Below are 144,179 nucleotides of genomic sequence, written 5' to 3' on the forward strand. Positions count from 1 at the left end.
GACAGCTTTTAATTTGGCGCGCGTTTTATTTTTGTTTGTTTACATTTTTTAAGAATCATATGCTTTTTATATAGCTAGTGATAATGTTTCAAACCTTTAATGATTTCACCCATAATTGTTTTCTAAAATTGAACGAACTTGTTTCTGAATCAAATTTTTTGCTTGCAGAAACTTTTAAACATTTCAATTTTACTCAGCAACATTTGACAACATACGCTCAGTTCAAACTTTCCATTTTCCAATGAAATAATTTGATCATTTAATGAATTGAATAGACGCGTATATTTCAATTATGTCTCAAGAAGAACAAATAAATCAGTTGAAAATGAAAATTAAGCTATGGGAAACTGATTTCAATAAAATTAACTCGAAAAAGCCAGATAAGGTTTGAATAGATTTATTTTCTATTTTAATATTTTTATTTATGCTTGAAAACAAACGAAACAATTAGAATTTTATTTCAGATGTTGTAAACAATGTTTAATAAAAAAATAGAATGAAAATTTCTCTTCAAGTTAAACTATTTTTATTGTGTTTGTTTGGTCATTTAGATTTTTAATTGTTCTTAATTATCGTATTCCTCAAGTTCTTATTATTTTGCGAGATGTTTTCTTTTCTTTTTTTTTCAGGGATGTTTATCTTCTAAGAACAATTGGGTTAGTTTTTATTTTCGTGAAATAAATCAATCCACCAAGTTTTTAATCAATTGTTAATTTTTAACTCTAAAAAGCAAATAAATGGCCCTTGTACGAGCCACCTATGTAGACAATGGATAGATTTCATGAAAATAATTTTTGGAATACAGGGGTCTGGCCAGAGCAAATTTGGGTCCGTTAACGGATCGTTCACAAAAATCCGATCAACCAAAACGGACCTTTCACAAAATCCCTATCAACCAAAACGGACCCTTCACAAAATTCTGATAAACAAAAACGGGTCTTTCACAAATTGTTTATTGAAAGAGCAAATCTCAAATTAAAATAATACAGCATATTTCCTGTATAAAAACGATAATGTTTGGAACCTTTTTTAAAGTTATATTAGAGGAATCAACTTGTACAAAATCAGCTAATTTTGCAAAAGAAAAAATATCGGCACTCTTGTGATGCTTCTGCAAGCCATAAATAATCACTACGGCCAATAAATATAATGCCTGTTGTTGGTTTCTTTGAAAGAAATTAACAGCTGAAAGTCAGTTTGGTTTATAATTTTGCTTGTTTGTTTAATGCAGCGATGTTGATGACTTCTTTGAAAAAGCGTCAACATTCTCTGAATAGGCGTAGTTAGCACTTTTCTCCCCACTCATAATTTAATCTTCAATAATGTACAGTGAAAGAAACTTAGAACTGAAAAGGATAGTAGGGGTGGGGGGGGATGTGATCGCTTCAGGTAGGGTTACAAAATTCAAACTTATCGCCAATCGCCACTTAGTGTCTGGTGGTGCAATGTTAAACTGTTATTTTGGGAGAAAGTTATATGGGTTTGGTTTTTCGATGCTAAAAAGGATAATTAACTTTAAATAAACTTTTATTTACCGTTTTTTTTCTATAGATGCCTACATTTTGAAAAACACAATCTTTTTACATCCGATATGAGAATCATATTTTGTTCTTTTTTTCAAGCCAGTAACTTCGCTTTATTAGGATGCAAATAAATGAAAAATCTCTTTATTTTTGTAACAAAGCTTATTTCAAGTTTTTAAAGCGGAATTCCATTTTCTTTTATGAGTCAATAATTAAAATGCTGAATCGATGGTTTGTTTTTTATTTTATTTATTTATTTATTTTTCCTTCAACTGTGTCCAGATATTAATGATATGTTTATCATAGAACTCTAAAATGCAATTTAAAAATAATTTTATCAAAAAAATTTATTTTACAAGCCGTTTTTATACTTTTAATGCCTTCACTTTAAGGACTGCAATCTCTTTGCATCCGCTGTGTAAATCTGATTTTTCGAATTTTCAATGTTTAGTACGCTTAGTTAAGAGGTAAACAAATAAAATATTTTTTTATTTTTGTAAAAATCACAGAGTTTATAAGGTTTAAATGAAACTCTGCTCTTAAACAGTGTCTTGGGTTAAAAAGTTAAATGCTGAACCCCTGCTTGAATTTTTTTTTTCTTACAGTTATTTTAAATACTATACAAATAACATTTCTAGTATAATTTAACATGATGTAGAATGGTAGATAAATATTGATACTTGAGGGGTGCCCATCTTCCAGGGAGCGATGCCTCCCCCCCCCCCTCTCCCCAAATACTAGAAAAACACTCAAGAATGATATTTTTAACAGAAAAGAGAGAAAACACTCAACTTTAAGTGTCAATGATTCAGTTTCCACCATCTCAAAAGTCTAAATTTACGTTTTTACAATTTTTTTTTTTTTTTTTTTTTTTTTTTTGCAAAATTATTTGATTTTTCACAAAAATAATTGATTTTTCACAAAATTACTTGATTTTTCACAAAAAACGGACTTTGTGAAAAATCCTGGACAGACCCGTGGAATAAGTGGAAAGCCTCTACAATGCCTAAATAAGAGGATAGACTGACATTTTGAAAAAAATAATAATAATAATAATAACGAAGTTGAGGTAAACCATCATTTCTAAATCTAAAAATCTGTCGATCTGTGAATTTTGTGGTTAAATGTATTTTTAAAGTATCATGTGGGCAAGTATTCATAATTTCATTCATTTCTTTATTCTCTTTTGAAAGAAAGCAAAGCTTGTAGAAATTACTCAAATATTTTTTTTTAATATGACTGAAAAACATGCAATATCTTCTAAATTTTGCATTATAAAAACCTGCTCATTACAGTGACCAATTTTATCTGAATTATAGAAGTCGTTATAAGCCAACTGAATATAACCTACTTTTTATTTAGTTATTCGGAGACAACCAGTAACATTTTCTTAAAATTTGAGCATTTTATTTCACGCTTTTTTTTCTTATTGGAAGAAAAAAAATTAGAACTGCTTCACTCAATGGTTCTTGAAAATATCAGTCCTTTTATGGCTGTCAATTAAAACTAGAAAAGAAGGCAATCTATGCAACCTAAAACTTGTGCTTCAAATTCATTTAACATGCATTGAGCTACTTCTATAACATGCACTCACTCTTGATGGCAAAATTTAGCAGAGAGCCAAATGTGAAAAGATTATGTTAAGTAACCAAATATACAAATACAAATGTGACTACCAGCAACAGGCTTTGCTGGGCCCAGCTAGGCTGGTCCTACTCAGTTTATAAGTCCCCAATGAAGCTCAGTAACCCTCTTAAAGCTATCCACCCCCTTGCTCATTACCACCTCTTCCTTTAAGCTGTTCCAAGTGCTCATGACCCTACTAAAGAAGTAATAATTCCTTTGGAACATCGTACGATGGTACTTTTTCCCTTCCAGTATGCTTTTTTTGACTTTTGCAACCATAAATTGTTTTCAAGTAGAGTTCCGGACTACATGTGCAATAGAAGTTCAAGAGTTTTTAATGAATAACCAACATTACTTTATATATTTGCACACTGAAAGTAAAAAGAAGGAAAGGGGACTTTTTTTTTTTTGGAAATTAACAAAAATCTATCTGGTAGTGTATTCATAGTCATCTTTTATTGCAATTTTTAATCAGTTTATTTCCTTTGTTTTCCTTGGGGATTCAGAGGCGCATTTGCAAAAGAACTGCCTCCAGCCCCTACTCACAACTGATTGAATCTTTGCTTTTAATGATAAGCTATTAAAGTTTTTTTTCATTCATTTATAATAAAAGTTTATTAATATTTTCTTTAAAATATAGTAGCTTTATTAGAGTTGTAAATATGTTATTTGTTTTATTACATCCATTTTTCTTTTACAGGAAGACATTAAAACCGCCCCTGATGAAATAAAAGGTAATTTTTTTTTTATTTCTCTCTTTTAATTGTTTGAATCACATTTTTTTTTTTTTTTTTTTGAAATTAATCATTTGTGCTTTTATTTTGCCTTTAGAAGCTTACAGAAAATACTGGAAAATGAAAAACATTGGTGCTGTGAAAATTAGCAATTCTTCACAAATCGGAAAACAAAAATTACAAGTATTATTTGTATTACTAATTGTGACTACAATATTTATTTTATACATGTGTAAAATGTTTGTTTTTTTAATGCAAAATAAGGTTGCATGAGCAAACAAATAATTTGGTTCATAAAATTTCAGACTTGCCGACTCTCTTACCTTAAAGTTTAATGTCCTGCCACTAGAGAAATTTCTTCTGCATTTTATAGAATTAAAAAATTGTTGAACTTTGACTGTCAAGGTTATAGTCAAGAGCCTTTTTAACTTTGTGTTCATCTCAGTAGTGAGAATTTATAGAACCTAATGGCTATAGAATCAGCTATTTGTTTGACCAAAAATTTGGTCAATATATCTTTAAAAAATGCTAAAGCAGCTACTCTTGCAACTTCAAACAAACTTTAATGCTGATGTCAGTTTCTGTTGTTCTACAGTTTATGACAGACAAAAATAGATGATAAGAATTGATGTGACATTGTATTTTTACTGCAAAAATGTGCTTGAGTGCATCTGGTACTGATTTTGAATAAGAATAATTCTTAGTAGAATTTCTTGCAATTTACTTTATCAATCAATGTTGCTTTTAGAACTGGGATTTGCAACTTTGTTTTTTTTTTTTTAGTCCACAAATTATTCATAAGCAAAAATATCCTTTCTTCTGCTTACATTAGAATTGTTTTTAAGAATTATGCATAATTTAATTTATTGGTATGAAAATGCTAAAAAAAGCTGTGCCCAATGACTTTTGGTGATGCAATGTTCCATTTTGTCACTTTAGAAAATGGGACATTTCAGAATGTGCAGGGACAATGAGACTGCAAACGGAACTAGATGTTTCCATTCAAAACGGATCTTATGGTTATGCTGTATGAATCGGCTGTTGCACATATAAATATAATTTTAATCTAAATATCAAAGTGCTAATCTTTAATATTTTAGTATTTGTAAAAGGTTTTTTTTTTTTATATGCACATAAAAAAATCTAATTTTTAGCAGGATGATGTTTGGAATACTAACTTAAATAAAGTCCACAAACAACTTCATCTTAAATCAAAATCTGCAGTAGTTGAAAATTATTGTGAGAGAATGAAAAGGAAGATTGGTATTGAAAATCCCAATGTAAGTAACTCTATACTTTTTTAATGTATGTATGGAAATTTATGTTTGGATTTCTGAATGCAATTTCAGAGATGTAAACTTGACACACAAAATACTAAATGTGTTTAGTGAGCATATGTGTGAAGTAGGCATCGTAAAAAACTGGTGCACATCCCACATCATTTAAACTGGCTTGGAATTTCTTTTTAAACCAATGCATTGATACCGTATTAATTGCACCAACTACAAATCCAAGCACTGATGTATAGACACCAGAGTCTGCAGTGATTGTTATTTTGATCCTGAAGTTTTCACACCAATGTTTAATTATCAGAATGTCAAGCCAGTCTGACATAGAGATGAAAGTGTGAAGAATTAGTTATTGGAATCATTTGAAACAAATGCTAGTAGAGGTATCATAAACGAACAAAGACCCTCAATGTTTCTAAAACTTTTTGTTTAGCTCTGTAAAAAAAAATATATTGATAAAAAAAGTTTATATCTTCACTCTTCAAAAAAAAAAAAAAAAAAAGCTAAGTGCAAAGCACAAAATAGCAACTGAAATTGCAGACACTTATTTTGAGGAGCCCCTTTTTTAATGCAAGATGTCAGCTTGAGAATGAAATTGACTTTGATCCCATAATCTTACATATTTTAACATTGTAAAAATAGCCTCATTCTTACCACTGTTACCCCCAACCACATGTCTGCAATATTTATTGCTGTCTTATGCTTTTTAAAGCTTTTTTTTTTCTTTTTGATAATTTCTTGCTGGTGCTAAAATGTGTTTGCAAGTAATTGACATTTTTTATATTTATATATTTTATACATATTTTGTAATATTTAAACAAGCAAGTTTAAGTAAAGCTTTAAAAATAAAAAAGCATTGTGATGTATCGCAAAATTGTGATGTGAGGTTGCTGATGCATCATGAAACTCCTACATTGCCCAACCTTAGTGTGAAGCTATTGTTGACTTATTGCTACCAGTATTGTTTGTAGGTATTCATAACACATATCTTAGAGCCTGAGGTTTTTTTGTTTCATTAATTTTGTCATTGTACAGATCAGCTTTCCTCAACCTCTTTTGACTTACAGACCAGTAAAATTTGGAAACGAATCACATAGCACTGAGTTAATGATTTACTTACAATAATAGTTAAAAGTAATGATAAATAAATGTGCCTTTGAGATTTACTGCAGAATGCATAAAATTAAGATTTAAAAAATATAGTATAAAATAATAGTTTTTTTTATCTTTATTTGAATAAGGAATAAAAATTTAACACAGACAGGTAAAAATTACCTTAAATCAATGCCAGACCAGCTGTTGGAATTCCTTGAAATTGCTCATTTCACAAATCTATTGAATTTTCTTTGAAGACGGTTAATGATACTTGGAATGTTTCAATATGTTTGTATATTCCTATGATTTCAAAGTAAATATTTTGAAAACACTAATGCAGTTTAATACTATTTATTATCTACGATGTAAAGAGTAAAACCAAACTAACTGTTTTCTGTGTACTTAAATGTTTTTGATTGCTCCGTTGTTAATTAGCTTCTTTTACAAACACAATTTGAAGTGTATTTTTCATTTTTGCATTACACTGTGGAATCTGCTTAATTGGACCACCGATTAATTGGACCAGCCGCTTATTTGGACCAAATCTTAAAGAACCATAACAAATCTCATTCTACAAGCCTAATATTTTCCGCTTATTGGAATCAAAAAATCTGTTTAATCAGACCAAGGAACATAAGAACAAATTGAAAAAAAAAATTTATTGGCCGCTTGCAGCAAGTTTCAAGTATGTCAACACACTTAATAGTTTGTGCAATAAAAATTAATAATGGTTCCTTGTAACTTTTAATTAAATTAAGAAATATTTTCAGGAAAAAAAATGGTTAACGAATTCCCCCCCCCCCTCATTACGTGGCAGCACTGTTCCAGCAGAGATTAAAATTTCAATGAAGTTTCAAATTTCTTCGGTTCAGTTAGCACATTCAAAAATACGTAAATTTTTTCAAAACAAAAGTTCAGTTGTAAAATTTGTAGTTTACATTTAATTAATGTCCGATCAGTACTTTTTATCTCTTATTTTTTCACTCTCACATTTTTAGTTACTACTGGTTGTTGAATTGATTTGATACTGACTGGAAAGAGGAACGAAAAACTTATAGGTCTGAATATCTTGTTAAACGAGTGTAAACATATTATTCGCGTTATTTTAATTTATTTTTCAATGTAAAAATTTCGTAAGCCGCAATTTTTCTTCTTTGTATGCTCACTATAGATATGGGGCACACAATAATTATTAAGGTATTTATGTGTTTTGTGTATAGCATGTTCGGTCACTTCACAGGTGCTGTTTGCTTAATCGGACCAGCTGGTTATTAAGACCAAAATGGCCCGGTCCCAAAGTGGTCTTATTAACCAGAATCAACTTCATTTCTTTTTTTTTTTTTTGGATTTTTTTAACTAATAATGGTACCTTAATTTGTAAAGTTGAGAATTTAGCATAAAATTTAAAGTGTTATCTCAGGTTTATTTCGGTAGATTATTAATTTTGCAGGCCATTCCTTGACTGCACATATTACTGTTTATTTCTAAGAAGTCGTGGGCTTTATAGAGTTTTTTTTTAATTTTTTTTAAATAAAAATTGGCAGTTTAAATGTTTTTTGTAATATTGTGGCCGACCCTTATGTGAATCACATTTGTCCTAAACAGTTTTGATTCAGTAAATGGGCTTATTCAAAAAAACCTTTTTTTTTCTGTTTTTGGCGATTTGATTTAATAAAGCGGTTGATTCAATTAACCGGCATCCACTGTGCTAGATAATTTTGAAGCACACATTTAAATATTTTAAGTTTCTTCTGAAATTATGTTGTTTAGATAAAGTAGTTCTTTATTTTATGTTATTTATTTATTTATTGTGTATTAATGAAAGTTTTATAGGTGTCCCCTAAATGTAAACTTTTTCTCCCCAGATGAACCTTATGCCTTTATCAAAACAACTATCAGGAAAAGACAACATAAATAATGAAAGATCTCTTAATGATTTAGAATATGGGAATGAAGTAAATGAAAGAGAAGAGGAGTCAAGTGTTTCTTTTGGTATCAAAATTAAAAAGTTACCGACAAAAGTTGAAAGTACTAATAGCTTTGTTCAAAAGTTTAAAAGTGTGAATATTTTATCTCCTGTTGTGAATGGAAATTGCAAAGAGTTATATTTTAAACAGAATATTGATCATAAGTGGCTAGAAAGGTGCAAGTTAGACTTAGAAAATAATGTAACTGATTTTCATGTTATTAAAAAAAATGCATCAGAACTTGATATAGAAAATAGTTTTGTCACTCAGTCATGTGATAGTGATAGTTTAGATAACAATGGCGGCAAACTTTTTCTAGCCAAACAGAAAGCTGTTGATTATTTAGAGCATGATACTGCTGAAATGATTACAACTAGTCAAAATAAAGGCATTGAAACTCCAAATAAATTTTCAACAAAGCAAAGTAATGATCACAGCGAGCATGATTTATATCAGCATAGGACTGAGCGACAGTGTAAATTGTCTGAAAACTTTCTTAACACTAGTGAGAAAGATGAAGGAAGTGATGTTTTCACTTTTAATGAGCCAGCCCCTCCTGAAAAGACAAGCAATCGAATGTCACAAGAACAAGAAAGTGTAGAATCGACTTCGGTGTTAAAAGTACATCACGACCAAACAGAGTTTCCTTCTCATGGTGAAAGTCAGGTGTTGAAAACTGAATCAGACTTCCTTGAAAATAATGAAAGTGATGACAAAGACGTAAAAACGAAAGGTATAAAACGAAAGTTGGACCAAAATTGGACAAAGAAAAGCAATCAAACTGCTCATTTACAAAGGTAAATATGCATGTTAACTGAAAATTACAAAAACTTTTAAATTTGTTAGTATGATGTTGTAATTAATTTTTTGCTTTCATTATTTTATTTATTTTCTCTTTGTATATTTAAAAGTGTTCTAGTGAGTGTTTGTTAAGCATCAGTAGATTGTAGCAAAAAGTAAAATCTTTGCTTGTTGATACTTAAAATAGTTGCCTAGCAAGGCTATTTTAATTTCAAAGCAAAGGTAGAAAATATGATATGGAAACAATTATTATTATTATTATTATTTCAATTTTAATCAAAAAATGAAAATCATTTTTATCAAATTAGTTTTTTAAAGAAAAACATCTTAGTGTAGAAGTGATTTCTTTATTTTTATATTTTTATTATTTATGCTAAAACTGTTCTAAAAATCTCTTTGTTTTACTTAAGAATCATAAGAATCTATCCTTTTGTTTTGTATTCATTATTGTATTTACAACAATCTTTGCCAATTATTTGCTGTTTAGTATTTGCTTTAAACTGTAGTAAATAGTAATTTCATGTGCAAAAAAAAAAAAGTAGTCTTTTTTATTTTTTCTTTAACTGATTAATTTACTAATTAATATTTAAATGCTTCTTTAGAAAAATTGCAGCAGGGACATTGAATGAAAATTATGTAAGAGTTAATATCAAGAAGAAGAAGTTTTCCCGTGGTCACAGGCCTGTAAACGCCGGCAAATTGAAATGGCAGAAGTGGAAGCAGTTAAGGAAACAATCAGACAATGATTCATCTACACCAATTTCAAGGTCAACTTGCTTCAAATGTGGTCAAGTTGGCCATTGGGCCAGAAGCTGTACAGCACTGTCTAGTAAGCTTAAAAAAAATGATATTTGTATAGTAAAAAGGATTTCCTGAATTTTAATTTCATAGTCTACTCAATGCTATAAACATGTAGCAGTCAGTATAGTATTATAATTTTCCTCGGACTATTTTCATTTACACCTTTTAATATATTTTTAAACATACATTTCGTAAATTCCTTTAGTTTATTGTATGGACATGGCTGTAATTTATTCATGCGCCTACACAAACACACACGCAAATTCATACACACACACGCTCGTGATTGCGAAAAACATAATTTGAATTCAAGATGCCAAAAATTCAAATTAATATATTTTTTTTTATCGTAATTTTTTTTCCGCTACGTGCGAAACGTAGCCGCCATTTTTGGTCATTCACGAGATGGAAGTAGACACAATCCTTAAATGCCTAAGTTTCCAAAAACAAAGCAGAATTAGATGTTTTCTTTTATTGCAAATTAATGAAAGTAACACAAAATAGGATGCAAACTGTTTTATTTTATCATTATTATTTTAAATGTTTTTAAGAAATTAAAAATTTTGTTCTTAACTTAATCTTATCCTAATTGCCTTGGACGCAAATGTGATAAAAACTTTTCAACTGAATTGTAGTTTCATGAAGATTTATTATTTTTTAATTGCTTTCATGCAACAAATTCAAAGAATTATTATTATTATTATTTTTTTTTTTTTTTTGGCGTTGCCGCCATATTTGGCCATTCCCAAGATGAAAGTAGACAAGACTTTTTAAGTGCGTAAATTCCCGAAAACGGCATTGGATGTTATTTGCAGTGCAAGCAAATGAAAACAACGCAAAATGTGCCTTTTTTCCAGAAAATTCATAAATATTTTCTGGAAAAAGAGAATTTAATGTTCAGAATATTTTTTATTCCAATTGATTTAGGCACTTATGTGCTAAAACATGACTATTTTGTCTTAATTGTAGTTTTTTAAGAATTATTAGTTATTTATAACTACTTTTATGCTATAAATTCATAACTCTACTCATTAAAGTTTTCACTTAGTCATCATATTTGGTTGTTTGCTTGATGGAAGTAGATGGAAACTTCCAAAAACAGAATTGGATGTTTATATCAATGTAAACTGTTGAAAGTAACAAAATGTGCAAAAAGTTATGAAATTTGGAAAGTTAACTACAGTGAAACCTCCGAATAGCGGACAGTCAAGGGACCAGAAGTTTTGTCCGTTATTGGCAGGTGTTCGCTATTAGGAGGAACTACTTGATTTACCTTTTTCAAAATGGTCTGTTGATTACTTTGTAGAACACAATCGAAACAATTGCGAAAGCTTTACTACATTTTATGTCAAGTGTAATTAATCTGTTTTTTCTTAATAAAGGTATACTGACAGCACACACTTGTCTTAAAAAGCATTTAATCAATTAAAGTAATCAGTTAAAACAGTTTGACATCTCTTTTTTGCATTATCTCTTTTTTGCATCGATTTGGCGGAGCAACCCCCCCCCCCCCCTCGCACACTTTTTATGCTTAATTTATTTATCTCAAGTATCACTATTGCATGATTGACAGTTGGCAATATGACCTTGAATATGGGCAAATCTTTTTCATGTTAAAAATTAAACAACCCAACGAAACCACGCCGCCATAAAGCCGACTACTACCGGCGCCGGTCTGCGCAATTGCATCTTCCGAGAGCCCCAGTTAGAAAAACCGCCTAGTTTCCTCTTTTTTATCTTAACTTTTGAATAGTTACTGTGTACAAAATTCATTAAAATCTTAAGAAAAACGAACGTTAATTGTTAGACTGACATCAGTTTTCACTTATCTGCTTCAATGCTCTCAAAACTAGCCGTTGCAAAATTATGACTTTTTTTTTTCTTTTTCATTTTTTGCTGCCCTCAAAAAGTACCATGCCTTTTAGTTCTTTTTTTTTCTGCCCCCAATTTTTAAACCCTAATCGCTGCCTCTGCCCATTACCACCCTTTTAATTCCAAGAAACAGTGATAAGGAAATAGGGGGGGGGGGTGGAATATCAGTTGTGGAGGATGAAAAACTTTGTAAGGCAAGCAGTTACTAAGATATTCTGTGAAAAGAAAAAAAAACCGGAAGTGATACGATCGCAAAAGAATTTTTTTGTGAAATAACTGTCCGTTATTCGGAGTGTCCGTTATTCAGAGTGAATTACATGGAATGGCCTATATTGAGGGACTGGGACTTGCAAAAATGTCCGTTAATTAGAGGTGTCCGTTATTCGGGAGTGTCCGTTAAGGGAGGTTTCACTGTATTACTTTCTGGAAAATAGAAACTGAAATTTTAATGTAAATATCCTTTAATATGCGAAAGGAAAACAAATGATTGTTGGCATTGGCCTATGATCGGCAGATGTTGCTTTTTGTTATATGCATTATATGATATGCCGATCGGTGTAACTAGTTAATCATATTTATACTGAAATTTTGCTTTGTATTTTGTTCAATATGTTTTGTGTTATATACTAATAAGAAAATAAAAAAAAAGTATTGTAATCCAAAAGCGAATTCTAAAAGATTGCAGCAGGACTACAACAAAACGCCATACTATTACATGTGACATCGAAGAAACACTACAATAAGTTGAAAGTACTCTGTTTTCAGCAAGTAGTAAACAAATTAAAACGAATTTGACCAAAATGTTTGAAAAAACTTCAAGTTTTAGGAGAGAAAAGAAAGAAAAAAAAACCAATTTTTTTTTTTATTTGTTCAAGTTTTAGTTCTTCTGCATTGCTGCTTTAAACAATTTTAATTATTTTGAAAATATTGCCATTTAAACTTAATTTTGAATGAAACAAATAACCTGGAATTTTCTAAAAAAACAACCTGGAAAAGTCAGGGAATATTTTTTTTTTTTTTTTTTTTTTGACCACAAGTGTATGAACCCAGTATTTGCTAAATAGGCTGTTTTTCATGGTATAAAGTTTTGTACAGCAACAGATATTACTAATTGTTTTGAAAGAAATATTTGTTAACATTCCAACCAAAGTTTCCTAACCCATATTTGTGTGTGCATCATGCTTAAATTTTCTATGTCAAGAAAAGTTTGCACTTCAAGTTTTCACACATCCAGAAGTTTGATATTGATTAATTTTTTCTTTGTTTAATAAATATTCATGAGGAAGCAATAAGTTCAATTAACATATGAATCAAAACTGGTTATTTTTAAATTTTCATTTTTTTTTCTTCACATTTTTACCTCAGTGTTGTGAAATAACAAACTTCAGACCAATAGACCAGGTAATACAATCATAAGTGCAAAAATGTCAATGTTAACACAATTTGAAATTTTAGAGAGATATGGTTTTTTTTTTTTTCTTTCTTTTTTTTCCAAGAATTTTCCTGGGGCTCTTGATGACCCACCTGATGGGCTACAAGACATTCCACTTTCTTTTTCATTTGGAGAACTTTGAAAATTTTAAGAATTACGTATAAGACTTAAATTCATAGGGTTCATATGCTTTTAACAAACCTTGAAAACTGCTTGAAATTAAAAAGTTTCATTTTCAAGTGCTTGAAAACCTTAGAAATTGTTTAAATGTATTTCTTTGAAATTAAATTTCAAACTTCGTGTGCAAATCATGAGGGTTGATGTGAATAATTTTGTTTCTCTTCCAATTGATACAATGATTTTTAATAGTTTCCAACTGTTTGAGAATAGAATAGGTAGGATCTTGTTTCGTCTTCAAAAAGTGAAATTGAAACAGGAAAAAAAATTTCCAACTACGTTAAAAGCATTGTATTGTATTAGGGTTTTTTTTTTTTTTTCTGTTGAAGAAACTAAAAAAAAAGCATTTTACTTTTTCAATAAAATGAATTTAAAAAAATCATTCTAGTTCAAGAAATAAGCTAATCCTTAATGAAAATTTTAATATTAAATAAAATATTTTTGTCATTCCTCTATCATCATTAAATAAATAAATTAACAAAAATCATATAATTATTATTGTTTCCAATTTACCACTAGTTAACTTAGAAAATATTTGTTATGATACTGTTTTTGTTATTTTACTTACAATATTGGTGGTTTTGATTTCATTAGAAATTGTGTCCAAAAAAAAACTATTATATCAAATTAAGAATATGAACTGCAAAAAATTCATTTTTGATTTTTATCATTACTTTTTTAAAATTAATTCAAAACTATTAATAATTTTGATTTTAGAGGAAAAAGAATTCTTTGAAGATGAAGAATTTGATGAGCCTGCTTTGCCAACTTTAGAAGAAGCAGCATTATTAGCCGAGAAAAAAATGTCAGATGCCCTAAAATCTGCTGTTGTCAAAATGTATGAAGGTAAATTAAAAGTTTTTCCCAGCAATTCTTTGAAGCATAGTAAAAATGCATTTTTTAACTTATATTCATGTTTTACTATATTAAACTCTGTACTTTCTCACTTTTTCCCGAGTATTTCCATTGGAATTGTTTTTGCCACTACTTTAGGAATTTTAAGACATACTAGAAAACTACTGTAGGAGTTACTTTGTGTCATACGAATAATAACGCTAATCAGAGTTCGCTAATATAGACCCGATATTTATTTTGGCAATATAAAAACTATAGGTATTAATCATATTAATATTGATCCTTTATTATTTAAAATAGCCAAAAGTTATGTTCTTAAAAAATACAATATATTAATACATCAAAGTCATAGTGTAATATAACATTCCTTTTTTATTTTATACTAGCTGCGTCGCCCGGCTTTGCAGGGTCTACCTCGAAAATAAAAGTTACATCAAATGACACATGTTCAACAATTAGGATATAGTCAAAAAAAATGCTGTCAGGGGTCGAAGTAGTCCTATATTTCCTATATTTTCAAAAAAGGCATCAAAATCGTCCTATATTTCCTATATTTTTCAAAAATGTCCTATATTTCCTATATTCCCGTTTTTTACCCAATATATCTTTTAAAAGGAACAGTAAATAAACTTTCTGACATCGGATTTTTCGTTGAAAATATATGCCCAAATGAATTTCAAATTAAAAAACTCAACTGACTAAATCCTACAACAGGCATCTTCACTCATTGGCTACAGCAATGTGACGTCACTCTATAGTGGGTGGAGTTTCGAGAACTAAATCTGAAGTTGGTTTTAGAATTTTGCGTTTGGGGGGGGGAGAGGGCAACAGCCATTTGTTTTGTTTTCCATCATGGTTTTCGTTGGTATATTTTGCGTTCAGTGCATTTTCTGATCGGAATGTTCTAATCTTCTTTTTGCAATCTTTTTTTTTCTTTTTTTGTGGAATTTTGGGATCGTGGAATGTTAGTTCCTTATGATGTTAAAACGTAGTTTGTGGTAATAAGTGGAATTATAATGGCAAAATTGCATCGCTCAACAAAATTTCGTGTGGAGTGATTGAATCAGGAGGACATTAATTTGTATAAATTTTGGTGCATGGTGCACTAAAGGAGAAGATGATTTTACCGCTTTTTGCCATTTTTGCAACTGTTCAGTGCCCATAAGCAATAGTGGATTTTCGCAATTGAGGCTGCATGCTAAAACATTTCAGCATAAAGAAAACTCTGAAAAACGCCAGAAGGATCCTTCTCAAGCTCTGTTTGTTTTTAATACAAGTGGTAAAGGGTTCAGTTTAGATATAAAATCAAAGAGCAGTGGAATTAGTACTTGGATCATAAGTGGGAAAGAAAAAAGAAAAATTTATCTTTGTTCAAATTTTGTTTAGTTATTTAGTCTGTAAAGTACACTGTTTTTTTAAAAATATTTCTTTCATCTACAGGAAAGTCATTTCAGATGTAAGTTATAATTTTGTTTGAAATTTTTTTTAAACGAAATGATTTATAAGAATAACTAAGTAATATATGATATGTATTTCTTTTTTCATAGCAAAATTATTCATATAATGTGTCCTATATTTGTCCTATATTTTTTGTGGAAAATGTCCTATATGTGACAAGTCGGTCACTTCTACCCCTGTGCTGTGAAATTGGCCATCAAAATAATGATTCTTAAGTTTCGTTAACGGCAAAGCTAAAAGCCCCGAACAAATTAAACGCAACCCTCCATTAACACAACTAAAATCCTTGATTATCATCTGCTAGCAGTCCAAAAAAAAAGGTAAATGGCCAAAAAAATAATCAAAAGGAGAAGTTTTACTTCAAAGCAAAAAGCAAGAATTTTATTTGTTCACTGTCGAAAAAAAATTGCAACAGATCAAAAATGATTTTGTTCACAATAATTTAAATTGAGCTCATTGGCAAATGATAAATTTCGGATTTGATATTGGAGTTCCATTAGACTTGAAAATGCTTTTAATTTTTTGCTCAGTGATTTTATAGCCTTGGTTTTATTTGAAATTTAAAGGAAGTAAATCGGTTTCAGGGGTATTTTTCACAGGCTTTAGAATGGGACCTAAATTCAAAAAATCAGATAATTATTTAGGGTAGAAAGAGCCATTTAATGCCATTTTCGGGACCTAAAATTCAAATTCAAAGGGTTTGGTACTTTCTTGTCATTTGCAACCCCACCCCCCTCCCCTTTCCCTACATTCCTTCTCCGGTGTTTAAGTACCTCCCTGCCAAATTTGGTCGAGATCTATTGTAAACTGGATTTGTATGGGAAACATACACTCATATATATACACATACTAGAGGACCTGAAAGATGTTGTTCTGTTCAAACTTTATTGAAAACTTTTTAAAAATTTTTAAACCGTTTAGTTGGAAAAAAATATGTAAAAAGAAATTGTTTTTCAGTTACTTTGTGTTACAATGTGTGTATTTATTTCAACTTAATTTATCTAATGACCACTGAAGCAATTGTCTTATTAACTATTTTTCTTACGTACTTGAAAGATCTTCATATCGTGCATGGTTTGTTCTTTCAATCACACTTATAGGATAAAAATCTTTCTCAGCTATTTAGTGTAAAAAAACTAACTACTCAATACATCTAGAACAAACGGAAAACCCTGCTGCAAAGTCCCCATATGAAAAATAGTTTAACTATAAAAAAGCTATCGTTGAAAAAAATGACATAAGTAAAAAAAAATCCGTGAATAAGCAAAAATCAGTCACCCCCCTCTCCCTTACAGTGTAAAATAACCTAACATTCTACAACTAAAATGACTATACACTCTTTTAAAACAAAAAACAATTTAAAATATTTTGCCTAATAAACAAAAATGACATTAAATTACATTTGGTTAGGAAAATCTGAGGCAATGATCCCACCACGCGGTTCAGCTACGACGACAGGAAGACACGTTTGTGTAAACCTGAAAGAACTGTGAAAGAAAGCCGATTTCTTCCAGTACTTTATTTTAAAATATATCATGGGACCTAAGATCATTGCTTTCAAAAAATGAAGGCTTCACTCTACATTTTATCTATTCTCAATTGACATATCACTGTGGGAAGTTTTCATTACAAAACGCAAAGCTGGCTTTTTTATTGTCCTTTGGCATGGATGTACTTCCTCTCTCTTGTCCTTGTCCTTTCTTTGTGTGAATGTGCTGTTATGCTGTGAATGGTTGCCTACCTATAAAGGGGTCCTTATGCCTTGTGTGTGCTATGGAAGTTGGACTTCACACCAAATTGTGGTACAGTTGGAAAAGTGTACCCCCCAAATTGCCGGCCTAGCTGGCACGACAACAACAACAATCAACTAATAGATTGGGCCCTATTTCATTTAAAATGGTAAGCATACGAACACTGTAGGGAACCACTGTATTTATATGCACCAAATAAAATGAAATAGTTATATTACTTGTTAGTACTGACTTACTGATAACACCATTTAAAAAATTCTAAAAGGCTGATGGTTCGTCATCCTTAGCTCAGTAATTTCGTCACTAAAAAGACGAATGGGCGTGTCTCACTGTTAAGCATTTTGCAAAAAACCGATTTTAAAGATTTCCAGTTTACTGTATCGCTTGAGAATCGCCACCAGTGTAACTTTTTTACTATTTACTGTAGAGATATGCCCATTGGTCATATTACAAAATCGACTTTGGACATTTCTGTGGTGGTCATAACTCATTTTTCGATTTTTTTGAAATATGTCTATTCGTCTTTTCAGCGACGATTTATTTGAGTGGTTTTGTGTTATAGGACATTGTGCATCAGGTATAAATGCATTTTGGATTATGTTTTTACATGTTTGTGTGTAGATTGTTTGTGTTCGACCTGTTTGAGTTGTGATATTTAAAAACTAGTTTGAACTTCTCATTTATTTATTTATTGATTTATTTTCAGATGCTTCTGCTACTTCATTTGAAGAAAGTTTTGAAACTTCTGAATTACCTCTCAGTCAAAACAACCATTGCTCTGAAAGGACAATAAAGCCTTTATATGATCCTCTTCCAAATGGAAATGTCATAAGTGAGTTGGTCAGTAATTTGATAACTGTGTGGAGTTATTATTGGAAACTGCTTGTAGATGTTTTGGCTAAGATAATGGGGTCGTTTCCAAAATTTTAAAGGTATTTTTTCTTGAAAGAAACATAGGATCTAACTATCTTTTAAATAATTTGTTCAAGTTTAATATTTTTAAAAAATTACTTAAATCAATGTGCTTTCATTGTTTACATTTCTTGCCGATGACATCACAAATGATGAAATGCCATTCTGTGTTGCCATTCACAGAGCAAAATATTTAATTCGCTTCTTTACTCACGTATATTGGCAACGATATGGTTGATAGGAAGCGTAGAGCGCAATTTTAATTCGCCTCTTGATTATCATAACGTGGAAACGCGGTACAAAGATGCGCCAAAGAGCATCATTTGTGACGTAATCAAGACCACGCCTTGTTTGAAAGATCAGACATTTAAAAAAAATTAATTAAAAAATAACTGTTGGGAAAATGAAAGAATTTTCTGGGTCCATGTTATATTTTTTGCTTATTCTATCAATTTCAGTGACTGAAAGTACTACTTTTGACTGAAGGAAACAACCTTATTACTTTAACTTTTTTTTTTATTAAATTCATAAGTTCAGACCGTGAAATTTGATAATTTAACATTTTTCTGTCCAACTTTTAAAAAACTTTTTATGCACTTAAAAGTGTTCTGAGATAATTGTAAGTTTAATTCATTTTTAGTTTTTGTTAAAAATTATTTTGTATTATGGAAGAAAGAAAAAAATAATCATGAGTCAATTTAAAGAAATGTCAGAATTTGAACAGACAGCATATGTCAAATGTGTAAACAGTAAAAAAAAAAGACATTAATTGGCAATAAAAGGAAAGGTACAGCAGCTTCTTATTACATTTAATTCATTTGTAATCACTAAACTTACTTTTGTAAAGGGATTCTTCTATTTAAATTATAGATTTAAACTATACAATGGCAAGTCTCTAATGTTTGAAAAAATGTGTGTGTGAATCTTCTCTGAACGAGAGCACTAATTATAGTTTAATTTTTTCACCTTTTCAATATTTGTTTCATATTTATTTAAGAAACTCCTGATGAAGTGTATGAAGCATTGGCTGAATTAGGATTTGAAAGCTTCAGAAGAGGCCAAGAGGTGGCTGTTATGAGAGTGTTGAGTGGTATGAAATTGGACTTTTCTTTTTAAGTTATACTTTTTTGGTACCATGGGTGAAACTTCAATACTCAGCTGCAGTAATACGACAAAAGAATAATATTATATGTTAATAGTCTTGCCAGACGTCCCGGTTTGACTGGGAAAAATCCGGTTTTCTGGCAGAATTCCGGTATCCCGGCCAATTTACTTCATGTCCTGGTGAAAGATAAATTTGATTATAGATCACCAAAATGTTTTTGAATAATAAACTGTGAAGGATTTTTTGGGATAATTACTATGTCATTTGTATCATTAACATGTAAAATTAATATCCAATGAGCTTGTGACAAAACATTAACTTATGAATACAAACCTTCAGTCACCGTTCAGTTTTAATACATTTTTCTTTACCTCCCCTTATTCTTATTTTTTTATTTAAACTATCGCTATACTAATATTCGTGTACAAATATCAGTGTTTGCTCATTGTTTGTAATGCTGCTTATTTGTACAGGGAAAACGCAAGGATTTTTTCCTTCGCAGTTGAGTTGCAATCCTGTCTAATTACCAGTGCATTGAGAAAAAAATTAACCTATTTCTTAAAATTAAACATTTTTGATACATCCTTTGGGGTAACGGCACCAGTAACAGACATGCTTAAGACATCGCTCGCAGGTTAACTCAATTTTCTGAGCCTTTTAATATATTTAGACTTTTAAAACTATTTTTCTCTCATGCAACTACATTTCATCTAACCTTTTGCTGCTTCTGGATCCTATGACTTAGTTAATTCTATTGTTATTTACTCAATTTCAAAAAAGCTCCAACCGCGAGTAACAAACACTGACAATTCTGATGATATCCAGTAACTGATAGGATGAGGGAAGGACGAGTAACAGGCATAATTCCCTTTTCTCTTCAAAATGTGTACAAATTCTTTATTTTTAGATCTAAAACCTTATTGAACTTCAATGAACATGAAACACCAGCTAATCTTTTGGTGGCTGTTCATAACCTTCCACCACTGCCTTGTAAAACACCAACTAACTCATGAAATTCACTTTGATAACACTAGATGGTTGAACTGTATTCATAAGTTGTAACAACATCAGTTTTACCCACCTAAAATTATTATTATTTAAATCCAAACTTATGACTGTCTATTGCTGGACCCTTGTCTGTTACTGGTGCCGTTACTCTTTATTTAGTTGTTTTTAGACCTATTAAATATCATTATTCACATATCTCTGCATTCAACACCTAATTTCATTTGTATGTCAACATTTTTTGACCACATGTTTTAAAATTATATTAAAGTGTTTCTTCACATTTACAGGTAAAAGTGTATCTTTTTAAATCCAAGCAACATTACAAATATAAACTAGATTTATTAAGCAGATAAAAGGGTTGTTAACTTTTCCATTTTTTAAGTATTATAACTATTTGCTTTTTGTCAGTGAAAGTAAACAAGACAGATAATTAACTTTATGGGATAAAGAGGACTGGAAGTCAGAGGGAGAAAAATGGAATTGGTGGGGCATTATCTGCCGCATCAAGGAGCATCTTTACAACAAATTTGTCCCTTTTAAGTGTTATGTTTTTTTGAAAATAATGCTACAAAATTATAAATGTTACAAGTCAAAATTTAAAATCTGGAAAAAATGTATTGTAAAACCCATTGAAATTTTTGTTGCTAACCTATATGAGCATAGGATCTGAGTGAAGCATAATTGAAGAAGAAAAAAAAAGCTTAAATTACTTCCCTGATTTTTTAAAACATGCATTTGTTACGAAACTGCTATTTTATTATTTTAGAAATGTGGAAAAATTAATATAAACCATAATATTTTCTTAGAATACAACTAACATTTTTGTTGCTCATATTTATATATGACAGTGTATTTGTTTCTCTTAATGCAGGATTATCTACTCTTCTTGTGCTCCCTACGGGATCAGGAAAATCTTTATGCTACCAGCTGCCAGCGTATATGTTTGCCAAGAAAAATAAGTGTTTGGCGCTCGTCGTATCTCCTTTAGTATCCCTTATGGAAGACCAGGTAGTTTAATTATGATTTTTAACTTCTAAATTTAGCACACTGCGCTTCAATTCAGATTTAACACCAGATCATCATTTAGGAAGGTCAGGAGGGGACCCTAGGGTGGTTTAAAAAAACTTTTTTTCAGCTAGAGTCCAGGACACCCCTTTTTTTTGAGCAATCACGATTGCTTATTGCTTTCATTTGACTGTTTTTTGGCTTCCTATCATTTTATTTTGTCTCTGCCACCCTCTGCAGCATCACCGTCGACCGGCTCCTCACGATGCTGCTCCTATAGCGAAAGCCGTCTCCAGGTGGCGTCAATATCCTACACACATGTGCATACATACACCTCTACACACACACATACACCTACATGCACAAACACATACACACATTCATGTCTGCACACAGACACAAACACATATGCCTACACACGCATACACATACCCCGCCCCCACGCACACAAACACTCATACACACAACTACCTACACACTCATGCCTGAACACAGACACAAACACACATGCCTGCACACAGACACAAACACACATGTCTACACACATACACATACCCCCTACACACAAACACACATACCCACCACACACATGCCCACATACACACACACACTCGTGATTGTGAAAAACATAATTTGAATTCAAAATGACAAAATTCAAATTAATTTTTTTTTTTTTTTTGTTAGACTTACTAATAGTATCATGCTGTAAAAGTTTTAGCTTCTTACTCAAATTTTAAGAGGGTGTTCAATGACCCCTCAATTTAACATTAGCCGTAGCATAGAAAATGTCACAAATTTAGAAACATTTAATTTCCCCAGCTTTTTTTTTTTTTTTTGTAAATAATTATTATTTTGCAATGTATATGCATATTACTTACGTATAATATAATATGTAGCATTTTTTTTTCACTTCAATGTATTTTTTAACCCCCCCCCCTCTCCCATACCTTTGAAGTTTCTGGGATGGGGTTGAGCATCCTCTTTCAATTAAAATAGGAAGCTTAAACTCTTCCAGTATATTACTACCCACAAGTCTAAAAATATTGAGGGGTGTCCTGTTATGTAGAAGAAACTTTTTTTTTACATGTATTTTTGAACCACCACAGGGGACCCTTGCCATCTCCTGGCCCTCTTAACGATAGCCAATGACTGACTAATGATTGGCTTTGAGAAGTTTATATATTTACATACATATAAATGGTTTTTGTTATTTTTTAATGTAATATGAAATGAGTACCTTTGTATAGCCTTTGTCCCCACCCCTAGAAAATTTTGAAATGATGCATCTGCTTAACACCATTGTGATTTTTCCAGTGTTTAAGACAAGTTAAAATAAATGACATGAAAGATCTAAAGGGTTGGCGGCTTAACCGAGCCGGAGGCCGATATCCTCTCGTAAATGCTGAGAGTATCCTCACGCTGTTAGATAAAATGTTCTACCAGTGTGAAGTGATGTCTTTAGCTACTGATGTGAAAGTAATCTCAGCTTCTATCAGAGAATGTCTGAATGCAGCTCAGCTGTGGCTATTCCAGACTGATGAACCCTAATAATAGCATGGTGAAACCCTGAATGTTGTAATCTGGCGGTTGCTGTTGGTATATGCTTGTAGTTCTGCCTTAGTCCCAGCTCAGGGTAATAATTACAGCTCATTGTGCAACTTATATGCAATTTCATTGAAAATTAATTTTTGTTCGTTCTAAGAAAACTTGCACATGCCTTAAAATTTTTTGAAACATGTTTTCCCCTTTGTTGTTATGGTTACTTGATTTTATTTATTTGTTTCTTTAAATTTATTTCCATAAACAGGTCACAGGTTTATCATCCAGTCTGCATGCTGTTTGCTTGCACAGTGGACTGACAGATGTACAAAAGAAGAAATCATTGACAGAAATTTCTGATGGTACAGCTCAAATCTTGCTTGTGTCACCAGAAGCTGTTATTGGTAGCAATGCATTTGGAAGTGGGATGTTGCCAGCTGATCTACCTCCAATATCATTTGCTTGTATTGATGAAGCTCATTGTCTGTCACAGTGGTCACACAATTTTAGACCTTCGTATTTACAACTTTATAAAGTATTTCTAGTTTTATCATTATTTACTCTGTATTATTATTTTTTGGTATTTTTGCTTTAAAACAGTGGTGCCCAACCTTTTTTTACCCGATTGGCACATCTCATATTAAGATGACTCTCGCTCCAAAATTAAAAAAACTTCCTGGGTAACATAGGAAAGCACAGAAAAGAAAGAAAAGTTCGGTTCTTTAAATAGTCGAGACCTTTTTATGGGCATTAACTTGCGCAAACGTAAAAGGTGATGTGCCTTTTTAATGAAAAAAAACTGAGGTGTACATTTTATAATTTCACCCTTATTAAATATTCAAGGTCTTTTAAATGACTCAAACAAATAAATGAATGCATATACTCACATGCAAAGTAATACTTTTTTAAATTCATATATTTTGACACTGACAAAATGTTTAAATATATGGTTTTATGCTTTTAAGTTTAAAGAGTTTTGATGTTTTTCATAGCCCCAATTGTTCAAAATCTGAAGAAAAACATTGCATTGTTTTGTAAGAAATGATTTTCACAATAACTGCAATAAAAATGAATACTGGAAATAATGCACTGAGTTTGATACTGCTTAGTAGGGTGGGTTAAAAAATGGATATTTTCAGTAAGGTTTCACTGCTAATAGCAAAACACAGTTGTATATTGGCATCCTAAGTGTGGGGAAAATAATTTTTAAAATTTATATTTATATCTTTAGATTGTGCATGAAATTAAAAGTTTGAAATAAACGTTTTGAGAAAAGTGAAACATTTTTTTTTTTTTGCATTAAATTAGAATTGTTTTGAGTTTTGTTATAATACCATGCAAATGCTTTCTTTTCATGCATCATTAAAATGTTTTACATCCCTTTAGTTTTTGTTCATGCATAAGTCCTAATAACACTGTGCGGCAAAAAAAACCCTTCAAAATACTTCTGACGTTTCGTCGGCTGATTCTTCTGTAAAATGACCCCCTGAATCCGAATATGACCTCCGTTTCCCCCTATACGTACCAATTTTTTTTAAAGGCCCCTACCCCCTTTTTTTTTCCAATTTTCCTCAGTTTCAAAGTTTTTTTTTTTTTTGGAGATTAAAGGAGCTTTATATTAACTGCTAGCATAATTTTGGCGGGCAAGAGAGGTTCAAAGTTCAAGATCATGGACATTGATAGCAAAGTGGGGGGACTTGGGGGCGGGGGTATACCCCCCAAAATATTAGAAAAATCACGAAAAACAATCTTTTTATTCTGCTTTTTTTAAAAAGATGTTTGTAAAAAAAAAATTTTGGTGCAGAATGAGAGTATAAGGCTTGCTTCTATGACTCCTATGTCCAAAAAATTTTCGCTATGTAAAAAAAATTTAAAAAGAAAAACTATCATGTGAATGTTCCACATTGCAAACGAGTTGAATCACAGGTCTTCGTTCAAAAAACCATTCTTCTGGCTGGTTCTTATGTAAAATGACTCCTTGTTTCCAAATATGACCAACTATCCCCACATTACGCCCCCTTTTTAGAACCTCCTCCCCCCCCCCCCCTGATTCAGAGCCTTTTTTTTATTTGGAGGTGGAAAAGAGCATTACAATAACCGTAAACATTATTCTGAATGACTGAAAATGTGCAAAGCTCAAAATATTGTGCATATGTTGCAAGAAGGAAAACATGGGCCCCCCCCCCCCCCAACACATTGTCTTGCAAAAAAACTCTCATATGCTTCTGAGGCTGAATGTTTAATTGAGGGGGGGGGGCAAGTTTTACTTTTTGCTACATGTTGCACAAGATATTGAGCTTTGCACATCTCTAGTCATTCGGAATAATGTTTACGGTTATTGTAATGCTCTTTTCCCTCTCCAAATTAAAAAAAAAAGATGGCTCTGAATCAGAGGAGGGGAGAGGGAGAGGTTCTAAAAAGGGGGGTGATAGGGGGGAAAGATGGTCGTATTTGGAAACAAGGGGTCGTTTTACATATGAATCAGCCAGAAGAATGTCTTTTTGAATGAAGACCTGCGATTCAACTCATATGCAACGTGCGACATTCACAAGGCAGTTTTTTTTTTTTTTTTTTACATTGCGAAAATGTTTTTGAACATGGGAGTCATAGAAGCGAGTCTCATACTCTCATTCTGCGCCAAAATTTTTTTTTTAAACATCTTTTTTAAAAAAGCAAAATAAAAAGATTGTTTCTTGCGATTTTTCTAATATTTTTTTCCCCAAGTCCCCAATTGTGCTATCAGTGTCCATGATCTTGAACTTTGAAACGCTCTTCCTTTCCAAAACTATGTTAGCAGTTAATATAAAGCTCCTTTCACCTCTAAAAAAGAAGAATCGCCCTGAAACTAACGAAAATTGAAAAAAACTTGGAGGGCCTTTAAAAAAAATTGGTACGTTTAGGGGGAAAACGAAGGTCATATTCGGATTCAAGGGGTCATTTTGCATAAGAATCAGCCAATGAAATGTCAGAAGCATTTTGAAGGGGTTTGTTTCGCCGAACAGTGTAATTTGTTAACTTGACCAGAATTTGACATTTTGAACTTTTTTTGCACATTGCTGTATTTTATCTTTTATTGCCTAGCTTTACTTTTTTACAATTTTATTAAAAAGTTTTGAAACTTATCTTTTTTTTCACTTTTATTACAAACTTTGAAACTTATGCACCTTCTAAAGATATATAATTATCATCCCCATATTTAGGATACCAATACTTAACTTTTTTTCTGTTGGAATTCATTTGTCATAAATATCCATCTTTTTGCCACTCTACTGTTTGTTTGCTGATATTTTAAGGAAAAAACTATGTACTGTTTAGTTGCTGTCCAAACAATACTGTAATAATTATTGTGCATCATTCTTTTCAGGCCTTGACCCAAAAACTTGGAGTGAAATGTATTCTTGGTCTGACTGCAACTGCAACAAACATAACAGCTAAAGATATAATCTCTCACTTAGGTTTGGAGCTGACTGAAGAATCCATTGTTGGTCACACAAACATTCCTCAAAACTTACATCTTTCTGTATCTAGGGATAAAGATAAGGACAAGGTAATATTTGATGCTTTTTGCATAAAAAGCTTAATTGTGCATTTTTATTCAAAAATGCGCTATTAGGCTTTCGTTATGATTTTTTTCCATTTAATTTTATTTGATAAGAGTTTCTTTCGTAGTTTAACTGTAGGTAAAAATTTGACTACCAAGCTTTCGTAGGACGTTTTTCTTTTGACTTTCTCTTTCTCTTTCGTTTTTCTTTTTGACAAATTATTATACCAAGTCGATCAAAAGTGGGAGCGCCCCCTTTTTTTCAATGTTATATTAGTTATAGGTGAATGTTGTCGTACATGCAGTTCTTACAGATATTTTTCAGCAAAACTTCTCCGAATCCTCGAAACTTCGTAAAATATCTGCGGGAACATGGAGCAGAATTCAGTTGTGTAGTGACATGGATGGTGTTTACCAATGTTTATGACTCTTAAGGCTTCTAGGCAACTGTGTACAGCAAACTCTCAACCATTAGAGACATAAAGTTGAAAATTATTTTCAACATTATGTCTGTTTATGTTTGTTATATGTATATTTTATTGATCATTCTGTACAGTTCTGGCTTAAAGAAATGAAAATTTCTAATCTTCTGACAAAATTTTTTACTCGTCCAATATGTTATTTTCCAATTTATTTATTTATTTTCAAAATTGTAATTATTTCCCAAAGTCTTGTTCTAGTTCTCATTTGAAACCAAAAGTTCCCCCATTTTTTTTCAGTTTCAAAAGTTTTAAATAGTTAACATTTGGCAATTACTTGTTGAAAACACAGTACTTTCAGCTCAGTTTTTTTCTTTTTTCAAATGCCATGTGTTATGTATTATCTGTAAATAAGCATTTTGCTGTAATTGTGCAGCAATCTTTTAACATCCACCTTCGGTTAACTTCTTTTTTCCTTCTCACAAGTATGCAATACAAAGGCTATTGAATAAAAGTACAAAATTATTTTTAATAAGAACATCATTTATTCAATATCATATATTATCAATTATCGATTGGCATGTATTATTATAATAAAAAGCAACATCTGGGGACTACACCCTACTGCAAATTATTTCCGACTTTTGTTTTAGCATAGTAAAGTATACTTTCATTCAGATTGATAAAAAAAATAAAGGAAATTTAGCACAAACATTATCTAAACCAGGAAAAACACGACAAACATTGCACGACAAGAGAGTTTTCACTATTTTTACTTCCTTTTACGAAAAAGGAAGTATTGTATTCGCGAAAAAAATTCCGCCCAAAAATCAGCCTTAATTCCCATTTTGCTCACCCCCAAATGAATGTTGAGTTTTTTTTTCAACCCGACCACACGTGGATATATGCCTAGGAACGTACAGACACCCGAAATATCCATTTTGATGATCCCCAAGTTAATTACAACGAGTTTTCTCGTGACGTCTGTATGAACGTATGTGTGTATGTATGTCGCATAACTCAAGAACGGAAAGTCCTAGAAAGTTGAAATTTTTTTATGTAGACTCCTAGTGGGGTCTAGTTGTGCACCTTCCTTTTTAGTTGCATTTGGATGCTCCAAAGAAAGTCATTTGCCCCTTTTTGGGGGGAAATCATTGTTAATTTCGATGTAAACTCAAGTGGTGTTATAATTTGGCGAACACTTGGCGATATATCGCCAGTCTTTTTGGTCGCCAAGTTTTGTTGCCAACTTGGCAACAAATTTAACGCTTTTTTTTAAAATCTAGCTTCAATTCGGCCACTGTTGGTGATATTTAGACAGTAAACTATTGAATCATATTAAAACTGCCAATAATAAGAAAATGACATTAAATTGGAGTAAAAGGAAGTCATGTGATGCACACATCAGCTCGTTTGAGCCAAAATCCAGAAGGATTGTGGTCCGGAGCATTACGGATTTGAGGTCCTATACTGTATTTCTGTTCCTGTTTTCTCTGCAGTTCACAGTTATTGAAATTGTTCTTTTCTTTGGCGTTATTTTGCAAATAATGCATGTAAAAGTACATTACTTTTCTATGCTCACAATTCAATGTTCTTTATGACACTGGATTAAACATGAATGTATTTTCAAACATTTATAAAAGCAAGCAAAATATCTCTCTGCCATATTTATGGAAATTTGCATTTTTCAGGCCTTAATTCAGTTGTTGAGTGGAGATCGTTTTCGAATGTGCACTTCAATCATAATTTACTGTATTCGTCGGGTGGAGACAGAAAGACTTGCTGCATTGATTCGAACAACCATGCAAGATGAAGTGATTCCTAGTGAAGAACAACCAGCCAAAAAAGCCAAAAAATCAAGTAAGAAATTGTTTCCTTCCATGGGCCCAGATAGATATGTAAATTATCAGCATTTAGTTTTTTCAATCTTTTTTTTTTTTTTCATTTTTACAGATCTATAAGATTTTTCCCATTTTAATTTGTAGCACTGTTAATTGCAGATTGCAAAAGTTCTACATATCTTTTCTTGATGTTTTTCCTGCTTTTAATTTTCATAGTAAATTCCAAGTGCTTCCCATGTGCCTCTTACTTTCTGTCTTTATGCTACTTTTGACTGTTTGCCACTTTTGTTCTCTATTTTTATTAACTGTTTACATTCTAAATGAATGTTGATAAAATTTTGCTTTTTGATTTTGTGTAGCCTTATTACATTCAGTTTTTGAAAGGGGAGAAAACGCTAATTTCTACACACAGTGAGATATTGCAAATACAGAGTTTCTATTTCTTTTTACGCAGTCAGTCTTTTATTGTTTTTTATTTACCATCAGACAATGAGAAATTATGCCAAAAAGTTGGTAATTGTTTCTTTAATACAGTGGCCAACCTATGACCAGTGGGCCGCATGAAGCTGACCCATATGACCCATTATTTTCTTCAGTGTTACAAATCAAAAACCAAGAGTCAGAAGTTTTAATTTAAAAACAACCAGTGTCACAAATTTTCAGCAGAATATTGAAAAATTTGTTTCAGGAAATCAGATGCAATTAATAAAGTTGGCATCAAGTAATGATAACAGCAATTCTTGGTTTGCAATTTTCTTTCCTTTTCCATGTTTTCCCATACTGCTTTGAAAATTTTTAAATATTTGGAAATTTTGTATGTGTTCTGACACACAAGAATCATTTTAATGCTAGGTGTGATCAGGTAAAAAGAGATTGGGCACTACTGCAAATAATGTGACGAATGCTATGTAATGTTTTAAAATTTGGAAGACTATTTCAAAAGCTACTTTCTGCATCTAAAGTGATTTTTTATCTTTCAGGCTTCTAAAGCTACTATTTTTAGTAAGAACTCAGTGGTAATCCTGAAATATATAATGAGCAATGAACATGTAACTTACTTTGAAATACAATCAGCAACTGAACTATACGGCATTAATATTGCTTTGTTAAACTGTAATTACATATTTGATACACCCTCTTCAGTGCCTTCAGTTAAATGCGTTCCACTATTGGTTTTGGTGGTAATGGATGCTTGTTAAATTGATACTTGCCAATCAACTTGATTATTCTGTTTTACTTCCCATGGTTGTAAAAACTTATTGATCTTCCTTGGACTTGTATGGTAGAAAAGCTTTATTTGCTGCCTAAAAGGTTTCAAAAGGATTAGGGATCGATTTTCATATCCTTCCAAATATATTACTGCTTGTGCTTTTAGGATTAGATTAGGATCACATTCAGTATCAAAAAAAAAAAAAAAAAAATCACAGTAGCATTTTAAATTTTTTTTTTTTTTTGCCTCAGAACAAACAACTAAAAGAAAATATATAGCATAGCTTTTAAATCTATGAAATGTTTTTAAATTTAAATGTATTTGATCATATATCTGTGTATTTTGTAATCTTATACTTTAAAATTTAATATGCCATCTGATATAACAAAAACACCACTATAAAATGGGGTTCAATAGTGCATTATATCGAAGTTTGATTGTACTTTATTATATTTACTAGTGGTACCCTCACGGCTTTGCCCGTAATAGAAAATTAAAAGGTCTTTTGGTTCGCCTGTCTATTTACAAATAATGTATGGTGAATTTTCTCGCCAATTGGCTTGTGCCCATGTTACGTTTTCACGTTATGATAATTTCGTAATTTACTCGTCAATCTTACGATAATTTTGTTCTTAAAATTAGAATAGAAAAAGAACTGCATCGAATTTTTGAAAAATCCCTTCGAGGCGCACACCCCCCATGCTACAAACTAACTTTGTGCCAAATTTCATGAAAATCAGCCGAACAGTCTAGGCGCTATGTGCATCACAGACATCCAGAGAGAGAGAGAGATCCAGACATCCAGACAGAGACTTTCTGCTTTATTATTAGTAAAGATATGTTTGTATTTCATGGATTGTGTCTAAATGGTTAAATTGTAGCTAAAATATTAATAATGTTTTTCTTTTTTCTCTCTAAATATTAGAAAAAAGATGCTTTGCATGGACAGTTGAAGCTTATCATGCAGGATTAACTGCACCTAGAAGAAGGTCTATTCAGAAGCAGTTCATGTCAGGTACTTTATGACCTTCAGAATTTTTTCAAAGACAAGAACAACATTTTATTTTTGAAGTAATATGAAAATTCAAACAATCAGACAACATTATTTACAGGGAAACTACGTGTAATAGTTGCAACAGTGGCATTTGGCATGGGTGTTGACAAGTCAGATGTACGTGCAATCATTCACTACAATATGCCGAAAACCTTTGAAAGCTATGTTCAGGAAATAGGACGAGCTGGCAGGGATGGCTTGGATGCACAGTGTCATCTCTTTCTTGATAATGAGGTTTGTAAATTTATTATTATGATGAAATTTCATACTTAAGTTCATGGAATTGCCTCAGACTGCAAAAATTACAAATCACTGTTATTTCAAACTCACTCAAAAAAATAGTAATAACTTTAGCACTAGAACGACTGACATTTGCTGTATACCTAGAAGACTAAAGGGCACCTGCCTAATTTTTGAGTGAATTCTTATTAAATCTGTTTCTTGCTGTATCCACATGCCACACACATCTCCTCTAATGGCTAAATAAGAACTGGATTCATAATAATTTCTGTGATTTTATCTCTACATGCCAAATTGTAAAGTGTTAGTTTCTCTTTCGAAAAGTGATATCTACAGTTAGGGGTGAGTATTTGGCATTTAAAATTCCTTCTGACTGCAAAAATAGAGGGGGAAAGGATAAAACTGAAGTGAATAGTACTTTTTTACGCTACTGTGAGTATGAGAAATAAAAATTTTCTCTATTTTTGGTGTAAGATACCTCAGAGGCCACTGTCTTAGAGCAGGAATTAAAATGGAGGGAGCAAGTCCAATCATTGGCTTAGCAAAAGCTGAACTAAAGATCCCAAGTCACGGGACTCAACAACGACGAATGGTTGGCACGTTTTACGTGAAATAAGAGAAAGAAACCTGAATTCTTCCATTGCTTTGCTTTAAAATCTATCACATGATTTGGGAGCCTCAGTTTCATGAATCTAAGTCTTCACTCCCTCCATTTTATCTCGTCTCAATGACCTCTGTGGCCCCTCCTGTCTTTCTAGGTATAAGGTTCAATATTTACACTTCCAGGAGGCTAAAGGTTAAATGATTAAAAAAGGTGGGTCATACTATGAAAAGTCAGAAAGTTCCATTACATTCAGTTAGTTATATTTCGATTTATGGGACAACAAACTATGGGAGGGGCGACACAGGCCCCTTCCATCTTTCTAGTGTAAAGAATGTCCAAAAGTTGAAGTACGTTTGCATTAATTTATTGATATTGTTGAGGTAAGAGGGCTGTTTTTTTTTTCAACTTCCGATCATGCCGCTAAACGGCATGGCGAGCGGCATCGGCCAGCAATGTGCGGCAGTCGATTGTGCACCTCTCCTACTACAACCTCACTTGTTTTTGGGCGTCCAATGCCATTACCAGTTTTTCTAGCAACACATAAACATAGCTACCATGATAGAATATCCCGCCAAGTGTGAGTTGCGAAGTGTCATTCGCTTCTTGCAAGCTGAAGGGTTATCCACAGCAGAAATTCACGGTAGAATGAAACGAGTATACGGTGAAAGCTTTATGACTGACAGTGCAGTGCGTGACTGGTGTAGGAAATTTAAAGATGGACAAGGTGACATTCCTGATGAACGAAAGACCTCGTTGATTGAGTTGACCAAACTGTAAGAAGCAATCGGAGGTTTACGATTACGGACCTACCCAATCAGTTTCCTGAGATTTCAATGACAGCCCTACACACTATCGTAACTGACAAGTTAGGCAACAAAAAACGCCGTGAAAACCCATCTCAAATCACTGGCGGCAAACTTCGATGAAGAAGGTATTAAGAAGCTTGTACCCAGATATGAAAAATGCCTCAATTTAAATGGCGATTATGTTGAAAAGTAACTAATAATGTACCTAACTTTTGATAATAAATTTATTTGATTATTCTCACTAGTTTTATTTTTATACCACATCGGAAGTTGATAAAAAAGCAGCCCTCGTATTTCAAGTTCCCTAATACTGAGCTTAAATAAACATGAAAAGCTTTTAAATGTATGAGCTCTGTAAACAAATTTAAATTTTTAAAAGTGAATTCTAAGAGTGGCCCATAAGTGTGAGATTCAATATGGCATCTGCTGTGATGTGACTGTATACAACAGAGAGATTATGCTGACTCTGTCCTGCAGTAGAAAATGTTACTTCCGTTTCTTTATACAACATTGATATCTCGAATTTCTCAGGACAAGAAAAAAATTCAATTATATTTTTGAAAAATTGACGCCATAGTTGTGGCAAACCTAACCTGGCAGTGCCCTTCCAGTGTGATTAGAATCTGCATAGCCTTCACGAAGCTGCCTGGTTAGGTTTGCCCCAGCTACAGTAATGCTCACAATTGCTCATATGCTATATATATTTATCCATGTGCTTTACATACTGATTGACAAGTTATTTTGAAATGAGTAGCAAGTTTGCTTTTTTTTTTTTTTTTGACATTTACAGACGTCAATATTCTTATTTTATGTTCAAGCACATTCAATTTAAGCTTTTCACTAGCCTTTTGCAAGAGTTAACAAGTAAGTAAAATTAAAAAATTTAAAACCCCCCAATAAGTTGCAAATGTAGAGGGAGGGAGGAAATTTAGAGGGAAAATTTAAAATCCTTTTAAAAGCCTTCTACTATTAAAACACAATTACAAGTTTTTTTTTTTGTTAACAAATAGAAACTAGCAACATAAATATTTTTTAAATCATTGCTTTTAATTTCCTAATAGGCCAACAACGAATTCAGTTACTAATCGCTGAATAAAGGCTTAGCTGTATTTAACATCTGCTTTAAAAAGCGTTATAATTTGAATTCTATATAACATGGAAGTTCCAAACACATACTATCAGACGTAGAAAAAACTCTTTATTTTGGTAAGGTGAGTTGGGGGGAGTGCAGCCCTTAAATTGTATAGTTCGACTTTATTAAGGCCTAGACCAGTGATTCCCAACCTAGAAGTGATCGCCCCCAAAGGGGCAATCGAACTCTTCTAGGGGGCGATAAATTTCTGGGAGGCGATAGGGGGGCGACCGGTATTTGGATACCTGGTAATGGGAAATTCTCGACCTTTCAAAAACCACAAGGTGATTATAATTAAAGTTCCACTTTCAAAACGCTGTAAAAATAAAACCACTGGTCAGAATGCCCTCAAATTTCAACGGAATATTATCGAAGATGGGGGGAAACGTATGACAAAAGAAAAATAAATAGTTGGAATTTTTAGCAATAGATGGCGCTGAAAGTGTCAGAAAATGTAAATCAAAACACCTGTCATGCGCCCGACTCATTGAAGTTGTTATAAAAAGCCAAATACGCATTTTTTTCCTCATTTCGGATCTGATAAGTTCACTATGACTGTCTCAATGAAAGACCTGGCCGTCCCGATCACCTGATCTCAACCCCTGTGACTTTTGGATATGGGGCTATCTGAAAGCTGTTGTGTTCAGTGCTCCGTTTGCAAACTTTGCTGAGCTGAAGACATGCATTGCGCAACACATTCTAAACGTGACCCAGGAAACACTTCAATCAGTCGTAGAACATGCTGTTTCTCGATTTCAACTTGTTACAGAAAACGGGGTACATTATATTGAACATCTTTTGCGCCAGTCTCACAAAAATTAAAGACCAATTTGATTTTTATTGATGCTTTTTATGTGGTTTTCGGCCTCAGGACAATTAAAAACCAATTTTTCCCATCTGATGTGATATGACCTTTCCGTGTTGGATGGGCTTACTTAACTAACAGTATCACAACAATACCCTCATGCACGCTGAATAGTACAGTGTTTTAACATATAGTTTACACCTCAGGTAATATTTTTTTGTTTATTTGTCATTTGTAGTCAACCACTATTAAATATGATGCTTACAGCGCCATCTATTGCTAAAAATTCCAACTATTTATTTTTCTTCTGCCATCAAGTTCTCCCCTTCTTCGATAATATTCCGTTGAAGTTTGATGTCATTCTGACCAGTGGTTTTATTTTTATAGCGTTTTGAAAGTGGAACTTTAATTATAATCACCCTGTATATTTATTATAACAAATCGGTACACAATTCAGAAATATGTTACAGAATACCTATGTTGTATAATACCCAACCAAGCATATGGCACGTTAAATCAAAGAAAGTCGTTCCCGAAAAATAAGGCATGTATGATTTACAGCTCAATCAAATCTGTTCGGATAAAAAAAAATCCCAAAAGCGAAAAATAATATCTTTTATTTTATTGCCGTTTTCACGAGGAAGAAAAAAAATCTTGTAAGCACTATCTGACCGTTGGCGCCAGCATATATTTAATGCCTGAAAAGTTGGATGGATATGTGTAGGAATGGATTTTTGCATTTACTTATCAGTTGTGATTCAGGATCTTGCAATCAGTGCATAAACATCCTTAGATAGTTTCTATTGTTTGATTTAATTTAGTGAATTTCTGTTTAATTGTGCATGTTTCGTAGTGTGGAAGTTAGACATGAATTCGAAAAAGAAGTGCCGGCAGTATTCAGCAGAGTATTTAAAATTTGGTTTTGTCACGTCACCGCAAAATGTGCAGTTTCCGCATTGTCTTTTGTGCGATAAAACATTTTCTAGCAATGAAGCGATGAAGCCCTCGCGAATGAAAGAGCATTTGTCAAGAGTACATGGTGACAAAATAAATAAACCTCTTAGTTAATTTCAAGACCTCAAAACAAAAGCGGATAAACAGCCAAAGGTGGGTGAATTACTTAGAAGACAAGCAAAAGATCTTGACCAAGGGCTTCTTGCTTGTGTCTCTTTTGATGGCAAAATGTGGTAAGCCTCATATGATAGGCGAATCTCTTATTCTACTGGCTGTCAAAAAAATAGTTGAAATTTTGCTTGGTGAGGGCTCCAGTAAAAAAATAAGTCAATCTCTCCTCCTGAGTAACAACAGTTTCCAGGAGAATAGATGAAATGGCTCCTGACGTTGAGTGCAAACTTATAAATGTTTTGAAGCAAAGTAAATTTGCACTATAGATTGATGAATCAACTGTGAGAGATAACAGAGCTATTTTATTAGCTTACGTGAGGTTTATTAATGAGCTGAAAGATATAACTGAGGAAATGTTGTTCGCCGAAACTTTGTTGTTCGCCAGCACTTTGATTACAAAGGGATCGTCAATTTTTAAAGTGGTGAAGGATTATTTTGAAGAAAAAGAAATTCCATTGACAAATGTAAGTGCTTGGGCAGCAGATTGTGCCCCTGCCATGGCGGGTTGTCATATTGGGTTTCTTGCACACCTTTAAAAAGAAGTGCCAGAAGTGATTACCATCCATTGTGTCATTCATCGTCAACACTTGGCTGCAAAAAAACTGAGTGGTGTTTTACATGAAACCTTACAATTTGTCATTACTGGTATTAACAAGATCAAAGCTATTTCTCTCAATGATCGCCTGTTTCGAGAGCATTGCCATGAAAATGATGAAAAATTCGAACGCTTGCTTTTACATACGTCTGTGAGATGGCTTTCCAAAGGAAACTGTTTGCGCTGTTTCTTTGAATTATTCGACTCTGTAGATGAGTTTCTCGACTTGCATGATCCTGCTTTAAGTGAGAATTTGAAACATCGCAAATTGGAACTTGTGTATCTCACAGATATTTTTGAAAAAATGAACGAAGTCAACATTAAGCTTCAAGGAAACAAGATGAACCTCATCAAGGCCAAAAGCATAATTTCAGCATTCATTGCCAAATTCGAAATCCACAAGGCAAATATTGGCCGTAAAGAATTTATCCTGTTTCCGACTCTAAAAAAAAGTTTAATCGTGGATGATGAACTTTCTGTAGAAATTTTTTAAATTTTTTTTTGATCACCTTGATCAGTTAAAAAAGAACATGGAATCAAGGTTTGCAGATTTGATCAACTTACAAATTCCTGACTGGATTTTAGTCCCATTTAGTTTTGAAGATGTGGATGAACTGGAAAACTCTCTGCAGACAGAGTTTATGGATTTGAAATTTGATTGTGAATCAAAAATTACTTTCAAGCAATGCGGTTACGAACTTGCCTGGGTGAAGCTTATGGGAACTTACCCACAACTTTGGAAAAAAGTTGAACAGCTCCACATCTCATTCCCCTCAACATATTTAATTGAAAGAGGATTTAGCTCTGTAGTGCAGCTTCTCACGAAGCAAAGAAATAGATTGGACATCTGCCTCAAAGGGAACCTCAGATTAAATCTCACTAATATAAAGCCAGACATCAAAGCTTTAACGGAGTTCCATCTAGCACAAGGCAGCGATTAAAAAGGTAAAAAAGAACAAATCTTAACAGTTAAAATTTCCAATTTTTTCCGGATTTCAATTTTTAAAAAAAGCATGTTACTGAAAAATGCAGTATTCTTATTTTTGCTATGTATATGTAAATGACACTGGTTAATTAAAGCACTTCAAATTATGTTTTTTCTTTTTTTTGGGGGGGGGAGGGGAAGGGGCTAAGAATACAAAAATTCAGTTTTAAAGCTAATTATTGCTTTATCATGCACTTTTTGAAGCTTTAACTAAAATTAGGCGTTCAGTAACATTAATCTTCACTAAAATCAGCGCCATCTAATTTGTGTTTTTAAGGGAAGAACGTGGGGGGCGATAGGTGTAGTTTAACTTCCGAAGGGGGCGATGGGCCAAAAAAAGTTGGGAACCACTGGCCTAGACATTACAAGACTTGATAAAAAAAATTTTATTTTTATTTCGTATGTTACCTGTTTTAGTGTGTTTTCCAAGACATGAGCCTGTTAAAATCATTGCAGGTAAAAAAGTTGAAAAAAATTGTGCTCTAGGGCACAACTTTCTCAATAAAAGTGGGGCAAGAGCATCACCTATCTGAATTTTTTTTAAAAACCGTTTGAGAAAATAAGGGGCAAATGCAATCAGTAGAGTATTTTTTCCTGATTAAAAACGATTTTTTTATTTTTATTTTCACCTATTCATTGGGAAGTTATTACATTTTTAATAACGAAACCTGTCAATGTAAAATGAAGAACGTTCAAGGAACAATGGATTATTAAACAAAATTATGAAGTTTTTACTTTGAATTAAATAAAGAACATGAAAGATTACTTTTATTATGCTAATAAGCTTTAAAAAAAAAAAAAAAAAAAAAAAACTTGCATATCAAGGAATAATCTTTAAAACTTGAATATCAACGAACTTATAAAATATTAACTTAATAATACAAAAGGTAACTATACAACTGACAAAAGGTAACATGTCTTTGACGAACTTGAACATATTTTTTTGTATAAGTACACTTAATATAGTAATTAACAATTTGATTTATATTATGGAGCAGTATATATAAGCAGTTATATTGGAGCAATATAGACTAGTGACACTTATTGTTAGTTAGACAATGATGCAGGGATTAAAAATAAATTACATTGCTTCATTAAATCGTTGCAAGCAAACTATATCTGTCATAAAAGAACATTGCCAGATTAATGGAAAAGTGCAGTCCCAAGAAATGCGAGGCTGCACTTGCCCCTTTTTTTCGGGTCGCACTTTCCCAGTCGTATAATTTTCCGGGGCAAGTGCAGCCCTAAAATTAATTGATTTTAAAGTAAAAAATAATAAATCTCAGCTTTAAAAATACGAAAAGTAGACATGAAATAGTTGTACTTACGTTTTGGAAGCACGAAAAAGGGAGAACAACAACAGAAGAAACGATGATTTCTCGAACCATAACAACATGGCACTGTAGAGGGAATGAGAAAATTTAGGAAACGGGGTAGGGAGTGAGCTACCATTCAAGTAGCGCGATCTAATGCACGCAGTGCAAAGTAATATCGTTTACCAAGCTACCCAGATGGCAAGCAGCCTTACAGATATTCCCGGTTTCTGATTATTAACCTTAGCCGCACATGGGCGAATTTATGGGGGGGCAGAGGGGGGCAATGCCCCCCCCCCCAGTTTTGGGAGGACTTTATATAGTAACAATATATCTTCCAAAAAATTTTTAACATTATTTTTTTCTTTTTTGACTAGTTCAGAAGGACATGGGTGAATTTATAGGAGGGGGCCATAGGGGCAATGCCCCCCAGTTTTGGAAGGACTTTTAATAGTAACAACACATCTTCCAAAATCTTAAAACAAGAAATCTTTAATTTTTTTTTTCTTTTTTTGAATAGTTCAATGTAAATGAAGAGGATAGTGAATGTCCTTTTCTGATGGGAGAAAAGAAAAAAAAAACATTAAATACAAATAGTACAGCTGTCACTGGGGTGCTGAAAATATGCCTAAATTCACTATTTTAGACTGAAAACCATTTGGGCAAGTATACAAATGAAAATAGTCAAAACGAGCTATGCATTTAGCTGCAACACTTATAATAATTGACGATTATTTTTAAATTAGAACCTAAAACAAAGGGAACTCCCCCTCCCCCATTTGCGCTAATAGAACGATCTGCTCATTATGATTTGTTTTCTTTCTTTTCAGAATGTTTATTTTCAATTTGAGTGATTTCAAAAACTAGATGTTTTGTGTTGTTACAGACGAAAGATTTTGAAGAAGTTTCTGGATTCACACGTTCAGATTGGTAAAATTGTAAAAATCCTTTAACCGTAAAAACTGATGAACTTTCGTAAAAATTACAAAAATCTGCAGGTAATAGGGCCGGATTTGCCTATAAGATAAACAAGCTATAGCTTCGGGCCAATGCTTTGAAGTGGGTCCGTAACTCGTAAAAAATTGCATGATTTGTTCCTTGAGAAATGGAAAGTGCTTGAAAAAACTAATTTCATCTTCAAGTGCTTGAAAACCTTGAATATTTGGAAAAGCGTGGCTACAAACCTTAAATTTTAAATTTCTAACAAATAATAGGGGGAGGAATACCAAAAGATGTCAAATTTAGCTCCTTGCTACATCGTGCATCAAAAGTGTAAAAATCATGGTTTTTACGTATGTAACATATTACTTGAAATAAATTTTTGTGACTCATGTTTCATATCTTGCTATTTATTTAATCCCGAATGCAGTATTTTGGAAATTCTTTTGTATTGATCGCTTTTATCTTGCTTCTACTGAATATTGTTAATCCGTTTAGCCCGGAAAAAATGATACACTACCTCTATTCCTTTTCGTTTTCTGCACTGCTTATAATTAAAAAAAAGGTTGTTGTAATGAGAGAATTCTATAGTTTATTTTTTCTTTTAAACTTAAAATAGCTGTTTTTTTTTTTTTTTTACAAAGTTTGAATAATACTGTACAACTGTATAATCTAGTACTTAATTTCAGAGATTGGAAAGTGCAAATGAAGTGCCTTAAATTATTAAATGTTCTAAAATCCTTGAAAAAAATTGGCACAGTATAACCTACTACGGCTCTTGGGCTAAAACATCCAATCTAACCAACCAAACCTTGAAAATAATTAGACAAGTCTTTGAAACTCCTAAGCAAAGTGTGCTTCGATTTTATTTCTTATCAATTGTATAAATTATGAATTGTTCTAATAAGTAGTATGTTACTCTCATGTTACATATTTTCTAATCCTGTACAGCATTTCTTTTAAAGTATTAACTTACATCACAAAGCACATTTAAATCATAAAACTTAAAAAAAAAAAAAACCCTTATTAGGTTTTAAATTGCACAATTTTACATCCATTTTACAATAGTTTCCGGGGGAGAAACCCCCGGACCCCCTAAATTTGGAGATATTCTTTATCCCACTTAAAAGGGAGCCCTGCGTCACTCTCTCGATACCAGTCACCTCTCTTAAGGTCAATTCAAAAAAGGATAGCAAGAAAACACAGATTAATGAAAACGACACACCAAAGAAGAGTAAAAGCATGGCCTTATGCATCGCAGGAAAACAGACCAAAAACATGGGGGGGGGGGGCAATTTAAAATGTTGCTCAAAAAAAAAAAAAAATCCTGTCTCCCCAGGAACTCGGTTCTAAATCCGCCTATGTAGCCGCACTTGCCCCAAGACCGCACTTACCCCAACTGACCTTACTAAATTTTAAAATTTTTAACTATCTTTTCATGGGAAAAACCTTTTAGAGGTTTTTAATTAATATCTTTGTTAATTAATATCATCCGAAGACGCAACCAAGCTAAGAACTTTCTCAATCAACTCTCCTTTCGAACAAAATTTTTTTTTTTCAAAATCAGTCCATCCATTTAGGCGCTAGAGTGCCAGAGACAGATACACAGACACACACACACAGACACGTCAAACTTATAACTCCCTTCCTTTGTGTGTCAGGGGTTAAAAACGCAGAATAATAAGGAACATGTTTCTCTGCTCTCGCTTAAAATCTGCTCAGCTACGAAAACTCGACTCCCTGTCCTCTAAGTGGGTCCTGTTCTAAAGAAAAACCCAAAGCTAACCTCTTGGGAAAACATTGAGCTAAAAAATGCTAAAACACCCCTCTGATACCTACATTTCCCTATTATCTTGCTTTAGTCTCCTATATTTCGTTGCCTCAAATAAACAGTGGGATATCTTAGTGTTGTTCCTGAGATTAAATGTCTTAGTGTTGCTCTGAGGCAATGACTTTCCAGGAAAAAGGGGGTGAAAAATTATGAGCAGATGTCTCTGGAACTGGCTCTACTACAAAAATTACCGTGGAGCAACAACAGTTAAAACTTTGTACTCAGAAGCGGATCAAGTGAAATGGGGACCGTAAGCGGTAAAAATTTTACCCCCCCCCCTCCAAACTTAGATAAAAAATAGAAGTTCTAATATAATAAAAAATAAAGTATAAACAAAAATTAAAAGCCATGTTGGTACATAATAGTTTTTATTTAAGTATCTTATGTAAATTTTCATCATGTTTCACTGGTAGCAAAATTATCAATTAATTTTTTATTGTCGATGTTTCAAAATATTGGTGAAACAAATTTGAGCCCTTAACCAAACCTCGTGAGCCTACTGGTATATCAGTCCCCGGCTGCAAAATAAACTCGTTTGTTTAGTTACAGTTACTGTTTGACCGCGGATTGTATGTAATTTGACAATCTGCCAAGTAAAGACTATTCCATCTGAATGAATCTGGCAGGGGAGAAGGGAAAATAACGATGGGATTTTTTGATGCACGCGTTTTATAATGTCACTAGTGCCTTATTCATTTATTGCATTCTCTAAAATAAAATAGTTACCATGGAAACAACAAAAAGAAAAGAAAATATTTTCATTTCGTTCAGGAACGTAAAAGCAAAATGGTAAGCTCAAAACTTTGTTGTGAATAAATAAATCAATTAATTTTTGCGGTGAGAACATAGATCAAATATAGTTTGGATTAAAAAAATGTTGCTGAAAGCAAATTTTCATTTTTGCAAAACTAAGGCTAAATAAGATATAAGAGGCAAAAGTGCACTTCTGTAACAAACCAACTAACACCCCTATAAACTAATAGATACCTCCATTTCTGCCTATGAATCCGGATATTAGCCTTTCCATGTAATCAATGGTCAAACAGTAGTAATATCTACAACCATAATGTACTCTTGTTTTAGATATTCAGGGCCCATCGCGGGGCCCCACACGACCACTTAGTCAGCTTACCGTCAGACCCACCACTGTTGCTACTGTGGAAAATTTTGACATCTCAAGGATTTAAAACATGAATTTCAAGATAATTATACAAAATACGTAAGAATTTTTATGTAAAATTCAGGGGAGAGCGATGCAAGGGCTTTGAGGTAAAGGAGGTTGTAGTTATCAAGGTTTGACTGAAAACAATTGTTGTTCATTTAAGGTTTATTATTACTTTTTTATTTTTATTATGAGCAAAGACCTCAAAAGTTGTCCAATGTTAGGAGAAAGGGAACATTTTTAGGTGTTGGACAAATTACTCATAATTCATAGGAAAATTCAGTGTAACATGGCTTCTGAAAGATTCTTGTTCTACATGAATTACTGAAAAATTATACTTTTGTGTTTTTGTAAATTTCTCAAAATGCAACAAGCCTTAAGAGTGTCTCCATGGGTCCTCCCACAGAGCCTCAGAATTGTTTCAAGAAAACAATCTTCAAATTGCTCTTGCAACCCAAAATTATTAGATTTTTATGTTTACTTTTATGTACCATAACTTTCTGCTTCTTGGGAATTTTTCCAAGAAGGTTTTTTACCTCATGCTGGGTAAACATTTAGGTTATTTGATAAACTTGGACAGGAGAGGCATTTCTTACCACAGCTAATTACTAATTGCCAATAAACACTGTATGCATTAATACCATGAAGCTTTAAGAAGACAACCAAAGCAAAAGTAATCCATTCTTACTGCAAGGCATGAAAAGTAATGGTGAACACCAGTAGCTTGCACAGAAGTTTTGGGGCCTGCCACAAATGACTTTTACGTCCCCCCCCCATATTGTTTACCCCAGCGTCCCACATATATTTCACTCCTCATTTTAAAAATCTTGGGCCCAGGCCAACAGGTGTCCCCCACTCCTTCTCGTGCACGCCCCTGGTGAACACTGATGTCGAGACAATCTTTGTTTTGTTTTTGAGTCATGTGGCTTTTACCAATTTGTTCCTGTGTTAAAATCAAATGTTAATTCATACGAAAATTTTTTAAAGTATGAAACAATATTTTCATAACTAGTGGAAACTAGGTCATATTTTATTATATAAACACATTAAGTAATGCAATTTCCCCTCATGTGCAAATTCCACTTTGTTCAACTGTGCAAATCAAATATCATAATGAACTTGGTAAATTCCATTCACTAAATTACTTTCCCTTTCTTGATCAAGATGTAATTAGTAATAGCTACACTTGCTATTAGCTTTTGCTTCGTGTACAAGCAGGCCTACGTCATTTGGGTGATCGGGATCAATGCGCCTACCTGAATTTTAGAAACATGAAGTTAATAAACATTTGAGTATGCATTTTTTTTTTCCTTTTATATGTATAGAGTTGTACATTTTGCTCCTCTTGATAATTTTGAAAAGACAGGCCTAGTGATATTGATTTGACTTGATCAAACACATACATCAATAAATGTGTATAACCTGGATCAAAGGAAAGTCTGACGGGGCATGATTCAGTTGTTTAAATTTATCAAAATAAAAGATGTTAATGGGTTAAATATTTGCACAGAAAGCAGAATGAGGAGTCATTGTTTTAAGCTATTCAAATCTCAGGCTAATCAGGAAATTAGGAAAAACTACTACATTACTGTCCAACTGATTGTATGGAATTTTCAAACGTTCAGATGAGACAAATCTATCTGAATGAGGGAGAAAAGTAAAAATTTGATGCGTGTATTCCGCTTATTTGAATGAGACTCTGCTTCTGCAAAAGCTGACATTGCTAAAAATAATAGATTTGTCCATTTCCGGCTGTAAAACTGATATTTGTCTTTCCATACAATAGTAGTGTTGTCTGATCCTATGAGAACAATTTCGCCTACAGAAGGAAGCTTAGCTTCCTTTGGACATTTTCTTGCATGTTTCAGTTGTCCAAGATATTCTTGCCGAAATCTCTTTCGTAGGTCTTAACGTACTCGTTGTAGTTATGAATATCTTTTTCGCAAGTAGGTGACATCTACTATATCGATATCAGGTACGCCGCATTCTCTGGTTTCTTGAAGGAACATGGAAGGAGACAGTGCAACCAAATCATTTACATCTTCTGACAAGTACGTTAAATGTCTTGAGTTTATCAGGCTTTCGATATAACACATTACTGTGTTCAGCTCTTCGTAAGTCAGTGAAGCTTGACCAAAAACTCAACGCAGAATTTGCTTTATCGTACCTATCAAGCGCTCCCACCATCTGCCCCACCAAGGGGCTGAAAGTGGTATGAACCTCCAGGTTATTTTCTTCAGCGACGACTGTGATTTGATCTTTCCCCAATCTAGTTTGCTTAATTCATTGTGAGTTTTAACGAAGTTGCCTCCATTATCGGAATATAAAATTTCTGGCCTTCCTCGTCTAGCAATAAATCTTCTTAACACTTGGAAAAAGGCTTCTGCTGTTAAAGAGGTTATCAGTTCTATATGCACCGCACGATACACAGCACAAGTGTAGAGAACTATGCAGGCTTTCGTTCCGTCTCTCAAGTATAACGGTCCAGCAAGATCTGTTCCTGTGATTTCGAATATTGTTGCATCTCTAACTCTATCCTCAGGTAAAGGCGGGCATTTTGGTTCTGAATGGGTCACAGTGAATCGTTTGCATCGTACACATGTCGAGATAGCTTTTCTAACCGTTTTCCGGTTCTGGAGAATCCAATAGTTTTCTCTGAGATGATTCATCAGCGCCTGAACTCCAGCATGTCTAAGTTCTTGATGTTTACTTTCTATGAGCATGTTTACGATTCTGTGTTGCGATGGCAAAATTATTGGCAATCGAAAATTCTTGTTATCTTTCCTTCTAAAAATTCTTGTTTCTACTCTCAGGAGACCATTTTTATCAATCACGGGATTAAGTTGTCTAATTCATTGTTCATAGATTCCTTCTGGAAATGATTCTCGTTGTACCATCTTTAGTAAACTTTTTTCCGCATTTTTCATCTCCTGTACACTTAGATTTCCTTTTTGTTTAGAATTTTTAGACTTTGAATTCAAGTCGAACCTATAAATCCATCCAATGATTCTAATGAGTCTCGGATAATTTGAGTATCTGTGAAACATATCTTCGCTTTCCACATTGACTTGGGTATTTATCACAGCACTCCTTCACTTTTCTCGAGGAATTTCTCCATCATTAAAAACTAAATCAAATTGTCGCCATTCGTCTTCATTCTTCTTTAACCGAATCGGGTTCTCCCACCATTTCATTTTCAGCAGCTGTTTAGCTGGCTGGCTCCTGGAAAGAAGGTCGTCTGGATTCTCAACCCTTTTTGCTTCTTGAAAGTCTTCTAGATCAGAAGAAAGCAACTGGTTAGCTCGGCCTTCTTGCTCAGGATCAGAGATGGATAAATTTTCATCTAAATGCTTGGGATCAGAGATGGGTAAATTTTCATCTAAATGCTCAACACTGGCATCCTTTTGTTGCTCAACAGATTGAACTATTTCCTCTTTAGAAGGCGTATCATTTTCTTTATCTTCTTCCTCATCTATACTTTCTTCTTTCTCATTTATATTTTCTTCTTTCACATCTGTTTCTGTTTTAGTATCCATCAATTCTTCGGCAGGAGTAACAGGTTTTGCATTTTCTTCTGAAGCATTCTCTTCATTTGATTGCACTGCATCTACTTCCACCGGATCTTCATTAGTGGTCTTTTCATCTTTTTTAGATTCAGAGCCATTTTTATTTCCTTTTCTTCCATGTCTTTTTTAGCGATCGGACCAGTAATACCTATTGCATCTAAGTTCCACATTTCTGGACTGGTAAAATCTTTCATAAATAAATTTGTTACCACCATTGTAGAATTGTTATCAGGATCATCAATTGGCATCTTCCCCATCAAGGTCCATCCAAGATGAGTTCCGAGAGCTACGAGTCCACACGGCAGAACTATGACTCTTCCATTGAGAAGTTTACCGGATACATCGGCTCCAATTAACAGGTCTATGTCTTCGGATTCTGTTTCTTTTGGAATCAATTGATCTGTCAAAATTATATTTCTTTTATTCAATTCTTGCGCACACATGGATCTAACTTCAAAGTTGGTATTTTATAACATATTTTTTCTTGGTCAAGTACCTCAAAATTGCAGTGATATTCTTTGTTAATACTGCTGACTAATACTCTGTGTCGGTAATATTTTTCTATGTGTTCTTTACCACCAAACAAATTATGTATAACTTTCTCTTCTTTAAGACGATCATATTGCATTTCTTTAGCGACTCGTTTACTCAGATATGACCGTTGGGAGCCAGAATCAATAAGACATCTCACGATTTTCTCTCCCTTGTTGCCTCGTAGTCTGACGTACAAAGTCTGTAACAGAATGTTCGGACTACAAGTGTGGTTACTTAGCACTGTGTCATTCATAGCATTTTGACCATCATTCTCTTTCAGCACGTCTGTTTTCAATTTATCGCGCTCTTGGTGTTTTTTTCGTTGCACATTATAGTTGCATGTTTTCGATTACATCGCTCACAATTAATTCTTACTTTACACGTTCAAGTTCTATGACCCACTTTAAGGCAGCAAAAACAATATCATCTAAATTCATTTTCAGCACATATCGGCAAGCAGATGATTCATGATTTTTCTTCTCACAAAATACACACGTGTTCAAATTTGTGGAACCAAAAAGTCCGACTGCAGTTGGAATCTTCTCTTCTTCCCCTCTACTCTCGGGCGAGGTGGTGAGGAATGTTTCTTCATTCGCTTCGAGTCGAAGCTGAAACTTTCTTTTGCTAAGGAAATTTTTTCTTCCCCTTCAACCTCTGTTTTCAAAATATTCATTAGAGAGGTCAATTTATTTAATTCCTGAGTATTTTCATTTTTTAAAATCATGCTTTTTTCCCATATTCTAATAATATCTTCTGGTAAACAACTTTCAACTAATGGATACAAAATCGAAGCATATTTGTCGGAAGTAACACCCAGGGAATTTAATACTTGGATATGTGATTATTTTTTATCATATAACTTGGCCAGGTGCATCTTCTTTTGACCCATTGAATTCGTCAGCACTAGACTCAATAATTCTCTTATATAAACTTCAATGAGCAAGTCTTCCCTACCAAATCTGGCAGTTAAGCATTCAATTGCTTGTTCGTAATTTTCCGCAGATGGGGGAAACGAATCAACGAGTTCCCTGGCACGGGAGCCTTCTACAGTAGCTTGAGTTAAATAAATAAATTTATCTTCAGGTGCTATATTTACGTCTTCATGAATTTTTCTGAACTGACTCCAAAAACCGAGCCACTCCTTAATATCTCCATTAAATTTTTTCAACTCTACTAGCGGTAACTTAAATAGGCGTTTATTTAACTCCGTTTCAGTCACAACAATTGAAATTTCATTATTAGTACTGCACAGCATTTTATCAGCTTTCGTTCTAAGTCGTAAGAATTTTTCTTTGTATGACTCATACACATTGTATTCAACATCAGAATTTTCTTGAGTACAATCAGAATCATTAGCTAATATTTCATGAATTTCTTTTTCTTTCATATCAAGTGCACACCATTTCTCACTCAACTGGTTAATTAAGACTTCTATTTCATCATGACTACAATCTGTAGCTTTTAAATACTCTTCCAGTTGGTTAGCGATTCTCGAAAAACCACTTCATAATGGAGTGCGTAATTTCTTCAAACTTTCCATCATTTATATTAAGAAAAAACTATCTTGATCAAATACTATTAGTTTTTAACTTAATTCAATATAGTTGCAAACGCCCATCCGTTGGCGCCAAAAAATGTAATAATTGGTATCTTAAGTTTAAATTTCAGGTAAAAATCTTACCATTTTCCGATTCTTTCGGGCGTTTGCATCTTTTGACTTCATGGAGAGTTACTAAAATTGACTAAAAAAAATCACAGTACTATCAAACAAAAAAAAAATTTCAATATATTAACAATATTTACAAATTCAGAGAACAAGCTTTGCAAATCGGACTGTATTAAAAAAAATCATTTTCGTTGTTCTAACTATTCTATTTATTTTTTATCTCAATCAGTTCACTTCAAATCAGAAAAGCGGTGGGCGGAAGGAAAAGTTCAAAAAATAAAAGTTCAAGGCTAACCTTGATCGCGACAATTATCAACATTTTAATAAATTGAATTAAATATGAAGATAAACTAAGATGCATTTTAAAATGTAGAAAATAGAAAAATCGCTTTAGTAAGAAAGAAACCAACTTATTAATGAATTAAATGAAGTTTTAATGCATTAGGTAAATTAATTTATCTTTCTTAGTGTAAAGATCTGTACGAATTAAGGAGGCACATTTATGCCAATGGAACTGATCGCCATGCACTGAGAAAACTGCTGCAAAGAGTTTTTCAGCCTTGTAAATGCTCAAAATTGAGTGATGACTCGTCAAAAGTAGTAAGTTTCTTTTGAAGACTTTGACAATTCAAATGTTTTTAATGTTGCATATGTATTTTTCCGATTATAATTTTTTAACACTTAAATTGTCTTTGTTTATTTTGAACATTTTCTTTTAAAATTTTATCCATTTATATTTCTCTTCTAACTATTGTGTATTTTATGTCATTTAATAAGCTTTAAATTTTAATGTTTTCTTATTTGAGTTTTTGAAAAACTTGGAGGGGTTTTTTGCTTGTTTTCTACACATCTGGTCTATTGAAATTTGACTGTATTTATATTCAGCTTCTTTTCTGTAATTTTTTTAAGAGCAAATGAAGTTAATAGTATTTTGATTAGAGTATTATAATCAATGTTGAAAATGGAAATCAAAAAAATTTCTATCTCTTGAACCTGGTAGCAGAAACAGCGCAACGCTATGACCTGCCTCACAGATTCTTGACAAAGTCTGCAGATTATTTTTAGTTGGAAGAAGTAAAAAGCTTTAAAGTTTTAAAGGAAAAAAATCTTAAATTTCAGCTAAAATAAATCTATATTTTTCTTTATGTAAGCCACTGGTAGTATGTACTTGCATTAGCTTCCTATTTTAAAGAATTTCTTGGTGCCAATTCAAATTTTTCGATTAATCTAATGACAATTACTTTGCAGACTTTTTAACTTTTGATCTGCATCGCAGACTGCTAAAAAAAATCCTGTTACTCGACTCTTGACTATCTACAGTTTAAAGTTCAGCTTTTCAATATGCTATGAAATGCATAATGCGGTTTGAAAACTGATATTTGGGTTTATTTCAGTTGAGTAATACTTCATAACAAGTTGAAAGTACTTATAATTTTATCTTTTTTTTTTTCATCTAGGAAAATGTAGAAAATCAGGCAAAGTGTTCTGTTGAATGTCCAAAGCATGAAGTTGCATTTTCAATTAGTGATACTGTACAAGAACTTGACATGAAAGAAGAAAGTAAGAAATAGCTTTAGTTATCATTTTTCCTACTCAGAAAGAAAGTACATAATTTTGTTGAATATTAAATTGTATAACAAGAGGGCTCCATCCCTTGCTCACTGCACTCGCCAGTTTTTTGGAACTGTGGCATTCTTGATAGTTCACTATAGCAACAAGTTGGCTCAGTTAAACTGAAAATTCTAAAGTAAACCAGATGAAGATAAAATTATGTGCTTGGAAGCATTTATTAGAAATATACCTTTTATCTACTGTATGCTGCAAAAGATGAAAATGATGTAAAAGATGGCATCAAACTGAAGCTATGTGTGCAGAAACAAAACAGTCTCTACTTATGTACAGAGGCATACCAAATATTTTCAGTTTTTCTAATGTGGCTGCGTTAGAGGCCCCACCAGATGGAGACACCTGGGCTCTATTGGATGCAAAACTGGACTAGGAATATAATTTTGCCAGGAGCGCCCTAAGCCAGACGAGTACTCAAGGTGTGTTTTACATGCCACATAATCATACGACATGGACACTGTCGATTTTCTGAATCTTGAGAATCCACTGACTGGAGCCAGGATTTAACATGTGTCTTTTTGCGTATGAGACCAATGCGTAACCACTACACTACTCTGTCTGCAGATTTTCAGTAAGCAAGAACAAACAAAAATTTCGGCCTTTTCTGTTGAACAAAATGCAGTGCAGCCAAGATAAAAATTATAAAAATATACAGTAAAACCTGTGAAGTTGACCACCCTTGTAAGTTGACCACCTGTCTAAGTTGACCACTTTTTTCAGCCACGGAATTAGCCCTTATCATATAAATCAACCTCTGTAAGTTGACCACCTGTTTAAGTTGACCACTAAAGTAGTGCACCGCAGATGGTCAACTTACACAGGTTTCACTGTATATACAAAGGTTGCGTGTTCATATCACATCCGGGTCGCCACTTTAGTTACCACTTTGATGGTGGCGTAAGTACACCACTTTTGTGCCAGGGAACACTTCTTAAAAGATGTCGAAACATTCTTGATGTAAAACGCTAAAAAATATTTAAATTTAGTAAGAACAATGTTAAAAACATTGAGAACACTTAAATTGTAGCCACGAACATCACAAATTAACATGTCATTCTGCATGAGCGCCAAAGGCACGACCAACAAGCAAAACCTGCCAAGAGGAACCGTGACTGACAATTCAATGGCGGTTGTTCATGTGCCGCATTGCTGAGTGGAAATTAAAGTTTGTATTCTTGGTAGAAGTTAAAGTTCATATTTCTGCAGAAAGTTTAAGTTTATAATTTTGAGTCCACCACAATCTTTTTAAAATAGTCTTTCAAAAAAAATTTCCTTTTAACATTAAATATTTGATATTTATTTTTTGTAGCACTTTTCTTATTACTAGTAATACTTATAACTTCTAACTAGTTGAACACTTCTTGAGATGTCCTTAACCTACATCTTTATCCTTTTTTTTACTACATTTCTTTAATACATAATGAATTTAAAAACAAATTAGGCTTAAAATCAGCATCTTATTTAATTACATGATGTATAAATATATAAGTTAAAATAAAAAAAATCTTTTTAGGTTGATAAATAGATACAAATTTGCCTTAATTAAACATCCTAGAATTGAGAGTTAAACCTTAAATGTTTATTTTAATTGAACACTCACAAATTGAATCAGGAACTTTATTTCCTAAAATGCAAGGGACGGGAGCGCTTTCATCACACTACTTAAAATGTGCATCCTATCAGTATGTTTTAAAATTATTGCTGTCTTTATACTAGAGAGGCCATCCATATTTAAATTATGATTCTGCACTCTTTAGTATGTTATAGCCAGGTAGGCAATTACTTTTAAAATATTCCTGATCAGTCTAAATTTCAGGGATTGATCCTATAAATTTTGTGTTTTAAAATGTTAGTAAAATTATGTTTAAAATTGAAAATAAAAAAGATACTTTTTCACATGAAATAACTATTAATGTTTTTCTCTAGATATATTGACACTGCTTTGTTATTTGGAGTTATATTCTGGCAAGTGGCTTGAGATTCAACCATATACTTATTCAACTTGCACAATCAGATGTTATGGTGGACCAAAGCAGATGCATTCAATAGCATGTAAAGTATGTTTTTTTAAGCATTTACTTTGTTTCAATGTGAATTTATACTGATCTAACTTAAACGCGATAATAACTTGTTCTCAGGTCTGAATTACAAGAAATCAATCAATACTAGAGGGTTTTTATTTTATTTTTTCAGCACATTAATATGAAAAAAATCATTAATGTATTAGTTATCATGTCCGGTGCACCCCAAACTTAAATTTTTGGGAGGGTAAAAATCCTCAATATTTGCCAAATGTAACTCCAATACCAATGGAGGGCCATTGTAGGGGATAATGTTAGGTGGGAAAGACTTCAAGAGACAGTCTTGGCCTGCAACAAGCTGTAGCACCAGCGAAGAAGAAGAACTCCAATATTTGCAAAATGATAAAATATGTGTATGCATAGATAAGTACCTCAAGTACATCTAATAAAAAGTGACATTTGGACATTTAAAAGCGGCAGTTTTACAATCATGTTCCCAAATTTGCGAATCGTCAGACAAAATTTACCGAATAAGGAAATTTTTGGAAGATCACATTGACCTCCCATCATGGTGCCGCTGCATGCCATCATCACAGGAGGCAATATGTTATAAAGGGTGTTTTTTTTTAGAGGTAGAGAACTTTAGGTTCAAATAAAACACAGTTAAATGTTGTTAATTGCCATGAATGTTGCTTTATTCGAAAGATGATTCTTTGCCATTTCTGGCATATGGCTACCTCGGCTGGCTCGGAGAAAGTCCAATTGGAAAGTTTGATTTTCTCACTTTTTGTTGCAATAGAGGCCGTAGTCAATAGAGACCTTTTGCTTACTCACATGCCCAATGATTTGATGTATTGTATTATTTATAAAATATGTCCATTGCTGGGATTTATTACGAATTTTTCTCAATAACATCACTACTGGTGTGACATTCAAACACCAAACATGCAGTCTTAGACTAAATGTGATGGTTCATCTACCCTGCATACATAACAATCTATTTTAATTGCTCTCTTTTTTTTACAATTTAGAGTCCTTCAGTGGCAACAGCCATTGCTTTGGATGAAAGGCGAGGCAAAAAATTTGAGAAGACTTCTCATTACCAGTTTCCAGTAGTCCAGGTTGCATCTTTCATGGGTCTCAAATCTTCAGCTGTCAAAAGGGAACTAAAGGGCTTAGCATGGAATGGTTAGTTTTTATTGTTCGTACTGTATTCAGAACTTTTGGAGTCTCTCATAGTTATGCACATCTAACCACAGTTTCGAAATTCATATTGCATCTGTTAACATGATATTAGGATCTTACTAATTGCATAGTAAAATCGTTACCTTGCATGACAATAGGTTGTCTACCACAGCCACTAATGAATTCTAATTTAATCATTTTTGAAAAATTATTCAGCACCATATATTACAATGTTCATATTGTCGTTTATTGAGGCCAAAGCTCTGTAATTTCTGGCTTTTATTGTAATATGCGTAAACATGACATTATTGCAACTAAGAATGAAAATTTTACTTTCTTCAATTATTATAGTTAAATTATATATACAGTAGACCCTCGTTTTACACAGGGGTTACGTTCCTCGGAAATGACGCATAAATCAAAACCGCGTAAATTAAGACAATATTTGTGCTAAAATAGGGCTGGGTTCTGTAGATAAAAAAAAAACTTCATTCTAGTGATGACTAATTGTATAGTAAGTTTGATGTGTACTTATATTGATTTCTATGTACAACCTGCATAAAGAAAACACAAACTAATTTAATGTTTATGAAAAGGAGCTGGCTACAATAATCTTTTCGTGGTCAAGAATTTTTCTCACTAGTTTGCAGAGCATTAATGCATCCATGATCATATTCCATGATAGAATCTTCCTTCCATGATAGAATCTTCCTTCCATAACAAATCAGAAAAATCATTTCTATTGTCGAGGAATGGCTAAAAATTTTCAATGTGAAAGTTTTTGGTTGTGCGTCACCGACGTCGATATCCTCGTTGCTTTTCTCCTCCTTTGTCACTCCTAAAAGCTCTTCTTCCAGTGAGTTCTGAACTGTGTGAGTTTAATAACTTTACTTCTGGAAAGAACCCTGGAACCAATCGCATAAATTGTCTCCAGTGGCCCAAGCTTGATTATTAACATGCCAAAATGCAGTTCATTATGTGTAATCTGCAACCATTAGGAGTTTAGATTTTGCAAGAGGGAAAAATTTTATCTGTTTGCATTGCTGCATTCGCATAAAACAGAAACTCATTCGCGTAAAATAAAATAAAGGTGTCAAATCTTAAACCTCATGTAATCGAAACCACGTAAAATAAACGTGCGTAAAACAAGGATCAACTGTAAAACCTCGTTAGGTCGTCCCTCAAGGGACCAAATTTTTTTTTCCACTTATGCAGAGTGACTACTTATGTAGAGTAAGAAATTCAGGGAGGGAAAAAAAACTCCTAACAAATAACTGAAATACTTTCATGAAAGCTACAGAATTCAGTGAGAAAATCAATAGCCAATGAAATCAATGTCTATAAATTAGTGGAAACTTAAAAAAGCATAAAAAAGGAAATTAAAAACCCGTTATAGTTTCCACGTTTTATTTTCTCTTACTTATACATTACATAATATTACTAATAGCTTATTTTAATGTACTTACATTACATTAAAACAATCCATCAATGTTGACTGATGAAGTTGTTAATTACTGAAAGTAACTCTCTTCTAACCTACTTCAAGCTTTAAATTCTGTGTCTGTTGTACCTTGAACAGATGTTAAATACTGACATTCTCCAAGTATTAGATTTTGTCTGTCTTGCTAGGTGGAGTTTGATTCATATTCTCAACACTAGGCAGAGTCAGAAGAAGAAGTATGCTTCAAATAACCACAAGAGAGGTGCAAGATTTCAAGGAAAAATGACACACAGCATTTCAACTAAGTCCAACGCTATTTTCTAAGATCCAAGAAAGTTTTTGAGTGACTAGTTAACCGGGGTAAAATTAAATTTGGTGACCAGTAAAGGATGATCAAATTACATTACTGTGAATGAGAACTTGTCGGGACCAAAGGAAAAGGACGACTTAAACGGAGTGACCACTTATCCGGTTGACTACTTATTGAGGTTTTACTGTATATATATGTGTGTGTGTGTCTATGTGATACATTCGCAGCCATTATTTTTATTTTTTTCTAACTTATTTGTAACGTTTATTGTTCACTAATGTTATATTAATATTTTTAGGAACAGGCAAGAATACTGAATGTGATAATTTGCTTCAAATATTTTCATTCTCTTTGCCTGTTATTTTCAAATTCCTGGATTTAAAATAGTTTAAAGAATTAAAACCTTGTTTTTTTTTTTTTCTTTTTATGAGATCATTTTATTGAAAGCTTTAAACCTTTTCAGTTTTTAGGTAGGCAAAGTATTGATCCAAAGTTACTGAAAACGGCTTAAAATATACCTATATAATGTATATTTTCTAGAACAAAAACGTAAGACTGGAGTCCTGGTGGAGTTCTCTGACCTTGCATTTCATGTCCTTGCCCCTGGGAATCTCTCAGAAGATGAGCTTGACTCTATTCTTGATTATCTGCAAAAGAAAGTTATGACATCAGAGAAGCAAGAACTGGAAAATCTCAATTCTCTGTTTTCAGTTTTTCAGAAGTAAAATTTACCTGGAATTATTAAATTGTTTTCAATAAGTTTTTTTTTTTTACTGTAGTACTACTTTGAACAGCTAATATGTGATGTATATGCTACATTGAATTGACACAATTTTTATTCATTTCCTTCAAGCCATTAGAAAAGTATTTAGCTATATGAGCAGAAATTTGTAGTGTAATGGTGTCTAGTGGTGTAGTGAAGGGGTGAAGAAAAGGAATCATACCCCTAGAATCACTTTCTCTGCATTACACTTTACACCTTAGGAACACCCCTTGAAGCACTAGTAATTATATACAGTAACCCCTCATTATATCCCGCTTGTCAAGAGACAACAAAAAAACACGATATATCCAAAGATATATCCAAAACCGTGATATAACCAAACTCATAAAAATTGATGATTCGGCTATTGTTCAAGTTGATGAAATGTGCTCCTACGAAAAGATTATTTAATTGTCATATTAAAACGATTTTCTTTATATGAACATAAGAAAATTAGCTTATCAATTGAGGCATTGAGAAGCAAAGGGATGTAAATGGATGTTTTCAAGTTCTGATTAAAAAGTGTTTAAAGTTCAGATCCTAAGTGGGCTTTCATTGATTTTTTTCCTAATGCTATCCCATGCCCTAAAGCATGGGAGAGGTTCTCTTATCATTTGTACTGGTTTTCTGAAACATTTTAATTTTGTCACTTACATCCCTTTGCTTCTCACTACCTCAATTGTTTTAAAATTAAAAAAAAAAATATTTCTGATGTTTTATGGTACAAATTGAAAGTTTCAGCTTGAATTGCAACAAATTTGATGTATGAAAAACATACTAGTTTTGTTCGTTGCTTTAGAAAAGAAAAAAATACTTTGTATGTGAAATATTACATTTTATTTTCTGCAATTTCTAATGTACAACAACTTTTTTAGCATAATTTGTTGAGAGACAAAGGAAAAGTGCAATATATCCGAATGAGTGACATAACAAGGGGTTACTGTATCTACGAGTTGTCAGTGAATGTTTCCCCACTATGAAAGTTTTCACTATGTCATTGGTGTAGTCAAAATAACCTGTTGATTCATAAAATTTAAGAAAGCAATTTAACTAATCTACAGTATTTTTGAAATTGGAAGAGTTCTATCATATGTTAATTCTCAAAGGGGAAAATGACTCTGCATCCATTCTTTTGTTTATTCCTGGAATCTCTTCACCAAAGGGAAATCATGAACATTTTCAGTCTCTAATAAGAAGCTTGAAAAAGTGAATTTCTTTTCCATTTGCCTGCTGCATAATGCTTGTCCAAATACAATTCAATCTCCATAAAAAGAGCGAGATCATTTTTAGCCTACTTTCTCAGTAAAAGTCAGAGAAAGAAGAAAAAAGCATGAAAGGCTTTATGCGTCTTGAAAATATGGCAAAAAACAAAAAAAAATTTACAAAAAGGAAAAAAATAATTAAATAAATATCGAAATTGGAAATCGAATTAAAAATTGGAAGGTAGGATAGTGAGATGGGGAAAAATGTCTGTTGGTCTGTCTGTCTGCCCCTCCCTTCCCCTAATAACTTTTGAGTGAATAGTCCGATTCGAACATTTTTTTTTAAATTGTTTGAAAGGGCTCAGCAAGGACACCTCATTCCTATATTTCACTTTTTCATTTGAACTATTTTTCGCTTAATTTTGAACAAACAGTTTTAAAAAATTTAACATTAGCGGCTATGGGGAAATTTGAGGCAATCCCGAACTTAGAGGTGAATTTGCTTCAAACTTTGTAGGAAAAAACTTTTGATGAAAAACTTGTATATAAAATATCTTTTTGATTTGAACAATTTTCTGTTCAATTTTGAACGGTTCAAATCCCTTAAGATTAGCGCCTACGGGGAAACTGAAAGTCAACGTAGATTCCGTACTTGAAGGCAGATTTACTTCAAAGAAATTTTGTTGGAAACAGCTCTTGACGACAAACTTCCGACTCCAACTCCAAGAATTTTGGGGCTACTGACTCCAATTCCTGTGCTCGATAATTAATTGGACTCTGACTTCGTAGCTTTGGCAAAAATTTATGCACAGAGGAAAAATGACAGACTCTGATTTTTGGATATTGGACTCTGACTCCTTTATCACAAAATAAGTCCTAATCTGACTCCGCAAACATTGGCAGAGTTGCAAACTCTTAGGGAAATGACCGATTCAAACTCAGAGTCTTTGAATTAAATACCTTCGGCTCCCGAATCTCACACTTTTATAACAAAATGAGATTGACTCTGACTCTGCAGCCATGGTTTGTACTGAAATAATTTATTTTTATGAGCTTCTTACTTTTAATTATTTTTTTACTTTTTGAATGCGGTGTTAAAGATTATTTTTTAATAGAAAAAAGTGTATTAGCTGCTTTGTTTAAAAGGTGCTGCTATTTTATTTGTAAATTTTTTTACGCATCTAATTTGTTTACGCATCTAATTAAGTGAGAAATATTTTATTCCTAGAAATCAGCTTAAAATATTAAAAAATTATGTTTGAAACAATCTGTGATTTTAACTTTATTTGAGAATATTGATCAGATACTAGAAAGTAGAAATGGGTATACGGGAAAATAGGCTCGTTTAGCTCTAGACGGAACTTCTTGTTTGTCATTCAGAACATCCTCGAACACCAAATTTTTCTTGGTCTTGTCTCTCTGTCCAGTTATCATCTAATTACTATGTAATATCCTTTTTAACTTTGTCATTATTAAAAAATTAATAGATACATTTATACTGCATAAAAAAAGATAATAATACAATGTTGATAACTACAAATTTGTAGGAAGTTGCAGTTTTGTCAGATGTCTTTTAATCCATAAGCTAACTTCTTTTGCATTGGTTCTTTATTACCCTGAAACATGTGTCTGTAGTTTTTTACAAAATGTGCGCTTATTAATGTTGCTATTGTCCAATATTTCCAATGGTAATGGCATTTGCCAGTTGTACTGCCACATGAAAGAATAGTTAGCAGTTCCTGAGAAATGCAACAGGCCTGCAAATTGCATTTTTGAAGTTTTAGGTATCAATATGATCCTTAGCATAGGAGTAAAACCCCAAACATGGCTATTTTTTTTTTTTTTTTTTTTGGAAGCATGAGTCAGTGGCGACAATATTATCTGTCCACATTGCTTTCAAATACTTTATGAATACAATGTAAATTTTGTAAACTTCTTGATTCATTTCAGTTTTAGAATTAATTAGTAATGTTTATGCCCAATTGCTTATTAAGTGCTTTATTGCTGATCGATTAGAGTAAGTGGGGGCACAGGCTACTCCTTAGAAATGAGAACTTCCTTGCTTTTATTGCTTTTTTCTTTGCAAAAATGTATAAAAATTTCTTTTCCAGCCATTAATGAATAAGTTATTAAAAATGTCAAATTTTAATATTTCTAATCTGTACTGAAATCTGTTTCCATGGGGAAAATATTCTGCTAAACCATGTAGAAAATTTTTTAGGCCCCCCCCCCTTAAATTTTGCATGTGGGCGCCCTTGATCTACGCCCAAGCAATTTAAAAAAATTTAACACCCAATACCCTAGGTTCCTCAGCATGTCCCCCCCCCCCCCCCAAAAAAAAAGCAGCCTGTATCCACCTTTGGCATGAGTTGCGTGTTTTCTTTAGTAAACGCAATGCTGAATACGCAAAATTTGAATTTACTAATTTAGTTAAGTTTAATTCTTATCATGGGAAGATTTACAGTTTCAGAAAATTAATCAAAAAGAGAAAAAAACTTATTTGATCATGAACTTTAGTAATATGTGTATTTTTTTCTATACAGGAAAAAAGGATTCACGTTTTCTTAGCCTGTTGATCTTTCTGTAATAAATTAGCTAAATTGCCAAAAAAAAAACTGAAAAGTCAGAATCAAGTCAAAAGTTAAATGCAAGACAAAAATAAGTTGAACATAATATACTTCCCAGAAAGTTAAAAATTATCATTGCATTCATTTTGTCATATTCTTACATCCAAACAATTTTTGCATGCAGGTATTCCAGCGCTCATTATTGGTCATGCTGCGACGAAGCAAATTTAGAACTAAGTCAGAAGATTAAAGAAGCTGTAAACACATATTTTACAAGAGATGAAGTACCACTTGATGATATGTTAGATTCTACTTTTACAGAAAATGAGCCTCCAGAGGTATAAAAAATTGTCACTCTTGTTCAAACATTTCTATGTACATTCAAGTCTTTGGGTTTGACTCAAAATTTTCATTAAGAAATATGCATAATAAATAAAAGTCATTTGGGATAACTTTAAGCCTTGTCTGTTAACTTTGTACCAATTCAGGTTTTTTAGTATAGAGACCCTGATTAAGGCATGGGCCTACAGACCCATGCCTAAATGAGGGCCAAAATTTTATATGTAATATTGCATTTATCGAGTTTTAAATATAAAATCACTAAAAACAAAATGTGTTAAAATGTTTTTTCCTTTTTTTGAGATATCACGATTGCTTATTGTTTTCATTTGACTGTTTTGGCGTCCTATCATTTTATTTTCCCACCCTCTGCAGCACCACTGTCGACTGGCCTCACGATGCTGCTCCTCTAGCGAAAACCGTCTCCAGGTTGCGCCTATATCCTACACACATCTGCAGACACACATACATACACACACCTGTACAAACACACTCATGCCTGCACACAGACACAACACACATGCCTACAGACACACACACCTACAGACACATATGCACACACACTCATGCCTGCATACAGACACAAACACACACGCATACATAAAAATTCCTATACACACACATACCCACACACTCATGTCTGGGCGCAAAAACACACCTCTACATACACACACACACACTCGTGATTAGCGAAAAACATAATTTGAATTCAAGAAGCCAAAATTCAAATTAATTTATCTTTTTTTTCTGTATTATTTTTGGTTTAAATTAAACATTCAGAACAAAATTTCATTTAATACTAGCTGCGTGCCCGGCGTTGTACGGGCTACTTAAAAAATGAAAGAGATGTCCAATTGATATTTTTGTATTACTCTGACATCAGTTTCTAAAGCGCTAAGGAGTAAATAAATACGCGTAATGCAAGGTTTGCAAAACACCAGTAGTTTTTGGCAAAAATCTCTTTAACGTTAATCATAGTTATCAATGATACAAGTTATGAGTATTTGAGTATTTTCAATTAGCACAAAAGATGAAAATATATGCATTATCAACTATAATCTGTGCTCACTTTAAAATGAATTACATCTGATAGACTATATCTGAAATATTTATGTACAATTACAATCAGCTTTTTACATAAAATGACACGCACTTTTTTTTTGATTACGTGAAACTAAAGCACCAAACTAAATAAATACCAATCAGCATTAATTTAATACCAAGTCATCAGATTCCAAATTAGCTTTAGTTAAAATCCTTAAAAACAATCTTTTTTGTTCAACTCTGTTTCAAAAGAAATCCAAACAATCTTAATTTAACATGTTCTTTTAACGATACAAACTTTATTTCAAAAATAGAAACAGGAAGGAAAAAGATTTATTACAATTCGAAAACTCATCCATGTGATGGGAAAAAGTCCAACAAAATAAACACAATTAGTCACACATCCTAAATGTACCAAAATATGAGGCCGGTGAATGATAAACTTAACACTACAGTCAATAAACATAACTAAAGAAACAACTTTCATATGCTGAAAAGAGTTAAGAACGTTGAATGTAAAAAATAAAAGAAAGACAGACGATTAAATAAAGGCTCCGAATAAAATAATGTCCGAATAGAGCAACCAATTTTAAACTAATTTAAAATGAAATTTCTAGATAGAAATGTTGTTTTAAGACTTGTACAGCAGCCAAAAAAAATCTCTTTTAAAAGAATTATTAGAATTTTACTTGCTTACCCATATGCAAAATGGCAACAGGAAAGAAATAAAAAATCCTTAATAACGTTATGTTAATTAACGTTTTAATTATCTCCGCTAATTAAAGTCGCACAATTACAAGATCGGTTCTATTGTTTTCTTTGGAAAATTTCGAATTGATCGGTATCTCGTTTGACTCTCGATTCGCAGAGGTTCTCGACAAGATCGATCTTCAGACAGACAGACAGACGGACGCGAACAGATTTTAATATTATAGTGGACTAGAGGACTTTCCTGCTGCATGCTTTGCTCGCAGGTGGCGCGTTCGCCACCTGGCGTTGGCTAAAATTTTGCACACTTTCATAAATTTCAAAACATTATTAGTTTTCTCACAGCAATATTTCAATGCTGTTACAAAATAAACAAGAAAATGCAAAAAGTTTTCTTGTGGATGCAAATGCTTCCTGTTGTGTTAGAGTAACGACACCAGTAACAAATATGCTTAAGACATCGCTCTCAGATCAACTCAATTTTCTGAACCTTTTAATGTATTTAGAAATTTAAAACTATTTTTCTCACATGCAACTACATCTCATCTAACGTTTGGCTGCTTCTGGATCCTCTGAATTAGTTAATTCTATTTTTATTTGCTCAATTTCGAAAAAAGGTCCAACCCCCAGTAACAGACACTGACAATTCTGATGATACCTTGCAACAGATATGTTGAAGAAAGGATGAGTAATGAACAAAATTCCCTTTTTCTCTTCAAAATGTACAAAAGTTCTTTATTTTTCTATCTAAAACCTTGTTAAATTCATATGAACATGTAACACTGGCAGACCTTGTGATGGCTGTTCATAACTTCCCACTAATGCCTTGTAAATACCAACTGGCTCATAAAATTCACTCTGTTAACACTAGATGGTTGCACCGTATTCATGGGTCACAGCAACATCAGTTTTACCCGTGTAAAGTTCTTATTATTTAAATCCAAACTTACGACTGTCTGTTACTGGACCCTTGTCTGTTACTGGTGCCATTACCCTATATGTTTATAAAAAAGGAACAAATTCAATATTTTTAAGTTTACTACAGCTTGAGTAACAATTGCTTTTCAACTAGAAAATCATCTTCTTAATTTCTTTCTTTTGTGTATATTTTGCAGGACATGCTTTTGTATGCTAGATCACAAATACGGGACCTGATCTGCACCCATCGTGACCAGGAATTCTCCGGTCGAGCAATAGCTCGCATATTCCATGGAATTACAAGTCCTTGTTACCCATCTGAAATTTGGGGAAAAGTAAGAAAATTCTGGAGGAGCTTTCTTCATATTGACTTCAATATTTTGCACAAAATTGCCAATGAAGAACTTAAAACCTATAGATAATGGAAACTGTTTTTAGTTTTTATTTCCTGTCATTTTAAATGTCCATTCTTCACAAAATGTTCAACTGTAATTGTCATTGATTGTACAAACATACATAGATGTTTTTGTAAATGATCCAGTTTATTTTATAAATAACTTAAATTTTAAATTTGGTAGATGTTTTTATTTTAACTGTTATTTTAACTAGTCAGATGTTCATTGACAGATCTGATTTATAAAAGAAAAATTTTACAACTCGCTGATTTAAAACTGTTCAGTTGCTAGTATTTTTTTTTAAAAATACTTTAACATAGAACAATAATCAAAGGGAAAAAAAACATGCTGAAATTCTTAAATGCAGTAAACCCTCATTTTACGCGGTTTAAGATTTGACTTTTATTTTATTCTACGCGGATGAGTTTCAGTTTTACTCAGATGCGGCAATGCAAACAGATAAAATTTTCCCTTCTTTCAAAATTCAAACTCCTAAAGATTGCAGATTACGCGTAATCAGCTGCATTTTGACGTGTTAATAATCGAGCTTGGGCCACTGGAGACATTTTATGCGATTGGTTCCAGAGCTCTTTCCACAAGTAAAGTTAATAAACTCACACAGTTCAGAACTCACTAGAAGAAGAGCTTTTAGGAGTGACAAAGGAGGCCAAAATCAACAAGAATACTTTCGTCTTTAAATTCCATCATCTTTTCCTTTAATAATGTACTGATTAGTTTGATAATGCTTAAAGTATTCTTGACATTGGTGCCAAAACTCAGATGGATTTGAGCCGAAAAACAAATGTTGCTACTGTACTTTCTGATCATTTAGTTAGGAAAATCTAAAGCACCGAGAGAGAGAAACGGTCACATGGTTCAACTACGATGACAGAACACACGTTTTGCGTGAACCTTGCAGTACTTTACTTTAAAATATATCTCGGGACCTAAAATCGTTGGTTCTAAGAAATGAAAAGGCTTCTCTCTCTCTACGTTTAATTTGTTCTCAATTGACATATCACAGTAGGAAATTTCATTACAAAAAGCAGAGCTGGCTTTCTTATTGTCCTTTGGCAACGGGTTAAATATTTATTTCAATTCTCGCTCAACAATAGGTTAAATAAATATTAATCATTTGGGAGATATAACCATCCAATGTTTAAATTAATTAATGAATTAACAAAAACGTTTCCGATTTGATCCATTGCGCTTCGAAACCATGCTTACCACAACTTAATTACACACAAAAAATTTGATCAAAATCGGTTCAGCCGTTTAAAAGCCTTATGGTGACAAACGTCTGCACAGAAGATTTTTATATATTAAGATATACTCTATATACTCTCAACCTTTTTTTAGAGCTCAAGCTTCAAACATTTTCATATTACGACACATTATGTATATGATTGTATACACATATTGTGAGTAATGGATTACTGGGAGTATACCCTCAGAAAATTTGATGGGAACATCACTGGTCTGGACTATACGGGGGTGCCCCAAAACTTCCCAACAGAAAATTTGTTTAGGGACGTATGGGTTTCCTGGGATGATCTTTGTGGATGATAGTGTAAACCATTCCTTTACTCTGATTGAGTTCGTCATTGATTTCACGGGTCTCTTAATCTCTGGATTAGCTCGGATCATTTCATTAACGAAGACAATGGAATCAATGGTGATTGCAATGTTTGCTTGGCTCGGTCTCAGCAGATCTGATGTCGTTTGCCGCCCTTAATGGTACTACCGCGCTTTCTGATCTGCATCCGTGGATAGCACGACTTTCCTTTTGTACAATTTCCCCTACTGCAAACAGGTTTAACTGCTGAACGGCATTCGAGATGCATACCTCATACCACCCTTTATAAACTTGTGCACTGACATTCTAATTGAATCATTCATTCTGATGTTATTGCACTTGTCCACTTTTCATTTGGGCAACCCAAGGATTGCTCAAATGAAAATACAAGTCTAAAATATGATATTAAAATATAAATGAATTATATAAGTTAATATGATTTTATTGTTTTATTTTTTGCACGTAATTTTGTTTTTATGGAAAAGTATGCTAAAAATTACATCTACTTCATGAACAAAATCATTCCAAGCTCAGCTTGTCGTCATCAATTTAAGAGCCAGTTTTTATCAGAAACGGTTAGAAATGGGTGTTCTGATATACACCATTTTTGATTTTGGCTCAAATTTTTAAAGTGGATTTTTTTTTAAAGACTTTTGAAGACGCGTATTTTTTCTTTTCTTCGAAAAATTTTTTTGGAAACCTGTAAAAGTTCGTTAACCCTAGCGTCAATGACCAAACTTTTCCCTTACTTTCAATAACCGGTACCCATTTCCAATTTCGAAGATTTAGAGCAAAAAAATAATTTTTTTCTAACACTCTTCTATTTAATTAAAACATTTTTTTCCACCCTCATCTGGGGAAGTTTGTGTGTCCTGCTTCTACCAAAAAACGAATTGGCTTATTGTTTTCTAGCGTTTTATGCTTACGTTTCACGCTAAGTTGTCTGTTAGAAAAAAAATGTGTTTCTCTAGTTTTTTCGTAATACTGAATGTATTAGATTTCACACTTTGGTATTTCATTGTGAATTCGAAGTATTTTATTTATTTATACCAGTGATGTTCAACTTACAACCCGCGGACCACATGGGGCCCACGAAACTCATACCATATACCAGGCATCGCAGCGTTCCTATATTCCTATATTTTCCTATATTTCTGAAAAAGGTTCCTATTTTCCTATAATTCCTATATTTTCCTATATTTTCAGTTTCCGCTTCCTTTTTTTTTTTTTTTTTTTTACTTTTCCCCCGACTTTTTGCTACTGCATTTCCGCGAGCGACGCGCAGACGCCATTTTATCTAAGCAGGGCTCCCAAATGGTCCGCTTTTCCCGCCAAAGTTCGTTTTTTATGGTAGAGTCCGCTTTAGACCGCTTTTTAACATTTCAGTCTGATTAGTCCGCTTTTACATAGTTTTTACTTAAATATCACATTTTAAAAGTTTTTTCATTTCGTTAAAAGTTACTGTACACCCAAACACGCCGCCGCACAGTGGTCGATTTATTGAATCTAGCTGGACAAAAATCAAAATTGCATCATTGTTTTTTCGCGATAACTAATATTTTATTAGAAACTTAAATACCTATAAATCAGGGAAGCATGTCTAATTTGGACGGGAAGTTCCTGAATTTTTTCCTGTAGTGGGTTGAAGTTCGCATTTAGCAAAAGTGCATTTTGTGACCTTCTACATGGAAGATAATTGATTATCGTTAAAATTTGTGTGCCTAATTTTAAATTATTTATGTTTATATATTGTCATTGGGTTATCCAATGTTAATATTATTTATCAGTTTCATTAATTAAATGCGAGTTTTAGATGCATTTTTTTTCCAAGATAAAAAGTGACGAATAATACACCATTTCATCAAAAGTTATTCGAGCAGCAAAAAAATTCTCCACGAGCCTCCGCCTTCTAATTTAAGTTTTTATGTACCTGGTATATCTAAAAACATCTGGGCAAAATACTATAGCCGGATCTATCCGGCCATACGAGTATTATCAATTTTCATGAATCATGGTGCCAAAAACTTAATTTATATTCAATAAAGATGATCATGTTTGATTTCCTTTTCCCTTCAGTTAATGTTTTTTTTTAACTATCGTCTGCTGTTGAATGTCGTCTGCTGTTTATTTTTAAACCTTTTTTTTTTTTTTTTGCCTTTGGCAACTATAAGTAATTTTTATAACTATTCTACAGTTTTTTTTTTTTTTTTTTGGAATGCAGTGCAGATGGTAGTAATAACGTTCGCCTCTGCATATGTAAGTGAAACAAATATATTTTCCTATCATTAATACATGTGAATTTATGCTGATTTAATGGTTTCATTAAAAAAGCAAACTCTTTTTGATGTTTGGCTTCTAAATAAGGACTCGAATAGTGTATATAATTTTGTGATTGAAACTTTAAACTTGAATGACTGTAAGAATGATATTAAGCTAAGTGTTGTAAATACTGTAAATAATTTTTGTGTACATGTAAAAGACAAATGGAAGCGTTGCTCTTCGTCACAGAAAACTTTCTTGCCAAACCATTCTATTTGATTAAAAAGTGATATTATATTTGATGAAAGAGTTGTTAAAGAAGCTGTCATAAGACTTCCATGATCTTCAAAAATACAGCAAAATTTTGCAGCTCGCGATCGACCTACAACAACTTTTGAAAATTCAAGCCTTAAAACTAAAAAACGTAAAGTCGCATCTGTTATTCAAGATAGTAGTTCAGAGCAATTAGTTTTTCCCGCTCAAATTAGTCTTCGTTCTTCAGAAAAACGAAATGCTGCAGAACTCTTACAACAAGTAAATGTGTCACCAAAAAGAGCTACTAGAATTAAAACGGCTTTAAAAAGAATCGTAACAAATAAAGTGGTGAAACTAACTCCAGACCAAAAGCTTTAGCCTACTATGTAAATACAAAACTGACAAAAAGTCAGTACATTGAAACACACAAATTAGCTAAAAATCAGAATGCAAATATAGATCCATGTTATGAAAAAGTATTAGAATCAAAGAAAAAAAGTTATCCAGATGATATATATATATAACTGACATTTCTGCCGAAATAAATCTTCAGTCGCTTATAAATCATACAATATTGCGGCTTTTTCAAAGTGAATGTGAAAAATTCGAGGAACTTTTAACGGTAGATACTTCTTCCATAATATGATTTTTAAATGGGGATGTGACGGAGCTTCTGGACAAAGCACTTATAAACAGCAATAAGAAAGCACTGAAGTCTCTTACGATGATTCATCTGTGTTTACGATTTCATTAGTACCACTTCAATTAAAAAGTCAAGAAAAGGAGCTCTGGAAAAATCCTCGGCCATCTTCAACCAGATATTGCAGACCAATAAAAGTGATTTTTGAAAAAGAGACTCCAACATTAATCAAGAAAGAAGTTGATAAAATAGAATCTCAAATAGCAAGCCTTTGTCCTTCAAAAATAAAAATTAATGATAGAGAATTTTTGGTAGGACAATCATTGGTAATGACTATGGTTGATGGGAAAATGTGTAGCATTCTAAATGAACAATCTAATCAAAAATGTTACATTTGCGGAGCTTGTCCTAAAGAAATGAATGTGCTTGAGAACATACTCAAAAATCAATAGATCTTTAAAAATTCAGATTTGGATTATAAGGTTTACATGCTTGGATCAGATGCTTCAAATGTCTTCTTCATTTGTCATATAAACTTGAAGTGAAAAAATGGCAAGTAAGAAATTAAGAAGATAAGGAAACGGTAAAAAGGCGTAAAAAATATATTCAAGACAGATTTAGAAAAGAAATGGGCCTTTTGGTAGATAGACCGAAGCAAATTTCTGGAACAACAAATGACGGAAACAATGCTCGCAGATTTTTTGCTAATCCGACTTTGTCATCCGATATAACGGGATTAGACATTGGACTTGTACAGCGTTTTTCAATAATTTTACAAGCCGTTTCTAGTGAACAAGAAATAAATGAAGACGAATTTGAAAAGTTTACTTTTGACACTGCGAAACGGTATGTTCAACTATATAACTGGTATTTTTATGCCGGCTAGTGTGCATAAGTTGTTAATTCATGGAAGACAAATTATTGAGCATGCCATTCTACCAATAGGACAACTTTCTGAAGAAGCGCAAGAGGCTCGAAATAAAGATTTCAAAGCTTTCCGAGAACATTTCTTTCGAAAATGTTCAAGGCAAAAAACTTTGGAAGACATAATACATATGTTACTTATTATGTCTGACCCTTTAATTACAAAGCTAAGAAGCTACTCTAAAAAACATGAGAATTTACTATCTAAAGAAGCTGCATTGTTGTTGAGAAGCAATCAAAAGATAGACTACAGTTCCTCAGACAGTAGTTCTGCTGAAGATGACGAAAATTTTAGTTACTGACGCTTTTATTTTATGTAGTTTTATGTTTACTATCAATATAACGACCGAATTAAAGCTTTTAACTCGGTTTGACAAACCAAAGTATTTTTGTCCAGCTAGATTTGTGAAATCGACCACTGTGCGCCGCAGCGCGTGTTAAACCAAGTTCGTACGCCCATTAAAAAAACCTTGAAAGGTTATTGGAAAAAAAAGGTCTTTTTTTTTTTCAAGTGCTTGAAAACCTTGAAAATGTATGAAAAGTTTCTCTATTGCTTGAATTCTTTCAAAAATCATTGGATTGTGTTTCAATAGTGCAATTTTCTGAACATATATATATTCGGTTTGATTTATCGCGAAAAATTGCTTTCGTGTTTAAGGTTTCAATCCCTTTGCATCTTGTTAATATTTTGATGTTTTTACAATCCAAAGTGATTTTGACATGACCTTAGCTTAGCTTATTTTTCGTTTAATTTCAATATTAACGAAGGAATTATTTTGGAAACTATGGCAACATTGAACTTACTTGGATTTCGCGGAAAAATGCTTCTCGCGTTTGAAATTTCAATCCTTTTGCATCTTGTAAATATTTTGATGTGTTCCACAATTGGAAGTTATTTTAACATATGCTCCCTTAGTTTAGTTTATTTTTCGTTTAATTTTGGTAATTAAAGAAGGGAAAAATTTGGAAACCATGACAACATTGAACTTATTTGTACTTCGCGGAAAATTGCATCTCGCGTTTGAAATTTCAATCCTTTTGCATCTTGTGAACATTCTGATGTTTTTGACAATTGGAAGTTATTTTGACATATACTGATATAGATTAGCTTATTTTTCATTTAATTTCAATAATTAACGGAGGGATTATTTTGGAAGGCATGGCAACATTGTACTTACTCGGATTTCGCGGAAAAATGCTTCTCGCGTTTGAAATTTCAATCCTTTTGCATCTTGTAAATATTTTAATGTGTTCCACAATTGGAAGTTATTTTGAAATATGCTACGTTAGTTTAGCGTATGTTTCGTTTAATTTCAATAATTAACGAAGGAATTATTTTAGAAACCACGGTAACATTGAGCTTATTCGGACTTCGCGGAAAATTGCTTCTCGCGTTTGAAATTTCAATCCTTTTGCATCTTGTTAACATTTTGATGTATTTGACAATTGGAAGTATTTTGACATATGCTGCTATAGATTAGCTTATTTTTCATTTAATTTCAATAATTAACGAAGGAATTATTTTGGAACCCATGGTGACATTGAACTTACTCGGATTTCGCGGAAAAATGCTTCTCGCGTTTGAAATTTCAATCCTTTTGCATCTTGTAAATATTTTGATGTGTTCCACAATTGGAAGATATTTTAACATATGCTACCTTAGTTTAGCTTATTTTTCGTTAAATTTTAGTAATTAACGAAGGAAAAAATTTGGGAAACATGACAACATTGAGCTTATTCGGACTTCGCGGAAAATTGCATCTCGCGTTTGAAATTTCAATCCTTTTGCATCTTGTAAATATTTTGATGTTTTTGACAATTGGAAGTTATTTTGACATATGCTGCTATAGATTAGCTTATTTTTCATTTAATTTCAATAATTAACGAAGGAATTATTTTTGAAACCATGGCAACATTGAACTTACTCGGATTTCGCGGAAATTGACGAAGGAATTACTTCGGAAACCATGGTAACATTGAGCTTATTCGGACTTCGCAGAAAAATGCTTCTCGCGTTTGAAATTTCAATCCTTTTGCATCTTGTAAATATTTTAATGTGTTCCACAATTGGAAGTTATTCTGACATATGCTACTTTAGATTAGCTTATTTTTCATTTAATTTCAATAATTAACGAAGGAATTATTTTGGAAACCACGGTAACATTGAACTTACTCGGACTTCGTGGAAAATTGCTTTTTGTGAATTGAAATTTCAATCTTTTTGAATCATGTAAATGTTGAAATATTTTTCCCAATCGAATGTTATTTTCCCATATGCCACCTTAGATTAGCATGTTTTATGTTCAGGCATCGCAGCGTTCCTATATTCCTATATTTTCCTATATTTCTGAAAAAGGTTCCTATTTTCCTATAATTCCTATATTTTCCTATATTTTCAGTTTCCGCTTCCTTTTTTTTTTTTTACTTTTCCCCCGACTTTTTGCTACTGCATTTCCGCGAGCGACGCGCAGACGCCATTTTATCTAAGCAGGGCTCCCAAATGGTCCGCTTTTCCCGCCAAAGTTCGTTTTTTATGGTAAAGTCCGCTTTAGACCGCTTTTTAACATTTCAGTCTGATTAGTCCGCTTTTACATAGTTTTTACTTAAATATCACATTTTAAAAGTTTTTCCATTTCGTTAAAAGTTACTGTACACCCAAACACGCCGCCGCAGCGCGTGTTAAACCAAGTTCGTACGCCCATTAAAAAAACCTTGAAAGGTTATTGGGAAAAAAAGGTCTTTTTTTTTTTCAAGTGCTTGAAAACCTTGAAAATGTATGAAAAGTTTCTTTATTACTTGAATTCTTTCAAAAATCATTGGATTGTGTTTCAATAGTGCAATTTTCTGAACATATATATATTCGGTTTGATTTATCGCGAAAAATTGCTTTCGTGTTTAAGGTTTCAATCCCTTTGCATCTTGTTAATATTTTGATGTTTTTACAATCCAAAGTGATTTTGACATGACCTTAGCTTAGCTTATTTTTCGTTTAATTTCAATAATTAACGAAGGAATTATTTTGGAAACTATGGCAACATTGAACTTACTCGGATTTCGCGGAAAAATGCTTCTCGCGTTTGAAATTTCAATCCTTTTGCATCTTGTAAATATTTTGATGTGTTCCACAATTGGAAGTTATTTTAACATATGCTACCTTAGTTTAGTTTATTTTTCGTTTAATTTTGGTAATTAAAGAAGGGAAAAATTTGGAAACCATGACAACATTAAACTTATTTGTACTTCGCGGAAACTTGCATCTCGCGTTTGAAATTTCAATCCTTTTGCATCTTGTGAACATTTTGATGTTTTTGACAATTGGAAGTTATTTTGACATATACTACGTTAGTTTAGCGAATTTTTCGTTTAATTTCAATAATTGACGAAGGAATTACTTCGGAAACCATGGTAACATTGAGCTTATTCGGACTTCGCAGAAAATTGCTTCTCGCGTTTGAAATTTCAATCCTTTTGCATCTTGTAAACATTTTGATGTATTTGACAATTGGAAGTTATTTTGACATATGCTGCTATAGATTAGCTTATTTTCCATTTAATTTCAATAATTAACGAAGGAAATATTTTTAACCCATGGCAACATTGAACTTACTCGGATTTCGCGGAAAAATGCTTCTCGCGTTTGAAATTTCAATCCTTTTGCATCTTGTAATATTTTGATGTGTTTCACAATTGGAAGTTATTTTGACATATGCTACGTTAGTTTAGCGAATTTTTCGTTTAATTTCAATAATTGACGAAGGAATTACTTCGGAAACCATGGTAACATTGAGCTTATTCGGACTTCGCAGAAAATTGCTTCTCGCGTTTGAAATTTCAATCCTTTTGCATCTTGTAAACATTTTGATGTATTTGACAATTGGAAGTTATTTTGACATATGCTGCTATAGATTAGCTTATTTTCCATTTAATTTCAATAATTAACGAAGGAAATATTTTTAACCCATGGCAACATTGAACTTACTCGGATTTCGCGGAAAAATGCTTCTCGCGTTTGAAATTTCAATCCTTTTGCATCTTGTAAATATTTTGATGTGTTTCACAATTGGAAGTTATTTTGACATATGCTACGTTAGTTTAGCGAATTTTTCGTTTAATTTCAATAATTGACGAAGGAATTACTTCGGAAACCATGGTAACATTGAGCTTATTCGGACTTCGCAGAAAATTGCTTCTCGCGTTTGAAATTTCAATCCTTTTGCATCTTGTAAACATTTTGATGTATTTGACAATTGGAAGTTATTTTGACATATGCTGCTATAGATTAGCTTATTTTCCATTTAATTTCAATAATTAACGAAGGAAATATTTTTAACCCATGGCAACATTGAACTTACTCGGATTTCGCGGAAAAATGCTTCTCGCGTTTGAAATTTCAATCCATTTGCATCTTGTAAGTATTTTGATGTGTTCCACAATTGGAAGTTATTTTAACATATGTTACCTTAGTTTAGTTTATTTTTCGTTTAATTTTGGTAATTAAAGAAGGAAAAAATTTGGAAACCATGACAACATTGAGGTTATTCGGACTTCACGGAAAATTGCATCTCGCGTTTGAAATTTCAATCCTTTTGCATCTTATAAATATTTTGATGTGTTCCACAATTGGAAGTTATTTTGACATATGCTACTTTATATTAGCTTATTTTTCATTTAATTTCAATAATTAACGAAGGAATTATTTTGGAAACCACGGTAACATTGAACTTACTCGGACTTCGTGGAAAATTGCTTTTTGTGTTTGAAATTTCAATCTTTTTGAATCATGTAAATGTTGAAATATTTTTCCCAATCGAATGTTATTTTCCCATATGCCACCTTAGATTAGCATGTTTTATGTTTAATTTAGTAGAAAATAAATGTTTTATGGGAAACATGCCAACATTGAACTTGGTTCGTGAAAATGTGCTTCTGTGAGCTTTCAATAGTTTTGCATCTTATAAATATTTTTATATTTATGACAATTAGATGTTATTTTGACATGATACGTTTTAATTTTTATTTAAATAAGTAAAAAATTAATAATTTTTGTGTTTAATTCGAGTTTATTTAGTTTTTCAAACTTAATTTTGATTATTCTTTGCTTATTTTCGTTTATTACTGTTTTTTTGTGTGTGGGGGGGGGGGATATTAAATTTAAATAATTTAGTACATAGCATTTTAAAGTAGTATTTGTATATGAAACAAAGTTGAAGTATGTAATTTCATCAAGTTGAATTTGTGTACATCATTTCATTGTCATGATGCCTGCTGTTGTTCTCATGTGCCAGCTAGGCTGGCAATTTGGGGTGCACTGCTTCATTTTTCCAACCGCACTGTCATTTGGTGTGAAGTCCGACTTCCACAGTACACACGTCATAAGGACCAGTTTATAGGGTAGGCAATTATTCACAGCATAACATTAGATTCACACAAAGAAAGGACAAAAGAAAGTACGTCCATGCCCGAGCCTGGATTCGAACCCGGACCTTCCTGTCGCAGTCAGACTTCTCTGACCACTAGACAAGGCAGGCGGCATGATGCCTGCTAAGGGGGGATTTGTTCCCCCCCCCCCCATAAAAGTTCAAAGCACTCATGGCCCTGCAATCATGGAGTAATTTTTTAATGTAAGCTTTATGATTCTTGAAAATATACTTTGAATATGAAAATTGCAAAACTAAGCCTCATGTGATCTACTTCCCTTTGTGATTGAGCATTTCAGACATTTTTAGGAAAACTTTGAATACAGTAGATCTGTTTGGTGTGTGATAGATTCATATCGGTTTTGAAGGGTATAATGCTATTAAGAAGCATTACAAGACAGAAAAACACAAAAATAATTTTAAACTAAGGAAAGATGAAGCACAGCTTCATCTATCCTTCTGTGGGACTACCAGCAAACCCCCCCCCCTCCCATCCAAATGTTTGTGTAAATAATATTATTATTCAATGGATAAAAAGAACAGTTGTGCAGAAGATAAAGGAATTGTATCATTAAAAATCTCAGTATTATGGTTAATTAACAAATTATCTTCATGGATTTAGCAGCAGGCAGCTAATTTGCCTTTTGGTGCTTCCTTGAAATTAAATGAATGGTCCTCCCAAGGTCATCTTTTTAATCCTAACTGGTCCTCTTTAGTCCTCTTTTTAATTGAAAATGGTCTCCTTCCTTTTCTAAAGCTAAAACCGTGTTTCTTCCTGAGTGGAGCAGCGTTTGACTTTAGCTCGTCTCTGCAGCTCAATTCTGAGCCCATGAAGCTCCTGCGCAAGTCCTCAAAACTTCACTTTCGAACTCGGCGTCGATGAACTTGGGCGATCATGATGGGCGCATGGGCTGTGTAGGTTTTGATGATGTCATTCTAGGAAGGGCTCTCCGGCCACTTACCGTTTCAGGTCTCCACACGCACGATTTTTTTTCTTTTTTTGGAACTTTGCGTTTGGCTACGGTTGCAATTATTGTTACTTGCGGGATAGCTCATCTCAACTTCGATTGTTTTGGTTTTAACTGTGTGGAATGTAGGTGCTGCAGTTCGCGTATCAACTAAACGTTCATTTTAATAATAATGCCTCCGAAGAGGCCGCACAGCCAAGTTTTCAAAAAAGAATACGCAAAGCTGTTCTCGATTTTAAAAGAATTGAGGAAGTCGGAAAGACATGCACACTTTGGGGTCGTTCCAGACACAAATTGGGTCCGCTTTGCGGCCCCTTCACAAATTTACGCATCGTAAAAGCGGCCCCATTCACAAAATTCCATGTTCAAAAGCAGCTCATTCACAAAATAAATATACAAACAACATAATAGGGTAAATCTGGAGCTATCATTTTTTTCCAACCGGAAAGCTACCGGACCAGCAGCTACGTGTGAAACATAGTCGCCATATTTGGTCATTCACGGGATGGAATCAGACAAGATGCTTAAGTGCTTAAAATTCTAAGAACAAAGCAGAATTGTATTTTTAGACTTATTTATGCGTATGTATTGCACTTATGTCAGGTAGTGTTATTACATGTTTGTAATCAAATAGTAGTGCAGTCGAACCTGTTTATCTCGAACCTGCCTATCTCAAAAACCTCTCTGGGTCGAAGTTTTTCATTTTCCCTGCACATAAAGTATTAATTCAATGTTTTCCCCCATGTTTGTCTTGAATGAAATTTTCTGAAAACCTGCATAACTCGAATTTCGACTTAAGTGTCTTTCTTGAATTCCATCCACAACAATCTTTATTGACTGGAATTTGGAGACAGAAAGCACTTTTCTTAATATTAGCAGTCACATAATCCTCCAGAATTAAAACTTTATGTACAAAAAGCAAGTTTTCCAGCAATTAAATCCATTCTGAAACTGAAAGGAAGGGGACAATGTTGATTAGTAAAATTGCTCCCAAAGTTTTACTTTCGAGTCATTGCTCCAATTACTTATTTTTAGAACTTTTTTCAAAACTTCTGTATCTCGAAGCCTCCATATCTCGAATTTTTCTTATGTGCCGTAAAATTCGAGATAGACAGGTTCGACTGTATTGCATTTTGAAAAAAAAATGTCCTACTGGCCTGCCTTGTTATAAGAATTCCTGTATGTCCTCTTTTTATTTTCAAAATGTTCCTATATTATTTCGAAAAAATCCTATATTGTTTGCAAAAAATTCCTATATTTTCCATCAAATTCCTATATTTTTTTCAGAAAATTCCTATATTTTCTATCCAATTCCTATATTTTTTTCAGAAAATTCCTATATTTTCCTATATTTTTGTTGGCAAATGTCACTTCTATCCCTGTTTATGTTTAATTTAGTAGAAAATAAATGTTTTATGGGGAAACATGCCAACATTGAACTTGGTTCGTGAAAATATGCTTCTGTGAGCTTTCAATAGTTTTGCATCTTATAAATATTTTTATATTTATGACAATTAGAAGTTCTTTTGACATGATGCGTTTTAATTTTTATTTAAATAACTAAAAAATTAATAATTTTTGTGTTTAATTCGAGTTTATTTAGTTTTTCAAACTTAATTTTGATTATTCTTTGCTTATTTTCGTTTATTACTGTTTTTTTTTTTTTGTGTGGGGGGGATATTAAATTTAAATAATTGAGTACATAGCATTTTAAAGTAGCATTTGTATATGAAACAAAGTTGAAGTATGTAATTTCATCAAGTTGAATTTGTGTACATCATTTCATTGTCATGATGCCTGCTGTTGTTCTCATGTGCCAGCTAGGCTGGCAATTTGGGATGCGCTGCTTCATTTTTCCAACCGCACTGTCATTTGGTGTGAAGTCCGATTTGCACAGTACACACATGTCATAAGGACCAGTTTATAGGGTAGGCAATTATTCACAGCATAACATTAGATTCACACAAAGAAAGGACAAAAGAAAGTACGTCCATGCCCGAGCCGGGATTCGAACCCGGACCTTCCTGTCGCAGTCAGACTTCTCTGACCACTAGAAGAGGCAGGCGGCATGATGCCTGCTAAGGGGGGATTTCCCCCCCCCCCCCCCCATAAAAGTTCAAAGCACTCATGGCCCTGCAATCATGGAGTAATTTTTTAATGTAAGCTTTATGATTCTTGAAAATATCCTTTGAATATGAAAATAGCAAAACTAAGCCTCATGTGATCTGCTTCCCTTTGTGATTGAGCATTTCAGACATTTTTAGGAAAACTTTGAATACAGTAGATCTGTTTGGTGTGTGATAGATTCATATCGGTTGTGAAGGGTATAATGCTATTAAGAAGCATTACAAGACAGAAAAACACAAAAATAATTTTAAACTAAGGAAACATCTATCCTTCTGTGGGACTACCAGCAACCCCCCCCCCCTCCCATCCAAATGTTTGTGTAAATAATATTATTATTCAATGGATAAAAAGAACAGTTGTGCAGAAGATAAAGGAATTGTATCATTAAAAATCTCAGTATTATGGTTAATTAACAAATTATCTTCATGGATTTAGCAGCAGGCAGCTAATTTGCCTTTTGGTGCTTCCGTGAAATTAAATGAATGGTCCTCCCAAGGTCATCTTTTTAATCCTAACTGGTCCTCTTTAGTCCTCTTTTTAGTTGAAAATGGTCTCCTTCCTTTTCTAAAGCTAAAATGTGTTGAGTGCCCTGTACTGTGTTTCTTCCTGAGTGGAGCAGCGTTTGACTTTAGCTCGTCTCTGCAGCTCAATTCTGAGCCCATGAAGCTCCTGCGCAAGTCCTCAAAACTTCACTTTCGAACTTGGCGTCGATGAACTTGGGCGATCATGATGGTCACATGGGCTGTGTAGGTTTTGATGATGTCATTCTAGGAAGGGCTCTCCGGCCACTTACCGTTTCAGGTCTCCACACGCACGATTTTTTTTCTTTTTTCGGAACTTTGCGTTTGGCTACGGTTGCAATTATTGCTACTTGCGGGATAGCTGATCTCAACTTCGATTGTTTTGGTTTTAATTGTGTGGAATGTAGGTGCTGCAGTTCACGTATCAACTAAACGTTCATTTTAATAATAATGCCTCCGAAGAGGCCGCACAGCCAAGTTTTCAAAAAAGAATACGCAAAGCTGTTCTCGATTTTAAAAGAATTGAGGAAGTCGGAAAGACATGCACACTTTGGGGTCGTTCCAGACACAAATTGGGTCCGCTTTTCGGCCCCTTCACAAATTTATGCATCGTAAAAGCGGCCCCATTCACAAAATTCCACATTCAAAAGCAGCTCATTCACAAAATAAATATACAAACAACATAATAGGGTAAATCTGGAGCTATCATTTTTTTTCCAACCGGAAAGCTACCGGACCAGCAGCTACGTGTGAAACATAGTCGCCATATTTGGTCATTCACGGGATGGAATCAGACAAGATGCTTAAGTGCTTAAAATTCTAAGAACAAAGCAGAATTGTATTTTTAGACTTATTTATGCGAATGTATTGCACTTATGTCAGGTAGTGTTATTACATGTTTTTAATCAAATAGAGATAGACAGTCGAACCTGTTTATCTCGAACCTGCCTATCTCAAAAACCTCTCTGTGTCGAAGTTTTTCATTTTCCCTGCACATAAAGTATTAATTCAATGTTTTCCCCCATATTTGTCTTGAATGAAATTTTCTGAAAACCTGCATAACTCAAATTTCGACTTAAGTGTCTTTCTTGAATTCCATCCACAACAATCTTTATTGACTGGAATTTGGAGACAGAAAGCACTTTTCTTAATATTAGCAGTCACATAATCCTCCAGAATTAAAACTTTATGTACAAAAAGCAAGTTTTCCAGCAATTAAATCCATTCTGAAACTGAGAGGAAGGGGACATTGTTGATTAGTAAAATTGCTCCCAAAGTTTTACTTTCGAGTCATTGCTCCAATTACTTATTTTTAGAACTTTTTTCAAAACTTCTGTATCTCGAAGCCTTCATATCTCGAATTTTTCTTATGTGCCGTAAAATTCGAGGTAGACAGGTTCGACTGTATTGCATTTTGAAAAAAAAAAATGTCCTACTGGCCTGCCTTGTTATAAAAATTACTGTATGTTCTCTTTTTTTTATTTTCAAAATGTTCCTATATTATTTCGAAAAATTCCTATATTTTTTTCAGAAAATTCCTATATTTTCTATCCAATTCCTATATTTTTTTCAGAAAATTCCTATATTTTCCTATATTTTTGTTGGCAAATGTCACTTCTATCCCTGCATATACACATAGGCCTGCTGCACCGAAAAATATTATCTGTAATTTTTATCCTCACTATCATTTGCTCAACCTTTACTGTCATTCCATCTGACATTCGTAGGTATACTCAAAAAAAAAGACAGGTAATATATTGAAATTGAAATATTATTGTCTACATATTGAGAGATACGAAGTTCCTAATTCGGTATCACTGACGATGTAACAATATGTTCGTACGTCAACAAAAAGAGAAAAAGCCGTAATATTTTTTTCCACTTCACATTATAACAAAAGCAACTCTGGAGCAACTCTAAAAGTCACAACTATTTCGTTTTATAACAAAACAAAATCTAGTGTTGACACGATTGATCAAATATTTTGATAATTTCGAAGCATTTGATCGAATGGTGAAAACCAACGAGTGTAGTGCCCTCTGAAATATAATTATGAGCATCATTAATTTCATTTAAAATCTCAATTATATCTGGAAATGTAATTTGAATAAATGTAAATTATACGGAAACTTTCTTTAAGTCTAAGTTCTGCAGTGTGACTCTTTATGTAATATGCAATGTTTTCAAATATTTATAAATTTTTATTTATTTTTTTTTTTTTTACAGCGCGAAACATTTTTAGGGCATGGGAAGTGAGTCTAATTCTTCGGTTTTACACCAAGAAAATAAGTGAAAAAATTGAAAAACGAACCTTTGATCAAAAAAAATCGTTTCTGAGGATTTTTTTTTTTGGGGGGGGGGGGGGGAGGTACGCGCTTGAGTGTCCCAACTTGCTACAAATGTTCATGCTTTTGAACAATACACTTCTCTAACCTTTCAGAAGAATATTAATGGTGAATACAATGCTGTTTTCCCTATCAAATATAAATAATTACTATGCAACTACCAAAAACGTAATACAATTTGGGGGCGCGATGTCAAAGGGGGGGAGGGGGAATGATGGGGAAAAACGGTGGTCATACTTTGATTCAAGGGCTCATTTTACACGAGAGTCATCAAAAATTGGTGTCAGAAGCATTTTGAAGGGGCATTTTTTGACGTGCAGTGCAATGGGTACCCGGCTATTGAATCTCGGTATAAAAATTTCAAAGCTAAAAAACTCCCCCCCCCCATTTTTTTGAAAACACGGTTACAACTTTCTTTAGTTCAGATTCATGCAAATAGCAAGGATTAAAAGCAGTTCTACCAAGACCTAGTTACAAAGCGTAAAAATTATGATAAAAGTCGCAAAAAGGTACCCGGGTACCCGGTCATTGACGCTAGGGTTAAGTGGAGCCCGATGTAGAGGTTTTTCCAAATCAGCGTTTTTTAAAATGCGATTACTTTTTTGTATTAAGCATCAGCCAAAAAAAAATCTTGTGTTGACAATATGACATTTAGTACCTAAATTTAAATGTATCGTAAATTTCGTGGCTGACTTTCAGTACAGCTTTTCAGGGGTCGCCAAACTTTGTCGCAAAAAACGGAAAAGTGCCATGTTTGAGGCCCTCTGGTTCCCTGCATTCAGGCTTAACCGTGTTTTTTGTACGTAATTTGTATAAGAATATATATAAATTATTCAATACCTTATTAGTTGCATGGCCAAAGTCTGGCACCAAGAAATGTCAGTTTTTGTATCGAAATATGCTAAAAAGTGCAGTTTTCATAAGTCTTGATCTCAGTGCACTGAGGGTCAGTGTAGAACTGAATGCCTGTATTTCAAACTAGAGTATGTGTATTTTCACAAACAAGTGACAGAACTATTGGCAAATTCTTTTCAAGAACACAATACGTATTTAAAAACAGTAAAATGAACTATTTAGTTTTCAATTAAATCAACATATCTGGGTTTGAACTTTCCTCCAGGGACTTCCAGATACTATTTAAAAAACTAGTATGATCAAAAACTTACCATAAGAGTTATAAACTTGCAAATAGACTGGTTATGCTTACTCGCATACAGACTTAGAAAAAATGAAAAGCTTTCTGCAAACACTAATCCTAACAGAAAAATTTTCTGCAAATAATTATTTTGCCTAGTTCACCCTTGAATAAAGAATTAAATTTATATTACATTATTATATTTTATTTAAAGACAAAAAAAAAAGTGCTTTAAATCATTTACTAATTTTTTTTGCAATAACATATTGTTTATGCTTATTTTTCACCAACAGAAGAAAACTGCCAAAACCATTATTTTTTTCACACATGTGCTTTAAAAGGTTTTTGAAAAAAGGCTTCAATAGAAATATACAGGGATTTATAAAAAAAAAAGTTTTTTAAATTAACGTTGGCAATTTAAAAAAAATTCTGCAGGAGCAAAAAATTTTCTGCAAACGTCGGCGTTCGCCTATACTATGCAAGACTGCTCGCATACTTTATAATATGATAACTAGAAGCAAAGTGAAAGAAAAACATCAAAATATGATAAAATGTACTTTTTATGGGCCTGTATCTCAGTGCACTGAGGGTTGGTACAGAACTTGATGCCTACATTTCAAACTAGAGTGTATGTCTTTTCGCAAACAAGTGACATAACTATGTGCAATGGTTCTGCAGGCTAATAAAATGCACTTCAAGATGAAGAAATTTCATAAGAGTTATCGACACATCCAGTTAGTTGTATTCAAGCATGGCCCCACTGAATACTGGTAAGCGCCAGCGCATTCAGTGGGGCCATGATTCAAGCTACAATGCTTTGTCTTGCGCATTATTTTTATTATCCCTCCCCCCCCCCCAACTATACCCTTGCTTTATAATATAATAGCATTGCTTTTAACATAAGTAATAAAATATGACTTAGTAATTGTTTGCTATCATGGTAGTTTAGTGCAGGGGGAAAATAATTTTTGTCACTATAAGGTACAGCCTAAACGAATGTCAAAGAACTATAATGTACAAGCTACAATGCTTTGTCTTGCGCATTGTTTGCTATCATTTGTTTGCTATCATGGTAGTTTAGTGCAGAGAAAATAATTTTTGTCACTATAAGGTACAGCCTAAACGAATGTCAATGAACTATAATGTACAGTACAAACGAGAAAAAGCTATCTTAATTAAAATAATTAAAAATATATCTAAAACGCCTTCAAAAAAGTGTTACAAATATAACTTTTGTTTTCACCACAATAATAACCGTTTCTTTTTTCACTTTGCTTCCAGTTATTATATTATAAAGTATGCGAGTTAGGATAATCAGTCTATTTGCAAGTCTATAACTCTTTTATGGTAAGTTTTTGATCATACTAGTTTTTTTAATAGTACCTGGAAGTCCCTGGAGGAAAGTTGAATCCCAGATATGTTGATTGAATTGAAAACTAAATAGTTCATTTTACTGTTTTGAAATACGTACTGTGTTCTTGAAAATAATTTGCCCATTGTTCTGTCACTTGATTGTGAAAATACACATACTCTAGTTTGAAATGAAGGCAGTAAGTTCTAAACTGACCCTCAGTGCACTGAGATACAGGCCCCTAAAAAGAACACTTTTTATCATATTTTGATGACAGAACTGCTATTTTTTTGCAACAGTGAGCATTAACCATGCATTTAATGAGCCTATTTAATAATTTATCTATATCACTACACAAATTGCTTGAAAAACCTATGGTAGAACCTCAGTGCATGGAACCAGGGTGCCTCAAACATGACACATTTTCACTTTCTTCGGCACATCCCTGCCAGGATCCACTGAAAGTCAGCCGTAAAATTTACGATATATTTCATTTGAGGCATTAAATATCATGTTGTAATCACAAAGATTACTTTTGCTGATGCTCAATGCGCAGAGATAATTAAATATTAAAAAATATCGATTTGAGAAAAACCCTAAGTTGGGAGCAACTTTCGGAATTTTTGTGGGTCACAAAAAGTTTTTTGGAAGAAAAGAAAAAATACATGTATTCTAAAATCATTCAAAGAAACTTCTGTAAAATTTTTAGCAAAATCAAAAATAGCATGTATCTGATCTGCCTGACTCTTATAAAAACTGGCTCTTAAGATCTCAGTTGAAGGGAATGGTTCCACTTTTTGCTGAAGGGGAAAACTCCAAAAGCAATTAGTTACGCATACATAACATTGTATTTCATTAAATTGTCCTCACAGAGACATTCTAATGTAATATTGATAGACATATGAAGACAAAATCTTTAAAAATGAACTATTTGGCAAGTGTGCTTACTACCTTAAGTTTTAAAGATGGTGCTGTCCTTGTATTGCACAGAGGTCTTCAATTGTTACACCTTCCAAAAAAATCAATCTTATAAGTTTGGAAATAATTATCCTTAGCTTCAATAAATTTTTATGTAAATTTGCAAATGTGGCAGATTAAGGAAAATGCAATGGAACATTTAATATTCAAGTAAGGAAAATTTTAAGTAAAAATATTAATAGTGTATTAATGTTTAATCGTGTATGAAGAAGCTTACAATAAATGAAAGTTTAAAGGATTAATTTTAAAGTGAATTGGCATGTATTTAAAGAAATCATACCTAAAAGAAAAATCGCCAGTTCAGGGCTCCCAACACATTTTAGTTTTAGAAAAGGGTAAAAGACGACAATTTTCAATCAGAAAGAGGACCAGTTAAGATTAAAAAGAGGACCTTGGGAGGACCATTCATTTAAACCCAAGGAAGCACCAAAAGGCAAATTAACTGCCTGCTGCTAAATCCGTGAAGATAATTTGTTAGTTAACCATAATACTGAGATTTTTAATGATACAATTCCTTTAACACCTTCTGCACAACTGATCTTTTTATCCATTGAATAATATTATTTACACAAACATTTGGATGGGGGGGGGAGGCACTTAGCTCAGCACTTAAGGCCTTAGAACTAAATAGGCGTAATGATACATTTTGAATTGAACCAGGGATGCTGGTAGTCTCACTGAAGGATAGATGAAGCTGTGCTTCATCTTTCTCTAGTTTAAAATTATTTTTGTGTTTTTGTCTTGTAATGCTTCTTAATAGCATTATATCCCTTCTCAACGAATATGAATCTATCACACACCAAACAGATCTACTGTATTAAAAGTTTTCCTAAAAATGTCTGAAATGCTCAACCACAAAGAGAAGCAGAGCACACGAGGCTTAGTTTTGCAATTTTCATATTCAAAGTATATTTTCAAGAATCATAAAGCTTACATTAAAAAAAAATATTCTATAATTGCAGGGCCATGAGTACTTTGAACTTTTATGGGGGGAAAAGCAAATTCCCTCCTTTAGCAGGCATCATGACAATGAAATGATATACACAAATTCAACTTCATAAAATTACATAATTCAATTTTGTTTCATATACAAACGCTGCTTTAAAATGTTATGTGCTCAATTGTTTAAATTTAATATACCCCCCCCCCCCACACACACAAAAAAAAACCAGTAATAACCGAAAATAAGGTAATAATAATCAAAATTAAGTTTGGAAAACTGAATAAACTTGAATTAAACAGCACAAAAATTATTAATTTTTTAGTTATTTAAAATTAAATCGAGTTAATTTGACGTACATGTCAAAATAACTTCTAATTGCCATAAATATGAAAGTACTTATAAGATGCAAAACGATTGAGAGCTCAGAGAAGCAAATTTTCACGAACCAAGTTCAATGTTGGCATGTTTCCCATAAAATAAATTTATTTATTTTCTACTAAATTAAACATAAAACATGCTAACCTAAGGTGGTATATGTTAAAATAACATTCGATTGGGCAAAATATTTCAAAATTTACATGATTCAAAAAGATTGAAATTTTAAACACTAAAAGCAATTTTCCGCGAAGTCCGAGTAAGTTCAATGTTACCATGGTTTCCAAAATAATTTCTTCGTTAATTATTGAAATTAAATGAAAAATAAGCTAATCTAAAGTAGCATATGTCAAAATAACTTCCAATTGACAAAAACCTCAAGATGCTTACTAGATGCAAAAGGACTGAAATTTCAAACGCGAGATGCAATTTTCCACGAAGTCCGAATAAGCTTAATGTTATGATTTTTAAAACATTTCCTTCGTTAATTATTGAAATTAAACGAAAAATAAACTAAACTAAGGTAGCATATGTCAAAATAACTTCACACTGTCAAAAACATCAAAACGTTCACAAGATGCAAAAGGATTGAAATTTCAAACGCGAGAAGCATTTTTCCGCGAAGTCCGAGTAAGTTCAATGTTGCCATGGCTTCCAAAACATTTCCTTCGTTAATTATTGAAATTAAACGAAAAATAAGCTAAACTAAGGTAGCATATGTCAAAATAACTTCACACTGTGAAAAACATCAAAACGTTCACAAGATGCAAAAGGATTAAATTCAAACGCAAGAAGCATTTTTTCCGCGAAGTCCGAGTAAGTTCCATGTTGCCATAGTTTCCAAAATTATTTCCTCCGTCAATTATTGAAATTAAACGAAAAAATGAGCTAAACTAATGCACATGTGATTTTGACTATGACCAAAGTGATTTTGACATGTAAGCACATGTCAAAATCACTTTGGATTGTAAAACGCATCAAAATATTAACAAGAATGCAAAAGGATTGAAACCTCAAACACGAAAGCAATTTTTCGCGATGAATCATATCGAATATATATGTTCAGAAAATTGCACTAGTGAAATATTTTTAAAAGAATTACAAGCACAATCCAATGATTTTTGAAAGAATTCAAGCAATAAAGAAACTTTTTATACTTTTTCAAGGTTTTTAGGCACTTGAAAATGACCTTTTTTCTCCCCCAAGAACTTTTTAAGGTTTTTTATGGCCGTACGAACCTTGTTTAACACGCGATGCGGTGGCGTGTTTGGGTGTACAGTAACTTTTAACGAAATGAAAAACTTTTAAAATCTGATGTTTAAGCAAAAACAATATAAAAGCGGACTAATCGGACCAAAATGTTTAAAAAGCGGTCTAAAGCGGACTTGACCATAAAAAACGGACTTTGGCGGGAAAAAGCGAACCATTTGGGAGCCCTGCCAGTTTTATTTCACACTTAGTGCTAAAATTAACATCCTTTGGGAGAAGGGATTAAAAAGAAAAAAAAAAAAAAAGAAATAGAACAAAATTTCATGTCTAGTCTAATCTTGATATGTTTTATGAGCTATTATGTAAAAATATAAATATTAAAAAATGTCCAAAATGCAAATTTTATTTATTTTTTATTAATGGAAGCTAAATTGGCAAAAAATAAACAAAACAAAACACTGGAATACATAACTTGAGAATACATGATTAAAAATGAGCAAAAGGTAAAAAAATCAATATCAGTGAAAAAGATATCACCAAATGTTCAGTTTCTTGATAGGAGACACACTTCTCAGCAATATAATTAAGGAGACTGTGCTAAGTTGTTATAAAAATATGAGACTACGGATAATTGTCTCCCTAAGATGAGAATGGCACATTAAACTACCCATACAAATAAGGGAAAAAAATACAGTCACACGGTAAAGCTTTCCTGGCATTTTTTACAGCCAACATCTAAATACAGAGTATAAATGTCTATTTACAGTGGAAAACAAAACATTGGCACCCGAGCTTTATGTTCAACAGTACACAAGTCAGTACAATCCAAGGTTTCTACAAAATGCATTTGTGAAATAAATTATGTATGAAAATGCCAACTTAAAAGAAATATTAATCGACTGAAAATGAAAACTTAATGACACATAGCACTTCACTAGAACATTTAATACTGTGCTTTTTTTTTTTTTGGTCTGAAAAAAATGTATAATTTCATGAAGAAGTTGTTAACTGCTAAGTATTGATGAGTGAAGTTACAGATGTGAGAATCGTAGAATAATATGATTTGAGAGTGTATTTTCTTATAATTTAGTAATAAACTTTATGTTTTAAAAAGTAATACAGTCCTAGAAACTTGGCTTATTATAGACTAAAAAATTGGTAGAGTTTGAAAATGCCCAAGTAATATGTTTTTCTGGCGAATTTTTTCTGCTCTGCCAGGGTGTAGCAGAGTTTTTGAGTCTTTACTGTAATAAACCAACATGAAGTATCTAATTATGATAGTTTTGGCACCTATTGTGAAAGTACATATGTGCAATTATAAAAATTTAATTTTAAGAACTTTCAATTTTGATAACATTCATTCTATAAACATTCTATGAAACAAACAAAAAGTTTTGATCAAATAAACCAAGAGTAATTTTTACAAATCATCTTATTATCCTCTAATGACTTCTTTAAACGCTGAAATGTGGAAATAATTTTCATTCAATCACTCCAATTTATATATGAGGCAGTGAGAAGCAAAGGGATGTGAGAGGACATTTTCAAGTTTTGAGGAAACACGTTTAAAGATTAGGTCCTAGGTAGGCTTTCATTGAAAAATGTTTCTAAATCATGCTGCATAGCAGCATCTCTACCAGGGATACTACAGTAGAAGAACATTATAACGCCAACCTATATAACGCAATTCTCTATAAAACCGCACAACTTTTTAGAAGTAAACAATAGGTTTTGGAAGCTTAAAAAAATCCCTCTGTTTTGCTTTGCAAACGTAAAAATTGTTAGGCAAATTAAATATTGAAAGTTTTTTTGTGTTTTCATCTTAATTCAAAGCTTTTAAATTTAAAATTTGTACTCATAGTAAACAGAAAATACCAGATGGCTCTTGAAAATGCAGCTGTTATGTGAACCATGAAGCTAGCAGAAGTGCAGGATAATGCACTTTTGATTGTGAAACATATTTATTCGTGAATAACTAATTGTAATATTGGTGCTTTAATTCTCATTGCAGATAAAACTCATTCTGAAGTGCTAATATATAGATATATTCTGAATGTTAGTTTTAAAATTTGTGAAATGATATATATAACGCAAAAACCTGTATAACGCAAAAGCTCTGGTCTCAAGGTGTGCGTTATAACGATCTTCTACTGTAGTACTCTTGCTCCAAAACAGAGGAGAGGTTCACCTGCCATTTGTGTATTCCAAATTGATCCTTTGTTATCTCCAAATTTTTAATTTGTCACTTACATCCCTTTGCTTCTCACTGCTTCATATACAGGATGTTCCTTTTAACATGCAAAACCTTTCTTTTCACAACTGTTAGTCCTAGACGTATACTTCCAATTGCAAAAATGTTTAAAATCAGATTCAGAATTAAGATATTGAAAGTTTGAAGCAAAAAAAAGTCAAAAAATACAAAATCTAACTTTTTTATACAGGCCCTAAGTCCCCTAACTCAGGGGCGTAGCTAAGGGGGGGGTTTTGGGGACAACCCCCCCCCCCGAAACGTTAGTCTCAAAAAAAAAAAGGAGAAAAAGAAGAGAGAAGAGAAAGAAAAAAAAAAAGAAAAGGAAAAAATTCCAAGCGATTATATATATATATATATATATATATACATATATATATATATATATATATATATATATATATATATTTATATTATATATATATAAAAGAAGTAACCCCCCCCCCCCCCCGAAAGTCGGGTCTAGCTACGCCACTGCCCTCACTTATATAGGGAAATAATCTCCTTTAAAAGATATTACTAATACAAAAAACTTGACATTTGTGCGACCAAAACTCAAGGAGATATTAGAGTTTAAAGATTTTAGGACCATACAGAAGATGAGATTGGAACTTATTGCCCTTTCAGAAGAATGAGATTGTCGAAGTAAAAAAAACAAGGTATTTTATATTTTTCACTGCTATTCAAAAATAAATGCAAATGTAATGCCGTGATACACAAAAACACATTACAAAACCTCTAACAATTTTAAAAACCAGTCTATGCACACATATAATTTAAAAACACTTGTTAACCGCTATATTTCCCCCAAAAAGTTATTTATGGTGAGTGAAAAGTGGTGTAAGTCACAAAACACTGTGTTTCATATCTCCTAAATATTGGTAGTGCTAATTTCAAACTTTTTGTGCTGGAATTATTTTTCATTGGAGATTATTTCCCTAAATATAAGTTACGGGATCTGGGGCCTGTATAAAAAGTTAAATTTTGTATTTTTTGACCTATTTTTATTTTTACTTCAAACTTTCAATATCTTAACTCTGCATCTGATTTTGAACATTTTTGCAATTGGAAGTATACATCTAGGAATTGCAGGTTAAAACGGAACACCCAGTGAAATCCCTCTAATGCGGACACTAAGGGGACAAAAATTTTTGTCCGCAATAGAGGGGTGTCCGCAGAACAGGAGTTAAATAGTGTTACTTGCCTTGGAATCTGGGAATAAAAAGTTGTCTGAACAAGAGGGGTGTCTGTTAAGAGGGGTTACTATATATATACTTCATCTTTAAGGGTTTGAAACATAGAATATTTGAAAATAACATGGGATTTTTCAGCTATTTCAAACTGTGAATATGTCATATAAAGTACTTTTATGCATAGTTTAGTTTTACAACATTATCACATTCATGAAAGGCAAAGCTGAAATAATTAAGCAGCAAAATAAGCTTATTCTTGGGGGGGAAAAAAAGCTTTTGTTTCCTCAAACCACATCATTTTCATGTCATTACATATTGAAATCTGATTTCAATACCCCCTAAGGTTAAGTCTGATGAAAGACATAGTGAAAAATTTAACACAAGAGACTAATTATAAGAAGTGTAAGCGGATGAACTTCATCATTTGAGTTCATTGGATTGATAAGCTGTACATTTATTTCCCTTTGGTTCATAAATCTGAGAAGGCCAGAAGGAAGAGGAATGAAATCTGTTGATTTCATCCTGCGAAAGATATTACTTTTTTTGAATTATTATTATATTTGGAAGTAAACTAAAAGACTGTCAGATTCTGTCAAATAACAATATGGCACTTTTTCCTTCAGTTAAAAAATCAATTTGATTTCACTTGTAAACATATTTATGCATGTGAATATCTATATATCGAAATATTCGCTATTTTAAGATCTTTTTGAGGATATTAAAATGAACCGAGTTAAAACCCATTTGCATTTAAAAGATATCAAACCTCTTGATTTACAATCAGCAGCTAAAAAAAATTTAAGTTTTTTCAGAATTATGATTACTCATTGGAATTTCCACTTAATGAAGTTTTAAAGCATAAAATATTAAAAACTTCTTTTTGAAAAAAAATCACATTGGAATTTCTACATATTAAAGGTAGGAGAAAGTAAAAAATAAAGGAAAATATAATGAAATTGTAGACACTGGGGAAATGACTAGTAGCATTTAAAAAGTTTGAAAATAAATTTTGAAATATATAAAAATTTCACAATGTGATATAACTTATGAAATGTTATCAAACCTAATAAGATGATGACTTGAAAAATTTTAACATAAATTAATAATCGATCAAATAGATTAAATAATGGAGAACATAAATTGTGAGGTCAACACTTTTATTAACATCCCATTATTATATAAAAATGTAACTCAAATAACAAAAAAATTTAGTCCCATAATAGAAAGCAACTTAGAAGGTATATAAAAACTGAGCTCATGTTTAACAACAAATTCCATTTCATCAGAAATTACTATCAATTTTTATCTCAACCTTTTGTTATTTATTACTTCTTAATAAAACATTTTTTTTTTTTTCAAAATATAATTTAATTTTAAAATACTAAAATTTAAATAGTATTGAAGATCTGTAATATGAAAAAAAAATTAATAAACATATTCCAAACTTTAAACTGTTTGTAAATAAAATTGCCACAGCTGAAAAATGTTGGTCTTTGATTGTAATCTGGGCTTTCTTTTCTTATAAAATCAATAAATACTAAAAAACAAAACACCAATTGTATATTTTAATTTTTACTTATTTATGATAAAGCAAAATTATTAGAATTTGTCCGAATATTAATTGGATACGATTTGGAACCATTTAGTTTTACATGTTCACTAATTCACTAACTAATTATGATACTTACTTCCAAAATGGAAAGAATAACAAATAAGTAATAATTCAGTATGACATTAAAACAAATACACAATATAGAAACAATTACACAACAAAATAAAATTTAAGTATATATTTACATAGATAGACATGAATGCATATCTATGGCATACCCATGTATATCTTTTGATCTTTAGAAATTATAACATATCGATTCTATCTCATGAAGTCTTTACAAAATCATAGTTTACATTCTGGCAAGTTATTTACATCATTTATAACACCAGTTAAACTGATTTGAAAAAACACACACAAAAAAAAAAATATTTCTTGCTGACAATTTCAAATAATTTTGAAATTTCATCGATTATAAGATGCAGAAATATTTTGATTGCAAAATAAAATATAACAAAGGTCCTTGCCTATTATAATTCATGTTACATACATATATGGAGAAAAATAATAAATTTGTTAACAAAATTAAAAAGTAGACAGGTGCAAATTTGATCATAACACAAATGTATATAAGATTCTACAACAAATTTTTTACAATTTCTAGGACATGTTTTATTTTATATGTTGGATACATAACATCCAAAATAGAAGGAAATCTTTAAAAAAAAAAAATTACTAAATTGTAAATTGTACTTATATAATAAGTATCAATAGGGCAAAACCAAAAAAAAAATCTTAATTTTTAACTATTTAACTTTCTAATAATATATCAATTTCAGAACCATGTAAATAAAATCACATGTTACAATGTTTAATTTTTAAAGAAAACCATGAGCCAGCTGAGATCTCTGTTTTGATAAATTTAAAGGCTTTGCTTACACAAAACTGGAAGTTCAGGTTCTAAAGAAAATAGTTCGTTTAGTCAGTTCCGTAAACAAGTTCATTTTAGAAAAATAAATTAAAATTCAATTTTTAGAAGCTTATTACGTGAGCATGTCAAGAAGGCTCAAGCAAGAAAAATCATCCCATAGCTGCGAACATTGAAAAAAGAAAAATTACCAAGAAGACTTATGGATAAAATTTTGGGAGACAGTACGAATACATTTAACAATAAAAGTTTCAGGGAAAAAATTATTTTTTATTTAAGTAGAGATTTCTTGAAGTCTACACAAGACCTAAAATCCACAACTTATAAAGGGATGATGTTTTAAAAAACATATAAGTTTGCTTTCTCTTATAAGTGAGAATGAACAGTAAAAAGTAAATAAAATTAAAAAAAAATTAAATGTTCAGAAAAAAATCGGGAATGTTTTACCCTGGTTTTGGGAGATAAAAGGTTTTTAAAGAAGGAAAATGGAATTACTTTTCAAAAATCGGACATATACAATTTTTATACTCGTGTATGAAAAGGTATTGTTTCTGCGATCACGATTGCTTCCAGGGATATTTTCCTACTTCAAATCACTGAAAATTCCTTTTTTGGAGAGTTTGAGAGATGGCATCAATTCCAGAGTCTCTTGAATAAACTAAGAGAGTTGACAGAAATGATTCTTTTTTTCCCCCTCAAGTGAAAGTGAGTATAACTTATTGGATTTAATACTAAGTCTCTATAATTTTTTACAACATCTTGATTTTTATGTATTTTTTCAGTTATCAATTGAAAAGTCAGTTAAGTTGTTCTACAAAGCTGCATACATGTCAATAAAAAAGAAAGTCCTAAAAATGATCACTTCAATGGTACATGATAATTAGCACATAGGAACAAAACATTGTATAAGTTCATTTGGTTGCATGAGTTTGACTGGCAATGGTGTCTTCATACAAATGAGACCTATATTTGAAAATAATGGTAAAATATGTTTATTTAGAACATCATGTTCTCCTAGTGAACACCAGAGGGCGGGCCCTGCCACTCTGGCTTGTACGGGGAGGCTCTGTAGTGGCTAGGACTGATGGTGGGCGTAAGAGTGGGAGGAGCAAAACTCAAACTTGTACTAGTAGTTGTACTGGGAATGGGCTCAGGCAAAGGAGGTTCCATTTTGATGGGATTGTTAGCATTGAGAGGGCCATTCGTAGGACCATTAGTATTTTGGCCTGAAGTTCCAGCAGTATGCCCTAAGGTACCACCTGCTCTAGGATGACGAGCACCGGCAGGAGACACTAGCAGAAAGGAAGAAAATTCAGAATATTAGGTTTTAATACAAAATTTGTCAACTGGTATATTTCACTACATAACTAAGGGTGCACAGACCAAACTAGATCAGTTAACTCTAGTTCTTACCTGATGAAATAGAATTTCTTGCATAAGGCAATGATCAACAATTTTAATATTAGTAGATAAATAATAAGATCAAATTTTGCTATACACACTAGTGGTGTGACGTTGAAAACATCATATTTTGAAAAAATTGATATTCTAAAACATTGAACATTTTAATGCATATTTCTGCATAACAAACTAAAAGATGTTTTAATGCTAAAATTAAATTCACAGTAATCAATTTCATAATTAAGAAGGTTTTTGAACAATCAAAGAAAATACGTGAAATACACCGCCAGCTCAGTCATTTCCAGCCGAGGACTGCAGTTTCGTGCTTATTAGCACTCATCAGCTCGGCATAGGAAAGTGACTGAGCTGGAGATGGAAAACCTCTTAAGGAAGCCAAGAGTGCGAAACAAACTGACAGCTAATATAGAATTAGCAGACCAGACGAGCGACCGAAGCAATGGTTCGGTCGCTCGTCTGGTCTGCTAATTCTATATTAGCTGTCAGTTTGTTTCGCACTCTTGGCTTCCTTAAGAGGTTTTCCATCTCCAGCTCAGTCACTTTCCTATGCCGAGCTGATGAGTGCTAATAAGCACGAAACTGCAGTCCTCGGCTGGAAATGACTGAGCTGGAGGTGTATTTCACATATTTTTGCTTTAGCCCTGGCTAATGGGCGGAAATTTACTGAATAATCAAAGAAAAGTCAATAATAATAACTACTGATATTCCAAATTGAGTAAGGCAAAGGGATAAATAACTTAGATATTTAAAACTGAAATATGAATACAAACTACTTGGAATAATTTTGTAATGTCTTTTAAATTTCCACCTGGATAATCCAAGAACTGAAAGTAAGTTATTTAATAATTAAATTATTTCAATTCAACTAGAAAAATTTGCTAAAAAACATTAAAAAGATAAGCTGATAATATGCACACAAAAAAGAAAAGGAAAATAAAGTGGAGAAGAGAAAAAGAAATATAATACATTATAAACGATTGTTTTTTCTAGTAGACTTACTTCCAACGGCATTATCATGGGAGAGTTCTATAAATTATATTTAAATCTCAAATTATATTTAAATATTATAAATATTTATGCAGGGTTGGGTTTTGGACTGTCCAAAACCGGTTTAGGACAGGACACGTGGTTTTTACCATCCAAAAGTGTACGAGAAAGTCTTAAACTGTCCAAAAGTATGCTAAAGCTAAAGGGGTGTAATTTAATCAATTCATATTTACTGCAATATTCTTAATTCATAAATATTAATAAGATTTAATGAGCATTTGATAATATTTTTCTCTGAAATGTTCCTTTAAAAAATAATTTAATTGCCAATAACTCTTATTACATAAAAACTTCCTTATGTAACAGTTGATAGAGTTATGAAAGGAAATTCACAAGACTTTACCAAGACAACTATTTTCAGTTCCAAAAAATGTTATTTGTACAATATTTAGGTGCAAAAAAAAAAAGCAGTGAAATTCCTTTAAAAGGTTTTCGTATATAAGTTTACATGATGACAAACGAAAAATTCTTTTTTAAATCATAGATTAAAGAACAATAAATTGATGATTAAATGTATGCACTTATATTTTAAAAGTTAAAAAATTCTTTTTTTATTTCATATTTTTAATACAATATATTCTGTAACTACAATAAACAAAAACTATAGTAGCTTGACAATTTTTAGAAACAAATTATTGGCATTTTCCTAAAGTAGTTTGGTTGTGTTTTAGTTTTAGATCATGAAATGGTCCCATAATCAAAACAAGAAAATCTTGACAAACCTGTAAAAGACTCACAAATATTTTATATCCTTTTTCTACTGTCCAAAAATTGTCATTTATTACACTATATTTTGGGCACTTTCATTTTCACACATTCATAAATGTCGGAAAATTTGGTTACTATTATGAAAAAAAAACTTGAATACAAATTGAAATTTTTAATGAAGAATTCAACTTCTATGTAACTAGATTAGAATCGGCTGTATAAATAAGTTACATATATACTTACACTTGAATGTTTATGTTGAATAATTATTCAATAAAACATTTGACACCAGACTTAGATAAAAAACAAAAAACTTTCTGCGAACACAAATCCCAACTAAACAATTTTCTGCAAATAATTATTTTGCCAAATTCACCCTTGAATAAAGAATTAAGTTTATATTCAAATATGAAAGAGGCGAAAAAAAGTGCCTTAAAATCATTCAGTTTTTTTTTTTTTTTTGCAATAACATATAATCATGCTCATTTTTCACCACCTGAAGTAAACTGCCTTAACCATCGTTTTTTGCCCAATATCAATCACAAAAACATGATTATTTTTGTTTTCATTTTGTTGCGAAAAAGTTCATGTAGATCTGAAACTGCTCTCCAGTTGTTAACTAAGATAAAACAGGAGCTACCTGCTTTTTACTTGAAAATTTTACAGATATTTGTTTTAGTAAAGAAATCAACAAAAACTACTGATTTAAAATTGAATATTTCTGCAAAAATAAATACATATTAACAATTGTTTTGACAAAAAACAGGGCAAGAATGGCAGACAAAAAACTATTTGGAAGAAACAGAAATATAAACTATGGGATTTTTTATTTTAATCCCCCCCCCCCTTTTTAAATAACATTAGTAGAGTTTTTAAAAAAATTCTGCAGAGTCAGAATTTTCTGTGAATGCCGTTCATGCGTTCATCTATATTATGCAAGACTGTTTGACACATTTTGTTCTGTTTTCAATATATTTCTTCAGAAAAAAATGTTTAGGACACTTTTGGACAGGATGGAAAAAACCACGGTATTTATCGTAGCGTCCGAAATCTTGCCAACCCTTATTTATAGCTACTTGAAATGCATATAAGTACATATTTTAAGTACAATTATACTTTTAATTCAATGACTAATTGAGAGTGGGAGAAAATAATATAGGTTCAATTATATTTTAGAAGCAAATTATAATTAAAAAATTTAATGTTTATGCTTCAGGAAAAGCTCAGAAACACTCAATATTCTTTTTAACAGTACCCTGGAAAGAAGGATTGTTAACTTCTCTGCACCATAATTCTCCTTCTATAGAGAATGAATAGAAACTCTTTCCAATGTGTGATAGATCGTGCAACAACTAATCTTTACTAATAATAAAGCTGAAAGTTTCTCTGTCCGGAGAATGTCTGGATGTCTGTAGGATGTCTGTGACGCTCATAGCGCCTAGATTGTTCGGCCGATTTTCAGGAAATTTGGCACAAAGTTAGTATGTAGCATAGGGGTGTGCACCTCAAAGCGATTTTTCGAAAATTCGATTTTGTTCTTTTTCTATTCCAATTTAAGGCCAATTTTCACAGAAATTTAATAAAATGGGAAAGAATTTGTTCTGAAAATTATCTTTCTTTTCTTTACTTCTTTATCTTTCTTCTTTTTTTTTTCTTTACTAATAATAAAGCTGAAAGTCTCTCTGTCCGGAGGATGTCTGGATGCCTGTGACGTGCATAGCACCTAGACCGTTCGGCCGATTTTCATGAAATTTGGCACGAAGTTAGTTTGTAGCATGTAGGTGTGCACCTCGAAGCGATTTTTCGAAAATTCGATTTTGTTCTTTTTCTACTCCAATTTTAAGCCCATTTTTCACAGAAATTTAATAAAATGGGAAAGAATCTTTATCTTTATCTTCTTTACTAATAATAAAGCTGAAAGTCCCTCTGTCCGGAGGATGTCTGGATGTCTGTAGGATGTCTGTGACGCGCATAGCGCCTAAACCGCTCGGCTGATTTTCATGAAATGTGGCAAAGTTAGTATGTAGCATGGGGGCGTGCACATCGAAGCGATTTTTCGAAAATTTAATGTGGTTCTTTTTCTATTCCAATTTTAAGAAAAAAATATCATAAGATGGACAAGTAAATTACGAAATTATCATAACGTGGAACCATAACATGGGCACAAGCCAATTGGCAAGATACGAAATTATCATAACGTGGAACCGTGAGATGGGTACAAGCCAACAGACGAGAAAATTCACCATACATAATTTGTAAATATACAGGCGAACCAAAAGACCTTTTGATTTTTCTATTACGGGCAAAGCCGTGCGGGTATCACTAGTATGTAATAATTTAGACAATAATCCATTAAAACCTGCTTTCAACTATTTTTTCAAGCATTACTTATTGCTCATTTCAATTTTTTTCAGTAGTAACGTTTTCTTTTTATCTTTACTAATAATAAAGCAGAAAGTCTTTCTGCTGGATCTCTGTGTCAGGATCTCTGTGACGTGCATAGCGCCTAGACCGTTCGGCCGATTTTCATGAAATTTGGCACAGAATTAGTTTGTAGCATGGGAGTGTGCACATCAAAGCGATTTTTCGAAAATTCGATTTTGTTCTTTTTTATTCCAATTTTAAGAACATTTTCCCGAGCAAAATTATCATAAGATGAACAAGTAAATTACAAAGTTATCACAACGTGGAACCGTAACATGGGCAAGCCAATCGGCGAGAAATTCATCATACATTATTTGTAAATATACAGACGAACCAAAAGACCTTTTAATTTTCTACTACGGGCAAAGCCGTGCGGGTGCCACTAGTTGATAATAAAGCTTTTGTTATAATTGCAAACAGTAAACATATTCATATTTTTTAAGGATATTTTTGGTTCAAATATAAAACTTCGACAATGAAAAAATAACATTGAATGCAAAGCATTAATGTCAGAAAAAACACTCTGAAACATCGAAGCTTCGAGAAAATCGATATGGATGTTGCACATTATACACACATATGCTACATGGTTGCTCCTTCTGATCCCCCCATCCCCACTCCCCAAGAAAAGAGAAACATACTCTTCAAAACAACCCCTTTAAAAATTGTAATGCCGCCTGCATGCCATAAATAAATATTGCTATTAGTTACAGTGATCAGTAAAGACTTCAAATTTTACCAATTCACATAAAGATCTATCACAATGATTGATTGTGAAGCAGCAAGGTTAGTCTTCAAAAATTTGACTGAAACATCAAAACATTCATTAAGTTATTTTTTTTAATGGGGGAAAAAAACAGGAAGGTTATTAAGAATCCTAAAAAAAAAAGGAAATTCACTACAAAGTGGGAGATTCTCTGAAAAGCAGTCACTTGCGGAAATCAGGAGAATTAGCAACTAAACTCTGCATCATACTCACCTTTCTGAAATCTAGAGGCGCAATTCCCCCCAAATGAGAAGCCTGATAACGAGTAAAAGTTAATGAGATGTACGAGTGGATAAATAAATTTCTCATTTTAGACAATTTTACCCATCCCCCACCCCTTGATTTTTTACCACTGTCCTGATGCCCCTGAAAAAATGAACTTTTGAATGAATGAAATGATAATGAATGAATGAAATAATGAAACTGATCCTTAAAAATCGCAGCTTTGGACAACTATCACAGGTTCCCCTATGAAAGGGTCATTGAGAACTCCTAAAAATTTCCTTATTCAGCACGTTTAATATGAGGATTTGGCTAATTTGGAGATACAATTACAATAATGCAATTTTTTAATGTCCAAATGTCCCTTTTCATTAGATGTATTTATGTGTGCATACCCATAATTTATCATTCACCAAAATTTAGAGTTTAAGTCGCCAAATCGGGAACTCCCCGTAATCCAAAAAATTTGAGCTCGGGGTGGGACTATATATTTTTTACCATAAAAAAATGTGGTAAATAATTCATTCAAAAGTTCAATTAAAAAACCTGAAGTTCTGGATTCATTGATTAAAATAATTCAGAATCCCAAAGGAAATGGAGCAGAAGTTCATTAGCATATTAAGTTAAATTACTTACTTTTAGAATTAAAGTGTCCACCACCGCGTCTCCTAGGTTGACTATTAACTCTTTCACCTGTTCAAAATTAAAATAATTAAAAACATAATAAAAATAACAAAACTCAGGTTGATAGCAAACTATCCACTATTTCCACACTATTGAAAAAACTGGAAATAAAATACTCTTAATATTTGTCAAAATTCAATTCTCTCTCTCAAAAAAAAAAAAGGTCAATAAATAAAGTTATGCATAAAAACATGAGTTTAAAAAACATATTGGTAATTAAAAAAACAAGTAAATAAGTAATTATACATAGCCTAAACACTGAAAAACACCAACAATCAAAGAGGTTTTCTTGTTTTAAGAACTCAATTTCAAAAAGTGAAAATGACTTCTACTATACTTAAATCCTATTAAAAAATAATAAATAAAAACAAGTTTTAAAAAAATTATGCCAACAAAAAAGATTTTTAATACATAAAGACATTAAATAAGGACTTCAAAATAGAAACAAGTATAATAAAACCTTTCTGGAACTAAGAATTTTGTAGGTTATTTTAAAGAGAAGGTTAGTTTGAAGAGAAATTTAGTATTTTGGGTACAGTTTACAAATTATCCCAATATTATTTTCAGATGAAACAATTATTGCAGAGACGTTGCATCCCTTGTTCAAAATCTAGCGAAAAGCATGATGGATGCACCTGTGATGGTGCAGTGGGGCAAAATTGAAGCACATGTCATTCTGATCCTAACCATGCATTCTAGTTAGTTTGCTCCAAATCTAAATGGGATCCTTTACTGCATGTCTTTTTAATCCTTGATTTGCTCAGTAGAGGCTAACTCAGCCCATACTGACAGCCAGCATTCCAAACAAAAATTTGCACCTTGCTGAAGTCCCCATGTCAGAAAAAACAAATTAATTAAATCTAGACATTATGATTGTGCCTAGTATAAGTTTCCAGGATATGCTAGGATATGTTTTTTTTTTTTTTTTTGATATGCACTAATGTTTGCTATGAACTGCAGATAGCATTTTTCAAATATATATATTTTTTTTTTAGTTTTAGAATGTGTTGTCAGATGTTAGAAGCCAGAAGGAGTAGTGCAGGGCCTAATCAACCCAGCAGTGGGGCGTAGTGCTTCATCTTAAGAAGACTCTGATTGATATATGAGGTTCAACTAATTTAGTTGTTGAGCTCAGTAATCTTTAAGCTCTGGAAGTGAATTGTTTTATTTCCAACAGAAGAAATGAATATAAATGAAAAATTCTGGCTGCCTTAACTCCTTAAGACCGAGTCCGCCCAAAGACGGCTTTGTGACTTAGATCCGAGAGTGTCCGATGTCGGCCTACTTAGGCGAATGCGGGGGTAGTGAGTTGAAGGAGATCCCTACTGTGACACTTCCCCAAGGAAGTTTCTTTCTTCTCGCCACTAGTCATTTAGCAAGTGATAGCGACAATTGCATGAATGGAGAGCTGCTAATGACTCGTGGTCACATGGTATCCCCAAAAAATGAAAAGCAACAAATTTGTTGTATGATTGCACTATAATTTCCTGCACTTTTAATTCTCACCTTTTTATACCAGTTTTTAAATGGTATTTTGGGTTTTATAAATTTATGTATGAATTATCATTAGTAAAAATGATACAAAACAATGTTAATAAAGCACAGAGTTTGCAAATTATTGCATGTACAATTCAGGGTAACAAGGAATCTCAAAACATGTGTATGCAACTACTATTTGCAAAATTTTGCCATCTATAAACTTTTTTTTTTCATTATTTTTATCTTCAGCCCAAAACAGTTTTAAAATCTCAAGAGCAACGTTTAGCAAATCAGAGCTAAAAAGGCATTTAAACAGATCTGCTAAGAGCTTGAATGGGCCCTTGAAAATAAGCTGCGCCCCCCCCCCCCCCCTCTTCCGCCATACTCACAACTGTTACCCAAACAGTAGCGCAACAAAAAATGAGATATGAGGTCATAATTACATTAAGACATAATACTACATATTTGCACACATAATATGTACTTTATGTATGCATGGTTTGACCAACACCAAGGTTCAGGCCCCTCGGGTGACTTAAGAAAATGCCTTGGCAACTATCATCCCAGAATGGGAGAGAGAAAAAAAGAATTATATTATGACTAGAGGACCCGACAGACGTTGTTCTGTTCAAAATTTGTAAATTGAAAAGTTACAAGATTTCAATAAACTATCAAGTGTTTGAACCATTTTGTTCAAAAAAAATAAGTAAAAAGAAAATGTTTTAAGCTGCTTGATGTCAGAATGTGAAAATTTATTTCAACTTGATTTATCTAATACCCACTGAGCAGTTAGTTGTTTTATTAACTATTTTTTCTCCTGTACTTGATGGTTTGTTCCTTCACCATACTCAAAGGATAAAAAGCGTCCTCAGATATTAAGCGTAAAAATCTAACTACCCTTCTAGAACAAACGGGAAATCCTGCTGCAACATCCCCCATATAAAACAGAATAAAACAATCGAAAGGATATCATTTTTAAAAAATGATAAAGGTAAAAACAGTTCTCTGAATAAGCGAAAATCACTCATATCTCCCTTCCCCCGGATGCAAAATAAACATTCTTCAACTAAAATTAGTGTTCCCACTAGGCCGTTTTTGAAGGGCGCAGCGCCCTCCCTTTTTCATATCGGCAGAATGCACCCCGCCCTTTTCAAAAATAACACTATGCGCCCTGTGTTTTTAAAAAGATGCCTCAAGCATCATTTGGACCTGCTGCGATACTGGGGCAATTTTATTTGTCCAGCGATCATCTGCGAAAACGCTGATGTCTTGCCGATGTCCCCAGAATTTCACCCTGAAAACGGCCCCATGAACAAAAGAAGATGCAAACACCTAGGCAAAGAGGGGATGAGATTCTTGGAATTCTAACAGACTTATCAGTTGGAAACAAAAGGTAGATATCTTTCTTCCGCTGAGGATGGGTTTGAAAGGGTGAGGGAAGGTTTTAAGTCGTCCGAGATGGCGAGGGGGGGGGGGGGGAGATTATTGTTTAATTCCTCCCCATCCTTGAGTTTCTGAGAATCAACAATGAGAGAGGGAGGGTGGTAGGTAGGCTTCCTATTATATTATCTTCATCTGTAGGACTAGGGGGTGCCAGTTCCAGGAAAAATAGAAGGGGTACTACTTGTCAGACAAGAACAGCTGCAGATAAACTGCTCCATTTCTTGTCCGAAAAGTCCGAGTGCAAACGCAAATGGTTCTTAATTTGAACATACACGGTTCTTCACGATGATGCTGGCCGAAAAAATATGAAGTTTACTGAAATATTTCAGGCTGTTCCTTTTTCTTTTTTCCTGCAAAACAGAATAGAAGCAGGGTTTGTATGCTCTTGATAATCTTTGTAAAGGGCTTGGAAAAAGCGTTTATTCTGAAGTGATTGATAGAGTTTTGAAAGCTAACATAGTGCTTGAATTCCTTAGGGTCTAAGGAATGCACAACCTATGGCCCGTGGGCCAAACGTGGGCCGCGAAGCCTGTTGAATTAACCCGCGAAAAATTCTAAAGAAATATATATATTAAAAAAATTGAAAAAAAAAAGAAATAACTAAGTTTGCGAAATTATCGTTTCAAAACTCATTTACTGTTCTAGTTAACAATTTCAAGGTCTAATACAGGTGGATTTTACCTCACTTATAACTATCAATTCCCCGAAATCGCACTTGCAAAATCGGAAGATTAACGAAAATAAAGTAACAAAAACGGCACTTTCACCAAAATGAAAATTATTTTTGAAATATAATGTTGAATTGAGCAATTAACATCGTATGAATAGGCCATTTTTGCAGCGCTTCAGCCATTTGTGTCCGTTTTTCGTTTGCAGGTGGAATTAGGCTTAGCTAATTTTGGCGCATTGCTAGTTATTGTGAAGCAATCTTTTCCCATTTGTTTCTGATTAGTGAACTTTCTAATTGTTTTCTAAGTAGTACACAGTACAAAGTCGACTGAACTAAAATACAAGGGTATTTTTTTGTTATCTTGAATTTTTAGCCTCCCCCCCCCCAAAAGAACGTTTGGAATGGAAACATATTGTTCTGTGTGAAATTTGCCAAGGAAATTTTCAGCTGCAAAATATTTATTCATTTCTTTTTGCTGAGTATTTGTATTATCTCTGAATAGGAGTTGTATACTAACAGATTATTTTAAAAAAACTTATTGACATAATTAAAAACATACTTTTGACATACTTGTGCTTTTTCCCAACTAAAATGATTTTGCACTGTTTCTTTTTTTTATACATAAAAAACTATAATATTGCTTTTAAAAAAATCACAAAAATAAAATGCTGATGTATTAAATTTTCATAAAAATTGTCAGTGAAATTAAAATTTTGGATTGGCCCCAGCTGCTTGGGTAACGCATACATCTGCAAACACATTTGTGTCATGAAGTTGTGTCAAGTCCAACACTAGGCATTCAAATAAAGCCTTTTTGTTTTGCACTTTGCTACAACTGCATTTTTGAAGCACTGCACACAATATTTTAATAATTATTCAGTTTGAAGTATAATACATTTTAAAAAGTTGAACTTACATTCATCATGACTTTGATTTCTACTAAAATACTTAATGGCATAACGCACATTACTAGGCAGTTTTTAGATAGGAAGGGGGGATCCGTAATTAAATACTGTTCATCTTACATTGAAATTCAAAGGATTTTGAAATGCCTAGAATTTTTTATTGTTATTGAAAAGTAGTCACAATTATGGCCTGAAAAGTGTTGAAACACACTCAAAGAAAATATTCATCATTAGCTAAATGTTCCTACGGAGTTTGAAAAATGTGCTTATAGTTGGCATTTGGGGAAGGGGGAGGGCAACCTAACCTAAAGACAAGTGCATTTTCTGGAAGAAATGATATTCAATACTGAAGTTAATGGTGGCGGTTGGAGGGGGGGCAGGGGTGTGCACAAATGAATTTCCGGGTCCCCCTCCATGTTGTCTGCCTCTATATTTCACCCCTAGTTTAAAAAATATTGGACCCCTTGGGGATCAGGCCCTTGCCAACAGTCCCTTCTCCCCCTCCCCACTGTGCACGCCCCTGAGGGGGCGGTGCTCATGGTACAGACGAACGCATGAAATTTTTGCAAGGTGTTTTAAGATGTTATTTTTCTCCTTTTTTTTGGGGGGGGGGAATCAGTATTTTTTGAGAGGTGCCTCATTGGTCTTGGATGGGGGAAGATCGCGTTGAAATATATATAGCGCCCTTTTTATAATAAATAGTGCCCCTTTCAAAGACCTGCACCCTGCCCTTTTTTTCTCTAGAGTGAACACTACTAAAATGACTAAAAACTCTTTAAAAAAAAAAGCAATTCTTTGCAATTTGAAATATTTCGCCAAATAAACAAAAAAAAAACAATAAATTACATTAACAGCAGCTTTAAAATGTAAACAAATGATCACGCAACTCTATTGTTTATAGCCAAAGTCGCCAAGCCACAACGTTACTGTAATCCAGCCGATCAGTGAGAGAAGCCAACTCCGACAGATTAGCTGTCCGATCTTTTGAACGAAAACTTTTAAAAGTTCATACATTGCCTAATTTGTTCTTTTGACCAAAGATAAAGATCTTCCACTGCGCTGATCTTTTGTGTACAGAACTACCCTGTTGTAATTTATCTGGAAGAAAATACAATCTGTTTCGTCTTTAAATTTCATCATCTTTTCCTTTAATAATGTACTAATTAGTTTGATAATCCTTAAAGTATTCTTGACATTGGTGTCAAAACTCAGATGGATTTCAGCCGAGAAACAAATTTTGCTGGATACGGTACTTTCTGATAATTTCCTTAGGAAAACCTGAAGCACTGATCTGGTCAGATGGTTCAACTACGACGACAGAACACACGTTTTGCGTGAACCTTCCAGTACTTTACTTTAAAATCTATCAAGGGACCTAAACTCGTTGCTTTTAAGAGAGAGTCTTCACTCTCTTTCTCTCTATGTTTTATCTATTCTCAACTGACATATCACAGTAAGAAATTTCATTACAAAAAGCAGAGCTGGCTTTCTTATTGTCCTTTGGCAACAGGTTGAATATTTATTTCAGTTCTCGCTCAACAATAGGTTAAAATAAATAATCATTTGGGAGATATAACCATCCAATGTTTAAATTAATTAGGGTCATTCCATGTCAAATCAACACAATTTTGGGAGATTTTCAGATTTGATGTCTCAGATTTTCATAATTTTTGGTATGCAACTATATATCATAGATTTATGAAAAAATGCCAAATTTCAGTTATGTAGCACAATTATTTTTGAAGCTATTAATTTTTAAAAATTGAATTTTTTTTTGAAAAAAGTTCATATTTTAGCACCTTTAGGCGCCTACAGGCTGGCAACCAGTGATGATATGAACCTGAGAGTGGACTCATTTTAAAGCTGTTGAATGGGGCTTTAAAATGATATGCCACAAGGTAAGGATTACAATTTCAAAAAATTTATTTTAAAATTAAATTTTGAAATTTAAATATCTTAAAAAGTAGCAATTTTAAAATTTAAAAAAAATCACAAAAGTAGTTTGTTGCATCAAAAAACACATAGCAAAATTCTATCATGGGATCTCAATGGGATCAGGAGGTACAGAGCTTCAGAAATACACGTTTTGCAAATAATGTACCAAATTAGTAAAATTTAATTTTTAATAACTAATTTGTCTATGCAGTATGCAGGACACTATTAAATTACTAAACCACAATGATTACATTAAGTACCATGTCTGGAAACCTCTCTTTAAAAGAAAACTAAAGCTGATTAGCCCAAGTGTCCCAGGAAATCTCTTTTTACTCAGATAAAATGGGGGTTTCCCTCAGGGGAGGGGAACCCATTTTGTAAGGTGGAAGATGATTCATTAAACAAACAAAACCACTCTTTTATAGCCAGTGTAGATTGTAGGAAGATCTTAGGAAGATAGTTTGATATTTCCTATGATATTGTATCTTTAAAACACAACCCATTTCTTGGTCAATGCAATTTTCCTTGTTAATTTCTCACTATTTATCAAGTGCATGATGGATACCACTGACAAGATTGTCAAAATGGCTTGTTTTAACCCTTTAATAAACCTAATCGCTCCCATGCAAGAAAAGGAAATGAACAGATGCATTGGTCCCTTCCAATGATTGAAGTCTCCATGAAATAATTTATTGACCCTAAATGTTACTCATAACATTAGATTTTTAATGGTAAGTGTCTTCAGGGATGCCCACCTGGGGGGGGGGGGGTGTCATGGCACCATTGAAATTTTTAGGGGGATGTTTTGTGGGGTATTTTTTACTTTTTTTGAGGGCTCTTGCTTCTTTGGGGGTGGGGTTCACAATATTTAGGGGTGACCACCTGTGGGCAGAAGGGGGGGGGGAGGTCATGGAACCACTAAAATTTTTATGGAGGATGTTTTGTGGGGATTGTTTTACTTTTTTGGGGAGGCTCTTGCTTTTTTGGGGGGAGGGGGTTTATAATATTTAGGGGGTGTGCCCTTGCTCTTAGGGGGGCACAGTGTCTATGTGACCATTCTCCATTAAAAATTGTAAAATAGCCACTGCTTGTTTCATTGTAATGTGTTGCTTGTTTCATTCAATGAACTATTCAAAATAAAATACTAAATATGGTTTTTTTCACAAAACCCATATTTTTAAAGCCCTGTATCTCCTGATCCCATTGAGATCCCATGATGCCATTTTACTATATGTATTAAAATCTAACAAACTTTTTTTGGTAATTTTTTTAAAATTTTAAAATTGCCACTTTTTGAGAAATTTAAATTTTAAAATTTAATTCAAAATTTTCACTTTTTTTGAAACAGTAACCCCCATCTTGTGGCATATCATATTAAAGCCCCATTCAACAGCTTTGAAATGAAACCACTCCTAGGTATATATCATCACTGGTTGCCAGCCTATAGGCATCCAAAGGTGAGAAAACAGGAAAAAAATTTATGAAAATTTAAATATTTAAAAGTTAATAACTTCAAAAATAATTGTGCTACATGACTGAAATTTGGTATTTTTTCATAAGTCTATGATATGTTACTGCATAACAAAAATCATGAAAATCTGAGACGTCAAGTCTGAATCAGTGTGTTGATTTGACAACCCATTAACAAAAACGTTTCGGATTCGGTCCATCGCGCTTTGAAACCATGCTTGCCACAACTTAATTACACACAAAAAATTTGATCGAAATCGGTCCAGCCGTTTAAAAGCCTTATGGTGACAAACGTATGCACAGAAGATTTTTATATATTAAGTTAAGATATTATAAAATTTTTAATCTAATGAATCATCACTTTTCCTTTTGAGTCCAAAATTCTGGGTAAAGTCATACTTACTACAGTCGGACCTCCATATATCGAAGTAGCAAATTGTCGGCAAAAAATTCGATATATAGAAATTTCGATACATAGAAACGATCTTATTTTATCCTAAAAATCTCCTAAAACATTAAAATTAAAGCTAATTTACGCGTATGAAACCCAATTTCTGATTCATACGAGAAGCATCGGATTAAATAAAAGTTAGTCATTAAAAAAATAACATAAATTACATTTTTGCACCTTCATACTTCTTCATTCTTCTTCAATTCAACTTGATCCGCAACTTTAAGGGATTTTCGTTTTGACAATGTAATCGGAAGAAAAGTAAAAAATCAATCTACTTCACTTGAATGATTTTTACTGCAGCTAAAAAGACTAGGAATGATAATCAACAGACAAATGGGATAACTTGAAACTGATTTTACAACGTTACAGGTTACAACTAAGATTTGAAGTAAACGTGAGGGAATTTAAGAACTCCAGAACGAAACAACGACCTATCTACACGCCCCTCAACCTCAGATTCCTACTGAGTTTCGTAGTAACCTTTAGTGTGAACATAATTTTCTCCCCTAACCTTCATTTTTCGTGAGACAAACAGTCTAAAGTGGAAAAATAATCTACGAATGTCTCGAAAAGAAAATCGATATATAGAGATTTTTTCGATATATAGAAACAATTTTTCTATGTAATGAACATAGAAATTTGCTGGGATTTCGATATATAGAAAATTTCGATATGTGGAAGTTCGATATACGGAGGTCCGACTGTATATTTAAAATTAGCATTTCTAAAAATTTAATCACATAACAGCATTTTCTAATTTTCTTCTGAACAACATGTCACTCACACTCAAAGCAATATTTTTTTTATGCATACATATCTATCAGTATATATCCTCATATAAATAACAGCCGATGATTGAGTAACCCGAGTGCTTCAAGGCTGAACTCGATCCGGTAACTTAACTGTTTCACTGGTAATACTGTTATTTTAGGAAAATGAAGAAACGTAAAAATGGTCAACAATGATCACTGTCTACTGAAGTTAAGGGTTAATCCACTGGAGTTAGGGTTAAAACTTAAACTACAAAAATTTGACGAAACAGGCAATTGCTGCGTTCAAATGTAGAAACAAATTTTCACCAGTCATACCATGACGGGTGACTTTCTAGTCCTCATATAAATAATAGCCGATGATTGAGTTGATGAATTAGCGTGGTTCCAGTGATTTGTTTTTGCCATAGTTCACTTTGTGTTTCCATCCCCTACATGAGTTATCCCCTTTGAAATGAGTAAAATTTTTACATTTGACCTTGAACTTTAACATGTTGCTATTATTTTAATTATTAAGTTACAGCCACGTAACTCAGCAGGTAAGACTATCATCTTATGCACTTTACCATCAAAGCGTAAAATTAATTGCCATAAATATAATTCAAATAGATTTCGGCCAAAATGCAAAGGTCTAAAACAGGGTGGCGACAGGAACTGTGAAAAAAAGTTCCCTGACTTTTCCCTGATTAAGTTCACCAAATTTCCCTGATTTACGTTACCAATGATAATGGTTTTCTTTCTTTGCTCTACTTGAAATCCATTGTATATCTGTATAAAATGCAGTATTTTTAACGTTTTAAGCTGTGTAAAGTTGTTGAACTAAAGATATATTTTCAAAAGATGTTACTTTTTTTTAAATAAAATGGTTAAAAAAATATATCAAGTCTATCTTTGGGGAGGGGCGGGGGAACCTACAAAACAGTACATTAAATTTTTCTACAATGGAAAGATTATAGAAAATTTAAAAAAAAATACTTCACTTCCAGAAACCACTTAGTATGAGAATTTTAAGAAACTATTAAAATTACTCTTAAAAACATATGTGTATTTAAGATAGAACTAAAAAGTAATTAAAGTCATTTTGAACTAAGTTTTCAAACAGTACAATAATTGTTGCAAGAATAACAAGTAATAGTGAAAGAATAGAATATTTATGCAAAACAGATGAAACCATTTGACATCCATTCATAAGGAGCTTTTCTCTAATCAAGAACATAGGTTTTAATGAATGAATACAGCATTTTAACAATATAAAAATTTTTTCTTAAGTACACAAGTTAACTCTATTTAAAATCATTTCAGTATGTAATGAAAAAAAAAAAATCTTAGATTGCTTTTGTAACAAAAAACTTTGAAATGCAAGAAAAAAAAGCAATTAGTTAATTTTAAAACATATAAAAGAATACAACTTGGTTATAAAATTAAAGAATCACTTAAGTCTTAAGAAAAGAAAACCTTTATAATCTGCGGTGGCAACAAATAGTATAACGGCAAAAAACAAAGTTTTTTTTATTGAAAGTTCAGTTTTAGTAATTAAATTGAAAATGCAAAGAAGTGATAACTTTTAAGCTTTTATAGTATTAATTCAAAAACCAAAGATTTCTTCTTGAGATCGTGATTACAGTACGCTAATCACTTCAAGACAACGGAATAAAGGCAAAGAAGCTAAGGCATTAATGAAGGCTTCCTCTTTGCCTGTATGGTTGTTTATTTTACGTAGCATTGAAAGCGTAAAAGGAAATTTCAAGCTAGGTAAAATAAACAACCTAACAGACACAGAAGCAATCTTAGGAAGTTCATCCTTTGGTTAATAAGTAAGATTCAATACTTTGACGTTGAGGAAAAAAGATGCACAAATATGCGGCAGTGTATAATCACACCTCATTAATTTTACTTTTTTTTTTAAACAGATCATTGGCAGAAAATGCGTAGGGAATTAGAGTACTTAATTTTGTAAAGCAAAAAAAAAAAAAAATTATCTTCATAAAATAAATTTTCCCTGATTTTTTGTTATTTTTTCAAAATTCCCTGATATTTCCCTGATTAATAAAGTTCCCTGACTTTTCCCTGATCTCCCTGATCTGTCGCCACCCTGTAAAAGTCCCATTTTTGTCTACGAAAACCACTTTTTATGACCTCTAAAAAATCAAAGGTCCAGTTTAGAGAAAAAATAAACGTAGTTTTAAACATCTTTCATATGCAGCTTTTAGAGATATGAGTTTCAAAAAAATTTAAAATGGTCAAGCGCACCCATCCGTCGAACCTGTATGGATTTACCCTATATGAAGAAGAATAAAACTTATTGGCTATGCTCAAACGAAATCGGGGGAAATTTTTCCAAAAACTAAAGCTACTAAAAAGGTTAGGCAATTTGTGCTGTAGGCTGAACATGATATCCAAAAAACAAACTGATTAGCAATATGGGTAGGAACTGATGGAAAGCCACGCTGTGAGACCACCTCAAAGATCCTTTCTTCCAACCGAAGTATTTTCAACTGATGGGACAAGTGACAGTGATGTACAATTCCCAATGGCAATACAACTACAAGGATTGATAGCTAATAACTTTTTAAGATGCCTGCTTTTCGGGAGGAAGGGGAAATGAAGAAACTTTGATATATTCATTCTAACTTTATAAATTTAGGCGACTTGTTCTTTTTTTTTCTTTTGAAATTTTTCATTCAAAAGGTGCTTTAGATATTTGAATATTTTTGCTGTTTCAGATATTTCACTCGTAATCATCCACATGTGTCTAAATGTCGCAGACAGCTGAACCAACAAGAAAAGCAACTAGAGTAGGGCAATAGCGAAAAAAGCTGTGCGCCCGAACTGCGATAGTGATTAAGGTGACAGCTTACCACGCCTACTGCAATTAGTACACACAAGAACTGAAGAAAAGCTGCCGAGGGTTCTCAGAGTGGATGATCATGGACGATTCCATTTTCAAAGAGTTTGGTCGAAAAAGTCAAGACTTTACTTTAGCAAAGAATTCCCCCCATCCCGGTCTTATAGAGTTGAACAACTCTTGTAGAAAATACATGAATTGTTAAAAGAATGAATGTTGTTAAAATGATTTTAATGGTTATATACATAGATGTGTGAGTGAAAAAATACCTGTATGGATCCTTCGATGTCTTGTTAACTTATCCTTCCTATAGAATCCCCTACCACAAAAATCACAAGGATATGGACGTTCACCAGTATGAATCATGTTGTGCCGAGTAAGATGGTTCTTTTGAGAAAAGCTTTTCCCACACACCTCACAATGGAAAGGTTTGTCACCTGTATGGGTCCTCATGTGATCCAGGAGCTTGCAGCGATAACTGAATCCACTTCCACAGATTTCACAAGAGCAAGATTTTTCACCATGGGCAGCCTTGACGTGAATGCGGACTCGGTCCCCAGAGGCAAAATATTTGCCACAAATATCGCATGGCACCGTTTTCTCACCCTTAGTATGAGCGGACAAATGGGCCTGCAGTTCAGAAGCCTGTTTGAAGGGAACTTTGCAAGATGGGCAGGGCCATGAACGCTCTTTTTCACCTAGCTGATTTGGCTGTTGCTGGTCATCATGAGCCTGGTGTTGGTGCTGTTGGGGATGAGGTGGTGGAGGTTGCTGTTGTTGTTGCTGCTGCTGCTGTTGTTGTTGCTGCTGCTGCTGCTGTGAAGGTTGTTGCTGCTGTTGCTGTGGAGGAGGTTGAGGTTGATTTTGTTTGTCTAAATTAGGATTGGGTATTTTTAACCCAGAATCAATCCCTGGAAATGCTGGTGGTGCCGATGCAGCAGCTACTAATAAATTTCTAGCCGTCGAGAAATCATTCTGGTTAATTAGATGATTCTTTAAACTACCCACTCTGTTCACTCCTTTTTGTTTAGAATCTTCAGGATGCTGTAACGGTTGAGACTGGCTAGCAGCTGCAGCAACATGAAAATTGGCTAAATGTGAGCGAGGATCAAAACCTAAAAAAAAAATAATTTTCAAATGAAATTTTAAAAAGCGGAATGTTTTTTATTTCATCCGACTTTTTCTTGCAAATATTCTTTACATATTTTTCATTTTTTAAAATTATTCATCATTTATAGCCGAGAGATGCATATAGTAGACAATTAACCATGCACGAAGTGTAGTGAAACACTTAGGATTTGCAATATTTTGAAAAATTCAGATATTTTTCTATATTTTTATACACATTTGTATACATTTTATACCAGTAAATGAAATCTTGATTGCTTGATAATTTTTGGATTCATCATTTTCAGTTTTACACACATGTAAACCTTATAGTCTCTTTTAAAATTCTTACTATATACATCTAAAGCAAAAATGATACCAGAATGGTAAGCATTTTAAGCACACAAAATCAGCCAAAACATGTACTAACGGCATGCAATGATGTGCAAATTGCTGGAAATAAAGCAAATTGAGTTATACAGAACACAAAAGGTACATGGGATTTTTTTAAAAGAACTATCTCTGGGGATAAAACTGTTTGGAGAGTCAAAAATACTGACTTTACTGACCAAAATATATAAAATACTGATCATATACTGACTAAAATTTAAAAAATTAACATACTTTGGCATAACAAAAAAGAGTATTATACTTAGTGAAATAGATACTAGCTTTGTTTGTAATGTGTAGCAACACAATGTACAGCTAATTTGGTATAAATTTTGACTGAAAGCTAAGTTTAATTCATATATTTATTATATAGTTAAAAAAACTTTTCTGAAACTAGGAAAAAAAATTAAAAGATCTTGCAACTGTTTAAAATATTATTAAGTGATCAAGAGCAGTTTTTCATTCACATTTTTTTCCTTGAAAACTCAGTGGAAAACGAACTTTAAGAAAAAGGAAATACAAAGTGGAAAAAACACGTCAATTATACACTTAACCTTATTAATTTTTAGTTAAAAGCATCTTTTAGTAAAACTCAGAGCATATTTAGAAGACTGTTTTAATTAATAATAAGCAAATATTTTTGCATATACAAAAATTACATCCTGACTGACACCCGGCCCCAAAAATATAGACACAAGCATAAAATACAATTCCCAGTAAAAATACGAATGGAAGGATTTATTCATCCATCACATATAAGTATAATGATAAACGGTACGTGAAACACAAGTTATTGTAATTTATTTTAAAAACACAAGGTGGTGAATTTATTAAGAAAACTAGAAAGTTGGGTGTCCTATAGTTGCACTTTTTAATTTATAAATTATATTTAAGATTAAGAAACACAGTTACAAATGTAAGTATGAAATTGTGTTTCCATTACCTCTTGTTACTTCAGACAGATGGTTTTCCATCATAAGTACCAAGTTATTCCAGTGTCACAAAATATTGGCAAACAGTTTCATATAATTTTGGGGCCCAATGTTGCCACACGTTTACATTGGATTTAAGTTTGGATTAACCGATGGCCGTTCCATGACATTGATATTATTCATGTTGAACTACAGATCTGTTGAGTTGGATGCATCAGTAGGCACTTTGTCTTCCTGAAATATAGTTTGCTCCGCCCAGCAAATCCTGTATTGGAATAAGATAGTCCTCTAATACTCACTAATAGTCAAGAAAGCTCATTTTCTAGTTACAAAAAGCCAAAAACGTTCATTAATTAAATCCAATACCACAACAAACCTTACGTTTTAACTGAGTGAAGAAAATGACGTCTTAGGGTGACAAATGGCTGTCAAAGTTATTTAGTGCTGAGAAAAAGTGGAACTTGGAAAGACCAGATGAATAAAAATTTTACTGGCATGTTTTAAGAAGCGAAAGAAAAAGTCTTTTTTTGTAGACAGGCAAGATGGGGGATAAGCAATGGCTTCAGATGCTTTTGGATTCAATAGACAAGCATTTTTGGGAATTTCTAGCAAGTAAATAAACTGCCATGACTATAAGCAAATAATAAAGAAGAACCATTTTATTCTGATAAAGGAGTTGCTGGGAGTACCACTCTGTGTATTTCAGAAAGACAAACACCTACTCATGTGCCTAAAACACAGGGTTTAGCAAAAATGCTAAAATATTGAAAATTGATGATGAATATGTTGACATATCTTTTTTTTTTTTGATACCTCAATGTGTTTCTATTTCAATTAATAACATTAATAACTAAATTCAAAATTCAGCCATAATATCTTTAAAGAAATAAATACACAGCAGCTATTTTCCTTTTTCAATTTGACATAAAAATTTTAAATTATACTTATCATTGAGAGGACACAAGCTTGATTTTCAAATGGTACAAGTTCCCTAATAATGTTCGTCCTAATAATGCACTTATTGGGGGGATATAGTGCTCAGTTGTAGGTAATACTAAATATTATTGTACTTACTAGTAATTTAAATATCTTGGGTAAGATTTGTAATAAGATTTAGTTGAAATCACCATACATATTATTTCCTCTCTCGTGCATGGTTTTCTACACTATTATTAGGCATTCAAGCAAAAAAGTGAAAATTCCTTGTATGATTTTTGTAATTGAATTACATTTTGCAAAACATGTGACCGTAGCAAAAACCCTGCTAACACAACGAATATGTAGTATCAATGTCAAGGACTGCCTACTGTTTCGTCCAGACAAAAATCCAATTGAAAATGTCTGGGAACATCTAGCAAGAAAATTATATGAAAATGGAAGTCAATGTTTTTCGACTAAGGACTTTAAAGGAGTGATAAATGAAGTATGGAACCAGTATGAACTCCCCACATCGGTAATGCAAAACTTGTTACTTTCAATGGAAAACCATGTGTTTGAAGTAATTAAGGGTAACAGAATCACAAGTTCATATTAACAATTGTAACTGTGTTTCTCAACCTTAAATATCATTTATAAATTAAAAAGCATGGGTAGCTCTTATGGAAGGGGAAGGCAGGCACCCCCCCCCCACTTCAAAAAGTAAACGATCCTTGCCTCCCCCCCCCTCCCCTTCATTTTTTTAGAGCAAAAAATTAGCAATCGATTGAAAAATGACTTTGTCCCCTGAGTGCACTGATTTTTTTTTTTACAGAAATAAAGATGAAAAAGTACAAATAAATGGGATAGCTAGGTATTCCATAAAACTAGATCATTCTAATCCAATAAAATAATAGCAAAGATTTTTAAGTAAAACAGACTACCAGATTGGCAAAATTTAGCTGCTACAATAGCAATTTATTGCTTTTTTTGGCATTTTTTAAAGTTTATCTGAAAATTAAAAAAAAAATGACAGTGAATATTGTCTTAAAATTAATTATTCAGTAAATTTGCAAAAAAAAAAAAAAAACTGACTTTACTGACTAAATTTTGTGAATACTGACTAAGACTGAGCAATTTTTATAATACTGACTTTTACTGACCAGTTTTATGCCTTGAGACTTCACATTTTCTAAATCCAAAATGTATTTGGCAAGAAGCAATATTATCCAGCAATGAGTATTATTTGCAGTTTTCTCCTTTTCTATTAAAATTTCATATTAAATTTTAAAAATTTATGGCCAGATGGATTGGATTTCCTAGCACAAGATTGTTTACAACTTATTGACTGAACTCATCTGTTTTAAGGTAATTAGAACAAAAAATTAATTGGTAGAAGGGGGGGGGGAATGTACCAAAAAAAGGGGAAAGGCACTATAACATTTAATCATACAGAATAAATTTTAAGAAATTTTAGTTATTTAATATATAAAGTTATACTGGGCAAAAAATATATATATATTTCTTTTTTTTTAATCAGCAAGTTACACAATAATATGAACTAAAAATTCATCTTATCAGAGATTCAAAATATGTAATACAGTCAATTCGTGAGAACTCGAAGTCTGATAACTCGAATATTACTATAACTCGAAGATCTTATCAAGTCCCAACCCCTAAGGGTTAATTCTATGCTAATTATTCTCAATATCTTCCTTTAACTCGAAGTTTTTTCAAAGATGACTCAAAATTCATTTCGATAGAATGAAAAAAAGGAAAGAAAGAAAGAAAGAAGTGACTTTGGGAAAAAAAATAAACCACCTTCACTTTCAATTCCTGCACAATAGACCTCTAAAGCAAGAAAAGCACCTGTTGAGTCTATGGTGCGATGAAGAAGTTAGCTTGTTTTCTTTTGTTGTACTGTACTGTTTACACTTTGACATGTTGCTGGACTATGAATTTGCTTTTAATCTGTCAAGTTGTCAAGTCAACTGTATGTACCTTTATTCAAAGTCTGACCTAGTTAAGATGTGTTCCCCTTCGTTCTTTAGTTTGATCATTTGCTGAGAGACAGAGTTAGTTTTCTTTATTATTAAAATTATCTATAAGCAAGTACTCTGTCAATCACATTAAAAGAAAAAAAGAGAAACATCTAAAGCGGTAGAACCCATGAATCCGAATTTGAAACGAAGGAAAATGTGCACCGTTCCTGAAGTAGAATCAGCTCTATTCAAGTGGTTCCAGCAGTATCGAAATCAAAACCATGTTTTTGATTTTTTTCTTTGTATATTTTTGATTAAATTTTGCATATTGCGCTTAAAAATGTTTAAGTTCTGTAATTTTGTCTATTACATGCATATATTAAAATATTTGTTGGTTTTTTAATATTAAAATGTTGAAAACCAAAACGAGCGGTAAGTTGAACTTCCGATAAGTTGAAGTTTTTCGTTGATCTCTTTAGATTTGAGTTATCGCGAATTGACTGTATATATATCATAATGCAATGCATAAATTAAATGCATTCTAATTAAATGTGAAGTAAAGTAGAAAACTATTTTCCAACTAAGCTGTGATTGAAAAAAGTTGTCATGCTAATAACCTATTTGTGTAAATTTTATGATCCAACCTACATATAATTAAGATTTATCTACAAGACCATCATTGAATTCATCAGAAATTTGACTCATCTCAACCTTATTCAGGGTGGCGACAGGAATGGCGAAAAAAAGTTCCCTGACTTTTCCCTGATTAAGTTCACTGAATTTCCCTGATTTACGTTACCATGGATAATGGTTTTCTTCCTTTACCCTACCTGAACACCATTGCATATTAAATAAAATGAAGTGTTTAAAACGTTTTAAGCTGTTAAATAAAAATAAATTTTGAAAATAAGCTTTTTTTTTAGTAAAAATTGTATATTAAAATATCTAAGGAGAAATATTATAGGAAATCTAAAACAAATACTTTACTTCCAGAAACCAGTAAACATAAGAATTCTAAGAAATTATTAAAACCACTCTTAAAGACATATCTAATCATGATAAAACTAAAAAAGTTTATTTGGAAATAATTTTGAACTGAATTTTCAAGCAGCATAATTGTTGCTGCGAGAATAACAAGTAACTGTAAAAGTATAGAAATAATGCAGTTTTACTTACATAAATAATGGACATAATTATGTAAAACAAATTGGTACCTTTAAACAATTAATCATATTGAGCTATTCTCTAATCAAGAACTTAGGTTTTAATGAAGGAATACAGCATTTTAACTATTAAAAAATAGTAAAAATATTTGCTTGTGTACACAACTCATTTTCAAATGATTTCATTATTAGTCGGAAAAAATCTTTTGTAACAAACATTGAAATGTAAAAAAAACAGTAATTAATTTAATAATTTATAGTATATAACTTTGTTTTAAAATTAAAGAATTTTAAAGTCTGAAAAAGAAAAAAAACCCTTTATATAATCTAAAGCGTCAGCGAAAGATAAAATGGCAAAAAACAAAAGTTGATTTTCATTTAACATTCAATTTTAATAATTTAATCAAAAATGCCAAGTAAAATACCTTTCAGCTCTTAGCAGAATCAATTAAAAACAAAAAAAAAAAAAAAAAGATTTTTTCTTGAAATTGTAATTACAGTACGCAAGCTACTTCAAGACAATGAGTAGAGGCTTTAATGGCGGCTTCCTCTTTGCATGTAGGGTTGTTTATTTTACGTAGCATTAAAGGCCTGGCAGAAAAATTCAAACTACGTAAAATAAACAACTTTACAGACACAGACGCTTAGGAAGTTTATCCTGTGGTTAATAACTTAAGATTCAATACTTTGACCTTAAGGGGAAAAAAATGCATAAACATATGTAAGTGTATAATCGCACCTCAATAATTTTACTTTTTTTAAACAAATAATTGGTGGAAAATGCATAGGAGATAAAGGTATTTGATTTCGCAAAGCAAAAAAAAAAAATTTTTTTCTTCATTTTATCAATTTTCCCTGAATGTTTATTATTTTTTTCGAAATTCCCTGATATTTCCCTGATTTTTCCCTGATTAATAAAGTTCCCTGACTTTTCCCTGATCTCCCTGATCTGTCGCCACCCTGTTATTATCATACTTAATTTCTCCCTTTTTCATGCATCTTCTCATACCTTATTTTTACTTCAAGTCCAAAAGTTTTTTTTTTGAAGTTTTCAACTTGGCTTTAAATGTTACTTCTTTACATGCAGCATGCTTTTTCATGAAAATTCAGGAAAGTTCCATCATCAGTTATGATGAAAAAAGTTCTAAAATTATTCTGACAATAAACTTTTCAAATGATTATTTAAAAATGAAACAATCAAAAAAAAAAAAAAAAAATTCTGGAAACATGGTGCCCTCTTAATATATTTATTAAGATTATGTATGCTTTAAAGAAGTATTCAACACAGGTCCCACAAAAAAGTGGCTATAACATTAAACATATGTACATAAAAGATAATTGTATTACACAGTTCTTTAACATTTTATCCTAACTAGTTTAATAGGTATATTACATGTAGAAAATTGTATAAAGTAATTTCATCATTTGAATAATTAATAATAACCTATGTACAGAATACTAATCAATAAATATGATACATACAAAACTTAGTTTCAAAAGAAATATTATATTCAGCAAAAATTTAAGTACCTCTATAATCCCAAGGGGTAGAACTGTTGCAGATCGTCAAAACATCTGTAAGAAATATACTTTTGCTTCAAACTACAGAACAAAAGGTAAAAACGTACTTGCTTAACATCTTAATTTGTGGTGATTTCCCTTTCTCCAGTAGTGAAAAATATTGCCAGGAGCAAGAAATTTGGAATTTCAAATTTTTACTAGCATGTTTTGAACATTGAAATTTATTTTATCTAAAATTACACGCACAATTGGGAGCATACTTAAAATGGTTGATATATATATATATATATTTCAAAAATAAAACAAATACCTTATTATTTACTTCATTGTCACTCCCAAAAAATTTTTTTAAATAAGCTAATACTTCTAAAGTATATCATTATAAGTCAAATGACTGCCTGGTAAATATTCATTGGTATGGACTCAAATCTCAAAAGGTACAAGGGAAAAAGTGTCCTTATGGGTAGTCACATTAAACGATAAGTTGCAACAACAGCAAGTTAAAACTGAAATAGCTCTGCCGACATTTTCTCAAAAATTAATAAAAAAAATTTCTCACTTCAAATTTAATAAACATTGCTTTGCTTAATCATTTCACAATTATTTGACATTTATCAAATGAATTTATTATATTTCACCAGGGTTCGCCGATATATATCTGATATTTATTTTGAAAATATGATGTTTGGATATTTTCGATATTTATTTTTCAACCACGGTATTTTCAATATAAAAAGTATATTAATCACAATAATATTCTTTATTTATTATTAAAACTAACTAAGAAGTGATTTACTATATTTTTATGATGTATTAATACATCAATAAAATAACAAAGTAATACAATATTACTTTTTTACTTGTATTGTATATTCATAAAATTAGTAGTAACGTGACAATTTGAATACATTTTAAAAGTGCCCAATTAAATATTAAACATTGATCAGAAAAGAAGTAAATGTCTTATGACTGTGCACCGACAAATGCATATTATATTTATTTATGATGAATCATATAACTGTAAAAGTAGCTAACAGAAGAAAAATTAGTAAAAGTGCTAATGTGAAATTAACATCATTAAAATTGATTGATGACGTACTGCAATATTAGATATAAATAGTGAAAGAAACCTTAACTTTAAGTCTCCATACTGCTATTATAATATAAGAAAATAAGGAGTGATTTGAAGATGCATTTACTATTTTGAAGACTTTAGTTTGTGCTAATTGAAAATACTGGATATATATCAAAATATCTGACATATATCAAAATATCAGATATTTTCGAGCCCTGTAATTTATTGACGTTTAGAAGCAGCAATACAGTAATTGACATTTAGAACCAGTAACAGCCACAGCAGTAATGCAGAGAGATTTACTGGTTACAAGTGTCTATAGTGAGCCCCTCTTAATGCAACCAACAAATGGCCTAAAAATACATTGTGGGGACTTCAGTCTATAGAAATTATGGAGCGTAGCTCAAGATATCGTAACTGTGGTTGAATATTATTTATGATAGCTCTTCCGATTTGCGGAGTCATTTTTTAATAATGAATTCTGCCAAAAAACACAACCGAGTGATTAAAAGCTTGCATTATCACCAAGATGCTGACATGTTCGGATAGCTAGCTGTGGTCATGGTTCATTTAGCTCTTTATTCTTTTAAAACAACAAAAAATTAGTAACAAACGCACTTGGAGAATTATTTGACAGTCTTAACGTCAAAAGATCAATTTGGTTGAAATTTGAAACATTACAGCACATGACCTAAGACTGTAAAAACAGGGCCGGCACTGTTCGCTGTATCACTAGGTGTATTTTGCTTAGAAGTTACAGTTAGCATGACAGAATATTGAGGGAATAGCGGTTGGTCTTTTTTGTGTGTATAAAATAAGAATGAATTACTTTTTCATTGCAGTTCTAAAATGCCTAAAACATTTGGAAATATTTCATTTCTCGATAAAAATTTGAATTTAAAAACAGATGGGTAGTTGCAAATGCAAAATCTTCATTGAACTATCAAAAAAATTAGGTATGCTTTACCAATTGCGTACTTGAGCAACACTTAACTGACAACATATTTTAAAGGCTTTTGATTTGCTTTAAATATACACAGGAATAGGGGCTTTTTTCAAATAGGATGTAGGGAAAACAGTCAGTCACAGCCACATCATGCAAAATGTGAAACAAATGCAAAGCAAGATGTTAAACAAGTAAGCATGCATAAAAATATACACACAAGCACAATAAAAACAGCAGCAAAATTTATACACAAAAAGTTTGAAATTTTTTCATATTTTAAAACCATTGTTGTTTTTACACCTAAGGAAGAGCTGATATTCAAAGTACTGAACTTCTGATTATTCATGCAGTTTGAAAAATCACTAATATTATCCTATTTTTGTATTTCCCCTACAATTAAAAACTCTTTTCAATTAAACTGCACATCAGTATGGGAAAAACTCGATTGCAAGACATATTAACAAAAAAAAACATACACACCGGACATTCGATATAACCACCATCTCCATCCCAGAGAAAAAGATCTTTATAAGGAGTGGTCGTTATAAGAGGTATAATTTAGAAAACATACATTTATTATGCATGTTTTGTTGCTCTAATAAAATTGGCATTTTTCCAAAGCTTCCAGTTAAATGATCAAATTATTTTATCATAAGATTTTTTTAAAAAAATATGGGTGCAAAATATGAAGACGAAATATTAAAGATTTTAAAGTATTAAATACAGGAAAAAATTTATTATATAAAAATAACATCATTAAAGAACAAATATTTCTCGACAAATGAAAATTCCATCAGATAAAAAAACTAACACTTGGGAAGTTAAACAAAATATCTTTTGACTATGATGTTATGAAAATAACAGTTAACCATAGGAAACATCGAAGATTTTCAGAGTAATACTAGGATATGCCGAATTGTTGACAAGCAATTTGTAATAGATTTTTAATTTTCCTTAGAAAAATTTCAAACCCACAACACTCCATAAATCGATAAAAAAATTTAATTAGAATGGTGTCAATTATTTTTAAAGCGATAAACTTCAACTTACCTTTTTGCTCATCTTTCCACAGTTGAAAACCATTAACTGAAAGTAGGAAATTATTTATGTTAAAATCACTCATTTCTGTAATAATATAGTCCTTTATCATTTATATTGCTAAAATTATTGAGGAAAGTGCAGAATAAGAACATTAATCTGCATTATACTCATGCATCGGAAAGTGAGAAAATAAACAATGAGCCTCAACAACCTGCAGACAACAAAGGCTGTCAAAATAACGGTAAATGCCTATTAGGTTTCTAAAAATCCATCATAAATTGCCAAGTCAGCTTTTAAAGTACATAAGTATGATGTCTGCTTTCTTTTGTCATTCAAGATCATAGGAAATACTAAAAATATAGGTGTTAATAAGAATTGCAAACGACGCGTCAAGTTCAGAAGGGTCCCGCTATGTTAGCAACTCACAGCAGGAGATCGCGATTCCCAAACAAAGGCATTTGAGTGCTTATGTCCTAGATTTCATTTAAAGCATTTGGAGGCATTTTTTAGATCATGGAAAGATATTATATATAACAATATTTTTAAAGTACAAAAGTAACAATTAAAATTCACCTGGAAATGCTGTAGGAAAAACAAAAGTTGGAGTGCAAACAACTTGCTCTGGCGTAGAAGCCATTTTTTTGCACTCCTGAATTGCCATTCGCGAAATCCAAATATATCATGACATTCCAGTTTTATCGTTCTCTCAAGCATGAAAGATTAATATTTACTCCTTTGTGGAAAAATGTACTAATATTTCTATTTTCATAAATGCGATAATGAAACCTTAAAAATTTTTCAAAGGAAATGATAAACAAAGTTTGAATTATGAACGATAAAAGTCAACAACGTTTCTGAACATGAACGTCCCATCCCGAATCCCAAAATAATCCAAAGACAATGGAAAATATTTCCGCAGACATTGAACAAACCGATGCGTATACCTAGAGTCCCTTAGAGTCCCTATATGAAAACGTAGTTTTCAGAGTTGCGACAACGCGGTATCATTTTCCTATTGGTCGAAGTCCGCCTGAGGCAAGGTTTCTTCTTCTCCCGTAGGATTAACATGGAGCGTATGACAGTGCTGTGGAAAAACCCAGAATCTGAAAAATTAAAGGTGAGTCCAGGATTTTAATGCTCATATTACTGTTCTACAATGTTCAAATTATACGTGTGTAGCTTTACTTGAGTGAGTCCATTCCTATTTCTTTAACTATCACGTAATTATATCAAGAACATGTGTTCCGGTGTGCTAAAATTCCATCCTGACACTTTATTTGGGTCTTTTATAGTTATTTTTTCTGTTAAATTGATGATTCCAATCACAACGTTATTGAAAAACAACACTTTAAGACAAGGCAAAAGTTTAAATTGTGTAAATTAAATTTTTTTAGCGATAGATCTCTGTATTCGGTTTGGCGCGATCAATTTCGTGCTTGGCGACGAGTGAAAGTAAACAAAACATACACTTGTGATGTGAAGAGATCTTAACTTGTGGTTTGTATTATAAATGCTTTATGCTGCGGAAATTTTTATTTTAAATGAATGTGACTTGATATTAAAACCCATTTTAACTTATGTTTTAATGTTAAGGTTTTTATTTTTCCTGATCATTTCTTAGACAAAAATTGACTAATGTATCGTTTTTCATGTTCCTTCAAGTAATCTTCACTTTATGCAACGTAAGTATTTAGTGTCAAATTTTTGTTTTTTGAAAGGAGATGCAGAGGAAATAAAATGCTTATAAATTATAGGACTTTCAGTGCTTGCTGGCAGTATCTTTTAATAACATTTTGATTTATGGAAACGTTTTGTTATGATATTCTGCTAAATGTTGATTAGTTAAAATTTGTTTAAAAAAAACGTCAGTTCGATTATGAAATTAATGTGACCACATGAATTTGCCAAAGCGTTTGAGGTGGCTATGAAGTAAACACTTGCTTGACACACAGTACAGTTTTTATCGATTTTTTAGGTTGAGCGAGCCAATTTAAAATGTATTATTTTATTAAAAATTTAAAGAATTGTAGGTAGTTTTGGTTATTTTGGTAATTTACTCTTTTTTATTCAACAAGCATGCCAGTCGCTGTGTGTGTTCCATCATAAACAGAAAACTGAGGTGTTCTAAGTTCGGTTCAAGTAGTGTGTTGGTACATTTTATTATGCTCTAATTAGGGTTTACTAATTTTTAGGTTGCCTTGTTATTTCCTTTACCTGCTATTTCTTTATCACCTGAAGAATCAAGTGCATGCTATCACCCCACTTCAGGTTCGTAAAAATTTCTATTTTTACTGAGAAAATGATTTTTAAATAATTATGCCATGATTGATATATAGTTAAGTTTTAACAACTTTTGAATTACCTTTGAGGTAAGGACTGTTATCATGGGTTTTTGAGATTGTAAAAGTCCTCCCAGCCACAAAGCTCTTGTTTTTCAGAAATTAGGTACATTTAAAGTTTTGCGGGTTGAAATATCAATACTGTTATAATATAATGCTGAATCAATGGTTTTTTAAGTGAAACTTTTTATGCAAGGGCTTTGAAGTTATATCCAACCTTTTTGTGTGATGAAAAGTGGTGGGGATAAGCAATGTCGGTTAGAAAGAAAATAGTGGCTTGCTTGCCTTCAGATATTGGAGGAAAGTGAGACCTTGCGCTCTTCTCGCTTTCTTTCTCATTTTGTATGGTTGCATGTACTACGTTTAGGCAGCGCGGAGATCAATATGTACATTTGTAATTACTTACTTTAGTTATCGTAAACAGATCATTTCTCTTCTTAAGAAGGAAGAAGATGATCATTATAAGTGGACACATGTATATAATTTTATGTAAGAAAATGAATAAGAAATACAATCTATTCAAAAGTGTTTGATGAACAATTAACATGTTTCGCGTCTATCGTGTGTCATTATGATACAACCTGTTTCTTGGAATCAAACTTTAAAAGAATTCTACTCTTCTAGATCAGCAGAAAAATATAGTACATGAAGCTCTCACCCCACATCAATTTCGTAAAAATTTCGATATTTGGTGGAAAAATGATTTTTAAATAATCCTGTCTCGATTAATGTGGAGTTAAATTTTAACTAGTGCGGCATTTTAAAATAAAGGCTGTCATAATGGATTTTTGAGATTATCCGTAAAGATCAGAAAATATCCGATATTTTGATATATATTGGATATTTTGATATTTATCCGATGTTTTCAATCAATGCAAAATAAAGTCTTTAGTAACTGCTTCCTTAAATCAGAGTTGTTTATTTCTCTTATATTATTATAATTATAATGCATCCACTTTAAAAGTAATGTTTCTTTCACTGTTTATATTCATTTATTACATGTTCGTGATTTTGCCTCACCCACTCAAAAGGTAATTCAATTGCATCTGAGTTCATTTCAACCACTCATAAAAATAAATGTATAAATAAACAAATATTCAATTTATCAGAGATTATCTTAATTTGTTAAAGGCTTTTGAAAATCAATACTTTTGTCAGGAAATAGAACATTGAAATAAAGGGGAATTCAAATGCTCTAAAACAATGGTGCCCAACATACGGCTTTCAAAACTGATTCATGTGGCCAGCTGAAATATCAGGTATAGATAAATGAATTTACTGAAAAATGTGGCTTTATTTTAAAGAATCTAAATTTAAGCATCAGTTATATTGCATTCTCCATATTTTTACTTCACTTAAATTTATATGTTAAAGCCAAACAAGAACAGTTTATAAATAGTTTCTACAGTATGCACTCACATTTTTTCAATCACAAGCACAAGTAAGCTCTTTGATGAGGTAATAGCATTCACGTAAAAGTTTAAGACAGGAGTTTAATTTTTTTTCTCCTCAATCTTGACTAAGACCAATAAAAAAATTAATTTATAGTTTTCTGAAAATTACTCAGGACTGCTGAAATAACACTTTCTGGAAAAAAATTTGTTCAATGTAACTCAGGGGTGATTGTGTTCCGGTATTTTACCGGATTTCCGGTATTTTCATCTTGATTTCCGGTATCTTTCTCTTCAGAAATACCGGAACTCTTATACTTTCAGAAAACCCACTTTAGTAAAACTTAGGTTGATGTTTAGTGGAAAGCCGAAAGTCCAAATTGAAGACGTTTCGTTTGGTATAAAGTGTAAGCTACCGTCATATTTTGCAATCTCTATGGTAATTGTTGAAGAACAGCTGGGGTGGGAGATGGAATAAAGGCTAGATATCCCCCTTAATATTTTCTTTTCAAGATGTCCAATAGCGTTTCTCTGTTGCATATCTTAATATGATGTAACTAGGGGTGCCCATTTCCCCCGACTGCGATGGCACCCCTCAATTTTACCCAGCCCCCTTTTTCCTCAAGAATTGCCACCCACTAATAAAAAGACTTGAATTCTTCTAAATTAATTTCTCCAAAAGTTTCTGTGGTATAATCTGCCTCATGATCCTCCCCCCCCCCCTCCGACACAAACACATGAAAATCCTTACTATAGCTATATTATTAGAATAAATTGCTAAAATATTTATTCACCAAGGTGACCTATGGCTTTTCTCTGTTGCAGATGCTTATGTAATAGGCTTTGCAGCCCCCCGCCCCCCCCCCCCCCCCATGAAATGAATTTAACGACCTATATATATATATCAAAAATATCGATATTTGGAGAGCGATATATCGTGGTATTAAAATTCAGATATCGCCCAGCCCTATTGCGCAGTGATCATAATACATGCTGCCCCAATTGCCCCAAACTTACTTAATTCTGAAATCTTTAACCACGGATTGTATGGAATTTTCCAACGTCCAGATAAGACGAATCTATCTGAATGAGGGGAAAAAGTAAAAATTTGATGCTGCTATTCCGCTCATTTGAATGAGACTCTGCTTCTGCAAAAGCTGGCATCACTAAAAAATAATAGATTCGTTCATTTCCGTCTGTAAAACGGATGTTTGTCTTTCCATACAATCTGTAGTCAGACAGTATGCACTTTTAGTAAATTAATGTAATTAATTTTTAAGGATTCAGATATAGTGGAGGAAAATTAAACATTCTTTGAAAAATTTTAAGAAATGAGAAAAATTAAAAGAATTTAGTTCCCTCCATGCACAAGGACGTATTAAGTCCAATTAAAACTTCGAGTTTTATTCCCAGCAAATAATTATGTACATAAATAATGTGTGCATACAGATAATGTGTATATAGATGCCCTTCAAAACACTTTTTCTTCTTGGAAAAAAAGTTCAGGTTTTTTTTCATGGAGTCACAATCACCCATGATAACTGTGCCATGTGATTTCGTGATAGGATTTGTTGGACCATAGGAGCTATTTGTTGGTCAGAAAATAAAATAAAAAATATTAATAATATTAAAATAATTGGGACTTGAACAACGTGCCCCACTGTTCAACATACCCCACCTACCTCTACAATTTTGCTGTGGATATTCCTAAGTGAAGTGCAGAAAAAACAAGCAAGTTTTCTCACGGTTCCTATAAAATTTGGAATCATGAACAATCTTTCTTATTTTAGTCATCATAAACTGATGATTTCTCTTCTTAAGAGCAAAGATGATGCACACTAAAAAATATGTACATAATATTATGTACATAAATGAATGAAAAACACAATCTATGCTAGTCAAAAGAGATTGATGAATTAAAATATTCCCTGTAATATGTGTTTTACTTTTTCATGTGTTTTTAGAACACCGTGTTATTTGAAATTAAACTTTACAACACACTTAATGCAAAGTAGTTGAAATACAGCTCTATTTCAATTAAAGTGTGTTTATTTATTTTCCATTTATAATTTTATGAACTACTTTAAAAACATTCCTGCCAATTCAAAACATCAGCCGTATTGATGATTTAGCACATTTGAAGAGTTTTACTTCAGCTTTTAAATTTATTTGCCCTTAATGTTTTTTAAGTTTCTTCCAGATATTCTGCAACTTAAAGAAAGCTCAACTACTAATTGAATTGTAGCCTTGATGCAGATGTTCTAGAAAACTCATGATAATATTGTACTGTTTGCTTAAAAAATTGTATAATAGAATGATCTCCAGTATTAAGTTTACAAGGATGTCCAGAAATCATTTTCGAAGTTTTCTTAGCTTAACAGCTTTATCAAAACTAATTTTAATGAAGTTGTTTAAAAAAAAATAATAAATTTTCATGCATAATATGCCATTCATGTTTGTTATGTTGAAAACTTCAGGAAATTTGTTACCGAAATGGTCTTTGGACTTTCAACAACGACATACAAACCAACGAAAATTTTGTGTTTAAATGCTAAATAGTGTAATTAAATGAAATTTTGATCTTCTTCATACAAACAATGCTGTATTTCTGATTTGTTACGCTTATTATCAAATTAATTATCATTCATTTGTATAATAATATTGAAATGTAAAGAGGTTAAACAAACAATACTTTTGCAACAGAAATTTTGAAATAGTAGCTGGAATTCTGTTTTGATTCTCTAAATTTAGAGTTTTGAATTTGTTTTGTAAATCAAGTGCTTTCTTTATATTTATGCTTGTTTGTCATGTAAAAATATTGTTTTCAATTCAGATTTATAATAAATTTTTTGGTATTTAAGACAAGGATAAAAAGTTTAGGTATACATAAAATTATGAAAGATGTATTTAGGTTTGTTAAATGTTATACCTTATTTCAGCATTAAATGAACACTTCATTTCTGCTTATTCTGTTCCTGTAATTATCCAGTACCCCCCCCCCCCCCTCTCAAAAAGAGATTTTTCTCCCCACTTAAACTACAGGACAGAATTTGAATAACTGCAAATACCTCCAATTTTGGAAGGGATTGGTAGCAACTGTTATCTTTTAGTCCACTTCTGACTGCAGTGCACTTGTTCTGTTTCTGACTGAGTTACGGAAGTATTTTTCAGGATATTAGAACATACGTCGTGTTCATCCATCCATGATATGGGGTAATGAATAGAATAACAATCTATATGAAAAAATCTGAACAAAAAATTCAATTTATTTCAATCAAGGGAGTTTTTTTCATAAAAATTCACGAATAGTATAAGAGAAAATAAATTACAAGCATCAGTAAATTTTGCCCTGTCTAATCGAAACTCCCTGATTGAGTAGATGGGAACAAAGCCTATAACAAAATTTATTTTCTTTATGTTTATAAGTGACTGAAAATTTTGATTAAACTAATGTTTTGTCCATAATTATTAATTTTAGGAAATGATACATTGGAGTAAGGAATTTTTAAAAATTTGGTAATAATAACTACATTTTGAACATCTAAATATTTTGACGTTATGTTGCATTTCAGAAAATACAAAGATTAATCTTTGCTTATTTTGTTACTTAAGCAGTTATTGATAATAATAGTTTGTCCCAAAATCTATAAAAACTACAAATCCTGTTTCGGTACCCTGAATTTGAGTTTGTTTGCCTAGTTGAGAAAAATGTCTTTGTTTCCTCTTTTTTTCCTCGTGTAAAAATGTTGGAAATTCTGTGTTTGAAATAAAGTTTACAGATGTAACACCAAAAAATAAATTGAACATTAGAGACTTTGGTTGTAATTTTTATGTGATAATGACCTGAAGACTTTAATTAATGAGTTTAATTAATGAAGGAATTAATGAGTTTTCTTCATGCTAAGTTGTATTTAAAATATCTGTCAAAATTAAATGTAAACATTGCTTTTCCACGAAAATTGAAAATAAGTACAAGTCCTCTACTGGTGCTGTGAATGATTTTTTCTTTGTAATATTGTTTTAATGTGAAAATATTGTTCAAAATTTAAGTAATAGATGTATGATGCAGAGAAATAAATAAATAACAATAGATATATTTGTTTCTTATTCATGTGAGTTGAAAATAAGTAATGTTTAAAATTACACCCCTCAACTCCTCAATTTATTTCTGAATATTTCTATCTACGTCAAATTAAAGTAATAATTTTAAATTTTATTCAAATTAATATTTTAACCAAGAGGGCCTACTGAACCACTAAAATATTTAGAGGTTCTTGGTATTTTTTCTTTCTTTTTTTTTTGGGGGGGGGGGGGGAGGGGTTACCTCGTTTTAACCATCTACCTATTTCTAGTATTAAGCTTTCAAATTTTCCTTTGCATATTTACCTTTCAAATTTTTAATTTAATGTTTAACTTAATCACATTTAAATCAGAAAATTGTACAGGGTAAACTTAAACATGCAATTTTTTTAATAGCAAACTATTTTTATTAATAATATTGCTTTTTAGATGGTTACAGAAAATATTTTTAGATTTAAAACTCTTTATAACGCTTGCCTTTACGAAACAAAAACAAGCAATTTCTAATGTCCATTATCTGTCGTTCATTTATTTATTTTCATTTTCTTACCTTTTTTTTTATCACTTCATTTATTTTGAATTAATTAAATTCTAATACATGGAGGTAAGAATTCACATGCTGCAAACTCCCAAAAATAAATAAATAAATAAATAAAAATTATTACAAAAAAAAAAACTGTCGGCAGATTTAAATGGATATATTTTTGCTGAAATTAAAAAATAATAAACTATTCCTTAGTTTTAACTGTAAAAGGCATGTGACAGCAAAGTTGCACTTTTTGAAGATTAGCCCATTAGTGACTGAAGTTTTTAATTAAACTAATGTTTTCTTTTTCGGATGAAAATGCTGAAAATTTTGTGTTTTAAATAAAGTTTATAGATACAATAACACCAAAAAATAAATTGAACAACAGAGATCTATGTTGTTTACAACAACAACAAGATTACAACAATAAGGTCATGCTATTGATCTGAAAACTTAGCATGAAATAAATGAGTTTTCCTCATGCTAAATTGTTTTTAATTTTTAGTTTTTGTTTTCTCATAAAAATTCAAAATAAGTACAAGTCCTTTTTTGGTGCTCTGAATTGTTTTAATTTTGTTTCATTAAAAAAATGTCTACTACCTAACTACCTTTCATTCTAGTATTGTTTTGGTATAAAAATGTTGTTGAAAATTTTAAATAATAGATAGTGTACTTTCAAGAAATAAATATAAAACAATGGAGACATCTGTTTCTTATGCATGTATGAATTTTAAAAAATATATATGTCAAAATACACGCCCCCCCCCCTTAACTTCCCAATTCATTTTTGAATATTTCTATCTGCATCTAGTTTCAAATAAAAATGACCTCTGATTAATATAATTTCGTTTTCAACTAAATACAAATTAATCTATTAACTAGGTGTGCCCACTAAACCATTGAAATATTCAGAGGCTCTTAATTTTTTTTTTTTTTTGGAGTGGGGGAGAGCGAGATAGGACCCCCGCAGTGTGGGGTGTCCCAGGTCTTAAGGGGTTCAACGGCCTATGAAATTGATGAAAAAAACCTAGCACTAAGACTTATTTAATGTTACAAATATACACTGATGGCCTCTGGGGAGGGGCTATAGAGATTTTGTTGCAGGGAGGCCTAAAATATATAGATCCGGGCCTGGATAGGATACCTTGTTTTAAGCTTCTGCATATTTCTAGTATTACTCTTTCAAACTTTCCTTTGCATATACATGGGTGCCACCCCCCCCCCCCCCCCCCGTAGGTGGACATCCCAGGCATATATTTCCTTTCGGAATTTTTAAGCTAATGCTAAACTTTTCCATTTAAATCAGAAAATTGTATTTTTTTTCCTTTTATAGAAAAAAAAATAAGTAATGCTTTTGATATCAATTTAAGAAATATTTCTATGTTCAAAAATCTTTATAAAACTTAATTAATGTAGCAAAAACAAGCAATTTTTTATGTTCGTTATTTGTTGCTTATTTATTTATTTTCATTTTCTTAATCAGTTTTTATTTCATTCATTTTGAATCAATTCAAACTATAATATAATTTTCGTTGTCTCAGAATCTTTTGATTAATTTAAAATTAATCGTATTAAAGAGAATAAGGTTAAGGGAAAAAAAATCTGCTTTTAATTCTGCTAACACAGGGCCATTTTGTCTTTTTCTAATGTTTGAATCAAAATCGAGCGTTTCATTTATTGACAGCATGCATTTTCGAATCCGCGTGGCTTACATCCTTCAGAACCCGTTTCAGCCACTCTTCCCGCTCCCGCTTGTGGCTATTTTTTTTAATGAAACTCGAAAGCGAACAAGGAGCCAATCTTGCAGCTCGGCGGCAACCCTATCTTCCTCCTGTAACCGGTTGCGCTTTCCGAGCATAGCTGTTGTCGCAACTCTGAAAACTACGTTTTCATATAGGGACTCTAGTGTAGCACGCCGTTCCGTAAATGGAGCGAGTTCCATAAAGCCCAGTATCTTTTTGTTGCAGGACTGAAGATGGAAACATCCTTCCAGCTAGGTCGCCGACTGTCACTTTCCATGAATTCCAAAATTGGTTTTATGTCGGGGTCTTCAAGTTGATCTTTTCGAACTTGGTCGTCACTCCATGGATCAGGTTCTGATGATGTTGAAGTCACTGTCACCTGATAGGCAGTAGGACTAGTCGTTCCATACTGTTTCTTGATTCGGGAACAATAGTGGCAGTTCTCAGGACAGGGTCTCCTTGATAAAGCGTCAGCATTACCGTGAGATAACCCTTTTCGATGCTTGATCTCCATGTCATATTCCTGGAGCCGCTGTCTCCATCTGGCTATCTGGCCTTCCGGATTTTTTAAGTTCAAAAGCCAAGTTAATGAGGCATGATCTGTCCGAAGCAGAAATTTTCGGCCGTAGAGGTAATGATGGAAGTGTTCTACAGCTTTCACTATGGCTAGTAACTCCTTTCTGGTGACGCAGTAATTTCGCTCCGACTTTGATAAGCATTTGCTCCAGTAAGCGATGACATATTCATTTCCGTCAATTTCTTGGGATAAAACAGCTCCGATGCCCTCGTTGCTCGCATCAGTGTCCAGGATGAAGGATTTTTCAGGCTGAGGATAGGCGAGGATAGGCGTTGATGTTAAAGCCTCCTTCAGTCGTAAAAATGCATCTTCGCATTCTTTGGACCATTCGAACTTTTGCTTGCTCTCCGTCAGCTTATGCAAAGGTCGTGCAATGTTGGAAAAACCCTTTACAAACTTCCTGTAGTACGTGCAGAGCTCCAGGAAACTTCGCAGCTGATGGATGTTTTCGGGACGACTCCAACTCTTGACAGCAGATACCTTTTCTGGATCGGTTTGTACACCCTCAGAAGAGATGATGTGACCAAGGTAGTTCACTTCCCGGCGGAACAAATTACATTTGGACGGGCTTAACTTCAGATTGGCTTCCCTAAGCTTTTGCAGCACCTTCCTAAGATTTGCCAGATGTTCTTCGAAGCTGCGTCCCACGATGATGATATCGTCTAAGTAGACCAGACAGGATTCGTAAGAAAGTCCTCTTAACACTGTCTCCATAAGACGCTCGAACGTAGCTGGTGCATTGCAGAGGCCGAAGGGCATCACTTTAAACTGCCATAAGCCTTGTCCAGTTGTAAAAGCTGTCTTCTCTCGGTCATCAGGGTGTATCTCAACCTGCCAGTAGCCGCTCTTCAAGTCCAGGGTCGAAAACCACTTGTGTCCGGAAAGAGTGTCCAAGGTGTCGTCTATCCGTGGATGAAGGTAACTGTCTTTCTTGGTGATTTCATTCAGCCGTCGGTAATCGACACAAAATCTAGTGGAGCCATCATTCTTTCGGACTAAGACGATGGGAGAAGCCCAAGGACTGGATGACGGTTCGATGACATCATTCTCCTTCATCTCTTTCAGGAGGGTCTCAACTTCTTCCTTCTTGGCGAATGGTAGTCGTCTTGGATGCTGCTTAATAGGGGGGTGTTCTCCAGTGTAAATCCTATGCTGCGTTAAATTCGTACGGCCGACATCCTCCGATGCTGATGAAAACAGATGCTTGAAGTCATCCACCAATTGTTCCGCAGCAGTTCTTTGATCTTTCGATAATGCCGCACTCCCAATTAACTTCGATGTCAAGGACTCGGAAGACACAGTCTCGGGGGAATTGATTCTTCTAATGATGCAGTTTACTGGAGTACAAGTTGCTAACACTTCACCTTTCCGAATATTCCTTGGCCTTTCACTCACGTTGGCGACTCTTACAGGAATTACATCCTTAGAAAGGTCCACAAGCGTAGATGCTACCAGCACTCCTTTTGGGTTATTGCTTAAGTTGGGGGATTCAATGAGTCCAAATCGAAAACTATTGCTTTCTTCAATGGAGCCGGATATTAATGATTCTGACCTTGAGGGAATTGACAAATCTGTTTGGGCAATTATTTGATGAGCGGATTTTACATCACTTTCTGCGGGAAAGACTGCTATGTCTTCTCTCGTCGAGTGCAGCTCGTTAGTCTTGAAGTCGAGGTTGAAGTCATACTTCTTTAAAAAGTCCAATCCGAGAATGAAGGGGTCTGTAATAGCAGCAACGAATGCCGTATGATGATAAGTGGCATTTCCAAACACAATTTCTAAGTTTACTTTACCTTTAATCTCGATCTTGTCACCTGTCACAGTTTGGAGGGTAACACAGGGCGGCGTCCATAGAATGTTGAGTCCAAATTGACGAGCCACATCTGTTCTAACGATTGTAACATTGGCTCCAGTGTCAATAATCAGTTCGCAGGGAAACCCGTTCACGTATGCGTAAACAAAGAGTCCATTACTGCTGCCACTCGTCGATGAAATCTGGAAAACTTTAAGATGGGGCTCATTCCAATTTGGCGACCTCCGCCCCGCGAGATTGCCATGGCTTAGTTTTCCTGGACCTGGGAGGGAGAGGTGCTCTTCCCTCTAGTTTCTTGGCGAGCTTCACAGTTTCTTCGTAAGTGACCCTCGCCGCCACATTTCCAGCACTTAAGTGATTGTCCATTTTGGTACTTGGGAGCAGAAGTCCTTTTGAGGATTCCTGCAATTTATTTTATTTGCTTTTCCAGTTCAGCAAAGCGTGACGAAACCGGATCAGACTCATCAGTTTTCACGCCGCGGACTGAATGGCGATCTTTGCGGGTTGCTTGCTGGGCGGCCTCCAACTTCATCGCATACACAACAGCAGAACTCAGGTCTTTGACATCCGCCATCCGTAGAGCTTTCTGGATTTCCGGATCTCGAACCCCGTCGATGTAGTAGTTGAGTGCCAGGTTGTCCCGAACATCCGCAGGACAGTCGCAAAAAGCAAGATGAGACAGTCTCTCGATGTCCGCCGCGAGCTCTTGCAGGGTTTCCCCGGTTTTCTGGAAACGGGACTTCAACTGGAGTCGGCTGAAATCTTTCTGGCACTTCTCACCGAAGCGAAGCTTCAACGCAGATGTGAGGGCGGCGAAATCCAGGCGCTGGCCGTCCGGAAGGGTCTGAAGAATGTCCGCTGCGTCACCTCTCAGGGATGCTGCAAGATGGTAGGCCTTGGTAGCAGAGTCCCATCCGTTCGCTTCCGCCACTATCATGAACTGAGTTTTGTAAACCTGCCACGAAGTTTTCCCATCAAAGGTGGCAAGTTTAATGGACGGTCGAGCAACCGATGTGGGAGCGCCAAACTGCACAGAGCTGCTTTCCGCGGTCGCCAATCTCCTTTCCAGGTCTTTAAAGATGTCTTCTTTAAGTTGATGAAATTTTCTATCTTCTTCTTCCAGTTTATTTTCTACAGCATTGCATCGGCCTTCAACGGAACTTAATTTTTCTTCAAATTTTTCTTCGATTTTATTTTCCACTGCGATGAATCGGCCTTCAACTGCCTCAAACTTTCCTTCAATAGCATCAACTCGATGCTCTATCTCATTAAATTTATTTTCCATCACAGTCTTTACCGAAGTAAGATCGTTTTTAATTTCTTCTTGGTTAGAAACTAGGTCATTTTTCAGCACCGTTAAATCACTTTTCAATTGGTTTTGATTAGCCGCCATATCATTTTTTAATTGTTCTTGATTAGCTGCCATATCATTTTTTAATTGTTCTTGATTAGCTGTAAAACTTGCAGTCAAGTCACTTTTTAATTGTTCTTGATTAGCTGTAAAACTTGCAGTCAAGTCACTTTTTAATTGTTCTTGATTAGCTGTAAAACTTGCAGTCAAGTCACTTTTTAATTGTTCTTGATTAGCCGCTATATCACTCTTCACAGAGGTGATTGCGTCAAGAAGTTGTTTTAATTGTTCATCCATTGCGCGAGTAATCACCATAAAAATAAAGTCCTAATTCAAAAAAAGTTTTTATGAAAAAATGTCCAAAGTCACACTTACTCCAAGAAAGTCAAGAAGAAGCCCCCCACGTTGGGCGCCAAATTGTAACGGATTCGGTGCGACTTCCACTTTCTTGAAATGAAAACACAGTTCTTGATAAAAGCACAGGAAATTTATTTACACTATGTACAGGAAAGATCGTCAACAACTGCTAAATTATTCATCAGCAATTAAGCAATTATCACACAACACCGTAAACTCAACGTTTACACACGTATTTACTTCCAAATACGAAAACAACACAGCGAAATGCCTCGCTATAAACAGAGCTAATACACACTCTTAGTACAAATTCGCAATCGAAACTCCCCTGTTTATCCATCGCTAACGGCTTATATAGACACCGAAAAGAAATTTCTCAAATATTCCACACGCTTCTGTAAAGTAGTAGACCGTTATCAAATTTTATCAATGAACAAAAAGGAAATAGGGGTCGTATACTTTAGCCATATGAAAAGGGGTTGTATATTCATTACGGAAAACTATTTACAGGTTACGTTCCTACAATAATTACTATTTACAGGATTTGTAACAATATCAATCCTTCCAAATTACGATCCATTGGATCCGGTAAATTGTCGCAGGCCTCGCGCTCTGCTAGCTTAGTTTCAAATTCGAAACGGGGTGAGTGAATCCCTTCTAGGGTTCACTTGAGTGAATCCCTTCTATGGTTCACTTACCTCGTTTCGACTCTAGTTATTGTGCTACACTCTGGCTGGGAGCATGCTCCTTCTATTTTCATTTCACTATTTTTTTTATGTTTCTAAAATTCTTCTAGCTGGGCCCAGAGCCTGTTGCTGGTCGTCACTTTTGTATTTGTAATCAACATTTTATCATTGTCTTAATTTTATTTTATAATTTTTATTCATTCAAATAGCTAAGAAAAACCCCACTTTTTTTTTGGGGGGGGGGAGTATAAAACTTAAAAATATGTTGAAGGGGGAAAAAATCTTAAACTTATTTTAAAAAAGAAGAACTTTAGTCAAAATTTACTTTGAAGAGCCTTCGGCTAACCATTATGGCACTCCCGTTAGAGGAAGTATAGACGCGATATATATATATATATATATATATATTATATATATATATATATATATATATATATATATATATATATATATATATAAAATATATATATATATATATATATATATATATATATATATATATATATATATATATATATATATATATATATATATATATATATATATATATATATATATATATATATATATATATATATATATATATATAGAAGAAAGTTTCGTGATGGCCACAACATACTAGTTAATTATTGTAGTACATTTTTATTTTCAGTTTGTGTCAATGTAACGTGGAAAATTTCATTTTTCGAGTAATTAAAGTGTACATTTTAATAAAGAGCTTAAAATTTTTACGTAGTTATGACTTTTTTTTCTTTTTTTTTTCAAATTCGAGTTTTTTGATTTTTTTTTTCATTTTTTGCGAAAAGTTTCCATTGTATTGTGTATTGTTTTTTATACCATTAAAAAATAGAGATTCCAACAACAACAAAAAAAACTTGCTCCGATTTTTTAAAAAAATCAGATATTTTGACGTGAGATTTTTTGATTGAAAATTCTGATGCTTTTTTATTACTGAATTAAAATAAGTTGAAAAATAAATATTTTAAATCGAAAAAATTACAGTGTATTTGGGACATAATAAGGTAACTTTTCATTAAATTTAGTGAAAAAAAATTTTTTTTTGTGGGAAATAAAAATAAAAAACCAAAAAGTCGGTTTTTTGAATTTTTGGCATATATTTTGAGGTTATAGAAAAAAAGTGCAACTACAAAAGTTGTAGACCTTTTTATTACCAACAACTTTGTAATTTAGTTTTTTTTATAGGACTCTTAGTTTTTCCAGAAATTGGGAAGAAATCGAACCGTCCCCCCCCCTTAAACCTCCTACACCCCCCGTCCCGAACTAAGCTCGCCCGTAATTTATTTTTCCTATTAATGTTATTAGATTTTTTAACCTTTCTAACTGGTTTCATCCTGTTCTAAATTTTTTCGACTTTTTACCATTTTCAAAGCTATTGGCACTGGCCTATAAGCGTAAGTGAAAAACTGGAGGAGTTAACTTAGAAGCGGCTACCTTTAGCAAGTTCACACAAATTAAGTGCATAAAAACATTAAAATAATAGCTACGGTGAAACTCCAATTTTACGTCCCCCGAATCTACGTTTTCCAAATATTTCACGTCTTTTTTTATCAGGCCCCAGTTTTTCCGTATACTAAAAAATTTAACTTAGCCCACATGATTCGTTTGTTATTGATGAATTTTTCGCGTTTCACGTTTTCCCTGGGAAGTAGAAAAATTATATTTTCTTCTAAAGTAAACAACGTGTTTCTTTTTGTGTTTTTCTAAAGCTAATCCACGCGGTTGAAAGTTAATCTATGAAAATAGAAATGATACTGCTCCATCCATAGCCGACCTTATGGACTTTTCGCTCGCCAATGAAGATAAACAAGAAGAAGTGGAAATACAGCCCGGCCCAGCCCATCCCTTCTTTCAATATTGCATCGAAGAACTTACAAATAGTGGAAGACTATTTTCACTCTCATAAATACCTTGAAAAAAACTTACAATTTATTTTAATCTTGGATGATGCTGAATGTATATTGAACCCACTGACTCAAAAACAATCCACCTATTTTCAACCTAAACGCCAGAATCTGTAACTAAATGTGCTAAAATGGCATGTATAATCATGTTCTTTTCGTAAAATATATGTAGATATTGTACCTTTTAAATGGGTTATCTCTAAACCTTTCGTTTTTGTCTATTTGATTTTTGCTTTCTATCAGGATTCGTTGATTTAAATCTGCTTGATTTAAATCGTAGTTAAAATCATGATTAAAATCAAGTGATTTTTTTTCAAAAAAATCATTAATTATAATCAGTTGATTTTACTTTTATAAAATAATTTTGCATTTTTGAAATGTATTGCTCTAAATTTAACTACACTGCATTACACTATCTTAACTTCAACAGGTAAAACTGCATAGATCCCTCTTTCTGTGTGTGTAACATACACTATGACTAATATAGTTCAGAAAAGTAATTGTTCAACATATTATTTTACACTAAAAACTTACATGATGATGGAAACCTTATCTTTAAGCAAAGCATAAAACAAAATCACATCTTATCTAAGCATTATAACATTTTTATGAATCTTAAAATATTATTGAACTAGCTTTTACCCGCGGCTTCACTCACGTTGATGTAGTATAAGTTCCCACTTAAATTAGGACATTAGTACAAAAAACTTCTCATTTCGCAAAGAGAAAAATTCCCAAAAGTCTCTGTTAGAATGGTCTCTGTCAGCGTTTTCAAATAACATTTCCCTTTGATGATCTCAGTAATGATTATTTCAAAAAATATTCATCAGTACAGGTCCGACAGGATTTAAAAAAAAAAAAAGAACAATTTTCTCCATTGTCGCCATTAAAATAGGGGCATTAATTCCACAAAATCCTAATTAGCATCATTAACCCTTAAAAATACACACACAAAAAAAAAGAAGAACATGAAAAGTTTCATAAAAATTTTAAATAATTCGCCAATTCACTAACGTAGTCGTCTGGTAAAACTGGAGATAAAAAAAGAATTTGGTGGATTAATTTACATTTTAATAGTAGTTTTAATGTTATTTAAGGGTGTTGTCTCACTAATTCGGCGGATTAATTTTAACTTCAATACCTCATAGTACTAAATGATCTTTTTACCAAAATTAATTTGGCGGAGTTTTTACATTTTAATGCAACTTTTGCAATGGCTCTAGCGCCAAAATTTTTGAACACTCGTCCCGAACGCGTTATCATAACTCTTCCTATCAAAAAAGTTTTTGGGGGCGAACTCTATTTCATAACTTTATTTAGTTACCAGATAATTGTACGTAGCAAAAATACCCGGCGTTGCCTGGGTCTGTAATAATTATGAGAAACAATCGCTATTTTTATCCGTTTTCTGCTGCAACTGAAGCAACTCATAACACACCGCTTTGACGTGATCTAAAAACAGAGCTTCTTCCTAACCCATAAAAGTAAAATGGCAATAAGTATGAAGAACAAAATAGATTCTTTTAGAAACGAAAAAACGATACTTAAGCATATTCGAAACTCCAGCGCTCGAATACGCTACCTTGCGGTGATTTACAAAACTGCAAATGAAACTAAAACTTTGCCACGTTGCATTCCATGTGTGTCTGTTGACGTAAACACAGGCAGTTTGTTCTGAGTATTTATTAACGCAATCGATGTGTCTTAGTTTGCTTTCAGCTACAGAAATTAATTCGTCCCTTAGTAGTATTCTCGAGCTCCTCAAAATAATGTTAGTTTTCATTATTTCCTTAATAATAGGTGAAAGCGAAAATTCTGGATTAACAAACTTGGATAACGTTATACAAGGTAAAAAATTTTATTGTTTTGTATGAATTTGTAAGAATATGGGAGTTTTTTTAATCTTAAATTAATTAAACTTACCATATTTTACAGCAGCATTTAGTTGGAATGGACAGTATGCAAAATATTTTCTTGAATATATTATCGTAGAACAAAATGAATAACCGAGAAAGAATTTACTTTATTCCTTTTATTCTCAGCTGAAAGGTTTCGCCAAATTTGTTTAGGGTTATAGTTTTGGTATTGTGCGAGCAAAGTAGCCTTGGCGAGATTTCGCGTTTTTAGTTAAACCATTTTTAATTTTTATCATGAGTGGAATAAAATGGTAGTAAGATTACAGAATTCGATAAGTGAAAGGAAATAATGGTCAATCAACTGAAAAGAAAACTACCACCATATATCCGTGAGAATTTTGTTGATGATTTGCATAACATGACACAATTAAATCGTAGTTCAGAAATTAGAAAAATCGAAACAGAAAATTTTTAAATGAACCGATTCGGGAATTCGAGAGAAATAACTCGGCTACAAATGGAAAACAATAAGCGCTAGCCAAGCAAGGCAAAAAAGTATCATCTTCTTTCGATAACAATTTGTAATGTCATATTGAATTTTCTAGCATTAATTGTTATTCTTGTCAGGCCACAATTATTATTTAGTTTTTTCAAGAATTGATGAATATCGAATTCAACATCGTGGAAATAGCTGCTTAGAACTACGAACTACGTAGTTTGCATTAATCTTTGACGTTTAGTAATGCTTCTTGAATTCTCATTTCTTTCTACGTGGGCCAGAATATCCACAAGACTTTGAAAATTAATTTAAAAAGAATAAAGCGAAAAAATGATACGTACGAACAAAAATCACAACACTTTTAGCATTTTCTTCGTTACCATGTGCGTTTGTTTTAGTTTTCAAGTCCGCCATTAGACAGTGACTTCAGTGCCCCCTATAGTTCGTTGGAGTTGCGAATACAAATTTGAGGAATTTCCAAAATATAAAATTAAATTTCACTTGTTTAAAAAGATTTATCTTTTTTTTTTCGAACATAGTCTAAAACCTTCTCTATATTGCTACTGAAGTACAAACTTTTTAAAAACGTAGCCGCCCGTAATCCCTTAATGCGATTTAAAATGTTATTAAATGTGCATTTATCGTATTGGGATAACTTAAATGAGGCTCCCCCTCCCTACTTTGTAAAACTGTGTATTACTAATTTTCATCGAAGAGATAGTGTCGCCAAATACTGAGATACTTCTTGTGATTATAAAATGTTGCAACCCGAAATGTTTCCAATAAATAGTAAAAATTTGGCAATTGTTTGAAATTGTGCTCAAAGATAAATGAATGGAAGTTTTTATGCTGTTTATGGATTTGCTTGATTTAGTTGGCGAATAATTTTACGTGTTAACAAAATTAAAGAAAGAAATATCAAAGAAATGGCGATATTTGGTTACATGGTGAAAACTGAGAAACAGTACTGCGTGTTCTTTAGCTTCACAAACAGCAACAGTTGAAAAAATTGCCAAATGCCTTAGCTATTGAAATGATTCCACAAAAAAAGTTTGGCTAGATTCCTGCTGATCGATTAAATACCCAGTCAACACAAATAAATAAATAAATAAATAAATAAATAAAAAAAAAAACGCATTAATTGCCTCAAAGTTGCCTTAAAATGGAAAATAATCAGTCAAATCCATGTATTATTTGCCAATCTTGTGCAGAAATCTTACTTCAAGATTTGACTTGAGAAAAGCCTTGAACAGTCACGAAAAGCAAAGATAGTCAACAATACAACAATAGTCGCTATCGACATTGAGTTGAGATGATACTCTAAATACTGTACTGAGTTTGAGGAAAGCCTTCGAACATGGAACTAAAAAGCTCATAACTTGTTTTTTATTCTACTTAGAAATTTAGAACAGGCACCATCTTCAGCAGAAAAATCAGAGCTTTCGATGGACATATAATGTTATTATGTGCAAGAATTTTTTCATCCTCATATTAGAGAATTTATACGAAAATTGGATTTTATTGCCTCCCTTGGGGGTTTTTGCCCCCCATAACGGGACAAAAACTACCCTATATGTTATTTTGATGATTAAGCTATATTATTGTAAAGTTTCATCGAAATCCGTTCAGTAATTTTTGCGTGAAAGTGTATCAAACATCCATACATCCATATAGACAAACTTTTGCATATATAATAGTAGTAAGATAGTTAGAGAACATATCTTAGTTTTAGAAGTAAGTTGAATGGATTCATCTATTGTATGAAGTATATTATGTTTATAAATGGTAAAGTAATTAATATCTACAAATTTTTGAACATTTACAAAAAATAAAAAAATATCTTTTAAATAAAAAAAAAAATAATCCGACTTTTTTTATTAAAAAAAAAATCACGAACCCTGCTTTCTATGTATTTCCCGTATTTTGCGCTTATTCAACTCAGCCCCTTAAGAAACGTAAAATCGGGGATTCACTTTATTTACAAAATTTATTTCATTTTTAATAGAAGTGCCATAAATTTTGTCATTGAACAACAGAACAAATAACTTTTTAAAAAATCACTCATCTAGTGAAAAACTAATAAGGTTTTGATGGATAAATATGTTTCTATGCTAGTAAGCCTCTATTTTTAGCTCCATCAGAGCATAAGGCATATCTTATCTTTCATTATCAATAGGTTTGAAAGTGTTTTTTAGTTCAAAACTAAAGTAATGATTAGAACTTATCCACTTTTAGATATCATTTTTTATGAGAAATGTCAGTCATATTTGTTGACAAGTTTGTACATTTTCCCATTTAAGTGAGTAAAGTTAGAGCTCTGAAATTACTAATTTATTGATATATGTGGCATTTGCTATTTATGGTATATAGCACCCTATTTATTACAAAAGACAGTCTATTTCTATGCATATACGATATACAGACTGAACTGTCGCATTTACAAGCACTTGACAGACATGTAATCTGCGATAAAGGTGGTCATAAGGTAACACTTGCATAAGGTCAGTTCGGTAACACTTGCATACATGCCAACCCTCCTAATTCGTTGGAGAGATTTTCGAATTTTAATGCCTTCACCCGAACTCCCTAATCAAATAAATGTCTTCCGGAAATCACCAAAAAGAGAGATTTTCAGTGATAAGAATTAGGGAGAAATCCCTGCAGTGAAACGATCGCAATCATAAAAACGAAGCCGCTTCATATACGAGTGTGAAAGTTGTAAGATAAGTGTGCCAAATAAGGCCAGCCTAAGGTTTATTGGCCTAGTGTCTCGCTGATTTAGGATTCAGTCGACTCCATTTTTTATATATTCATGAATTTACTCATAAAAAATAAGAAAAAAAAGCTCATTCCATGTGAAAATTTAAGTTTAAATCTCGTTTTCCAGCAGTTTAACAAAAAATGTCGAATTGACCTCCAGAGGTCTCTAAAAAAGTTAATTCTGAG

The 144,179-nt window shown here is 32.6% G+C and overlaps 2 protein-coding genes across 2 annotated transcripts; one reads left to right on the forward strand and one right to left on the reverse strand.

Moving 5' to 3' along the window:
- The first annotated feature begins 292 nt into the window (after nucleotides 1-292).
- Nucleotides 293-62,963, forward strand: LOC129233445 (ATP-dependent DNA helicase Q4-like). The gene is made up of 19 exons (XM_054867470.1): nucleotides 293-385; nucleotides 8,385-9,031; nucleotides 9,638-9,864; nucleotides 14,035-14,163; nucleotides 18,088-18,213; nucleotides 19,291-19,383; nucleotides 21,278-21,414; nucleotides 23,219-23,485; nucleotides 26,315-26,497; nucleotides 28,602-28,770; nucleotides 30,911-30,976; nucleotides 31,074-31,249; nucleotides 48,787-48,918; nucleotides 49,776-49,878; nucleotides 51,871-52,001; nucleotides 52,997-53,153; nucleotides 55,442-55,622; nucleotides 59,618-59,771; nucleotides 62,640-62,963. Exons 1-19 carry the CDS (start codon nucleotides 293-295, stop codon nucleotides 62,862-62,864), a joined length of 3,396 nt encoding a protein of 1,131 aa, XP_054723445.1. The 3' UTR covers nucleotides 62,865-62,963.
- Nucleotides 62,964-92,795: 29,832 nt separating this feature from the next.
- Nucleotides 92,796-122,731, reverse strand: LOC129233446 (zinc finger protein 467-like). Its single transcript, XM_054867472.1, has 6 exons — nucleotides 122,668-122,731; nucleotides 122,100-122,139; nucleotides 119,042-119,100; nucleotides 111,292-112,137; nucleotides 99,004-99,060; nucleotides 92,796-93,073 (listed from the first exon to the last, which is right to left on the reverse strand). The coding sequence occupies exons 1-6, from the start codon at nucleotides 122,729-122,731 to the stop codon at nucleotides 92,796-92,798; spliced, it is 1,344 nt and encodes a 447-aa protein (XP_054723447.1).
- Between the last annotated feature and the right edge of the window lie 21,448 nt (nucleotides 122,732-144,179).

The sequence above is a fragment of the Uloborus diversus genome, unplaced genomic scaffold, assembly GCF_026930045.1.
Source record: "Uloborus diversus isolate 005 unplaced genomic scaffold, Udiv.v.3.1 scaffold_421, whole genome shotgun sequence".
In the NCBI taxonomy this organism is placed as follows: Eukaryota; Metazoa; Arthropoda; class Arachnida; order Araneae; family Uloboridae; genus Uloborus; species Uloborus diversus.

What these genes read in the sequence shown, in the direction of transcription:
- LOC129233446 (XM_054867472.1), bottom strand. Translation starts at nt 122,731, where the DNA reads ATGGCTTCTACGCCAGAGCAAGTTGTTTGCACTCCAACTTTTGTTTTT. An exon ending in TACCCCTTGGGATTATAGAG is followed by an intron (nt 112,138 to 119,041) that starts GTACTTAAATTT and finishes TTTTTTTTTTAG; the next exon opens with GTTTTGATCCTCGCTCACAT. An exon ending in ACATCGAAGGATCCATACAG is followed by an intron (nt 99,061 to 111,291) that starts GTATTTTTTCAC and finishes AATTTTGAACAG; the next exon opens with GTGAAAGAGTTAATAGTCAA.
- LOC129233445 (XM_054867470.1), top strand. Translation starts at nt 293, where the DNA reads ATGTCTCAAGAAGAACAAATAAATCAGTTGAAAATGAAAATTAAGCTA. An exon ending in TCCAAATGGAAATGTCATAA is followed by an intron (nt 18,214 to 19,290) that starts GTGAGTTGGTCA and finishes TATTTATTTAAG; the next exon opens with AAACTCCTGATGAAGTGTAT. An exon ending in TGTTATGAGAGTGTTGAGTG is followed by an intron (nt 19,384 to 21,277) that starts GTATGAAATTGG and finishes CTCTTAATGCAG; the next exon opens with GATTATCTACTCTTCTTGTG.